Here is a 144179-nt window from a genome sequence, read left to right on the forward strand (position 1 = left end):
CGTCATTGGTGTCAGTGGGAGGAATAGTGCCCTGTCATTGGTGTCAGTGGGAGGAATAGTGCCCCGTCATTGGTGTCAGTGGGAGGAATAGTGCCCCGTCATTGGAATCAGTGGGAGGAATAGTGCCCCATCATTGGTGTCAGTGTGAGGAATAGTGTCCCATCATTGGTGTCAGTGGGAGGAATAGTGCCCCATCATTGGTATCAGTGGGAGGAATAGTGCCCCATCATTGGTATCAGTGGGAGGAATAGTGCCTCATCATTGGTATCAGTGGGAGGAATAGTGCCCCATCATTGGTGTCAGTGGGGGGGAATAGTGCCCCATCATTGGTATCAGTGGGAGGAATAGTGTCCCATCATTGGTATCAGTGGGAGGAATAGTGCCCGATCATTGGTGTCAGTGGGAGGAATAGTGCCCCATCATTGGTATCAGTGGGGGGGAATAGTGTCCCATCATTGGTGTCAGTGGGAGGAATAGTGCCCCGTCATTGGTGTCAGTGTGAGGAATAGTGCCTCGTCATCGGTGTCAGTGTGAGGAATAGTGCCCCGTCATCAGTATCAGTGGGAGGAATAGTGCTCCATCATCGGTGTCAGTGGGAGGAATAGTGCCCCATCATCGGTGTCAGTGGGAGGAATAGTGCCCCATCATCGGTGTCAGTGGGAGGAATAGTGCCTCATCATCGGTATCAGTGGGAGGAATAGTGTCCCATCATCGGTATCAGTGGGAGGAATAGTGCCCCATCATAGGTGTCAGTGGGAGGAGGAATAGTGCCCCATCATTGGTGTCACTGGGGGGAATAGTGCCCCATCATAGGTGTCAGTGGGAGGAATAGTGCCTCATCATTGGTATCAGTGGGAGGAATAGTGCCCCATCATTGGTATCAGTGGGAGGAATAGTGCCCCGTCATTGGTATCAGTGGGAGGAATAGTGCCCCGTCATTGGTATCAGTGGGAGGAATAGTGCCCCGTCATTGGTATCAGTGGGAGGAATAGTGCCCCGTCATTGGTATCTGTGGGAGGAATAGTGCCCCATCATCGGTGTCAGTGGGAGGAATAGTGCCTCATCATCGGTATCAGTGGGAGGAATAGTGCCCCATCATTGGTATCAGTGGGAGGAATAGTGCCCCATCATTGCTGTCAGTGGGAGGAATAGTGTCCCATCATTGGTGTCAGTGGGAGGAGGAATAGTGCCCCATCATTGGTGTCAGTGGGAGGAATAGTGCCCCATCATTGGTGTCAGTGGGAGGAGGAATAGTGCCCCGTCATTGGTGTCAGTGGGAGGAATAGTGCCCCGTCATTGGTATCAGTGGGAGGAGGAATAGTGCCCCGTCATTGGTATCAGTGGGAGGAATAGTGCCCCGTCATTGGTATCAGTGTGAGGAATAGTGCCCCGTCATCGGTATCAGTGGGAGGAATAGTGCTCCATCATCGGTGTCAGTGGGAGGAATAGTGCCCCATCATCGGTGTCAGTGGGAGGAATAGTGCCCCATCATCGGTGTCAGTGGGAGGAATAGTGCCTCATCATCGGTATCAGTGGGAGGAATAGTGTCCCATCATCGGTATCAGTGGGAGGAATAGTGCCCCATCATAGGTGTCAGTGGGAGGAGGAATAGTGCCCCATCATTGGTGTCAGTGGGGGGAATAGTGCCCCATCATAGGAGTCAGTGGGAGGAATAGTGCCTCATCATTGGTATCAGTGAGAGGAATAGTGCCCCATCATTGGTATCAGTGGGAGGAATAGTGCCCCATCATTGTTATCAGTGGGAGGAATAGTGCCCCGTCATTGGTGTCAGTGGGAGGAATAGTGCCCCGTCATTGGTATCAGTGGGAGGAGGAATAGTGCCCCGTCATTGGTATCAGTGGGAGGAATAGTGCCCCGTCATTGGTATCAGTGGGAGGAATAGTGCCCCATCATCGGTGTCAGTGGGAGGAATAGTGCCTCATCATCGGTATCAGTGGGAGGAATAGTGCCCCATCATTGCTGTCAGTGGGAGGAATAGTGCCCCATCATTGGTGTCAGTGGGGGGAGGAATAGTGCCCCATCATTGGTGTCAGTGGGGGGAGGAATAGTGCCCCATCCTTGGTGTCAGTGGGGGGAGGAATAGTGCCCCATCCTTGGTGTCAGTGGGGGGAGGAATAGTGCCCCATCCTTGGTGTCAGTGGGGGGAGGAATAGTGCCCCATCCTTGGTGTCAGTGGGGGGAGGAATAGTGCCCCATCCTTGGTGTCAGTGGGGGGAGGAATCGTGCCCCATCCTTGGTGTCAGTGGGGGAGGAATAGTGCCCCATCCTTGGTGTCAGTGGGGGAGGAATAGTGCCTCATCATCGGTATCAGTGGGAGGAATAGTGCCCCATCATTGCTGTCAGTGGGAGGAATAGTGCCCCATCATTGGTGTCAGTGGGAGGAGGAATAGTGCCCCATCATTGGTGTCAGTGGGGGGAGGAATAGTGCCCCATCCTTGGTGTCAGTGGGGGGAGGAATAGTGCCCCATCCTTGGTGTCAGTGGGGGGAGGAATATTGCCCCATCCTTGGTGTCAGTGGGGGGAGGAATAGTGCCCCATCCTTGGTGTCAGTGGGGGGAGGAATAGTGCCCCATCCTTGGTGTCAGTGGGGGGAGGAATCGTGCCCCATCCTTGGTGTCAGTGGGGGAGGAATAGTGCCCCATCCTTGGTGTCAGTGGGGGAGGAATAGTGCCCCATCGTTGGTGTCATTTGGGGGAGGAATAGTGCCCCATCGTTGGTGTCATTTGCGGGAGGAATAGTGCCCCATCGTTGGTGTCAGTGGGAGGAATAGTGTCCCATTGTTGGTGTCAGTGGGAGGAATAGTGCCCCATCATTGGTATTAGTGACACCAATGATGGGGCACTATTCCCACTGACACCAATGATACTTACCTTGCAGACCCCTGCTCCAGCCTGGGCTCGCTCGCTCCCTCCCTCTCCCATGGTACCGACACTTACCTGTCAGATGTCTTCCTTCTCCGGCCGCTCTCCTCCTCTTCACTCGCTCGATCTTCGCGGTGCCGCTCGGCTCCTCCTCTCCAAGCTCCACCTCCTTGCCGGTGATTGGCCGCCTGTGTGCCTCTCCTGAGCTACAGTGCCGGCGGCCAATCACAGGCGAGGATTGATCTCGAGGTGTGTCCAGATGACAGGGGCGGCATGTCATCCCGCCCACACCTGGAGACGGCGGCGGCGGCGGCGAGGAGCGGTGTCTCGGTTCCTAAGACCATCGGAAATATGTGTTTTCCGATGGTCTTAGGCGACCCCTGTGGAAGCGTCGTTCGACCCCCAAAGGGGTCGCGACCCCCAGGTTGAGAACCGCTGCTGTAGAAGGTCCTTAACCCATCAGCAGGACTGGTATCTGCTCCTTTGTGCAAGAAGGAACAGGATGAGCACTGCCAGAGCCCTACAAAATTACCTCTAGCAAGCCGCTGGTGTGAATGTCTCTGAACAAACAATCAGAAACAAACTTCATGAGGGTGGCCTGAGGGCCCGACAACCTCTATTGGGCCCTGTGCTCACTGCCCAGCACCATAGAACTTGATTGGCATTTGCCATTGAACACCAGAATCGGCAGGTCCGCCAGTGGTTCCCTGTGCTTTTCACAGATGAGAGCAGGTTCACCCTGAGCACATGACAGACGTGAAAGGGTCTGGAGAAGCCGAGAAGAATGCTATGTTGCCTGTAACATTGTTCAGCATGACCGTTTTGGTGGTGGGTCAGTGATGGTCTGGGGAGGCATATCCATGGAGGGATGTACAGATCTCTACAGGCTAGACAATGGCACCCTGACTGCCATTAGGTATCCAGATGAAATCCTTGGACCCATTGTCAGACCCTACACTGGTGCAGTGGGTCCCGGGTTTCTCCTGGTGCACAACACTGCCTGGCCTCATTTGGGGAGAGTATGCAGGCAGTTCCTGGAGGATGAAGGAATTGATACCATTGAATGGCCCCCACGCTTGCCTGACCTAAATACAATAGAACACCTCTGGAATATCGTGTTTCGGTTCATCCAAAGCCACCAGGTTGCACCGCAGACTATCCAGGAGCTCAGTGATGCCCTTGTCCAGATCTAAAAGGAAATACCTCAGGACACCATCAGTCATCTCAATAGGAGCATACCCCAACGTAAAGCATGCATACAAGCACATGCGGGCCATGCAAACTACAGAGTACCTTTTTGAGTTGCTGCAATGAAACTTTGGCAAAATGGACTAGCCTGCTGCATCATTTTTTCACTTTGATTTTTGGGGTGTCTTTTAAATTCAGTCCTATGTAGGATGATTTCCATCAAACAATGGGGCATCCTTACGTTCCTAATACCTTACCCCGTCCATATCAGTATAGATATCCATCATATTTTTCCCCTTTGAGATGCAATGTTTTCAAAGCATTCCTTTAATTTTTCTGAGCAATTACTGCAGATCTCAATCTCAGGCTGGTGAAGTGTGAGTTCCATGAAGACTGAGATTGAGCTCTGCAGTCACATTTGCAGCAGTTGTTTTCTTATTCTGGTCAAAGTCCTGTGCAATGTTCTTTTGTCTCTTTCAGTCAGTTGACTATGTTGACCACACTTATGCTTATCAGACAGTGTTTTCATGGAAGCTTTATATACCGTCATAACCTTTTGATACTGTATCTCGTGACACAGCATATAAATTGGCAACTACAGTCACAGAGGCACCAGCTAAGCGGGAACCAAAAATCTGCCCTCTTTGAAGCTCAGTGAGCTCTGACATGACTCTGGATTATTAGCAGCATACGCACTGAATGACGAAAGTGAGGCTTCCCACCTATTAGCTAGGTGTCTCATCACGCAGCGGAAGCAAAAGAATGTTACAACACTTCCGCTTTCAATGCAAAACATGGCATCACTTTCACATCTGCAAATCATGTAGTGTTTCCATTTTTTAGTCTAGAGCAGCAATGGGCAAACTACGGCCCGCGGGCGGTATACGGCCCGGCGGACCTTTTAATCCGGCCCGCGGAGCGTGGCAAACATTGCCTGTCAGGATGTGTGTAGGCGGGGCAGCGTGAGGAGCGGGGCAGTGTGAGGCGAGGCAGCAGGGGAGCTGGCTCCTCTCACAGTCCGCCCTGAAGACCGGAACGGCGCGGGAACACAGCGAGAGGAACGCGCGGAGCAAAGGTAAGTGAATTGACACAATATGGGGAATGAATTACTATAGGGGGGATGAATTACTATATGGGGGATGAATTACTATGGGGGATGAATTACTATGGGGGATTAATTACTATGGGGGATGAATTACTATGGGGGATGAATTACTATATGGGGGATGAATTACTATATGGGGGATGAATTACTATGGGGGATGAATTACTATATGGAGGATGAATTACTATAGGGGGGGTGAATTACTATATGGGGGATGAATTACTATGGGGGATGAATTACTATATGGGGGATGAATTACTATATGGGGGATGAATTACTATGGGGGATGAATTACTATATGGGGGATGAATTACTATATGGGGGATGAATTACTATATGGGGGATGAATTACTATAGGGGATGAATTACTATGCTTACTATGGGGGAATATTACTATACTTACTATGGATGACACATACACATCATTCATCTACTCTTGGTCCGGCCCCCAGGTCCAGTATATGAACCCATTGCGGCCCTCAAGTCAAAAAGTTTGCCCACCCCTGGTCTAGAGTGTGCGTGTGCTCAATGGGCTGCCTGTTCCTTTTCTCTCTATTCTATACTCTTGTGCTTTTATGTAAGCCATTACTATAACCAATGGTGGAGCCCATATTGTGAGCTCTTGGATGGAGGAACTGTGGCTGGAAGGCTGGAATAGGATTGCCTTGCATCTGGATCTATACCGTCTTCTGGTTCCACAAAGTTGGAGATAAAGGTGTTTAAGAAAGATCCTGTCTGCATCATCACAGATTCTGGTGAAATGGTTTGTAGTACAGGAATAGCGTCCTTCCCCACTGACTTGAAACAGGTGGGGCTGGATCAAATCCAAGAGATGTATTCAGTCTCCTGAGGTGAAGATACGGTATTTTACCTTTCAAATTAGGCTTAATAAAAGGAGTGTCTGCACTGGCCTGGCTGTGGAAATAAGAGATCCATGAAATAGAACTGAATGCCAGAGGTTTAGATAATGCTTGATGAAATAAAAGTCCAGATTCTCAAATACTTTTTTCAGAATGAAAAACCATATTTAACTCAATTTTTTTTTTTTTTAATATTTGGCGCTGTCACAGTGAGGTCAAGATAAGGCAGTTTCTGACCATATCTATTTTTGTGTTCGTCCTTCCCAATTGAAGCTTTGTCTTTTATAACGGTTACATGTGATTCTTCTGTGCTAAAGATTAGAACTGTCACAGAATACATTTTGTTCTTCTTTGACCAACAAACTGATAGCTGTAACAGCCTTTGACAAACTAGTCTGCTACACACACAGCCATGCAAGAAGAGAAAAATAACACAAGGCTAATTTATGAAGGGCTGAATAGTCATTTTGCTGAATGTTCGATCTTTCCCTACTATTCACCAACTAGGTAGCATTACCACTCTTCAGTAGGTAAACCAGATTCTGATATATTGAGAGCACAGCCACTGTTAGAATTTTGTACTGATCAATTGAGTACTGTCCGTGATACTTCTTTTTTTATTTGCACTAACATACAGTTTTGAGGACAAGCTTTCGGGGAATGTCCCCTTCTTCAGGTCTAAGCAGTACTACTCACAAAGTTAGCAGAATGTTAGAAGAGATGAAAAAAAAAAAAAAAAGGAGGCTAGAGATAAGATGCAGTCAAAGCGAGGGGGGGGATACTACACTCACACAGAGGGAGTCAAGCTACAGCTAATAGTCATAAAAATGTCGGATAATGACTGAGAAATCCCATGTCCAAATTAAGGCCCTTATCTCTTGTGTCAAATAGAATTATCATTCTTAGTTCAAAAGTTTTTCTTTCCTGAATGGATTTGAAATTTTCTTTAAGTACTAAAACATTGAGGTCTCCCATTGTGTGGTCTGGTTGTGCGAAATGGTGTCCTTCAGGTGTGCAGAGGTCATCTTCTTTATGTTCCTTGATGGTATGTCTGTGCAAATTCATCCTTGTTTGCAACTTCTGTCCTGTTTCGCCAGCATAAGATCCTTTGCTGCATTTTCTGCACTGGATAAGATACACAACATTACTGGAGGTGCAGCTGTATGAGCCGGAGATATTGAAGATCCCTTTTGAGTGTCTGACACTTTTTGATGGATTGATTTGGTTGCACAGCTTGCATTGTTTCTTATTGCAGGGTTCGCTTCCAATGCTTTAGTACTTAAAGGAAATTTCAAATCTATTCAGGAAAGGAAAAACTTTTGAACTAAGAATGATAATTCTATTTGACAGAAGAGATAAGGGCCTTAATTTGGACATGGGATTCCTCAATCATTATCCGACATTTTTATGACTATTAGCTGTAGCTTGACTCCCTCTGTGTGAGTGTAGTATCCCCCCCCTCCCCCCTCACTTTGACTGCATCTTATCTCTAGCCTCCTCCTTTTTTTTTTTTTTTTTCGTTCATCTCTTCTAACATTCTGCTAACTTTGTGAATAGTACTGCTTAGACCTTGAAGAAGGGGACATTCCCCGAAAGCTTGTCCTCAAAATTGTATGTTAGTGCAAATAAAAAAAGTATCACGAATAGTACTCAATTGTTTCTGTCGCAAATGCACTAATACGGCTACAATCAACTCAAACACAATGTACTGATCAATTAAATTCCTGTTGCATAACAAAATATTTGCTTCTCTGCAACCGATGCTGCATCCAATGCCACCAAATAACTCTTTCAGCTGGATTCATGTATGGGTGCACTCAATGTCACCAAATAATTATTTTGGCTGAATTCAGGTATGGGTGCACACATTGTCATCAAATATTCCTTTTGGTTCAGGTATTGGAATACTTGAACTCCACTTTTTTAAATATGCCGCACCAAGTATTGTTTTAGAGTCCAGCCGAAAGTAAAATATAATGTCTGTGCAAATTCTTAGCAAGGAATTCCAGGTGTAGCAACTATCTGCTTCTGATTGTTTCAGTTTTGCTAGCACCAGTAGACTGGTACATATGGCATGACTGACTCTGTATGTATAGGGCTAGGACTAAACAATTTTTGCTATTTTAACAGAAATGTTTATTTGTCTTGCAAACCTTGTAAAAACATTATTCTAACTAAGACCAGGGGCGGACTGACCATTTGAAAACTTGGGCACTGTCCGAGGGCCCGGGGTCAGTAGGGGGCCCCATGAGATGCCCCTGGTACCTTTTTCATAGGTTTTTTTGAATTTGGGCAAGGACACAGGGGCCCCATGATCCCCTATTGCCCGGGGGCCCCATGAGTTGTCAGTCCGCCCCTGACTAAGACTCATGATTGTAAAGCTCTGGGCAATCTTTAACTCCTATCATGTTTTATAACGCCTACATACAGGTATAAGAAGTATGGCATGAGGTGTGGACAGTGTTGGAATATACCCAAGAAAGATGGCAAGTCATGCTCCAGATACTGTGGATGTGGAGGGGTGTTCAGAGCTCTAATATGAGAATCTGGAAACTGGTGATCTATGAATTCAGGTGACTGTTTCCCTTGTATATATAAGACAATGTTGAACTTTGTTTTCTTACCATCTGTATTATTTGCATACTGGGTACAGTGCTAGTATAGTCTATGCAGATGTGTCCAACCCTGAAGGAGTTTACAATCTAATCCTTCTACCACAGTAGGAAGCAGTGAAGCACACAAGTGGGTTTCATGCTTACAATTAGCTTACATAAATTGCTAGTACCCAGGGTCTCAGTTTTCATAAGGTACCTGTAAAACTGGAACATATTGCCAATGTTATTAATATTGTATTTTTTTTCCAGAAAAGGTAGCAACCTTAGCTGTATGATCTTTAGTGTTGGGCAGAAAAATCTTTTACGCTGCCTGCTCAGTGCTGAAGTAGATAGGCCTTAAAGTAATGGCAGTCAGGTAAAAACCTGGGGATGTACAGTACTTGGTAGAAAATCAATTACAACTTTCTGCTTTTGCCTTGGCACAAGCAAAATGGTGGTGGTGATAGTGGGAGATCATCAATACACTGGGGGGCTTCCTACACAAAAGGTTAATGCCTTGTAGTGGGGGGTCAGGTATAATAGGACTTTAGTTACTCTTAAAGCGGAGCTCCAGTCCCCATAATCAATTTTTTTTTCTAATTCCCTTGTGATTGTTATTACTTGTACATTTAAATTAGAATACTGTTAGAACAGTACTTGTGCTGGTTAGCTTAAAATCTTTAAAAAATGTACCGGATCTCAGACGTAGGCAGGTGGCCATTTAGGATGTGGGCATCTGAAGCCCACTTGTATCTTTTTCCAGGATTTGGTGCAGCTGGCTACCCAGCATGCACCTCCCGATCTCAAGCCTGCGCAGTAATGACACTGTGTGGCGCGTTTTGTTTAGTGCAGGTTGCCGTAGTAATGGCGGTGGCAGCAGAAGTACCCACCCTGTTGCTATGGCAACCTGTCAATAAAACTACATTACTAGGCTTTCCAAAGACTCCTGGAATAGATGACACCGATATCCCAGGAGTCAATGGGAATCGCCTAATGACGTCATCGCCTAGATGGCCGGGACAGGAAGTGCCGCCCGAAGAATTATAATAAAGGTATTTAGAAACAAACAAACAAAAAATTTCCATTGCGCACTGTACATTGGAGGGGCATTGGAAATATTGGAAGTTTTAAAAAAAGACTGGAACTCCACTTTAAGCATGAGAATGTTTGTTTATTTATTCTGTTATTGTCTTTCTATCACACACTGGGCCACATTTAAATGTTTTAAAGATCTGTCTCTGTTAATCTCAGGCACCAATCTGATTCAGACTTTCAGAAACTGTCAGTCTGGCACCTTATACTGGAATTTTTTCCAGACTTTGGACATTAAACTATTTACACATCTTTAACAAGCAAAGGAACTTTAAAACAAGCCATGCTTGACCTCACTAGATGCTTTAGCTGGTAACTCTCAAAGAACATCAAAGATCACAAGACACCAAAGTCAGGCTTTAGTTGGTTTTATAACAGTTTAGAAACACTCAGTGTTTGTTTATATTAGAGGGATTAGAAATCCTGTTCTCATAGAAAAAAAAAACAATCCAATTCTTGTGTTTTGATTTTTGAAAATTATTTTCTCAACAATGCTAATAGATACAGAGATGCCATAGAACAGGATTATCCAATTTACTGTGTGCTATATGTCTTCATCCCATGATCTGACATATACAAACAACAATAGTAGTAGCCATGGAATTTTTGAGGAGAATATAGATACAAGGGAAACACTGCATGTATAAGAACCATGGATTTTATTATATCATTCAAAAAAAACAAAAGAGACATTAAAATAAATCTAAATCTAACAAACTACTGCATGCCCCATTATTGATATTTGGGATCTGTAATATTTAAGCTGAGTATTGCTGAAAACAACAGACAGATTTATACAGGGAAAGATCATAGTTTGCTTCAACTTCCTTGTGGGATTGTCAATTGCTTGGAACAAGATATTTACATTATGATTTTTTTTTTCATGGCTTGTCTTTTGAAGGTTTTCACATATACATGTTCATGGTATAGCGCAGGGTTGCTGATAGATCATACGGGGCCCAGGCATCATCAGGTCAGCAAAGGACCTGGCAGAGTATGCCTGTGGACTTCTCACAGTCTACCAATTTCCTAACCCTGAGCCCCCCCTCTCTCCTCTCCTCGTTGTCTGCCTAAAAGATCTGTATAAATTAAAATTAAAATGCGATCTGGAACACCATCAGTGATCTATCTTCATCCCTATAACCTATATGGCCTCTGTGTCCTTGCCCACAGTCAAAGCACACCCAAAAAGCCTATAAAAAGGTACCGGGGCATTTCATGGGGCCCCCTTCTGACCCTGGGCCCTCGGGCAGTGCCCAAGTGCTCGAATGGTCAGTCCGCCCCTGGTCCTGGGACTTTGAATGAGGCACTACATCTAAACTCATGATAATAAAAGTAAATGATCACTATAAAGAGCTGATTAGGAGTAACAATAAGCTGATTTATATAGGATAAATATAATAAAATAACAATATACATTCATACAAATTCATACTATAGTTTTACATTTATGCTTCAAGTATTTGGTACATGATAATAAATACATATTATATCTAAAGACCCATTGCATCCAAGACCTCGATGCTTTTCATGGATCTCGCAACGGCACTGCCCCCCACCACACCCAAGGCCCTGCCTACCGTAACCCCCCCATCACTGCACTCCTTCAGCCCTACTACCACTGAGGAAGTCAGCAGAGTCTTCTCAGAAGCCCGCCTCACTACCTGCCCCCTGGACCCTATCCCCTCTCAACTCCTCCGGTCACCCCCCTCTTCCCTCATCCGCTCCCTTTCCCACATCTTTAATCTCTCCCTCTCTACTGGCGTCTTCCCCTCCCCCCTAAAACATGCGCACATCACCCCCATACTCAAAAAGCCCTCCCTGGACCCCACTGACCTCAACAACCTCAGACCAATTTCCCTGCTGCCACTCACTTCCAAGCTCCTTGAGCGCTTGGTCTTCGATCGCCTAAGCGCCCACCTGACTGACAGCAACCTCCTTGACCCACTACAGTCCGGCTTCCGTCCCCTACACTCCACCGAAACTGCCCTCCTCAAAATCACCAACGATCTACTAACCGCCAAAGCCAAAGGCGACTACTCTGTCCTCCTCCTCCTAGACCTCTCCGCGGCCTTTGACACAGTCGACCACCCCGTCCTCCTTAATAAACTACTCTCCCTTGGCATCAGAGACACTGCTCTCTCCTGGTTCTCGTCCTATCTATCCCAACGCTCCTTCAGCGTTTCCTACAACGGTGCCACCTCCTCCTCACTCCCCCTCTCTGTTGGGGTCCCCCAGGGCTCTGTCCTTGGACCCCTTCTCTTCTCCATCTACACCTCCTCCCTTGGCAAACTCATACACTCCCACGGCTTCAATTACCACCTCTATGCCGATGATACTCAAATCTACCTATCCACCCCTCACCTCACCCCCACATTCTCCGCCCGCATCACTCACCTCCTAAACGACATCTCTGACTGGATGTCGCTCCATTTCCTCAAACTCAACCTCTCCAAAACCGAGCTTCTCATCTTCCCCCCAGCCCGCGCCCCCCCCCCATCCTTTCCATCACTACCAACAACACCACCATCAATCCCGCCCAGCAAGCCAAAGTCCTTGGCGTCATTCTGGACTCAAACCTTTCCTTTTAACCTCATATCAAATCTCTCACAAACACATGCAGGCTCCACCTCCGCAATATCGCCAAGATACGCTCCTTCCTTACCCCAGACACCACTAAACTACTCGTACACTCCCTGATTATCTCACGCCTGGACTACTGCAACTCCCTCCTCACCGGCCTACCCCAGTGCAGGCTCTCCCCGCTTCAGACCATCCTGAACTCAGCGGCCAGACTCATCCACCTCACCAGCCGCTCCACCTCTGCCACCCCCCTCTGCCTCTCCCTCCACTGGCTCCCCATTGCCCAACGCATTAAATTTAAATTGCTCACCCTGACCTATAAGGCCATTCACAACACTGCCCCTAACTACCTCACCGACCTGATTCCCAGGTACCACCCTACCCGTACCCTTCGCTCTTCACAGGACCTCCTTCTATCTTGCTCCCTGGTCTCCTCCTCCCACGCACGACTGCAAGACTTCTCCAGGTCCTCCCCCATCCTCTGGAACTCACTACCCCAATCCATCAGACTGTCACCTTCCCTCCTCACCTTCAGGCGCTCCCTGAAAACCCACCTCTTCAGGGAAGCCTACCCCACCCTCACCTAACAGCCGCTGCCCTTCCCTCCTCCTACCACTCCATCCCCCACAGCCGTTTCCTCCTGTGCCTCTACCCCCTCCCTCCTAGATTGTACGCTCGAAAGAGTAGGGCCCTCTAACCCCTCGTGTGCTGTTTGATGTTACTGTTCTGTTTCATGTATTGTCCCCCCTCTATTGTACAGCGCTGAGCAAACCCTTTGGCGCTATATAAACTCGATAAATAAATAAATAAATCTCTGTCCACTTCCTCAGGAGTAGTTGCATGGTACATAAAAAACAGCTCCCAGTAAATTCTAGCAGTACTAAGGCTGAAGATCCTAAAGAACCGTATGTCCCAGGAGCAGCAGCAGCCAAACCATGGGGACCCAATAGTGGGACAGAAGAAGAGTACCAGTAAAATGCATGTCTGTGTGTGATGATCCATTGTAGTACCAAAATACCAACTGTTTCATAATAGTGTTCCCTGATGGAATAGGTAACACAAAGTATAATGCAAAAAAATAAAAAAAGAGTATAATCCACCTGTCACTACCATGTAACCCAATGACCACCCGCAGGTGCCTCCCTGATCCATGCCAACGCTGCCTGTGGGAATAGGGCACTCTCGCTGCGCGAGCGTGCAATGCCAGACGGGATAGTGCCAGATGACAAAACTTCTTTTTTTTTTTTTTTTTTTTTTGTGGATCTCTGTCCAATGCCTCAGGAGTAGGTGCATGGTACATATCTATAAAAGTGAATTAATAATAATAGTATTAATATCAAATAATTAAATACATAGCACCTCAAATATGGCAGCCTTAATTACTTACAAATCAGCTTCCAGTAGATTCTAGCAGTACTAAGGCTGGAGATCCTAGAGAACATCTGCCCTGGCAGCAGTGGCAGCCAAACTGCAGGGACCCAAAAGTGGGGCAGAAGTACCTAAAAGATCTGGAATCCCTCCGGCCTGGCAGAGAGGGGGCATGTCTAGATCCAGAGAATCTGCTGTGAGTCGTGCAGAGGGTGCAATGAGCACACTATGGAAGGAGCAAGCATACCCCCTCTAGATGAAGCTTCACTTTAAATACCAAAGATGGGAAGAGCCAAAAAGTGGAAGGGGGTGCAGGAATATTGGAAGATGCAGGAGGTGCAGGGTAATGGCAGATGCAATGGTGCAAAGTAAGGTGTAATGGAGAATTTAGGGGGTGCAGAGAGCAGGGTAATGGTGGATGCAGAGTAGTGTCAGGGTTATGGTGTAATTCAGGTTCAGAGTATTGGGAGATGAATGTGGTACAGAGTGTTGGGAAGAGGGGGAATGCAGGGATATAGAGTAGGGTGTAATGGGGGGTGCAGAGTGGGGTGTAATGGGGGATGCAGGGGGGACAGAGCGGGCGGTAATTGGAGGTGCAGGGGGGGCAGAGTATGTAGTAGTGACACTTGGAAGAAGGACCACCAATGGGGGGTATGGGGGGGCCCTGTCAGTTAAGCTGGGCCCACCATTTCTAATGATGACCCTTACTATATGGCCAAGCTTACAGGAAAAGACTATTTACAACTTTCATAATAGGAAACAAAACCCAGCCATTCTTATACCATAAGACTAGAATTAAAGTTAAAATACATCCACATTGCATATTTTGCCTTAACTTTATTTACTTTTTCTTTCTAGGTATTGAAAAATGTTTCCAAGACCTACAAACCATAGGCAGTGTTCTTCTCAAGCTGATGTTTACAACTGTTTACAAAAATAGCATTCACAACATGTTTTTTTCAAAGCAATAAAGTTAATTTATATTGTTATATATTAAATGGTTGTTTGATTTTAAGACAATTTAGGAGAAAATAATTGAGGCTTGTACTTAAACTTGCACATCTATCTTATCTGTTAATGTGACACATGCATTTTACAATCTGACTGTCCATTGTTTGTAGTGTGAGGACTTGCCTGTCTGGATATAAGAGAATGGATTGTTTAAATTGGTCCTCACATTACATAGTTCAGTAAATACTGTATGAAAGAGTTGGTGCAGGGATTGCAAGATCACATTGTAAAGTGTGCAGCCAGCTACACATCAGGAAATGTTTATAGCTTCCACTTGCCTTGAAATGTAGCCTGACCAGGAGCGGACTGACCATTTGGAAACTCGGGCACTGCCCGAGGGCCCGTTGTCAGTAAGGGGCCCCATGAGATGCTCCTGGTACCTTTTTCATAGGCTTTTTTGAGTTTGTGCAAGGATACGGGCCCCATGATCCCCTATTGCCCAGGGGCCCCATGAGTTGTCAGTCCGCCCCTGAGCCTGACCCTTCCTGTCTGCTCAGACATGTAGTCTCACGTGTAGCAATGAAGAAGTGTTAATATGAACAATGTCATGTGACATATCAAAACCTAAAACAAAAATGTAATATATTGGAGCTTACCAGTGCTTGGATGTGGTGGCTGCATTTGTTTTCATTAGTAAGTACAGAAACATGCCTGTTGATCCTGACAGAAATCTTGTGTCCTTGTAACTTCCTGTGTACTGAACTGAGATCCCAAACAGTTGTCGTATTTGCTCTTCCGCTACAAAACTTGCCCATTCTTTATATTTAATCTAAGTTACAGCGGAGAACAATAGGTAAGACCAATTAGGTCAATATACATATACAGTCGACAAAGCTAGACGTATACAGTCAACACAGCCAGTTACAAACCAGCTGGGCAATGATATAGAATAACTTTTCTATTTCAATGGTTTTTATTAAATTTTTTAAACAGTATAAACAGAGGCAGTAAAACACGCCCACGCAGGAGCTATCAATTGCACAGATAAACAAAATGCCAAATAAAAAAAAAGGGGAAAAACAATGCTCTAATGCCAACAGGGCAAAAGGTACGCCCACGCAGGGGCTATCAAAGGCACATAAGTTACAAAACATTAATGTAACTGATTATAACAACTAAATGCAGCTGTCCTAGTCACACCAAAAACAGAGAGAGAGAGAAAAAGGAAAAGAAAGAAAAAAAAAAAAAAGGGGGGCAAAGAGCAGGGATTCAAGAGCGCCAACACCGAACGCCATTACATCCCCAGACTAGCCGGGGAGAGTGAGGGAAGGGCATATTGCAACCACGGCTCCCATATTTTCAAAAATTTACGTTGGGAGTCATTGCGGATACTCGACATCTGTTCGTTGAGCATCATAGTGGTCATACGATCCCGCACCCCCTGAAGAGGGACAAACGGACTCCTCCAGGCCTGAGCAATTGTTCTAGTGGCGGATAAAAACAGATAGGAAGCCAACTTCTGCTGGTGAGCCAAGAGGCCCGGTATGGGGCAATGAAGCAAAGCATACCGAACATCCCGGCGTATGGAGAGATGGAACAAAGTGAAAAGGAGGCCAAATACACGAGACCAAAAACGAAACAGTCTCGGGCATGACCACCAGATATGCAATACATCACCACGATGACCACAACCCCGAAAACATCGATCACTACAGGCAGGGTTGGCCCGGGCCAACCGAGCCGGAACCCAGTACCAACGAAACAAAACCTTATAGGCTGCCTCCAGTGTGGTCGTATTAAATGAGCATTTAGCTATGAGTGACCAGGCCTTATTCCAGTCCTCCGGATCCACAGCCACTCCCAGGTCGCGCTCCCACTGAACAACATATGAAAGAGAAGTATGCGATGAGCGTCTGTTCAGAGCTGCATAAAGAAGGGATATAAGGCCCGGACGCTGTTGGCAAAGCTGTTCAAAGGCAGATTTCTGGTACGGGAACGCAGAAGTACCCCGCAGCGAGAGCAGCCAGTGTCGCAATTGAAGATATCGAAAAAATTCCGCTGGGGGGATATTCCGGGATTCCCGAAGAGAGTCCCAGGTGGGAAAGGACCGAAAAATCAAAAAGTGTCGCACCTGCGAAAAACCATTAGTCACCCACCAAGAAAACGCCCCTGGGTGATCCAAACCCGGTGGGAAAAGAGGGTTGTTAATAATAGGTAGCAAAGGCAGAAAAGGTGACATCAGACCACCAGAATAACGTACCGAGTCCCAAACTTGTAGGCCATGAAGTAACATCGGACTCAGTGCCATAGGACGCAGGGCAGGGGGAAGCCATAGAAGCGTCGACAGTGCGATAGGGGCACAATTAGGTAGTTCCAACAGGACCCAGAGGGGGACGTCGGAAGAGGCGTGCAACATAGACAGCGGGGCAATCTGGCTCGCTTGATAATACTTAGTCACATTAGGCACCCCAAGACCACCCTGAAGTCTATGGGCAAAAAGCGTACTTTTGGATACTCTGGGGTGCTTATCGGCCCAGATAAAACGCATTAACTTCGCCTGAAGCAACCTAAGAAAATGAGGGGGAATCCGCGCCGGGAGTGTGCGAAAATAATACAACAATTTCGGCAAGATGGTCATTTTCACCGAATTAACCCGTCCTATCCAAGACAGGTGCGGAAATTGCCAAGAATGCATAAGAGAGGATAGAGAGCTAAGCAATGGATAATAATTTGCAGCAAACAAGGAGTCATAAGTGGGGGTCAAGCGAACGCCTAAGTATTCAAGAGAAGAGGAAGCCCATTTGTAAGGGAAGTGGGATTGTAGGCGCGAAACCAAATCCGAAGCCAAAGTAATATTGAGGGCTATAGTCTTATCCAAGTTGATACGGAGACCCGAAATCAAGGAGAAGCGCTCAAGAACCTGTTGCAAATTAGGAAGCGTCGTCAGGGGGTTAGTAAGAGTCAGGAGGGCATCATCCGCAAAAAGATTCAGTTTGAATTCCTGTCCCGCGTAAGGAACCCCCGATACATTGCAATCGGTCCGAAGCGCTAAAGCCAGCGGCTCAAGCACCAGGACAAAGAGCGCTGGGGACAGGGGACAACCCTGTCTTGTCCCTCGCCCAATAGGAAAGGGATCTGAAAAATACCCAGCGTATTTGACGGAGGCCGAAGGAGAAGAATACAAGGCCTGGATCCAAGAAAGAATAGAATCCCCCAAAACCCCAACGAGACAGCACAAACCGCAGATATTCCCAGGATAGAGAATCAAAAGCTTTATAGATGTCTAAAGACAGTAAGAATCCTGGGATTTTCCGTTGTTGCAGAAAATGTATAAGATGGACCACCTTATGGACGTTATCACCCGCCTGCCTCCCGGGGACGAACCCCACCTGGTCCCTGTGGACCAGGCTACGCAAATATTTATTGATGCGAAAACTAAGGATCTTGCCCAGTATCTTCAGGTCTTCATTAAGAAGAGAAATAGGCCGGAAGGCTTGCGGTTCCTGTACATCATCAGTCGTCTTAGGAATCATGGCGATATGCGCTCTAAGCGCATCTGGAGAGGGCGAGGAGCCCTGTCGTAACGCATTAAAATACTCAGCCAAAAAGGGCGCCAACAAGGCTGAGAATTTCTTATAATAAAGACCGGAAAAGCCGTCGGGACCTGGGGCCGCGGTGGACCGTAAAGATTTGATAGCTTGGAGCACTTCTGGTACAGTGACACCGGCGTTGAGTGCCACCTGTGCCGCCTCGGATAACCCAGGAAGTCGGAGATCTTGAAAGAATGCCTCTGCCTGAGCCACGGGGAAGGGATCTGGTTTAGCGTAGAGGCGTGAAAGGAAGTCTGAGAAACGGGAAACAATCTGCTGGGGATTAGAAGTACAGCCACCTGTAGGAAGTCGCAGTCGAAACGGTTTATGGGGTTTCCCCACAGAATTTAGTTTCCTGGCCAGCATCGGGCCCGGCTTATTAGCACAGGAATAAAATTTGTGTTTGGTCCAGCGCAGGGCCCGTTCTGCCTCCGAAGAGGCAAGTAAGTCCAACTCTGCCGCCAGAGCGTCCCGAGCGCGTTTATGGGCCGCGGATGGAGATGACTTCCAACGCGCATCCGCAGAGGCCAGGAGAGAATGAAGCTCCAAAAGTCGGCGCTTCCGGACCGCCGCCAGCTGTATAACATGACCCCGCACCGTGGCCTTATGCGCCTCCCATAGGGGCACTGCAGAGGAGACTGATCCCGCGTTTTCCGTAAAGTATGTTCGTAAAAAAAATTCTATTTGTTGGCAGGTAGCCTGAGTGGTCAATAAAGAATCATTGATGCGCCAATGAAAAGGGCGCCGTTCTGACCCAGAGAGGGCAAGGAGAAGTACCAAGGGATCGTGATCCGACCAAGGCGAGGAGGGAATAGTTATCCGCCTGACCAAGGGAAGCTGCTGAACCTGCATAAATATATGATCAATTCTACAAAAACTATCATGAGGACTGGAATAGAATGTAAAGTCCCGTTCCGTTGGGTGAAGCTCCCTCCAGACGTCCGCCAGCCCCGCTGTCCGCAGGAGAGAGCGCATACGTTCCTCCAGCGCCAAGTCATGAGAAGGGGCCGCCCCCCGTGCGCAGCGCCTATCCATTGCGGAATCCAAAGTAACATTCGAATCCCCCAAAACAACAAGGAGACCCTTAGAGTGTCGGGAAACAATGGTGCAAAGATGTGAAAAGAATTTATCCTGAAAACGATTAGGCGCGTAGTAAGAGACAAAAGTAACCTCCTGGTCCCAGAGGGTGCCTTGCAGAAGCAGATACCTGCCCGTGGGGTCCGCTATATTCCTAGCACAGACAAAGGGGAGATTGCGTTTAAAAGCGATCAGGACACCCCGACGCTTCTCAGGAGCCGAGGCCGTGTAAAAGGTGGGATAGTGAGGTGAAAGATAACGTGGGGCGGAGGACTGAGAAAACCTGGTCTCTTGTAAACATACCACGTCAATTTGTTGCGATTTGAGGTGATGAAAAACTTTAGCCCGCTTCTGAGGCGAATTGAAGCCTTGAACATTTTGCGAATGAATTTTCAAAAGGGGCGAGGCCATGGCGGCATCAGAGCAACACGCTCAGCAGAACAAACCATAAAGCAGCTAGCAATTTCCGCTCCCAATGGCGATCGGACCGTGGCATCCCGGAACCCTGCAGAAAACAAAAACAAAAAAAAACCAAAGAAGAAAAAAAAACAAAGAAAGAAAGAAGGAAAAGGACACAAAAAGAATATACAATAGTGCAATCGTGTCACGCCAGTGGTGACGTGCATCCTACAAATGAAGGATACCAGTTAGGGGTGGCTCTACCACTGGACACATGGCTGCAAATGGAAACATCAGAAACATAAGTCCCCAGGGGGCAAAAGGGCAATAAGGCAATAAACACAATAGAACGGGGTACCAAAGCAATAAAACTAAAGGTCCCAGGAGCTAGGCAACCGTGATGACCTCCCCATAGCAACCCAGAGAACCATGGGGCCAACCCCCTCCCACCCAGCCGGGCCTACCAGATCAACCTCCCACCCCGAAACCAGAGGGAGCCCTCACTCCGTGCTACCAACAAAAACTGGAATACCATCTCCCAGGCCCAAAATAGGCTGCAACAGCAGAAAGTCATAATTCTTGAGTCCATGAGGAGAACCCCCCCAACCAGGGAAGGAACCCAAGGGGGCACACTATATCAGTCCCAACCCGTAATGCTGACAAACTGGGGGAGCCCTAAGGGCCAAACTCACGGTCCCGTCAAGGAAGTCCATCGGTGAGATGATACATGGGAAGTCCAAGACACATCTTCAGCCCGGAGAAGAACAGGAAGGACTTGATCGTGAAGGGGTCTGAGGGAGGGCCCTCTTCCTATTGGACGACCGCTCCCAGATGCGGCTTGGAAGAAGCGGCCTTGCCGGGGATCCTGATGAATGTGCCAGGCTCCGATCCGCAGCCTCAGGCGAAAGAAGGTGTAAGGATTCCAGGAGAGAATGGGCCTCCTCCGGCGTAGCCACAGAATGACTGCGGCCCTGGTAGGTGAAGGTGAGGTGAAACGGGAAGCCCCAAGCGTATTTGATACTGTGGTTCACTAGGACCGAAGTGAAGGGCTTCAATTGGCGTCGTTTCTGAAGAGTGGTCTGAGAGAGGTCCGCAAAGAGCTGGTAGCGATGCCCCTGGAAGCTGAGGTCAAGGTTGTTTCTGGCCGCCAAGAGAATAGTTTCCTTAGTGCGGTAATACGTAAATTTGATGATAATGTCCCTTGGGGGCCCATCCGGTCGTCTGGGGCCCAACGCACGATGGATGCGGTCAAATTCAAGCCGGTCAATGGGAATAGCTGGTGTCAGCTCCCGAAACAGAGCTGTAGCAGTGGAAGTAAGATCCGCGACCGTTTCCGGGATACCCCTTAACCGCAGATTGCCACGGCGGGAACGATTCTCGAAATCCTCAAGCCGTAGCAGCGCGTCCGCCAATTCTTTCTTGAGGTCGCACAAATCCTGCTCGTGATTCTCTATGACCGTGACCGCAGCGTCCATCTTATCTTCGAGGTCGTTCGTCCGGTTGCCCAACTCGCGAATCTCCTGCGAAAGACGGTCGGCCAGCTTGGAGGTAGCGGAGGACAACTCCGACTGCAGCATACATTTGAATCGGCGCAGGAGCTCAGCATCCCGCAGAGATGGGATGGGAGACTGCAGGGATGGCTCTGGTGCCAGGTCCTCCACACTGCCAGGGTCCGACCCACCTATGGATGGTGACAGCGGGGGACCCAAAATCGCGACTGGGGCTCCATAGAATAACTTTTTAATGCACACTGTATAAGTGTTACAGCTCCAGCAGGAACCAACAAACATTAGATATATTTCCAAAGTAATCCATAGAAGCATAATGTGGCAGTGACCTGATTTAAATAGAAGATGAGTATAATTACATATTACTCCGGTTTCCTCCCACACTCCAAAGACATGCTGGTAGGTTAATTGGCTCCTGTCTAAATTGTTCTAGTTTAATCCCTGGCCATGTGGGATCTCCTGCATGGTAGGGGTTGGGGAAAGACCTGGCAACCTACCCTGTAAAATAATTGCTAAGAGAATTCATGGAAAAAGTCGCTTACGAGTGACGGTCCATGCAGTCGCCAAGGGTCGGATACGACTGAATAGATAGATAGATAGATAGATAGATAATTCCATATACTGTAGCACCACCAACATGACAGAGAAGAAAGGAAAGAAGAAAGAGAAGGGAAAAATATGGGAGAAAAAAAAAGGGGGGGAAGGAAGGGAACCCCCTTCCACTGCAAGCTACGCAACCCAGAGATTCAGGACACAAATGATGCAAACTTAGTAGCGTACTGGAAATATGACCACATGGTCCACATGATCCTATATGCCTCAATTTTATCCTCATCCCAAGCGATCATACATTCCGTATTACTGATATTTTCCAGTTCGCATGCTCACAAACCAGGGAGGGTGGATCAGTCCTGTGCCAGAGTCTTGCTATAACCAACCTTAGATGCTGTAAGAAAATGTCTAATTAAGCTTTTTTTGATCTGCTTATAAGAGCCGAGTAGTAAAGACAGTATAGTGATTTGGGGTATGTTTAGGGTAGGAATCCCCCCCACTCATTTTCTATAAAGCTGTAGGAACATGTCCCAGAAGGGGAGTATTCGCGGACATGTGCCCCAGATATGGGGTAGTGTACCTGGGGCCTGCATACACCGGTAACTAGTATACAGCATGGCCGAGTTTATCTTATGTAAGATAGTTGGGCAGCAATACCATCTAGACAGTATCTTGTAATTTACATTTCTGGCAATTGAGGATATAGAAATCCTATAGGAAAGAGCAAGTGTCTTGTCCCAGTCTGCATCCTCAAGAGGTATACTGTATGCCACTCTATCTCCCATCTGGCTATAAATGGTGGAGAATGTAAGAAATATTTTTTCTGTAAAATTTGATATACCAGGGAGAGAGACTGTTCATGTCTGGTCAATGAGTCCATAGGGTGTAAGAATTTTATCTAATGTTGCAGCGGAATATATTCAATCCAAGCACTGGAAGGGTTTTGGCAGTCAGGGAGTAGTTTTCTCCCAAGTAAGGTGTGGCTCAACCGAGGATTATCATCTCGCCCCCACGAGAGGAAGCGCGATCCGTGAATAACTGGTAGAAAGGAAGAGCAGCCAAACAAAGGAGACATTGGACTTGGCCTGGAGTAAAGTAAGACCTTGGTAAGGTACGAGTCCCAGATTTGTAAGGTAGCCTGGGGGAGGAGAGGCAGTAAAGGAGGTCTAATCTTAGGGTCCGTCAAAAGCATAGATGTGATATCTGGTAACGCTCGATCTTTTTCTAAAGAGACCTATAGTTATGAGGACTTCCCATAATACCAATCTAGTACCTAAATCAAGGCAGCTGCATGAAAATAGAGGGAGATTCGTGGAAATGACTCCAAACATACTTGCATAGGGCTTTAGTAACCATGGGAAAAAAGCCTGGCGGAGGGGGGCACTGGGACCGCTGAAAAGTATACAAGAATTTTGGTAATACTTCCATTTTGATAACGTTCATCCACCCAAACCAGGATTTGTCGTAGGGTTTAAGGCATGTGAGTACTGTATGAAGAAGAGGCTTATAATTGATTTTTGCCAAAGTGGCTAAGGAGGTTGGGATTAGGATCTCTAAATATTGAATAGACATCTTTTGCCATTAAAAAAATGTAATTGCAGTTGCAACAGGATGCGGGTGACATTGCCCATTCTTTATAATGGAGACTGGAAGAGGGGATGTGTTTATAGTCTAAATTAGGTGGACAGCTTGGGAGTGACAACGCTGCTCCTCCATAGATATAGTACAGTGTATGACCATTGTCCCCCAGGACAGGAAGAGTGTCACTGACAGGATTACCAGGTGAAAATAAAGGGGAAGAAACATCAAAAGTAATGCAAGGCCAAGATCTGGTAAGTTGAAATATATTAAATCTTTGCTCTTATTATATTATATTTTTGCTTTTGCGTTTAAACACACTTTAACATCTCAACCTCCAATGTGAGATGGAATGAAGAACGGCCCTTCAAAACTCCTCCTACCACAAATTTACAGTACATTGGCCTCGATGGTTAAACCACCCCAATTGTTCAATTAACTGATTACTGCTATAAAATACTATAAGTTGCTCTATTCCTACTGCTATGGTGCCTTCCTCTCCTCCTCCCTCTTTCCCCCTACCCCTTGCTCCTACCCAACTCTCAAGTTCCACGTTTCCTAACATGGTTCACAAAACAACGAGCATACCTCTCATGTAAAAGTGATTAAGATATATAGATTCCCCAGCCAAATGGTGGGGTCTGCTCATTCTCTCCTACTTTTTATATGTACTATGCTTCTCAAATGTGAACCTTTCCACGCGATTGTTTGTATATAATGTTCATATGTTAAAACCTTTAAATAAAAATCCATTTGAAATAAACACACTTTAACTGTCAAAGATTTCCAGCACCCTAATACATGTTGTTGATACTTGTTTAGTACAGCAAAGTGTTGTGGGTTCAAAGAAGAGTCTCATGATCCCACCACAATAATATGCAAAATAATGTTGCTTCTCCCTGAATGCGTGGTCTGCACAGCATATCCAAATACCTATATTGTTTTCAAAATTTCCCCCTTGTGGTCCATACATTCTCTACACAGTAGCATACAAATTCAGTTATGTTTTACCCCTCACACCTGACTGTTTACCTATCCCTGATGGTTAACCTCTTCTTAAAGTGGAACTTTACCCATAACAACTTGATAAAAAATAATGTTCTTTAGCAAGGAGCCTACCTTCCACAATATTAATTGTACTACCAAAATGAGTGTGTGCTGTAAATTTCCTCTAGCGTTGTTCCTGTTTCTTCATGCTGGAGGCCGACATTTTGCTGAAGCCCAGAGCCCCTGAGCGGTAGTGAATCATTTGGATCTCAGCAGATCGGCTTCTACATTTTTGGTATGGTGCTGTAAAATAGAGAACCACTGAGCATGTGCAGAGCAGGATGAGACTGTGCATTACTGGATTTGAACTAGTATAGGCACTTCTTTTTTTAATGTTTTACATTGCTATACCTGCAAAAGGGGCCAGCCTGAAGTGATCTAGCAGGACTTTTCTTTCTGACAAAAGTTCCACTTTAAATCTGCAGTGTGGGTTTTCTGTCACTTTAAATAGCTCATTTGGGCCAAACTGGAGCAGATGAACTATTTCCATTACTAAGTGATTCGGCGGCTGTGTGCGCTGTATCATACTATAGTACCATCAGCTACATACAGTATAGCAGCGCTATGTTCCACTGCAGTATGACTGATTTCCCATCTGCTGCTAGAACGAAATTGATTCAGGAGAAACCTTTTATTTTTTTATCCGTGAATATAAGGCTTTTTCTGATTAGCCAAGGTGGAGAGGCAAGTGGATGAAGTCAAAATCTCCAGTTGTCCATACTCATTAGAAACACAGCACCGCTATTACTGTATGTTGCCCAGCTGTCCTAAACAGCATTTTGATGAAAAAAGAATCCTTGACGCATGTAAATACATCTAGATGCATTTAGGCCTATCAAGCACTTCAACATTAATTCATTTAATCGGCAGGAATAATAATTCATTCTGGCCATTGAAAAGAATTAATGGACTGACATGAATGTACAATATACAGTTGTGTTCAAAATAATAGCAGTCAGACATCACTAACCTGATCAATCACTGTTTTTGGTAGAAATGATATTTCTTTATGGCAAATAATTTACTAGCAGGTGTAGTAGAGTAATAGAAGTCCAACAGACCCAACAGTCATGACATGCATGCTGCTGATTCTGTGTAATTGAATCACTCATTGAAAGGGGCATGTTCAAAATAATAGCAGTGTGGAGTTCTATTAGTGAGGTCATTTATTCTTTGAAAAACAGGTGGCAATTATTGCCCTTATTTAAGGAAGTAAGGCAGCAAATGTTGTACATGCTGGTTACAATGCATTTCTCTCTGAAATTCTGAGGAAAATGGGTTGTTCCAGACATTGTTCAGACATTGTTCAGCGTACCTTGATTAAAAAGTTGATTGGAGAGAGGAAAACATACAAAGAAGTGCAGAAAATGATAGGCTGCTCAGCTAAAATGATAGCAAATGCTTTAAATTGGCAACCAAAACCTGAAAGACGTGGAAGAAAGCGAAAAACTACCATTCGAATGGATAGAAGAATAGCCAAAATGGCGCGGACTCCGCCAACAATCAGCTCCAGGAAGATCAAGGAAGGTGTAAAGTTCCCTGTGAGTTCTGTTACAATTAGAAGACGCCTATGTGAAGCCAAGCTATCTGCAAGAAGCCCCCGCAAAGTCCCACTGTTGAAAAAAAGACGTGTGCTGAAGAGGTTACAATTTGCCAAAGAGCACATTGACTGGCCTAAAGAGAAATGGAGCAACATTTTGTGGACTGATGAAAGTAAGATTGTTCTTTTGGGTCTAGTGGGCGGAGACAGTTTGTCAGACATCCCCCAAACACTGAATTGAAGTACACTGTGAAGACAGTGAAGCATGGTGGTGCAAGCATCGTGATATGGGGATGTTTCTCATACTACGGTGTTGGGCCTAGTTATCGTATACCAGGGATCATGGATCAGTTTTAATACATCAGAATACTTGAAGAGGTCATGCTGCCTTATGCTGAAGAGGAAATGCCCTTGAAATTGGTGTTCCAACAAGACAACGATCCCGAACACACCAGTAAACGTGCAACATCTTGTTTCCAGACCGACAAGATTGACGTTATGGAGTGGCCAGCCCAATCCCCGGATCTTAATCCAATAGAAAACTTGTGGGGTGACATCAAAAATGCAGTTTCTGAGGCAAAACCAAGAAATAGAGAAGAACTGTGGAATGTAGTCCAATCATCCTGGGCTGGAATACCTGTTCACAGGTGCCAGAAGTTGGGTGACTCCATGCAACACAGATGTACAGCAGTTCTCAGAAACAGTGCGACTACAACCAAATATTCATTAAGTGATTCAAAGGAAAGCAAAATCTTCAAACATTTTTCAGTTTATATAGTGAATGTTTGAGTTTGTAAAGAAGAATACAAACACTGCGATTTTTTTGAACAGTCTAATATTCACTTTTCTTCATTTTTTATAGAGGAACAACACAAATTTGATCTATTTTTCTTCATGTTTTGATTTGGAATAGAATGTGTAGTGTTCCCAATGCTATTAGAAGGATTTTGAGCTTTAATCACTTTTTCAACACACTGCTATTATTTTGAACACAACTGTATATGTAAAGCGCTGTGTAAATTAATGGTGCTATATAAAAATTTGTAATAAATAAAATTTACACTCAAGCGCTTCATGCTCCTAGTGTTATTGTGTGCGTAGATGCATTTATACATGATTAAATGTCTGCCAAAAATGCTGCTCTTCCTGAACTCGCTAGCAGTGGGGGGTTTTCTGCCTCTAAACACCTCGAAACACTTATGTGCGCATGGATACACAGGCTAACATGGAGAGGCATTTAGAGACAGAAAAAAAATGCCAGACACCCCTAAAAGCAGAATTTTTTAATACCTAGTGTGCATGAGGATTGAAAGACTCAGGACCTGATGCTCAGCATGACCATAGATTCAGGTGAGTATAAGGGACTTTTAGCTGTAATTTCCCTTTTAACTTAGGGACAACAAGTGAAGAACGATCTCTCAAACAGGACATACACAGCAAATATAGATATAATATGGATGAAGCTGGGGTGGGGCCAGTGGGGTATTCTAGGTTTTGTGCTGCCCTAGGCAACACAAAAATGGCCACCCCCCCCCCACAGAGAGAGCCTGACATTTAGCAACAACACCCCTGCCCCCCACCAGAGAGAGCCTTCCACTACCACTGTCCCCCAACACAAGCCACTATCCCCCATAGTGAGGGAGAGAGACACTCATCTTCACAGCTCTGGACATCCCCAGGAACGAGAGTCGGCCTGTGCATACACCGTCATGAAACCCGCAGCCTCTCTCTGAACCCACCAGGTCCCCATGCTGCATGTGTCCCTTCTTCTGTCTCTTCTTCCGTCCCTTCTTCCAAGGGGTAGTGCTGCCCCCCATGAAAAATGCCGCTCTAGGCAAATGCCTTGTTTGCCTTGTGGTAAATACACCCCTTGGTGGGGTGTTGACATGGCATTTCACAAGTCATCAAAAGGCAGACTAAATCAATACTTGGGCCTGATGGCTTGTGTACAGCAGCTGACCTCAGATAAGGGGACCACTAAAAAGGTTCACCTGGATCAAGACATTTAAGTGAAACAGGTTTATTAGAGCACCAAACAAAATCCTTGAGAGCCCCAAATCTTTAATTCTTCAACTGACTACAATAGGAAGAGCGAAGGACATGCAACACGTTTTGGGGGCCACAGACTCCCCCCATCATCACAGATCAGTGAAATGACAGAATGTTAAATGGACTTAAAAATACTCCTAAACAGACTGATCTGTGGACAGAGAATATCATAAACAAGAGTCAGTGCTTGTCTGGGCAGAAATGGAGGTGAGGCACTGGACATGAATTTTCACAAGCCATCAAAAGACAGACTAAATCACTGCCTAAGCCTGACGCCTTGTGTACAACAGCTCACCACAAGGAAGGGGACTCCCCTGGAAAGAAGGTTCCCCCAAATTGAGAAGTCCAAGTGAAACAGATTGAGAACTCCAAAAAGAAAACATTGAGGGTCCAAAATCCTTTATTGTTCAACTGGTTACAACAGGAAGAGCTAAGGACATCCAACATGTTTCGGGGCCATAAACTCCCCTTCATCAGGGCTCAGTGAAATTGCAAAATGTTAAAAGGATTTAAAAATACTCCTAAACAGACTGATCTGTGGATAGAGAATATTATAAACAGTCAGTGTTGGTCTTCACAGCAAAAATGTAAAAGAAAAACCCTAACGTTGTCTTTAATCTTTCTCTATTCTAACTATATATATGTTTAGGTGTTACATACACGTTAGTAAATGGGCAAAATAAATATGCATATTGATTTTTGTTTTCAATATTTGCAAAGTATTCAACTATAACATTTTATTCCAGGTGACAAAAATACATCAAACATTTTATTAGGGAATGTTTTAATTCAAACACACATACAGAGAATTTCATAGTGCACATAGCTTTCTGAGTGCTTAGTTTTCTATGGCGGCAAATACCGAATGTAATTAACAGAGATAATAAAATAAACTTGACGATAACAACAGGGTCAGAATCTTGGAGAATGCCGCTTCCGTTTTGTCACCTCTGTTCTTGTCTTGCACAAATAGGGCTGGATTTGTTTGGGCCTCTAAAACAAGAAAAAAATATTTGATGAAAAGGAAGATAAAAACATAATTGCTACTAATTACCTTTGCACTTCCAGTTCCAGATAGCACGTACAGTATTTTTTTTACTTATTATGTAGTTTTTATGGTATTTTGGAAGTGCGATAGGCCCCACCTCCAACTCATGTATGTCTTTTAATGTGTAAACTATCATACGAGCTGTAAGGCCTCATGCACATGGATGCAGCTCCTGTGGAAGGTGTAAAATCCCTGGCGTAATGTGGCTCATTTGGGAAGAAGTCCCATGCATGCTTGCATGGATGAATACAGATGCAGAAGTCATCTGCATTTATCCAAGCATGGGCCTGTACCAGGGGCGGACTAACAACTCATGGGCCCCCCGGGCAATAGGGGATCATGGGGCCCCTGTGTCCTTGCCCAAACTCAAAAACGCCTCTGAAAAAGGTACCAGGGGCATCTCATGGGGCACCCTACTGACCCCGGGCCCTCGGGCAGTGCCCGAGTTTCCAAATGGTCAGTCCGCCCCTGGCCTGTACAACTATTCACTTATATCGGCATCTGTACATGACATGTGGGGCTCCCGGATGCCAGAAAGCACTGGGGATTTTACAAGCTACTAAGCATCTGTGTGCATGAGACCTAAAAAGTCTATATTATAGTGATTACCTGAAGAAGAGCACACGGCAAGTTAACAATGCTGCTGTCAATTGTGATGCAATGGCTTGGCATTGTCCACCACAGCAGGAAGAGCTGGCAGGATCTTCAGGTAAGAAATAGAATAGATACCCAGAAAAACGATTTTCCCAGGGATGGTGCTACCACTAGACAAACTAGGTAGTCGCCTAGGGTGCACTGCCACCTATGGCGCAGCCATGGCCACACTGGTTTTCCTACCCTTTGCCATGGCCAGATCTAGGGGGGTGCTGGGGTAGGCTACGCCTCCCTAGATTTTAGTTGTGCCCGCCTCCCCCCCCAGGCCAGTCTTTCCATGGACACTGTGCCTTGCTGCTGAGGGCCTTCCCACATCTCCGCCCTCATGGCTAGGGCAAGGGGAGAGCAGCCTGGAGGAGTGAAGCCTGAAGAAGAGGTATTTGTGCAAAAGGGGAGGGGGGGGATTTGGGTAAGGTGGGAGGATTTTATGTTGGGAAGGGTAATTTTAGAGGGGTTTTAGCTAGAGGAAGGATATGGGGGAATTTGTCCTAGGTGGGGGGATTGAAGAAAGAGGATTGGTGCTGGGAGGGGGGGATTTGTACTAGAAGGGAGATTAGGGGGGAATTTTGTTAGGAACGGGGATTGATAGGGGTCTGGTTAGGAGGGGGGATTGGGGGGGGATTTTGTGCTAAAAGGGAGGATTGTGGGGGCTTATGTTAGGAGGGGGGAATTGGTACTAGTAGGGGGGATTAGGGAGAATTTGTGCTAGGAGAGGGGATTGGGGGGTGGGGTGGGGGTAATTTGTGTTAGGAGGGGGGATTGGGGGGTGGGGTGGGGGTAATTTGTGTTAGGAGGGGGGATGGGGGGATTGTGCTAGGAGATGGGATTGGATGGGGGGAATTTGTCTTAGGAGGGGGGGATGGGGAAATTGTGCTAGGAGGGGGATTGGAAGGGGTTGTGCTTGGAGGGGGGATTTGGGTGGGGAGGAAGTATTAGTGCGGGAAGGTGATTTGAAGGGGATTGTGCTAGGAGGAGGAATTTAGGGGGAGTTGTACTATGGGGGGGGGGGGGGTTTATGCTAGGCGAGGTGATTTGGGGGAGAGGATTTGTGCTAGGGTGGAACATTTGAGGGAAAGAGGATGTGTGCTAGGAGGGGTGAAGCAGGACTACAGGTGAAGTTTTGTTTTTTTGGTGGGGGGGGGGAGAGGGGGAAGGGTGCAAGTAGCAGGTCTTGACTAGGGTCTAGCACTGGCCCTGGATTTGTCTAAAGTGGAGCTAAACTAAAAAACTGAAGATTTGCTGTGTTACAAGGAGCTTATAATTCTTAGCTAGGCCCTGAAAAAGCTACCTCTTGTTTCAAATTCCTCTTGAAAACTAGCATTGTACTTCCAGGTATGTGCAGGTGCCTAGGCATTCCTGTGCCGACAGCCTCACAGGTTTATCTACAGTGTGAGATCTGAGGAGCCATGCATACCATTGCACTGCATTAGCACATGTGTGTAATGATGAGGCAGCTCATTCAATTGAGCAATTAACAGCCAACCCACTAGAACGCACCAAAAAAAGGTGCATGCAGGACTATTGGTAGTAAAATGCAATGCATAATTAGCGGGCCTGCATCACACCCACAAGCATAACGCATGTTACTGCATGAAGATGGTGTGTACGGGTCATGGTGCCTTTGTTTGCTGTTCTAAAGAAGTAACAGATTTGGTGATGCCTCTACTGTGCTGCTCACTGTTCTCTTTGCTGGAGGCTCTAACATGTGGAAGCAAAACCCTGCCCTATCAAGTTGGCTGCCTCTACAAAAGTCATTAATGGGGAATAGATCAGCAGCAGGAAGAGCACAAGAAATACTGGTGACTAGTCCTTTGCCCTCTGCCTGACTTTTTTTGGGCCCTGCTTTTAGTGTTCAGTTCCTCTTTAAGAAAATTGCATAGAATGAAGCATGATGTCAAACATACTGGGAAAATAGAATTTGGATTCACATACACATTTAGACTTGGTTCACACTATTGCAGGCCATGCAACCCGCATTTGCTCGGTCACAGCAGATCATTCATTTAAATAGGATGCTGTGCCCGCGTTTTCTGCACAAAAAAAGGTCCACGCGCCTTTTTGAAAACATATCTACTGCTAAACCATGCGTTTTTCTTGCGGTTCCTGCACCTACAATTGCGCTGCGGGCTGAGATGCGTGGGGTGACATTCAGAATAAGGCAGCTCCAAGCGTCTGGTATAAGCAGCGCAGTTCAGCTGCGGGTAGTTGCACCTGTGGGAACTGATGTGATTCCCGCACCCACAACCAGCTTCCATAATGTGAACCGAGCCTTAAAGCCCGGTCATACCGGTACGATTTCAGGTGCGATTTGCGAATTGAAATCGCATCTAATGAATGTGTCCTAGCATGTGCAATTTGCTGCAGCGTGATTTCTAAAGTAGTTCTCGCATTACTTTTTCTGCAGTTTTGTTGCGATTTCACATATATAGAATATAATGGAAATCGCACTGCAAATTGCAAGAAATCGTTGAAAATCTTCACAAGTAGCAATAAAGTCTTGAAAAATCGCACCTGAAATTGCATACAAATTGCATGATTTTAAAATGCAGTGGTGTCACCGGTGACTTATCCTTCTCACTAGATAGGCTCTGACTATGGAGGCAGAAAACAGCCCTGGCTCCAAAGGAGTTAAACTAAAAAAGGAAACTGAAGACTCACCTATCTCTTCCCTGCCCACAACAATTCTCTGTTGCAGTGTCTTGATCCCATGCTTGTTCTGTGCTATGCAGATGTAGAAGCCTTCATGGGCGCTGGTCACCTCCTTGATCTGTATAGTCCTGTTGTCATGAAAGAATGTGACATGAGGCGTCTGAGGGTGCCAGCTATAGGTCGGAGCGGGTACTGCATCTGCCTCACAAGTCAGTGATATATTTGCCCCTTCCAGCACAGTCATGGAGGGCTCCACGACAATGCTCAGTATTTTAGGCTCATCTGAAAGAAAACAAAACAGCACAAAGTTATTAACTGATAAAAAAATCATTGTCCATTGTTGCAAGACAGACGTTTACCACTTTCCCACAGCTCGCCTGCATTGTACTGTGGATGGACGGCCGCTGTAGGCAGATCGACGTACCGTTAATTGTACACAGCGGGAGCCTGTCAGCAAGTCCTGGGACCTGCTGATTGGCTGTGTACAGTCACAACACAGAGCTCTGTACTGACATTCTAAACAGGGCTAAGTACAGAGGGAAAGATCTGTCAGTTTTTCATCCCTGCACCTATAGTTAGGCACACATTTAACCCTTTGATCGCCCTAGATGTCAATCCCTTTCCAGCCAGTGTCATAGGTACAGTGAAAAGTGAAAATGTAAAGTATTATCACTGATCACTGTATTAATGTCACTGGTGTTTCCAGTGGCAGTTAGTCAGTGTCAGTTAGTGTCAGATTGCCCTCCACACTCCTGCAGCTCCATTATAAATTAATAATCGCTGCCATTAGTAGTATAAAAAAAATCCAGTATATATACCATAGTTTATAGGCGCTATAACTTTCACACAAACCAATCAGTATACACATTTTAGGATTTTTTTTAATCAAAGACATTTTGGCCAAAATTTATAAAGAAATTAGATTTTTTTAATTTTTTTTATTGAAAATGTCTTATACCAGAAAGTAAAAAATACTGGGTTTTTTTTTCAAAATTTTCATTCTTTATTCATTTATATCACAAAAAATAAAAAGTGGTGATCAAATGCCACCAAAAACAAAAGCATGACCGCGCAATTACCACTTAAAGTAGTGCAGTGCTAGTCATGAAGGGGATAAAATCTTCTGGAGCGGAAGTGGTTAAAAATTCATTTATGAGGGTGCTTTGCATTTTGTCTATTAATTATTTCCGACAGGTTTCTTTCCTTACAGCTTGTAAAGAACCCAGTACCAAGCATTTTTTTTCATATTGTCACGTGGCATGCATAGCAGAGCCTATTCATTTGAATGTGCTGCCTTATATGCAACAAACGTTCCAAAAACATATGTCTGCTGCCTGCGTTCTACGTTTTGTACTATTAACAATGTATGCCACTGCAAGCCTGATGCGTGCTTTTCACGCGTTCCATAAATGAGTGCAAAAATGTACACTTTAGCATGCATTTACAGAGTGCGCAGATGTGAATGAAGCACATTTTTAGTGCATTTTACATGTTTTACCTGTATTTTTCCATGCATGTTCAAGCATTTTTCTCTTGCATTTTCATGCTTTTCCGTATTTGTTAACCTCCCTAGCGGTCTGATTATGTCAGTATTTCTGTGCTCAAAGTGGTACATTTTTTTGCATGGAAATATGTAGTTTTTTATTGTAGGCTGTAATTTTTAGGAATAACTCACTGAAATCTGTCTGAACAAGAGTCTAGTAAACATCCCGGGTATGATAAAATTTGAAACACGAAATCATAAATTATAATTTAATAAATATTCATAAAAAATAATAATATAATAATAATAAATTTAATTCAATAATATAATCAAACCAAAAACACTGAAATTTGAAATAGAGCGCCAAGTTCGCACATCGCTGAGCAAAGTCGCAGAATCGTTTTCAGTGTCTGATGACGAATTTCCTCCACGAATCATTATCACTCAATTCTGCAAGTGGTTCTGATTTACTCCAAAACATCAATATAAAAATGGGTGCAGCGCTAACACCCATTTTTATATTGATATTTTGGAGGGTCTTTTTGGTACCTTTTGGTGTTTTCAGCAGCTTAGTTGGATTTTAGCGCTCACTTACCTCTCTGTGCTTTCTAGTTATAATTTACTATCGCTGTTCTCTAGCTGGTCTAAAACCGCTTTTGACCTAAAGGGACGCTTTTTGGATGCCATGGACTTTTCTCAGTTTCCAGGTAGAAAGAACAGTAAAAATGCAGGCAGGGCGCTGGACAAAGCACTCGGGACAAAATGTATGTAAAATGGTTTGATACAGGAATGTTTTACTATGTGATTTTAGTGAATGTCAATTTTTCACATTTTAAAATTTCCCGCCAGTTCCGTCCCCCGTACGTCCTGACGTTGCAGGGAACGGAACCCAGAAGATGGATGCCGGCATTGGCCGGAGGACATTACCGGGGATGCTGCAGGAGGGACATCGCGGGAGCGCAGGACAAGGTAAGTGAAAAAGGGATCCCGGAGCAACGCTGCATGGTATTCCTGAGTGTAGCTCGGGGTTACCGCTTGTGGTACTGAAACTTTACCCCGAGCTACACTCAGGAATACCGCCAGGGAGGTTAATGGAACAGAAAAACGCAGATAAATGCATAAAACATCAAACATGCCTCATTTTTTACAATGCAACATGCAGATGTGAATTACCTCATTGGAAGGGTTGATTTACTAAAGACAAATAGATTGTGAACTTTGTAAAGTGCAGTTGATCTCTGCAAGTGCAGCTTCTCCAGAGCTTAGTAAATGAAGTGAAGCTTTACTTTGCAAAGAATACCCAATCAAATGCAAGAAAATAAAAAAACAGCACTTTTGCTTGCACATGATCGGACGATGGCACTCAACAGAGCTTCTGCTCATTTACTAAGGCTAGGTTCACACCTTTGCAGTTTGCATTTAATCCGTTTCTGCGGTGCATTTTGCGTTTATGCACATGTTTTTGATGAGTTTTGCTTTTTTTTTTCTTGCTGCTGGGCAGATTAAAATGCAAAACGCATCAAAAACGCACTACATGCTTTTCTGCAGCATCTCCATTGAAGTCTATAGAACCAAAAATGCAACTTTTTGCATTTAAAAAAGTCCCTGACCTTTTCCAAAAAAACACACCGGGTGAAAACGCAGAGATATGAACGTTTCCCATAGGAAATCATGCTAAATGGACTGTAGTATGTTTCTGCAAAACGCTGCAGAAAACGCTTAGGTGTGAACCTAGAGTAAGCTCTGGAGCAACTGCACTTCGCAAAGTGCACAGTCTATTTGCCTTTAGTAAATCAACCCCACTGTATTTTCATGACACATGCCGTTTTATGTGTTGCAAAACACACATAAAAGCACACAGGTGTGATCCAGCTAATCAATCAGATTTCAGAACAGTAGAGGATCAATTCTGATTGGTTGTTATGGGCAGGGCTGTGCTCCTGTATGGGGCCCATGTTAGCAGGGGTGCCCAGGCAGCTTGATGAATGGGATGTGGGCAGGGAGGGTGATTGTCATGGCGGAGGGAGCAGTTACTGGAAATGATCCCCTGTATGGCTCTTTCTGCAGAAACTGAAAGCTGGCTTCTTCTCCTCCCCCTCCCGCCACACCGATCACCCTCCCTGTGCACCATATGTTTCCACCTTCTGCCCAGGACCCCTGTATGCCCCCCTTACCCCTGCAGTGCTGCCAGCTTCCCTCCTCTCCTTCCCAGCAGCTGCAAGTACACAATATGATCCTTCAGGATGGAGAGTGAGGGAAGGGTCCAGTAAATATGTCAAATTTACCAGCTACTTGCTTTTCAGAATGAACACAATGAGTGATTGGTACAGATCACTCACTGTATTCATTCATAACTAAAGCACTGTAAACTATGTTTAATTGGGAGGGCCCTGTGGTTTCTAACAGCAGCCCTGGTTATGGGTTACTACATTTTGGCTTATCGTATAAATTATTTGGGTGCCTGTGTTCCCTTTAGTATGAGCTTAATAGAGCTCAAATTTTTATTTCAGGTATTTATATAGCGCCCTCAATTTACGCAGCACTTTACATATATATTGTACAGTCACATCAGTCCCTAACCCTCAAGGGGTGTACAATCTAAGGTCCCTAACTTACATTCATATACTAGGGCCAATTTAGACAGGAGCCAATTAACCTACCAGCATGTTTTTGGAGTGTGGGAGGAAGCCCTTCACAGGCAGAATATGCAAACTCCAGGCAGGTGGTGCCGTGGTTGGGATTGAAACAATGACCCTAGTACTGCCAGGCTGAAGTGCTAACCATTTAGCCACTGTGCTGCATTTTTTTTTTAGTTTTGATCCCTACGCAGTTTAGATTGCTTCTTCAGCACCTTGATAAACATCAGCAGTCACTCTTATATAATGTGGTGAGCAGAGGCGGACTGACAACTCATGGGGCCCCCGGGCAATAGGGGATCATGGGGCCCCTGTGTCCTTGCCCAAACTCAAAAAAGCCTATGAAAAAGGTACCGGGGGCATCTCATGGGGCCCCCTACTGACCCTGGGCCCTCGGGCAGTGCCCGAGTTTCCAAATGGTCAGTCAGCCCCTGGTGGTGAGCTAAAGTTCATCCTGGCAGATATAAAAGCTGCCAAACAATTGAAGTAACTGCAGAATGTCAAAAGACATCTGAGACTAACTGCCATAAATGCTCTGAAACATCTCTTCAGCAGGGGCGGACTGACAAATGGTCAGCCCGCCCCTGCTCTTCAGCAATGAATACAGTTGGGAATGTATTTTTGGGTTTACTGAGAAAAAGCCCAAGTTTGTCTTAAATAAATGGCAGACTTGGCTCCATGAGAGTCATATACATAATATATCTCTAGCAGTCTGTAGAATGAAGCTGGGCCCAGATTCAGGCTAGGTTCACACTGCTGCGATCCAATTTTGATCCAACTTTTAGTGCGAGTTTGTAGTACAGCTTGGATGTACTTGGATGTGGTTTGCATATTCTATGGGGCCACATTGGCACTGAAATCGCACCAAAGTAGTCCAGGAACCTATTCCAAAATCACTTTGTGATGAGTTGCTTTTGGGCACCATTGAATACATTGTGATTTCCATTGTCATGCGGTTCTGTGCGACTCAAGCAAAAGAGCTGAATTAAAACCTCCTATAAACCATGTGCTTTTTTCATGCACAATTGCAGAGAAGATTTGTGAGCTGCAACACCAAAACGTCACGGCTCAGCAGCTGCAGAGTGGGACCCTTAGGGCTCATGTGCACTGCAGCTGATAAACTGACGTTCAGCAGCCCCTGAACTCTCCCTAATGTTTTCCTATGTGTCCATGTACACATCATCGTTTACAGACAGTTGAGTTTACAGTCGTTTTTTTGAACGCACCAAAGTTGCGTTCAGGAGTAGATTTTACCGGCGTTTCAAAAGCCAAAAGCGTGTAAACGGTTGTAAACGCGGTTGACCGCGTTCATGTTTAGAAGCATTTTTTAATTGTTCCATGTTCAGATGCTGTCCAGAGCCTTTTTTCATCAACAGAAATGCATGCAAAGCGTTTTCCATGTATTAAATGGACCCGGTACACCAGCGCAGTCAGTTCCAGGTTTGGCGTGAAGGAAAAAATGGTAGAACGTGCTGCATTATGCTCATGATGGGATCCATAGTGAATACAACCAGAAAAGACAGGTCATCTCAACACATACTGCTCTCTCTGCTTCTGCTCTCTCTATTTCTCTCAAAATGTCTGAAATAGTTAATTTTTTACTGTTTTTTAGTCCATTCTGGGCATTTTGGAAGGTCTCCTGCTTCTAAATGCTTCTAAATGCAAACGCACATAAATGCAGTATGCAAATGTGGCTAAACTGACGTTTTTTAACCTACGTTTTCCATCAGTCAGTTTCTATAGTTTCATCGTTTTCCAAACGCCCCGTGTGCATGAACCCTTACTTGCTATGGAGAAGCAGTGGTCTCTCTGCAGACATTCAACACGCCTGCTATGGAGTCAGACCTATAGCGCTGTAATCAGCAAAGCTCATGCTCCCTGCTGATTGGACTCAGTTGGGAGCATGTCGGACCTTTGCAAAGAGATTGCTACTTTCCCTCATTACAGTTGCCCAATCGGTTTCATGCACCCCCTAGTACATTTGTCCCTAAACTCCCTTCCTTCCCTGTCTTGTTTCTTGGGTTTTGCTCTCCCACCTGCAGACCCTGGTTTTAATAGATTCTAAGTCACAGACTTGAGCGAAGTATGGAGATCAAAAAAGTCAAATTACAGTTAGAACTTGTTAGTCATCTACTTGCTCTGTGTCAGAGATCCAATGAATTAAAGTTATAGAATCGGCATAACCGGGCAGCACATTGGCTAAATGGTTAGCACTTCTGCCTGGCAGTACTAGGGTTGTTGGTTCAAATCCCAACCACGGCACCACCTGCCTGGAGTTTGCATGTTCTCCCTGTGCCTGTGTGGGTTTCCTCCGGGTACTCTAGTTTCCTCCCACACTCCAAAGACATGCTGGTAGGTGAATTGGATCCTGTCTAAATTGGCCCTAGTATGTGAATGTGAGTTAGGGATTGTATGCCCCTTGAGGGTTAGGGACTGATGTGAATGTACAATATATATGTAAATTGATGGTGCTATATAAGTACCTGTAATAAATAAATAAAAACCATAAAGAATCCCTGCGCTCAGTGAATAAATAAACGAAGAGGATGACAGCACACTAATCATCTGAATAGTGGACCACAAATACATCAATTAAAAATAGATGCACAATTTTTTTAAATGCAAAGTAAATCCTTACAGCTAGCTAACTTAGAATGACAATGAATAAAGCATTAAATATATAAGTAAAACACAACATATAAATTGGATACAAATAATAAAATCAGTACAAACAGTATTAGTGCAAGGGACTTGCACCATTAACGGGACTTTCTGAAACATGAAAAGTCTTGCAATAAATCTGAACATCAGGTATGCCACTAGGTAGCTCTGTCCCAGAACAGTGTCATCAGATGTTAGGTCCCTTCTACTTTGAGCCCTCCTGTAGTGATGTCATGGGTCATATCAGGGGCGGACTGACAACTCATGGGGCCCCCGGGCAATAGGGAATCATGGGGCCCTTGTGTCCTTGCCCAAACTCAAAAAAGCCTATGAAAAAGGTACCAGGGGCATCTCATGGGGCCCCCTACTGATCCCGGGCCCTCGGGCAGTGCCCGAGTTTCCAAATGGTCAGTAAGCCCCTGGGTCATATATAAGCCAGAGTGAGAGGACCCTTACGCAGTTGGGGCATGACAGTCAGATACTCCACATTGTGCAGATGTAGTCACCTAGTGCTGGCCCTGGACAGGGCTGAAAGGCAGGTGAGATAGTTCTGCACCCAGGAGAGCTGGCTGTAGTCATCCTGTCTTTTATGGTGGTGGAGGCTACAGTGAGTTGGGCCCCTTTTACAAGGGCGATCCATATGTCTGTTTTTCATCTGTCCATTTACGGATGAAAAACGGACACCCATGTATTTCTATAGACTAGCGAATGTAAATGGATGATCATCTGTTTACATCCATTAATGTCTGCATCCGTTACCATCCATTTTTTTCAATGGAAGAAAACCCTATTTTTCATCCATTAAAATAAAACAGAACGGACAAAAAACGGATGTAAATGGACAAAAACGGATGGAAACAGATGAAAAACGGATAGCAACGGACGAAAAACGAATGTAAACTGATGAAAGCAGATGAAAAACGGATATAAACTGCTGAAAAGCGAATATAAACTGATAAAAAATTGATGTGAACTGATCCGTTTTTTTCTTGGAAAAATCATGACTGAACTGATGAAAAAACAATACGCCCATGTGACAGGACCCTTGCAAAAGGCCTTTCTGGCCGAGCCAAGTGTTATCTGAAATTAGTCTATTCCCCTGGAGGACCTGGGAGAAGTGTACTGGAGCTAGACTTGTAGCTGCAATGATACTGTCTCTGGAATGACAAGCAGGGAGTCCTGAGCTGAACACAGCCTAAGGATAGCCAGAGCCCTCTGAGTGAGTACTAATGGGAAGAAAAGAAGCTGTAAAAGGGAAGCTGGATGAAGGATGAAGTGTTGTGTGCTGCTTTCACATGTGACTGCTACAGATCATCCACTATACAGTCATGGCTAGTATTGGCACCCCTGAATTTCTGGCAGATAGTGCATCACTTCACCCAGAAAAGTGTTGCAATTACAGATGTTTAGGCATTCTCATATTTATTTATTTTGTTTGTATTGGTATGACACAAAAAGGTGGAGAAACGAAAAGCCAAATCTCACACATTCAACCCAAAACTCCAAAAATGGACTGGACAAAATTATTGGCACCCTCAATTTAATATTTGGTAGCACACACCTTGGAAAAAGTAACTGAAATCAAATGCTTCCTGTAACCATCAATGAGTTTCTTACACCTCTCTACTGGAATTTTTGGACCACTCTTCTTTTGCCAACTGCTCCAGGTCTCTCACATTGAAAGGTTCCTTTTCCCAACTGCTGTTTTGAGATCTCTCTACAGGTGCTCTATGGGATTGAGATCTGGACTCATTTCTGGCCAGTTCAGTACTCTCCAGCGCTTTGTCTGAAACCATTTCTGGGTTCTTTTTGACATTGTCCTACTGTACGACCCGTGATCTCTGACACAGACCCAACTTTCTGACACTGGGCCCTACATTGCACCTCAGAATTCTTTGGAAGTCTTCAGATTTCATAATGCCATGCACACTGTCAAAACATCCAGTGCCTGAAGCAGTAAAGCAACCCCAAAACATCAGTGAACCTCCACCATGTTTGACTGTAGGGACTGTATTCTTTTCTTTAAAGGCCTCATTTCTTTTCCTGAAAACAGTAGAATGATGGGCTTTACCAAAAAGCTGTAATGTTGTTTTGTCCTGTCCACAGAACATTCTCCCAAAAAGATTTTGGCTTCCTCAGGTAAGTTTTCGCAAACTCCAATCTGGCTTTTTTATGTTTCTGTGCCAGCAGTGGGTCCTCCTGGGTCTCCTACCATAGCATCCCTTTTCATTGAGATGGCGACGTATAGCGTGCCTGAGGGTCAGCTTGAATTTGTCTGGAAGTTGATCAAGGTTTTTCAGCCACCACTTGAACAATCCTTTGTTGCAATCTTTGCTCAACTTTTCTCTTTCAACCACGTCCAGGGAGATTAGCTACAGTGTCATGGGCTGTAAACTACTTTACAGTGTTGTGCACAGTGGACACAGGAACTCTGGAGATCTCTGGAGATGGACTTGTAACCCTGAGATTGTCCATGCTTTTCCACAATTTGTGTTTTCAAATCCTCAGACAATTGTTTGCTGCTCTTTCTCTTCTTTGTGCTCCATGTGGCACACAGAGACACACATCAGAGAAGTTGAATCAATTTTTTCACTATTCTAGCTGGTTGCCGGTGTGATTTCTATATTGTCAGACCAGTTAACTGATACAGATGAGTTTATTTACAAACTACAGGAGCATCACAAACTTTGAATGCAATTATTTCTTACAGTTTTGAGAAGGTGCCAATAATTGTGTCCAGTCCATTTTTGGGTTTTTGTGTGGAATGTGTCAATTTGGCTTTTTATTCTCCACGTTTTGTGTCATACTAATACAAACAAAAGATGAGAATGCCTAAACATTTGTAAATGCAAAATTTTTTTGGGTGAAGTGGTGCATTATTATACAGAAATGCAGGGGTGCCAATACTTCTGCACATGACTGTATGTGATTGACAAAATGCTGTATCTCGGATAGTATGTCTATGTGATGTAACTGTAATTGCCATGTTATGACGTAACAGAAAAGTGCAGAAAATATAATATATATATAAATATAATTCTTTTGTGTGTACATTCCTTTCTTCGGAATACAAAGACTAAGGACCGGAAATGTCTTGAAAGGTCTCTGGCAAGGAGTTGAGCACAAGATGGAGGAGACAGAGAGCTACAAGCAGGAAGAAGCAGGGCAGAGACTTGTACTTCTTGGTGCCAACACTCACAGCCAAGTGATGTGCCCAAAACAACACACAGCATACAGGTATTCTTTTCATGGTGTCCTACTGGTGCTCATCAGCTCCTTACTGGATGGTTTTCTCTCAACAGAAAGAGATCTAATATGCCAGACTGCCACACAGCTATCATTTTCTCAGGTTCCATGGTGATCCAGTGCTCCTCACAAAGGTCACACAGAACATAGAAAGAACGCAAGGAAAGGGTCCCAAGGTGTAGTATTTAAAAAACACAATTTCATTTATTTAAAAATGCAACTCAGATAGGGAATGAAAGACCGACATGTACAAAGACAGCACTGAGGCACGTCTACCGGGGATGGTGGTGGTGGGGGGTCACGATGATGTCATGGAACCATAACTAGAGATGAGCGAAGTATTCAAAAATTCGATTCGGCTGATTCGGCGAATTCGAGGAATAAATACGATTCGATGCGAATATATTCGCTGCGATTTTAACTTATAAAAGGGTGTTTCTAGGCTTCAGAGAGCCTTTATATTAGTGCAGAACACTGTACCTTTAATTTAAATGCCCTTGGAGTCTGCTGGGGAAGAGAAATAATACTGTCAGTCAGTATGACATGCAGATGAGTGCCGTCGATCTTAGAATCACCGCACACTTCACTCATTTGGGCAGTCACGGGGCCAAAACCAGAGTGTGGAGCCACAGTGCGGCGGTGGAGGCAGCAGCAATGGGAGGCCATACAGCACCCTATGACAAAAATGGAACCCACCAGCAGTGTGAGGAGACCTGAAAGTGGCACATGGCAGAGTGTGGCGATGGAGACAGCAGCAATGGGAGGCCGTACAGGGACCCATGACACACTCTGGACCTGGCAGCAGCATTAGGAGGCGGTACAGGGGCCCATGGCAGATTACAGGCCTGGCAGCAGCAATGGGGGGCCCGTAATCTGCCAGCACCCTATGACAAAATGGAACACACCAGCAGTGTGAGGAGACCTGAAAGTGGCACATGGCAGAGTGTGGCGATGGAGACAGCAGCAATGGGAGGCCGTACAGGGACCCATGAGAGACTCTGGACCTGGCAGCAGCATGAGGAGGCGGTACAGGGGCCCATGGCAGATTACAGGCCTGGCAGCAGCAATGGGAGGCCCGTAATCTGCCAGCACCCTATGACAAAATGGAACCCACCAGCAGTGTGAGGAGACCTGAAAGTGGCACATGTTTGGGGCATGATTCATGGCGGATTTAGTCAGTTGTGTCAGGAACTGGTGGTTTGAAATCCAGACTAATCCACGCCTGATTCATTTTCACAAACGTGAGTCTCTCCACACTTTGGGTGGACAGTCGTGTCCTCCGCGGAGTTACAATACCTCCTGCCGCACTAAACACGCGCTCCGATGCCACGCTACTGGCCGGGCATGACAGCCTTTCAAGGGCAAATTCAGCTAGTTGGGGCCAAAGGTCAAGTTTCGTTGCCCAGTAGTCAAGGGGATTGTCTACCTCGGTTGGCAGGGTGCTGTCCAAGTAGGCCCAAGCCTGTTGTTTGAGCTCCTGCTCCAGGTCCACCTGATGATGCTGCTGCTGCTGCTGTGGCTGGTTAGTAGTTTCCTCACTGCGCTGGTGAAGAAAGCTACTCATCATCGACTGCAGACTGAGGCAGCCGCTGCTGGTGGAGCTGCCACTGCTCCTACCACCCCACCCCTCCCCTGCTGCCATGGCAGTGGAACGCGAGCGCACAGGGCCCACAGTGTCTGAGGATGGACGTTGGCGCAGAAAGGCAGAGACCAGCTGACTATATAGGTGGTTTTTATAGTACTTTATTTTGGCCTCCCTCTCAGCAGGTGTGAAAAAGGCCACCATTTTTGAACGGTAGCGATAATCCAACAAGGTGGACAGCCAAAAGTCATCCCTCTGTCTGATGGTTATTATTCAGCTGTCGCTACGCAAGCAACCGAGCATGCTATGGGCCATTTGTGCCAAGGAATGCGAGGGACTCCCTGCCTCCATCTCCACAGCATACTGCCACGGTGCGTCTGGGTCCTCTGTCTCCTCCTCCTCCTCCTCTACCAGATGCTCCTGCTCCTCCACTCCTGTCCGCTGAGTGGAAAAACCACCCATTTCACTCAATAATTCCTGAGCACCAATGTCCTCCTCTACCTCCTCCTTTTCTTCCTGTCCTGCCCCCACAGGGGTCATGTGGCGTTGAGATCTGTGCGCCACGTCTACCGCACCCTGACCAGCCATTGTTAACAGCATTTGTTCCAGGACGTGCAACAGAGGAATGACGTCGTTCATCCCATAGTCCTGCCGACTCACGAATAGCGTGGCCTCCTCAAAGGGCCTGAGCAAGCGGCAGGTGTCACGCATGAGCTGCCAATGGCTGACATCTAAGTTACACAGGGAGTACCTTTATCCGCTTGTAACATCAGGAAATCTGTGATGGCCTTTCGCTGTTCGTAAAGGCGGTCTAACATATGTAGGGTTGAATTCCACCTTGTTGCAACGTCACAGCATGAGGAGTCGGTACGGGGGCCCATGGCAGATTACGGGCCTGGCAGCAGCAATGGGAGGCCCGTAATCTGCCAGCACCCTATGACAAAAAATGTAACACACCAGCAGTGTGAGGAGACCTGAAAGTGGCACATGGCAGAGTGTGGCGATGGAGACAGCAGCAATGGGAGGCCGTACAGGGACCCATGAGAGACTCTGGACCTGGCAGCAGCATGAGGAGGCGGTACGGGGGCCCATGGCAGATTACGGGCCTGGCAGCAGCAATGGGAGGCCCGTAATCTGCCAGCACCCTATGACAAAAAATGGAACCCACCAGCAGTGTGAGGAGACCTGAAAGTGGCACATGGCAGAGTGTGGCGATGGAGACAGCAGCAATGGGAGGCCGTACAGGGACCCATGAGACACTGTGGACCTGGCAGCAGCATGAGGAGGCGGTACAGGGGCCCATGGCAGATTACGGGCCTGGCAGCAGCAATGGGAGGCCCGTAATCTGCCAGCACCCTATGACAAAAAATGTAACACACCAGCAGTGTGAGGAGACCTGAAAGTGGCACATGGCAGAGTGTGGCGATGGAGACAGCAGCAATGGGAGGCCGTACAGGGACCCATGAGAGACTCTGGACCTGGCAGCAGCATGAGGAGGCGGTACGGGGGCCCATGGCAGATTACGGGCCTGGCAGCAGCAATGGGAGGCCCGTAATCTGCCAGCACCCTATGACAAAAAATGGAACCCACCAGCAGTGTGAGGAGACCTGAAAGTGGCACATGGCAGAGTGTGGCGATGGAGACAGCAGCAATGGGAGGCCGTACAGGGACCCATGAGACACTGTGGACCTGGCAGCAGCATGAGGAGGCGGTACAGGGGCCCATGGCAGATTACGGGCCTGGCAGCAGCAATGGGAGGCCCGTAATCTGCCAGCACCCTATGACAAAAAATGTAACACACCAGCAGTGTGAGGAGACCTGAAAGTGGCACATGGCAGAATGTGGCGATGGAGACAGCAGCAATGGGAGGCCGTACAGGGACCCATGAGAGACTCTGGACCTGGCAGCAGCATGAGGAGGCGGTACAGGGGCCCATGGCAGATTACGGGCCTGGCAGCAGCAATGGGAGGCCCGTAATCTGCCAGCACCCTATGACAAAAAATGGAACACACCAGCAGTGTGAGGAGACCTGAAAGTGGCACATGGCAGAGTGTGGCGATGGAGACAGCAGCAATGGGAGGCCGTACAGGGACCCATGAGAGAATCTGGACCTGGCAGCAGCATGAGGAGGCGGTACAGGGGCCCATGGCAGATTACGGGCCTGGCAGCAGCAATGGGAAGCCCGTAATCTGCCAGCACCCTATGACAACAAATGTAACACACCAGCAGTGTGAGGAGACCTGAAAGTGGCACATGGCAGAGTGTGGCGATGGAGACAGCAGCAATGGGAGGCCGTACAGGGACCCATGAGAGACTCTGGACCTGGCAGCAGCATGAGGAGGCGGTACAGGGGCCCATGGCAGATTACGGGCCTGGCAGCAGCAATGGGAAGCCCGTAATCTGCCAGCACCCTATGACAAAAAATGTAACACACCAGCAGTGTGAGGAGACCTGAAAGTGGCACATGGCAGAGTGTGGCGATGGAGACAGCAGCAATGGGAGGCCGTACAGGGACCCATGAGAGACTCTGGACCTGGCAGCAGCATGAGGAGGCGGTACAGGGGCCCATGGCAGATTACAGGCCTGGCAGCAGCAATGGGAGGCCCGTAATCTGCCAGCACCCTATGACAAAAAATGTAACACACCAGCAGTGTGAGGAGACCTGAAAGTGGCACATGGCAGAGTGTGGCGATGGAGACAGCAGCAATGGGAGGCCGTACAGGGGCCCATGAGAGACTCTGGACCTGGCAACAGCATGAGGAGGCGGTACTGGGGCCCATGGCAGATTACGGGCCTGGCAGCAGCAATGGGAGGCCCGTAATCTGCCAGCACCCTATGACAAAATGGAACACACCAGCAGTGTGAGGAGACCTGAAAGTGGCACATGGCAGAGTGTGGCGATGGAGACAGCAGCAATGGGAGGCCGTACAGGGACCCATGAGAGACTCTGGACCTGTCAGCAGCATGAGGAGGCGGTACAGGGGCCCATGGCAGATTACGGGCCTGGCAGCAGCAATGGGAGGCCCGTAATCTGCCAGCACCCTATGACAAAAAATGGAACACACCAGCAGTGTGAGGAGACCTGAAAGTGGCACATGGCAGAGTGTGGCGATGGAGACAGCAGCAATGGGAGGCCGTACAGGGACCCATGAGAGACTCTGGACCTGGCAGCAGCATGAGGAGGCGGTACTGGGGCCCATGGCAGATTACAGGCCTGGCAGCAGCAATGGGAGGCCCGTAATCTGCCAGCACCCTATGACAAAAAATGGAACACACCAGCAGTGTGAGGAGACCTGAAAGTGGCACATGGCAGAGTGTGGCGATGGAGACAGCAGCAATGGGAGGCCGTACAGGGACCCATGAGAGACTCTGGACCTGGCAGCAGCATGAGGAGGCGGTACGGGGGCCCATGGCAGATTACGGGCCTGGCAGCAGCAATGGGAGGCCCGTAATCTGCCAGCACCCTATGACAAAAAATGGAACACACCAGCAGTGTGAGGAGACCTGAAAAAGGCACATGGCAGAGTGTGGCGATGGAGACAGCAGCAATGGGAGGCCGTACAGGGACCCATGAGACACTCTGGACCTGGCAGCAGCATGAGGAGGCGGTACAGGGGCCCATGGCAGATTACGGGCCTGGCAGCAGCAATGGGAGGCCCGTAATCTGCCAGCACCCTATGACAAAAAATGTAACACACCAGCAGTGTGATGAGACCTGCAAGTGGCACATGGCAGAATGTGGCGATGGAGACAGCAGCAATGGGAGGCCGTACAGGGACCCATGAGAGACTCTGGACCTGGCAGCAGCATGAGGAGGCGGTACAGGAGCCCATGGCAGATTACGGGCCTGGCAGCAGCAATGGGAGGCCCGTAATCTGCCAGCACCCTATGACAAAAAATGGAACACACCAGCAGTGTGAGGAGACCTGAAAGTGGCACATGGCAGAGTGTGGCGATGGAGACAGCAGCAATGGGAGGCCGTACAGGGACCCATGAGAGAATCTGGACCTGGCAGCAGCATGAGTAGGCGGTACAGGGGCCCATGGCAGATTACGGGCCTGGCAGCAGCAATGGGAAGCCCGTAATCTGCCAGCACCCTATGACAAAAAATGTAACACACCAGCAGTGTGAGGAGACCTGAAAGTGGCACATGGCAGAGTGTGGCGATGGAGACAGCAGCAATGGGAGGCCGTACAGGGACCCATGAGAGACTCTGGACCTGGCAGCAGCATGAGGAGGCGGTACAGGGGCCCATGGCAGATTACGGGCCTGGCAGCAGCAATGGGAAGCCCGTAATCTGCCAGCACCCTATGACAAAAAATGTAACCCACCAGCAGTGTGAGGAGACCTGAAAGTGGCACATGGCAGAGTGTGGCGATGGAGACAGCAGCAATGGGAGGCCGTACAGGGACCCATGAGAGACTCTGGACCTGGCAGCAGCATGAGGAGGCGGTACAGGGGCCCATGGCAGATTACAGGCCTGGCAGCAGCAATGGGAGGCCCGTAATCTGCCAGCACCCTATGACAAAAAATGTAACACACCAGCAGTGTGAGGAGACCTGAAAGTGGCACATGGCAGAGTGTGGCGATGGAGACAGCAGCAATGGGAGGCCGTACAGGGACCCATGAGAGACTCTGGACCTGGCAACAGCATGAGGAGGCGGTACTGGGGCCCATGGCAGATTACGGGCCTGGCAGCAGCAATGGGAGGCCCGTAATCTGCCAGCACCCTATGACAAAAAATGGAACACACCAGCAGTGTGAGGAGACCTGAAAGTGGCACATGGCAGAGTGTGGCGATGGAGACAGCAGCAATGGGAGGCCGTACAGGGACCCATGAGAGACTCTGGACCTGGCAGCAGCATGAGGAGGCGGTACAGGGGCCCATGGCAGATTACGGGCCTGGCAGCAGCAATGGGAGGCCCGTAATCTGCCAGCACCCTATGACAAAATGGAACACACCAGCAGTGTGAGGAGACCTGAAAGTGGCACATGGCAGAGTGTGGCGATGGAGACAGCAGCAATGGGAGGCCGTACAGGGACCCATGAGAGACTCTGGACCTGGCAGCAGCATGAGGAGGCGGTACAGGGGCCCATGGCAGATTACGGGCCTGGCAGCAGCAATGGGAAGCCCGTAATCTGCCAGCACCCTATGACAAAAAATGGAACACACCAGCAGTGTGAGGAGACCTGAAAGTGGCACATGGCAGAGTGTGGCGATGGAGACAGCAGCAATGGGAGGCCGTACAGGGACCCATGAGAGACTCTGGACCTGGCAGCAGCATGAGGAGGCGGTACAGGGGCCCATGGCAGATTACGGGCCTGGCAGCAGCAATGGGAAGCCCGTAATCTGCCAGCACCCTATGACAAAAAATGTAACACACCAGCAGTGTGAGGAGACCTGAAAGTGGCACATGGCAGAGTGTGGCGATGGAGACAGCAGCAATGGGAGGCCGTACAGGGACCCATGAGAGACTCTGGACCTGGCAGCAGCATGAGGAGGCGGTACAGGGGCCCATGGCAGATTACATGCCTGGCAGCAGCAATGGGAGGCCCGTAATCTGCCAGCACCCTATGACAAAAAATGTAACACACCAGCAGTGTGAGGAGACCTGAAAGTGGCACATGGCAGAGTGTGGCGATGGAGACAGCAGCAATGGGAGGCCGTACAGGGACCCATGAGAGACTCTGGACCTGGCAACAGCATGAGGAGGCGGTACTGGGGCCCATGGCAGATTACGGGCCTGGCAGCAGCAATGGGAGGCCCGTAATCTGCCAGCACCCTATGACAAAAAATGGAACACACCAGCAGTGTGAGGAGACCTGAAAGTGGCACATGGCAGAGTGTGGCGATGGAGACAGCAGCAATGGGAGGCCGTACAGGGACCCATGAGAGACTCTGGACCTGGCAGCAGCATGAGGAGGTGGTACAGGGGCCCATGGCAGATTACGGGCCTGGCAGCAGCAATGGGAGGCCCGTAATCTGCCAGCACCCTATGACAAAATGGAACACACCAGCAGTGTGAGGAGACCTGAAAGTGGCACATGGCAGAGTGTGGCGATGGAGACAGCAGCAATGGGAGGCCGTACAGGGACCCATGAGAGACTCTGGACCTGGCAGCAGCATGAGGAGGCGGTACAGGGGCCCATGGCAGATTACGGGCCTGGCAGCAGCAATGGGAAGCCCGTAATCTGCCAGCACCCTATGACAAAAAATGTAACCCACCAGCAGTGTGAGGAGACCTGAAAGTGGCACATGGCAGAGTGTGGCGATGGAGACAGCAGCAATGGGAGGCCGTACAGGGACCCATGAGAGACTCTGGACCTGGCAGCAGCATGAGGAGGCGGTACAGGGGCCCATGGCAGATTACGGGCCTGGCAGCAGCAATGGGAAGCCCGTAATCTGCCAGCACCCTATGACAAAAAATGTAACACACCAGCAGTGTGAGGAGACCTGAAAGTGGCACATGGCAGAGTGTGGCGATGGAGACAGCAGCAATGGGAGGCCGTACAGGGACCCATGAGAGACTCTGGACCTGGCAGCAGCATGAGGAGGTGGTACTGGGGCCCATGGCAGATTACAGGCCTGGCAGCAGCAATGGGAGGCCCGTAATCTGCCAGCACCCTATGACAAAAAATGGAACACACCAGCAGTGTGAGGAGACCTGAAAGTGGCACATGGCAGAGTGTGGCGATGGAGACAGCAGCAATGGGAGGCCGTACAGGGACCCATGAGACATTCTGGACATGTTTGGGGCATGATTCATGGCGGATTTAGTCAGTTTTGTCAGGAACTGGTGGTTTGAAATCCAGACTAATCCACGCCTGATTCATTTTCACAAACGTGAGTCTCTCCACACTTTGGGTGGACAGTCGTGTCCTCCGCGGAGTTACAATACCTCCTGCCGCACTAAACACGCGCTCCGATGCCACGCTACTGGCCGGGCATGACAGCCTTTCAAGGGCAAATTCAGCTAGTTGGGGCCAAAGGTCAAGTTTCGTTGCCCAGTAGTCAAGGGGATTGTCTACCTCGGTTGGCAGGGTGCTATCCAAGTAGGCCCAAGCCTGTTGTTTGAGGTCCTGCTCCAGGTCCACCTGATGATGCTGCTGCTGCTGCGGCTGGTTAGTAGTTTCCTCACTGCGCTGGTGAAGAAAGCTACTCATCATCAACTGCAGACTGAGGCAGCCGCTGCTGGTGGAGCTGCCACTGCTCCTACCACCCCACCCCTCCCCTGCTGCCATGGCAGCGGAACGCGAGCGCACAGGGCCCACAGTGTCTGAGGATGGACGTTGGCGCAGAAAGGCAGAGACCAACTGACTACATAGGTGGTTTTTATAGTACGTTATTTTGGCCTCCCTCTCAGCAGGTGTGAAAAAGGCCACCATTTTTGAACGGTAGCGAGGGTCCAACAAGGTGGACAGCCAAAAGTCATCCCTCTGTCTGATGGTTATTATTCGGCTGTCGCTACGCAAGCAACCGAGCATGCTATGGGCCATTTGTGCCAAGGAATGCGAGGGACTCCCTGCCTCCATCTCCACAGCATACTGCCACGGTGCGTCTGGGTCCTCTGTCTCCTCCTCCTCCTCCTCTACCAGATGCTCCTGCTCCTCCACTCCTGTCCGCTGAGTGGAAAAACCACCCATTTCACTCAATAATTCCTGAGCACAAATGTCCTCCTCTACCTCCTCCTCTTCTTCCTGTCCTGCCCTCACAGGGGTCATGTGGCGTTGAGATCTGTGCGCCACGTCTACCGCACCCTGACCAGCCATTGTTAACAGCATTTGTTCCAGGACGTGCAACAGAGGAATGACGTCGTTCATCCCATAGTCCTGCCGACTCACGAATAGCGTGGCCTCCTCGAAGGGCCTGAGCAAGCGGCAGGTGTCACGCATGAGCTGCCAATGGCTGACATCGAAGTTACACAGGAGAGTACCTTTATCCGCTTGTAACATCAGGAAATCGGTGATGGCCTTTCGTTGTTCGTAAAGGCGGTCTAACATGTGTAGGGTTGAATTCCACCTTGTTGCAACGTCGCAGATCAGGCGATGCTGTGGAATTCCGTTCTGCCGCTGCAGCTCAAGGAGGGTGTGCTTTGCGGTGTAGGAATGGCTGAAATGCATGCAAAGTTTACGTGACATTTTAAGGATGTCTTGCAGTGGGATGGTGGATTTTAGGAACCGCTTGACAACCAGATTGAACACGTGAGCCATGCATGGCGCATGGCACAACCTTCCTTGACGCAGAGCAGACACCATGTTCTTTCCGTTGTCGGTCAACATGGTTCCGATTTTCAGTTTGCGCGGAGACAGCCATCTGTCGATTTCTCTGTTCATTACACTGAGAAGTTCCTCCCCTGTGTGACTACGTTCGCCAAGGCATACCAGGTGCAGCACAGCGTGACACCGTTGCGCCCTGCACATGTGATATGCCGGTCGGGTAATGGGACTTGGCACGGGGGTGGCGGCTGAGGACACGGCGGAAGAAGAGGTGGTAGAGGCGGACATCTTTTGTGGACCAAGGACGTGCAAACGTGGAGGCAAAAGCGGCGTGACCTGTCCAAGTTGCTGGTGCGGCTGTGCCGGCACCACGTTCACCCAGTGGGCCGTAAATGACATGTACTGTCCCTGACCGTAGTTACAGCTCCACACGTCGGCACTGCCGTGCACTTTGGCAGAGACCGACATGCTCAAAGACTGGCCCACCATCTCTTCTACATGTGAATGCAGGGCTGGCACTGCCTTTTTGGCGAAGAAATGACGGCTTGGCACTCTCCACCGCGGCGCGGCACAAGCCATCATTTCTCGGAAAGGTGCTGAGTCCACCACTTGGAAAGGGAGGGACTGCAGCACCAGCAACTTGGACAGGAGGACGTTCAGCTTTTGCACCGTCGGGTGCGTGCTTGCAAACTGTTGTCTCTTGGAAACGGATTCCAAGAAAGACTGCTGACGGAATCCGTGAAGAGGAGTAGCAGGAGAAGGAGCATCTGAACGAGCGGAAGATGCCAACGAGCGACATCTCCCCTCAGCAGAGGTGTTGGAGCCTTGACTGGCTGATAGAGGGCGATTGACGTCGGGTGACGGAGCAAGTAACGGAGCGGGTGATGGAGCGGGGGCTGGGGCAGGCAGAACCGCCGTATCTTTATCACGGTTTTCCCAGGCCACCAAATGGCGACGCTGCATATGCTGCCGCAACGCTGTAGTCCCAACATGGGCCCCCTGGCCACGCTTGACTTTCTGGCCACATAGTCGACATACGGCTACGTTTACTTCCTCGGGCGGCTTGACGAAAAATTGCCACACCGCCGAGTAGGAAACTTTGCCCCCGATACTCCTCACTGGCTGACTGCTACTTCCTCCGTGCACACCGGCACCACTACTGGCCGTGGTGGTAGGCTGCAGTGGAGCTGGTGCTCTACTCCGTGGCCGTTTGCCTCCACTGACACTGCTGTGACCCTGCTGCCTCCTGGGCAACCCACCGACTGTTTTGCTCGCTGCCAAGCTGCCACCCTCTTCTCCTGATGATGCGGAAGCAATAGCCTGATGACGACGAGGCTGCCAAGTGCGATCAGCCTCATCATCATCAATTAGGGTCTCCGCCTCACTACTAGCCCCCTCGGCTGCGTGTGGGTCAGGAGACAGACCTGTCTCTAAACCGGCTACCGAGCCACTCTCCTCGCCACTACTTCTTCGCCTGGCTGCTGAAGAGGCGGATGTCTCCCCCCGTTCCTGACCGCCCTCTGTTAGCTCTTCCTCACTGTACAGTGGGGCTGAGCCCACAGCATGCGATACTTCGCTTGGTGAGGGAACACCAAAGGACAGGGGCAGGTAGAGGACACGTGATTTCAGTGGACTTGCTCCCGGGCCATGCCAACTAACGGTTGTGTCTGACGTACCCACCGACCGTTGGCTGTAGGTGTCAGAGGTGACCTGGGAAGAGGAAGACGACCGAGCCAACCAATCGATGACGGCAGGGTTGTCGGTGGAGACACGACCGCTGGATGACACCGGGAGCAATGGCCTCTGGCTGCGACTAGTGCTGCCTCGACCCCTTCCTCTGCTGCCACGTCTGCTCACTCCTAAAACATTGCCTCCTCTGCCACTCCTCTGCATGTTGTCTGACATACTCTTTAATTCAACGATTATGTGTCCCTGAGTAACAATTCTGTGTCCCTGAGTAACAATTCTGTGTCTGTCCCTGAGTAACAATTCTGTGTCCCTGAGTAACAATTCTGTGTCCCTCAGTAACACTTCTGTGTCCCTCAGTAACAATTCTGTGTCCCTCAGTAACAATTCTGTGTCTGTCCCTGAGTAACAATTCTGTGTCCCTCAGTAACAATTCTGTGTCCCTCAGTAACAATTCTGTGTCCCTCAGTAACAATTCTGTGTCTGTCCCTGAGTAACAATTCTGTGTCCCTCAGTAACAATTCTGTGTCCCTCAGTAACAATTCTGTGTCCCTCAGTAACAATTCTGTGTCTGTCCCTGAGTAACAATTCTGTGTCCCTCAGTAACAATTCTGTGTCCCTGAGTAACAATTCTGTGTCTGTCCCTGAGTAACAATTCTGTGTCCCTGAGTAACAATTCTGTGTCCCTCAGTAACAATTCTGTGTCCCTGAGTAACAATTCTGTGTCCCTGAGTAACAATTCTGTGTCCCTCAGTAACAATTCTGTGTCCCTCAGTAACAATTCTGTGTCGGTCCCTGAGTAACAATTCTGTGTCCCTGAGTAACAATTCTGTGTCCCTCAGTAACAATTCTGTGTCTGTCCCTGAGAAACAATTCTGTGTCCCTCAGTAACAATTCTGTGTCCCTCAGTAACAATTCTGTGTCTGTCCCTGAGTAACAATTCTGTGTCCCTGAGTAACAATTCTGTGTCCCTCAGTAACAATTCTGTGTCCCTCAGTAACAATTCTGTGTCTGTCCCTGAGTAACAATTCTGTGTCTGTCCCTGAGTAACAATTCTGTGTCTGTTCCTGAGTAACAATTCTGTGTCCCTGAGTAACAATTCTGTGTCCCTGAGTAACAATTCTGTGTCCCTCAGTAACAATTCTGTGTCCCTGAGTAACAATTCTGTGTCCCTCAGCAATTCTGTGTCTGTCCCTGAGTAACAATTCTGTGTCCCTGAGTAACAATTCTGTGTCCCTCAGTAACAATTCTGTGTCCCTCAGTAACAATTCTGTGTCTGTCCCTGAGTAACAATTCTGTGTCCCTGAGTAACAATTCTGTGTCCCTCAGTAACAATTCTGTGTCCCTGAGTAACAATTCTGTGTCCCTCAGTAACAATTCTGTGTCTGTCCCTGAGTAACAATTCTGTGTCCCTCAGTAACAATTCTGTGTCCCTCAGTAACAATTCTGTTTCTGTCCCTGAGTAACAATTCTGTGTCCCTGAGTAACAATTCTGTGTCCCTCAGTAACAATTCTGTGTCCCTCAGTAACAATTCTGTGTCTGTCCCTGAGTAACAATTCTGTGTCTGTCCCTGAGTAACAATTCTGTGTCCCTGAGTAACAATTCTGTGTCCCTCAGTAACAATTCTGTGTCCCTCAGTAACAATTCTGTATCCCTCAGTAACAATTCTGTGTCCCTCAGTAACAATTCTGTGTCTGTCCCTGAGTAACAATTCTGTGTCTGTCCCTGAGTAACAATTCTGTGTCCCTCAGTAACAATTCTGTGTCTGTCACTGAGTAACAATTCTGTGTCTGTCCCTGAGTAACAATTCTGTGTCCCTCAGTAACAATTCTGTGTCCCTCAGTAACAATTCTGTGTCTGTCCCTCAGTAACAATTCTGTGTCTGTCCCTCAGTAACAATTCTGTGTCTGTCCCTGAGTAACAATTCTGTGTCTGTCCCTGAGTAACAATTCTGTGTCTGTCCCTGAGTAACAATTCTGTGTCCCTCAGTAACAATTCTGTGTCCCTCAGTAACAATTCTGTGTCTGTCCCTGAGTAACAATTCTGTGTCTGTCCCTGAGTAACAATTCAGTGTCTGTCCCTGAGTAACAATTCTGTGTCTGTCCCTGAGTAACAATTCTGTGTCTGTCCCTGAGTAACAATTCTGTGTCCCTCAGTAACAATTCTGTGTCCCTCAGTAACAATTCTGTGTCTGTCCCTGAGTAACAATTCTGTGTCCCTAAGTAACGTTTCTGTGGCCCTAAGTAACGGTTCTGTGTCCCTAAGTAACGTTTCTGTGGCCGTAAGTAACGTTTCTGTGGCCCTAAGTAACGTTTCTGTGGCCCTAAGTAACGATTCTGTGGCCCTAAGTAACGTTTCTGTGGCCCTAAGTAACGATTCTGTGGCCCTAAGTAACGTTTCTGTGGCCCTAAGTAACGATTCTGTGGCCCTAAGTAACGATTCTGTGGCCCTAAGTAACGTTTCTGTGGCCCTAAGTAACGATTCTGTGGCCCTAAGTAACGTTTCTGTGGCCCTAAGTAACGATTCTGTGGCCCTAAGTAACGTTTTTGTGGCCCTAAGTAACGATTCTGTGGCCCTAAGTAACGTTTCTGTGGCCCTAAGTAACGTTTCTCTGGCCCTAAGTAACGTTTCTCTGGCCCTAAGTAACGTTTCTGTGTCCCTAACTCTGTCCCTCAATACAGCCAGGTCTGCCTCTCTTGAATGACTGGAGGCAAATGGAGAATTCTAAAATGGCCGCCATTTTTTGCTCGACCATTACACAGTGCTGGCTGGCTGGCTGCTGATTGGCTAATGCGATCACATGTCATGAATGAATGCATTATGGGTCAGCGCGCCTTGTCTGCGCGCCTTCCCAGACATCCCCGCTCCGTCGCCGCACATGTCGCCGCCATTTTAGGAGAAATTTCGATTCGTGCATCCGAAGTCTGCTAATTTTCGGATTCGTCGCGAATCGAAATTTTCCTAATATTCGAAACGAATTCCACTTCGCCGAGTTCGATTCGCTCATCTCTAACCATAACCCCCTAGTTTATTGCAACATTTTTTACATTTTAGTATTTGACTTGCACTAGTAACTGTTTACATGGATTGTATTATTATTTTGTCTTTTTAAAGTTATGAGGTAGCAGTAAGGATTAATTTTGCATTTAAAGAAATAGCTCATTTATTTTAAGTTTAAATACTGTAGGATCAACATGACAGCCAGGTAGCTGGCAATGGTGACCTCCATGTTTGTCTCAGGAGAGGTTTCCTTCACTTGACACAACAAACAACGCAAGAACCAATATACATAAATGTGTGACCTCTAAGGCCTGTAATTGTGATGAGAATGAAGTTTTAGACCAGGAACTCAAAAGAGCACTTAGCTTTCTAGGTTCTGGCTGCAGTAATATGATTGGACAAAGAGCTTGTTATATGTAACAATAATACTTATACCCACAGAAATCTGTTCCTACCATGAAAGCACAACTTAGACCAAATGTCTCTAGTCCTACCCTTCAGAGTTCATCTTTAATTCCTACATTCAAGAGAAACCATCCAATCCCAACCATTGCCAGAGCTCTGTCCAATACTTACACTCTACAGACACCGTTACTGGTTTCATGACTGTGTCAAAGTTTGTAGCTCTACAAATATATTCTCCAGACATATTTCTCATCACTGCGAATTTCTCTTCATCCTTATAGATGGTGTTATTCTTCTCACAGGTCACGGTGGGTAGGGGGTATCCTTTGGCCTTGCAGTGGAAGCTGTTCTCCTGTCCATCAAGCCACACCAATTTCTCAGGGCAGTCTGTGAACTCAGGCTCAGCTGGAAGACAATGATAGGAAATAGGGACAGTAATGAAGCACCAGTCTCAGAAATCCGATTAATAAAATTATGTCAAAATTAGTATTTGGCAGCACAGTCCGTTAAACCAGCATTTCTCAATCTTTTTTTTGGTTACGGCACCCTTTAAAAGCATACAAAATCTCAAGTTTAAAATTTAAAAAACATAAATGTTACAAAAGGGAACAATGCACACAACTGGCTTGATTAAATTAACTTCAAACTAAAACTTTCTCAGCCTTTTCAACACAGAGGAGCCTTTGAAATAACTTTCTGGTATCAGGGAATCCCTCTAAAAATGACAATATCTACAACTCATGATACATTAGTGTGATGGGCAGTGGGAAAATTGCTCCTTACACTTGTGGTCATTTGGAAGAATCACCCCTTACAGATAGATAAAAGGTGTCAGTGGAAACTTACCCGAAAGGCAGAAATTGCTCATGACTCAAGGAACCCCTAGCAACCTCTGGACGAACCCTGGTTGAGAAACCCTGCATTAGAAGCTCCCCTTTTCATCAGAGGTTCTCCGATCACATCAGAGCCCGCTCCCCCATTACATTGGAATCCCCCTTTCACTTCACAGTCATCCCTATGCATCAGAGGCCCTCCTATACATGAGAACACTTCACAGCATCCGAGTCACGCCTATACATCAAAGGCCCCCTATACATGAGAACACTTCGCAGCATCTGAGTCACACCTATACATCAAAAGCCCCCTATACATAAGTCCCCCTATCACATCAGAGTCCCTCAATCACATAGCACTCCCACTGCAAATCCCCCCAGTCACACAGCCCCAGTCCCCATTACAGCGTCCCTAGGTCACAAATTACACAGTCCCATGAAATGAATGTGTTTATGTGTCGCAAGTCGCATGATAAATCACAACAGTGTGAACCAGGAAAAGAAAAGATGCTCCTTCTTCCTCTCTCCTAGCAGAAAGAGACCATCTTATCTAATCAGCTTCATTACAGTTTGTTAAAAGATTGTATGAAAAATGTGAGAAAACTACCGCAATGTCTTTCAAAGTCATCACATTTTTTGTGGGTTAAATTAAATTAGATTTCAATCCCATTTTGTGTCTTCAATTGCTTAGTGATTGCCATGAAAAATTTAATCAAACATTTGATTGCTCTGTCAAATTTCCACGTGTATGGCCAGCATTAGACTTAAATCTCTCAACTCAAACTTTGTCCTGTATTGGGCAATTTCAACTAATTTTAAACAGCCTTTCATGGCAAACATGAGCAAATAGAGGAATGTAACAGTTTTTATCAGTGCTATATTGATTTTTACTGTTGGGAGGTAGTTTTCTTGTCCCTTAGTTTTATGAATGAAAGATGGGTAAAAAAGATTGCCTGTGTGTCTGAAAAGTGTGGCAAATATTATTATTATTATACAGGACCAGGGGCGGACTGACAACTCATGGGGCCCCCGGGCAATAGGGGATCATGGGGCCCCTGTGTCCTTGCCCAAACTCAAAAAAGCCTATGAAAAAGGTACCAGGGGCATCTCATGGGGCCCCCTACTGACCCCTGGCCCTCGGGCAGTGCCTGAGTTTCCAAATGGTCAGTCCACCCCTGTACAGGACTTATATAGCGCCAACAGTTTGCTCAGCGCTTTACATTATGGAGGGAGACAGTACTGTAGCAATACAGTTCAATACACGAGGGATAGAGGGCCCTGCTCCTTGGAGTTTACAATCTAGGAGGGAGGGGATAGTGGTACAAGAGGTAATTAGCTGTGGGGGATGGAGTGGTTGGAAGAGTAGAGGATTCCAGTATTAGCTGGGGGCGGGGTAGGCTTTCCTGAAGAGATGGGTTTTCAGAGTGCACCTAAAGGTGAGCAGAGTAGGTGATAGCCTTATAGCTTGGGGTAGGAAGTTCCAGAGGATGGGTGAAGCTCTTGAGAAATCCTGGAGATGAGCATGGGAGGTGGAGACAGGGGAGGTAGAGAGTAGGAGGTCTTGCGAGGAGTGGAGAGTACGGTTTGGGTGGTATTTAGAGACAAGGTCAGTGATGTAATTAGGGGCAGTGTTATGAACGACTTTATACGTCAGTGTTAGTGTTTTGAATTTTGATCGTTGGGCAATTGGAAGCCAGTGGAGGGATTGGCAGAGAGGGGTGGCAGATATAGAGCTGTTAGTAAGGTGGATGAGTCTGGCAGCAGCATTCATGATGGACTGTAGTGGGGATAACCTGCGGTGAGGTAGGCCAGTGAGGAGGGAGTTACAGTAGTCAAGGCGTGATATAACAAGGGAGTGAATGAGTTGCTTAGTGGTTTCCAAGGTTAGGAACGGTCGTATCTTGGAGATGTTGGGGAGGTGAAGTCTGCATGAGTTTGTCAGTGATTGGATTTGGGGCTGAAGGACAGATGGGAGTCTAGGATTACACCTAGTACCCTGGCGTGAGGGGTGGGGCTGATGGTAGTGTTGTTGATCTTGATGGAGAAGTCGGGGGGGGGGGGGGCACGGGCTGGGGGGAATACTAAAAGCTCAGTTTTGGAAAGGTTGAGTTTGAGGAAGTGGAGTGACATCCAGTCCGATATATCACTTAGTAGGCTGGTGATGCGATTGGAGACTGAGGGGCTGAGGGGTAGAGAGATAGATTTGTGTGTCGTCAGCATAGAGATGGTAGTTGAAGTCGTGGGAGTTTCTCAATTGGCCAAGGGAGGAGGTGCAGATATATAGTTCTTAGGGACTAAAATTGGGGTCCTTTCACATGTTGGTGATCCGCTCTGTGAGTTAATCCCCCTAAGTTTTGTGATATCCATGTGTTGGCTGGTGCAGTTAGCTTGCCTGCCACTAGTTGGTTCTGTTGCCATTACTGTATGTCATGATAGGGGGAAAGTTGTAAACAGGTGTTAGCTCCCCTTTTAGAGAAGTCCCTCCTCTAGTGATGTAATGGGTGGAGTTAGTGCCCATATAAATGCCAGCTGTCGGTAAGGGTCCAGAGCAGGGTTTCTCAACCAGGGTTCCTCCAGAGGTTACCAAGGGTTCCTTGAGCAATTTCTGTCTCTCATATAGGTTCCCACTAACTCCATTGATCTTTTTAGCTATCTGTAAGGGGGTAATTCTTCCCAATGATCACAAGTGTAAAGAGCACTGACCATCTCACTAATGAATCATGAGTTTTACATATAGTAATTTTTAGCAAGGGTTTCTTGAGACCAGAAAGTTATTTCAAGGGTTTTTCTTTGTTGAAAAAGTTGAGAATGGCTAGTCCAGAGAGTCCAGGGTATGGAAACAGGACACCCCAGAGGTGCTAAAATGTAGACCCACGCAGAGCTGATTTAAAGGGCCCTGTGCAGGGCTGAATTCCCAGGCAAGGTGGTACAGAAGATGTGAGGAATAGCTGGAGTCAAACTGTAATTCCTGACCTTCTTCTGCAGGTCCTATAACGAGGGGCATGGACACAGTCCTCATATGTGAATAGAGGTGGAAGCCTTAGGAATAAGCATGTCATTTGGGAGAATGCCTGGCTGGGCAATACAATAGAAGGGAAGAGATTGGGAAGAGAATGGTATATTAATGGAAGCACTGTGTCCCCCTAACCCTCAGCTGTGGGTCCTGTGACCTGATGATGGAAGCCCAAGGTTGTGGACTTAGCATACGTTGAGAAGTGGTCCCAATTCTATGGGAAAGATGGCTAACACATCTGAGTTGTGCTGTGCGTTGTAATTGACTGCTACAGAATGTCTAACCTTGCACATGGAGTTCTGCACCAAAGATTCAGGCAGTACGTCAAGTGTGATGTGTTATGGAAGAAACATGAAGTTACAGTAAAGTGCTGAAAATGCATCTATGTGTGGACATTTCTCTTTTTTCAAGTGTGAGGCCTCAGGCCAGCAATGTGTGTGCAGGCCTCTAGCCAGGAGACAAGTGTCCAATCTGATGGCTACAAAGACAGCGGAATGGGTGCTCTATTCAAAAAGTGTGGTGAGACCGGTACACTTTGGCACTCCAGCAGATGCCTGTTCATTTTTTTGTCTGCATCGATGTAAATAGACTACCTTCTTGTCCAGAAAAAAATAAAAGGACGTCCAGACCTAGACTGAATTGGAGGTAGGCAGATGTCCATTTACATCCGCATGCTCACAAAGCTGAGCAGAGATTTCCATCAGGTCCACCTGAAAAACTGACAAGCATGTGTGAAAGGACTTTTATACCTAAACGAGTAAGTAGAGCCAAATAACGGGGATTATAAACAATTCTAAACCTGCACATTTATTCAGATTATTCCATAAAAATTGCATTTTAACAGAATATCCTTAGCAGAGTCCAGGGGTGCCCATAGAGAAAGAAAGAGAAGAATAGCGCAGGGCAGACATGACTATGTGAAGAGGGAGAAAAGATGGGAAAGGGTTAAGTGAAAGGGGAAGGGTTAAAAAAGATAGTAAGGTTACCTGATTGGTGTTATTAGGTGTGGGTGGAATCATCCTGAATCTTGGGGGAGTGCTGGGGGGGTTGGACGAGCCAGTGCTGGTTAGCAGCTGAAGAGAGAAGTTCCCGCCCTGCCCTGGGGTGCTTGTTTGGCTTGTTTAGTTTGGTGGCAGTTGTTGGTCTTGGTAGGTTGTTAATGGTTTGTGATGATAAGTGTATGGTTGGGACCCATCGGCGGTAGGGTGTGCCCAGGTAAATTCCAGTTAACCGAGGTTTAACTGGAAGGTGGAGGTCTACCTGCGGAAGGTGTGTCCTTGTCTCCGAGTCGGTGTGTTGCGGCTGGAGGCCTAGTAGGAACATTAAGGTGAAGGTTCCGCAGGGGGAGATCAATATTGTTTTGGGTGCCTGCCTAGACCAACAACTCATTCCGTAAGTTTTTGGAGGTTTCCGTTTTAAGGAATGTTTTCTGTATATTTAAGTTATTATTATTATTATTATACAGTATTTATAAAGCACCAATAGTTTGCTCAGCGCTGTACATTACAAAGGGGGACAGAACATGTGACAGAACAATAACAATACAATGCAAAACATGAGGGGATTGAGGGCCCTGCTCTTTCGAGCTTACAATCTAGGAGGGAGGGGATGGTGGCACAGGAGGAGAAAGCTGTGGGGGATGGAGTGGTAGGAAGAGTGGAGGAGGTCGGCAAGTTAGCAGGGGGTGGGGTAGGCTTCCCTGAAGAGATGGGTTTTCAGGGTGCGCCTAAAGGAGAGGAGAGTAGGTGATAATTTGATGGGTTGGGGCAGGGAGTTCCAGAGGATGGATGACACCTTGGAGAAGTCCTGGAGGCGGGCATGGGAGGAGGAGACCAGGGAACTAGAGAGAAGGAGGTCTTGTGAGGAGCGGAGTGTGCGTGCTGGGCGGTACTTGGATATTAGGTATGTAGTTCGGGGCAGTGTGGTGGATGGCTTTGTACGTCAGTGTTAGGATTTTGAATTTGATCCGTTGCGCAATCGGAAGCCATTACAATTAACAATTTTATTAAATTGTTAATAAAAGGCCGTGAAGGCTATTTTACTCCAACAAAGTGTGGTCTCCTTTTATTGGTGGAGGGAGTGTTGGGAAATGGGGGGTTTTTCAGAAGTTGGGTATGTTTTTGGGGGTGTTAGTATTTGACAACACATGTCTTCTGCACTAGTCATGTCAGCACAAGATACTGGAGTCACACAAGAAATGAACATGATGTGAACTCCAGGCTGACTTGGATGCTATGTATTTTCACTGCTAGATTAACTACAGAGTTAAGGAATCATATGATTTAGCAGACAGAGAAGAATTTTTGAACAGATATGAGAAGCTGACCTTATGCAAACAATTTAGGTGTGAGTCATCATCCCTCTTCTGCCAAGATTCATCTGTTTGTGTTGCCCAGTGCCTCAAACTGTATACTGTGCAATGCAAGCTCCATGGAAAATATTAGCAGTGTTTAGAGAGTGTTCTTCAAAAAAAAAAGTATATGGAGCATTCTAAAGTGTATGTAAAGCCAAATCTTTTATATTTGAGTAGGAAATGATTAAGGAACCCTGTTGGGTTATATTTCCCGTATCGGGTAATTTCCCTTCACTTCTTATCCTAGAGACACAGCTGGAAGTAAGAGGAGATATCTTCAAAATGAAAGGAATTCCATACTTAGGTGTCACTAGAATGGGTGTCACAATACTATACAACACATTACATCACCACTGGATGTTGTATTCTGTCTCAAAGCGGAGTTCCGGACGTTTGTTTTGTTTATTAACCTCCCTGGCGGTATTCCCGAGTGTAGCTCGGGGTAAAGTTTCTGTACCAAAAGCGGTAACCCCGAGCTACACTCGGGCTTACCATGCAGCGTTGCTCAGGGAGTCCCTGCAGAGCTTACCTTGTCCTGCGCTCCCGCGATGTGTCCCCTGCAGCGTCCCCGGCCATCTCCTCCGGCCGGTGCCGGCATCCGGCTTCTGTGTTCTGGTCCCTGTGACGTCGGGACGTACGGGCACCGCCGTAGGCGGCGGGAAATTTGAAAATTTTAAAAAAATTTCATTTTTTTCAAAACGAATTTTACATAGTAAAACATTGCTGTTTCAACCCATTTCACATACATTTTGTCCCGAGTGCTTTGTCCTGTGCCCTGCCTGCATTTACTGTTCTTTCTGCCTGGAAACTGAGAAATGTCCATGGCATCCTAAAAGTGTCCCTTTAGGTCAAAAGCGGGTTTAGATCAGCTAGAGAACAGCGATAGTAATTAGAATCACTTGCAGAATTGAGTGGTAATGATTCGAGTGGGAAATTCGTCATCAGACACTGAAATTTTGCGACTTTGCTCAGTGATGTGCGAACTTGGCGCTATATTTCAAATTTCAGTGTTTTTGGTTTGATTATATTATTGAATTAAATGTATTATTATTATATTATTATTTTTTTATTATTTTTTATGATTATTTATTAAATTATAATTTATGATTTCGTGTTTCAAATTTTATCATACCCGGGATGTTTACTAGACTCTTGTTCGGACAGATTTCAGTGAGTTATTCCTAAAAATTACAGCCTACAATAAAAAACTACATATTTCCATGCAAAATAATGGTACCGCTTTCAGCACAAAAAATCTGAAATAATCATACTGCCAGGGAGGTTAAAAGTCAGCAGCTACAAAAACTATAGCTACTGACTTTCAGTCCTCATGCACACAGGACATTTTGATAACACTGGTAACTTTAGCTGTGTACAGTCACGTTAAAAACGTACGTTTTTCAGCTTTTTTTAGCGTTTTTCATTAGCATTTAGCGGCGTTTTGCCACGTTTACCGGTGTTTTCCCGTTTTTCCACCTTTGCATTTTTTAGGGGTTTTTTTAAACAAAAAAATATTTTTTTTGGTCACAAAAACATCCAAAAATGCCGATTTGCAATGTTTTACCGCGTTTTTTCGCGTTTTTCAGCGTTAGAGCGTTTTACAGCTACAGACTCATCTAGAAACCCACTAGTCCTGGGTTTTTTCCAGCCAAAAAACATCCCAGTCAAAAAACGTTGATTCCAGTCTATGTATGTATGGACACATAGGATAACATGCTGGGGGGTTTACTAGCTGTAGAAAAAAAGTCAAAAGCCAAAAACGGCCGCTGTAAAAACGTCCCGTGTGCATGAGGACTTAAACACACACTCACCTGTCCTGGGGTCCAGCGACATTCTCACCCATATCGTCTCTTCTCTCCCTCTTCTCCACCCGGCGTCGGGATCTCAACTGTAGGCACCAGGCTGTAACAGCTTGCGGCTTCACAGCTGGGTGCCCACTGCGCATGCGTGAGACGCGCTGCGCATTCTGATTGGTCCGGCATTCTTCTGGGACCTGTAAAGGTTCCCAGGAGACTGCAGGAGAAAAGGGGGGGGGGGGCGAATTTCCAGCTCACTTTGCTGCGGTGAACTGAGACGGAAGTGGGATCGGGTACTTGTCAAAACCAGGTATCTTCTCCCCCCTCACCCCCAAGAGGTGCCAAATATGGCAGTTGAGGGGGGGAGGAGGCAAACCAACAGCTTCCACTTTTGGGTGGAACTCCGCTTTAAGAGAATGTCCGTAACTCTTGTAACCTATTTGTTTTTTATATGAAACTAGCATTCAAAAGAAAAGTGGACAATCATTCATCCGCTATTCTTATTGTGTGTACCAGGCTTTAGGCTACATGCATACTGGGATTAAAAAAAAAACGCCAGTTCCCTTGGCTGAAAAAAACACTGACATCGAGTGTTTTTTTCCACCAGAAGGCTCCAATCAAAATCACAAAACTGTCTCTAAACGTTGAGCTGAAAATATGCCTCTAATCGTCCTAATGTGCATGGACACACAGGATGACACTGATGTGCTTCTCTAAATCACCAAACTATACTGTGCTGCTTCTGCCGGCAAAATGCAAAACTCCTGTAGAAGCAGCATTTTTTCAGCTGGCCATACATGCATAGATTTTCATTCAAGAATTTTTGCTTCAAGAATATTCGTTTGATTTTCTAGTCATTAGTGAGGTCAAATCGATGTTTGTTTGCGATTGCAGTGACAGGAAAATTTGAGAGGGCAGGAAAAAAAACTTTTCTCGATCAAATTAATTTTCGGCCAGTGCATGTGGTGATCATTCAGAAATCACATTCATTTTAAAGCCGAATGTTAAAAGCAAAAAACAATTTTTCGAACTACATTCGTCCATTCATCAAATGTTCAAAGAATTTTCGTACGACTTTTCGAACTAATATTCTCATCTGAAAATCTACACGTGTATAGCCATGTTTAGTCTGAGATCCCTGAATTTTTCCTCTTGCTATTGGATCCTAATAGCTTACATCTTCTAGAGATGAACAGTGTTCTTTTTAGGCTCCATTCACACTAGCGGGTTTTTAAGCTCAAAAATGCAGGAAAAAATGCTGGATAAAAACACTAGTAATAGCCTTTTTTAGTAGCGTTTTTGTAGCGTTAGCATTTTAGTAGTATTTTTACAGTACATGTATAGAAAAAAATCTGTTAGAAGTGTTTTAGTAGCGTTTAGTAGCATTAAGTAGCGTTTAGGAGTATTTATGAGCGTTTAGCATTTCTTTCTGCTGGAAAAATGCTCCAAAAAACTATTTTTTTTCTGCTCCTAGACACTGAAGCTCAAAAAATGCTAATAGCCTAAAGTAGTGTGCATGGACACATAGGATAATACTATTTAGCTTCTAGGAGCAGAAAAATATGCTACTTGCAGCTTCTAGGAGCTTAAATAAATGATGTGTGCATGGAGCCTTATGCCCCGTACACACGATAAGAAAATCGTATTAAAAATTTCACAGAACCACTAATCCAACGATTTTCTCTTCGTTGATGAGCAGGATGTTTTAACAGATAACGATATTGTGAACGAAAAAATCCGGTTGAACGACAGTGAAAAATGTAGTCGATTAGCATACAAACGACCGATTTTCTATGCGGTGGTATGACGTTGTACGAAAAAAATCTATCAAGCGCTATCACGCATGAGCGGAGACAGAAGATGACCCGGATGTTTATGTCCAAGGAATCTTCGTAAACATGAACGAAAAATCCAAATGTTAAAAGTAGATTGTCCTAATGAGATAATGAAACCAGAATTGTGCAGATTATATTTTATGTATCACTATTTATGTATATAGGTCATGTGATAAACGATATTATACTCATTGCTGGTCATTGTTGTGTATATCACTCGTTCTGCCCGGAAGGGCGTGGCTACAAGGTCACACGCACACCGCATCACTTCCACTTGTACGGAAGACGTCAATACTACGTATTGCCAAACGAACAATTTTTTTAGATTGGTTAATGTGGGCCACGATTTCGGCCAACCAATGAATGCCTCTCGGTTGTCGGATGACCGATCGGTTGATTTTCTAATCGTGAATTCCCACCTTTACTCTCACCCTATTATTGACAGTTGTGTGCAGGGGCGGACTGACAACTCATGGGGCCCCCGGGCAATAGGGGATTATGGGTTCCCTATGTCATGGGGCCCCCTACTAACCCTGGGCCCTCGGGCAGTGCCCGAGTTCTCCAATGGTCAGTCTGCCCCTGGTTGTGTGCCATTCAGAGCGCACATTACACTTGCTGCCATAGAGGAAAGTTGTATATGTGTCCTTTTGATCTGGAGAAGATGGCACATATTAGAGATGTTTAGCCAGCTGCCCACCATATTCATTCCTAAAAACAGAGTCCCAGTAAAAGCTATCACCTGTGTGACCCCCCCAGTCCTATGCCATTCTGCATCACCAATTTAGATAATGATCTAAATGTCCAGACATATAGCTAAATAAAGACATTCTGACACCATGCAGTTTAAAATGATGTTGAAAATGTGAATAAAAGGAGCCAAAGCCATTGATTTTCTACTGCAGTAGTGCTCATTGGTTAAACTGAGGGCAGAAACCAGAGAAAAAACATGATCAAAGCCTCAGGGCAAGAAGCAATTCAAAGAATATTCTGAAAACAGCTAAGAAGTCAAGATAGGTGGCAGAAGTTTATAAGTAGGAGAAAATCTGGTCAACAAATAGAATTTGTAGAACATCCTCACCGGAGATTATACTGAGTTCTACTGCAGGCACTAACTAGGGATAAGCTGAATTCAGAGTTCTCATTATCCTGAGATGTTTGGGTGAACGTTTAGCATTTTTCTGCAATCTTCTTTGGAAAATCAAATTGAAGGTGTTTTTCGTGAGTTTTAAGGGTGCAGTAGACTGTATATGGCTCCTAATGATTACAGAAGCTCCTGTCATCTATCCCAGATCTGCAAAGAAATGGCTGTATTAGCCTCAAAACGTTTTTCACAGTAAGAAAAAAAACTGAGCCAAAAAAAATCTAAAAATAAAAATGACAAAAGAATTCAAACACTCCAGCGCTTAAATCATAGTACATCCGAAGGTGTCACGGCTGGTAAAGCTTCGCACGATGCCGCCCTCAGACAGGGAAATCTTAAAAGGAATTGTAAAAACACACAGGAGGGCACAAACACCTAGTGCATTACCACCAGGGCCGTGGATAAGGGGGTACCACCAGTCCTCCTGTATGGGGCCCAGGCCAGCAGAGGGGCCCAGGCAGCTTGGTGAATCAGATTTGTGGGCTGGAAGGGTGATTGGCATGGTGGGGGCAGGGGCGGACTGACCATTTGGAAACTCGAGCACTGCCCGAGGGCCTGCGGTCAGTAGGGGGCCCCATGAGATGCCCCTGGTACCTTTTTCATAGGCTTTTTTGAGTTTGGGCAAGGACACAGGGGCCCCATGATCCCCTATTGCCTGGGGGCCCCATGAGTTGTCAGTCCGCCCCTGGGTGGGGGCAATTACTGGAACCAATCCCCTGAATGGCTCTCTGCAGCAGCTGAAAGCTGGCTTCTTCTCCTCTCCCTCCCACTTGCTTTCATCTACTGCAGAGAGAGACATAAATGGGGTTGGTACCAGTAAATCCCCCCACCCCACATAAATGGGATTGGATCCAGTAATCCCCCCCCATCCCTGCCGCACCCATCACCCTCTGCATCATATGTATCCCTCTGCTGCCCAGGCCCCCTGGATGGAGAGTGGAGGAAGGGTAAATATGCCACATTTACCAGTCCCTTCCTCTCTTGAATGAACAAAATGAGTGATCAGTACCAATCATTCACAACTGAAGCATAGTAAACTGTGTTTTTTTTGGGTTGGGTTTTTTCGAGGGGGCCCTGTCAGGTTGAATGTACGGGGCCCCATGGTTTCTAACAGCATTACCACCACCACTTTTTATTATATAGAAAGGTCAAAAACATACTCAGAAACATAAAATGGAACAGACATATCAAATAACAGCTCTAGCCATGGGGCACTGTCATCTGACCATGAATGTGCAAGTAGGTAAGCTGACACGTTTTGAGGGACTTTTCTATATAATAAAAAGTGGTGGTGGAGGTGGTAATGCACTAGATGTTTGCATGCTCCTCTGTGTTTTTACAGTTACTTTAAAAATTACACAAATAAAAATCTAATACACACACAAAACACAAATGTAAAGAACATACAGTATAGCAAGATTTGTAACTGGTAATTTCACTGTGAAATCAATTTTACCAGAATCATTCCACTCATCGCTAGCAATAACCAACCACTGAGCTGATGTGCTAATGGATATGTGCACAGTCATGTGCATGGGGGTTCAAATACTGTGCCAACGCTTGATGTTATACAGTGACAATATGGGAACCTCGTAACAAGAATTGTAGTTCTTACTTGAAGAATCAAAATACAGAACAAGTCCAGATACAACATTTAATGGCTGCCAACTTCAGGAACAATAAACCACAGTGCCACAAAACAACAAGTCTTTAGGGTGCAGGTGATCAATCATTTGAAACACTGGGCCTCATTGAGTAAGGACAGTAGAGAGTGTATGTTAGGCATGATCCACTGTTCAACGCCTGAAGGCCCACAAGAGGATCTGCTATTGCTGAGCCTAGTGCCCCATGCATGCATCTACAAATCCAGTGGTTGCAGAAGCCAATTATCCAACCTCCAAGGGGGATTGGAACTCCTCCTCTAAGGGTACAGGCAATGCTCATCATTCCATTGGCCCTTTACACAAGTCCAACACTCTGTGCTTTTGGTTAGCAACTAGCATGCCACCTACTCCCATATTTAGGTAGGAAAAATGGAAGACACGTGCCATTTCTTGGTGTACTGAGTGGTTAATTTTAAAGTTCCATACTTACTCTGAATGTTCAGCTTATAAGGCTTGCTCTTTGTTTTGAAGTGAGCTTCACAGGATAGCTCCATCCCATTCATCTCCTTGGTGACATCCAGTGTGCAGGTGACATTGGCGTAGTTCCCCTTATGGGAGACACAGTTCTTGAGCTTCTCTTTAGTGATGATTTTTAGCTCCACCTCTAAGCAGTGGCAGTCACTGGATGGTAACACGCAGCTCACCTTCGTTTCTTCTTTCAGCTCGACCTTGTCTTCTAGGATTATTAAGGGGATTGGTAGAAGAGCTGAAGAAAAAAAGAGAATTGAGTTAAAATATGCATGAAGCACCGGTTTCATGAATTTATCTGTATTGTATTTGCTGTGTATTTTCTGGTTCCTCAGATTAGTTTAATGTATGTTCTTTTCCCATTTTTGAGAATATGTTCCCTATATGGTCACAATTTTGTGGACCCCGACCATCACAGCTCCATGAGTTTGTTAGACATCTCATTCCAAAACCATTGGCATTTGGACCCATTCAGGAAAAAGAGCATTTGTAAGGTCAGGTTTTGATGTTGGTCAAGAAGATATGGCTTGCAACTGGCATTCCAATTCATTTCACTGATGTTCAGTAGGGTTGAGGTCAGAACTCTGTGCAGGCCACTTGAGTTCCTTAACACCAAACTCATTAAACCATGTCTTTATGGTGCTGGCTTTGTGCACATGGAACAGTCATAATGGAGAGCTTTCCCTAAATTGTTTAAAAAAAGGCACAATTATTTAAAATTTCCATGTTGTAGCATTAACAGCACCTTTCACTGGAAAGACTCAAACTTAATAATATACAGGGGTGTTCTCGTGCTTTTGGCCATATAGCAGGTGTCATGGTCAGATGTCCACAAACCTTTGTTCTTATAATGAATTTCCTATGTCCTGGTGACCTCTCCCATTTTTTCCTCTCCCATTTAATATGTGAAATTGAACAGTGATTGATAAGTACCTTATAAATTGTTTTTCAGCCTGGCCATATGATGCTTGAATGATTGAACAAATTGTTTATAGGAAGTTTACTCTGCCTTTCATGTGTAACACAAATTTGCAGGTATTTATTAGTACTTCTATTTGTCAATTGTCCTATAGATGGCACTTCAACTGTGTTAAGAGCTTTAAGCTAAGTTGAGGCAGTATTTGGCAATCAGTGTGATGCTGCTGATTGTTTGTGTATTTTTCCCTGTGTGGCGGTAAGATGTGGTTACTGTGTTTCCCATTGCGGTGCAGCCATGTTGGTTGGCGCTGTGCAGATAGTGAGCAGAAGTGACACCCTAAGTCCGGGCCACATAATGACGTCATCGGCATCATGACGTCATCAATGTCGGACACGGTGGGAGGGGCTCACATATAAATGAGCTGGTTTGGCTCCAAAGTTTTGTTGGCTGATGGGGAGGTGGTGTCTGTGGTGCTGGTGCAACATTGGTGAGACTTTGTAGATACATTTTGGAGCTTGCGGCTGATGTTCTGTACTTATGGTCTCTCAATAGTTATTACTAATCTTTTGTTATCTTTATTTAATAGCATGCGTTTCCTTGTTTGAGGATTGGTCTTGTGCCTAATGAGCATTTAGTTGTTGCCACCTTCCCCTTAATGATCCAAATTGTTTTGACAGAGGTAAGCTTAGAATTTACATTATATGCACACATCATGTGCACTATGCCAATTGCAGTGACAGTGGCCCCTTTTTTACTGTACTCTACGTTTATATTTCAGTGCCCAATTTGGGACCTGTGTTTTTTGTTTTTTTCGATGTAACACAATGTAACGTGACGATAATAATCGTGTATGCTGAGTATACAAACAGTGGTGTCTATCCTATTCCTTAAAGGTATATTTCTTTTTACTTCATCTCTAGAGTATTTTTTTTCATGTAGGAAACTTTCAGTGGCTGTTGATGCTTTTTTACCCTTATATTTAGCTCTTGTGCCCCATTACCAACCATCTGAAACTCCATTCTGTCGGGGCCTCTTTGAGGATTTTGGGTCCCATCAAATTGCACTATAATTATTCTGCATACTACTTGTCCATTTGAGTCATATATGAACTATTTGGTAAGCTGCCCTTCATTAATTTTTTTAAATATTTGTGTGATGTATATCACATATGATTTGTAGTGATTTAAATTTGCTTTATTTCTTTACATATGTACTCAGGGTATCTAATCTGTTGGTATAATGTGTAATCAACATGAATTTGTTCCTTGTAGGTGTTATATTAAATGTCTCCTGAAGAAGCCTGAAATAGGCAAAACATGTTGAGAAATATTGCACCGGATACATGTCTCTGAACAAGTATTACCTTTAATGTTGGGATACTCAAATTTATTTCTTTTAATTAGATTTTTATTATTGATTTAACAATAAATGTTGTAAGTTTTAGTTTATATTGTTGTCCTATTATTTATGGCACCTTTAAAATCCCGTTTACTCTTCTTTCATGTGAGGAGTTCATTCTCCTCCTCTTTTCCTTCTCTTTGTATCCCGTCCTCTTTTCTCTTGGTAATGTGTCATGTTTTTTTTTGTTCTCAATGGGTGATCTGTATACATAAAAGTCCCTATTCTTAGTTATGACTCAAATGCTGACAACAAATGATTTTGGTTGTTGGGTTTGCTAGAGAACTTATATGGAGGACAGATCCCAGCAGCCACAAACATTCCTACAGTAAATTTGCACATATGCTGTATATAGCCTAGTTATGCAAGTGTACTGTATGTTGCTTTGCTGTTGTAAACTGGAGTTATTTTTTAAGGGAAATAGTTCATAAAAGCTATTCTAAATATATAAAATAATCTAATTGATATTGATGATTGGGTCCAGGTCAGGTGCAATGCTTTGGCCAGTCACAGTGCATGATGATGTCACATGGGGCAAGGCTGACCCCACCCCTTTGTGATGTCATCACAGTATTTAAGAACTGTCATCGTGGCACAGCTGTCAGACAGCAGGAGCCAGCGTTGAGAGTGAAACTTTTTTTTTTTCTTTTTTCGGGTAGGCCATTGCATTGTCATTGACGTTGGATCTACTTCAGGGGACATTTTTTAAATTTTTGTTTTTAATATAGGACTTGTCAAAGACTGTGTTCTGTCATTTTTACACTACTTTTTTTTTGTGAATGAGTAGCAGTACCATGTACCCCATATTCATTCACATGGGGGGGTGGGATCTGGGGGGCCCCTTGTTAAAGAGGGATTCCAGATTCCAATAAGACCCCTACCTGCAGACCCCCCACAACCACCGGCAACGGTTGTGGGGAAGAGACCCTTGTCCCCATCAACATGGGGACAAGGTGCTTGGGGGGGGGGCCTGCCCCAAAGCACCCCCCATGTTGAGGGCATGTGGCCTGGTATGGTTCAGGAGGGGGGGGGCACTCGCTCACCCCCCCCCTTTCCTGATCTGCCAGGCTGTATGCTCAGATAAAGTTCTGGTATGGATTTTTGGGGGGGACCCCCATGTCATTAAAAAAGTTTGGCGTGGGGGGTTCCCCTCAAAGTCCATACCTTAACCTCAAGACCTTAAGGGCTTGGTATGGATGGGGGGGACCCCACACGGTTTTAAAAAAATGCTTTTTAATTGCCGGGCAATGCAGGAACTTCTCCTTACATCCAGCTGTCAGCAGGGAACCCCGCTGACAGCTGAAACATGAAAGAATGTTTTCACAACTAAAATACTACATGATTTGATAATATAACTCATGTGGCATTTTACTAGCTGTACGGTATCTTAACCAGGGGTGGACTGACAACTCATGGGGCCCCCGGGCAATAGGGGATCATGGGGCCCCTGTGTCCTTGCCTGCACTCAAAATAGCCTATAAAAAAGGTACCAGGGGCATCTCATGGGGCCCCCTACTGACCCCGGGCCCTCGGGCAGTGCCCGAGTGACTGAATGGTCAGTCCAACCCTGATCTTAACACTCAGATGCAGGAAGATGCCGCTTAGTGAATTGTCCCCTCTGTTTGAAGTTCGCAGTCGAACTTTCGTTAGGTTTGAATGTTTGACCGCGAACCAAATAGGGGGGTATTCGTCCCATTACTATTGGCCAGTTTGGAAGGATGTAATTTGCCTAAAAAGTAATGAATCTGGAAAGTTTGGATGCAGTTACAGTATTCATTAAAATACAGTCACGTACCCTATGCATTTGCCAAGATGCTGTTCAAAAACTGTGATGTGAAACACAAAGTTATGGCATGTTTTCAGCAAAGGAAGGTGAGAAATGATAAAACCACCTTGTTTCCTGTACAGATCATTTGTTTTTTTTATTATGCACTTCTGCTCAGACGAGCTCCTGCGCCATGCTATTGTTGGGACGTGTTAGTGATTTTATGAAAGAAAAAAAGTCTATTAAAACAACACTGGTCATGCCCGGAGGATATGCATACTGTAACCAGTGCAGTCTTGTAATTCATAACTGTCTATTTATCAAGAGAATAATATTATGTTCACCAATATCATAGCAACTTGCAGACAGAGGAGTGAGTCATATCAAGCAAAACTGACATGTTGCTAAGCATTAATATTTGACCTTTTGTATTTTAATCCAAAATCCTTCCATATTCTGTATACATCATGGGTGGACTGACCATTTGAGCACTCAGGCACCGCCCAAGGGCCCAGGGTCAGTAGGGGGCCCCATGAAATACCCCTGGTACCTTTTTATAGGCTTTTTTGGGTGTGCTTTGAGTGTGGGCAAGGACACAGGGGCCCCATGATCCCCTATTGCCCAGGGGGCCCATGAGTTGTCAGTCCGCCCCTGGTATACATGCACTATACTTCTTCCACAAGTGCTACGGCCTTTGTGTGGTCTTAAAATGTACAGTATATGTAGCACCCCCTTACCCCCATGAGCAGCCTTTCTCAACCAGGGTTCCATGGAACCCTAGAGTTCCTCCAGAGGATGCTAAGGGTCCTTTAGCAATGGGCAATTTCTCTCTCTCAAGTAACCACTGATACCACTGATCTTTTTATCTATCTGTAAGAGGTAATTTTTCCCAATGACCACAAATGTAAGGGGCATTCTTACTGCTAACCATCACGCTAATGTATTGTGAGCTGTAGATATAATAATTATTAGTAGGGGCATCCTGAAGCTGGAAAGTTATTTCAAGGGTTCCTTCATGTTTAAAAAAATTGAGAAAAGCTGCCCTAGGTGGCTATAATGGACCCCCAGAGGTCATGTGGACTGGCATTTCACCTCTGGATAGGATTCTTGGCATGTAATGAGGTTGAGAAGAGATGGGTGCCGAGCGTACGCAAATATGCGCCTTGGTGCTGAGGGGCCTCATAATGTAAACAAAATATGTGCCAAGCATGCATGCTCTGCGCGCTCCCGGCACATTTACCGGCACCTCGTGGAAAGGTCCCGATCACTACTTGTGGTCAGGAGTTTTCCGATCATGTGACCGCTGTGACAGTCAATCACAAGTCATGCCACAAGACCCTAAACCCTGTCCCACCTCCCAGTGTTACAAACCCCTTAAAGGGCTGGGAGGTGCTCAGGGTTAAAGAGTTTTTTCAGACTAATAAACTCTTTGGAGGGAAGGTTAGGGCACAGGATACCCCAAAACTACAGCATGAACCATAAGACTCCAACTATCGTATCTAGTCATATAGATAGACATGCAAGAAAAAGAACCTTTAGGCTGGACTGGCACCCTGTATTCTACCAGCTGTATGCAACTGCAGCAAAACACTCACTGGACGAGCCAAAATACTTTCTGTATTCAAGCATTCACCTTTCTCTTTAAGACACTCTCTAGCAAATGTTTCACCCTGGTGCTCCAGTCCAGATTCAGGTTCACTCTTCCTGGTCAATACTGTATCTCAAACCAGGCACTGGTTCAGGCCTCAGGTTTGGGCCTTTCTTTGTAAAGCATAGGTAGCAGGCGTGGAAGTTTAGGAATAACAAATACACCTGTCCTCCTCAGGCTAACCCAGGGAGACCAAAGAGCTTCCAGAAAATTCCCCCAACTATTTATACTCTTCCCCAGCATGCAAAACTGGCAATAAACTAAAAATGAATATGCAACTCAGTTCAATAAATAACAGGATAGACAACCTTGAACATGAATAAGTATGAAGTGGCAACTCTCTAAAAATAAAGATGGCGGCAATGGTAGATATTTGCAGTAAATTGAAGTAATTGATTGCAGGAAGACACCAATTCCCTGTTTGCCAAGGTGGACCTGAATGATCCAATCAATTACATAAATGGAAAAAAGTCCTTTCCACCGGTGTGTGGCCTTGTAGGGGATATGTTCACCATATGAATTTGTGACTGTCCATCCTTAGGAAGGTGCCATATTACACATAGATAGTAGGGTGTATGAACTCACCAAATGGCCATATACCGGGATGTATGAAGGCTTGTCCTTACTGCAATAAACAGTCCTCAATGGGAAACCATGCCGCCATGAGATGCCATAAGTAGCTCGATGTGGTGACACGCTTGTTTCGCTGCACTCCGTATTTCTCCCATGTGTAATGTGCATACCCCAATGGATTGAGGCCATCCGTGACGTCACTGACGTGTGACACTGACTGACATACTCAGAATATTTTTAGGTTATGGTTTTTTGGTTACTGGATAGCACATACTGTAAGTTGTGTGGCAGAGCCTATTCAATTTCTAGTACCTCCTTTAATATTCTTTATAAACTGGCAATAAACCCTAGTGGCTGGCCGTGGAGATATAAATATTCATAACCAGGGTTATTGTAGCCTGCTATGTAATTGACAGGGAGAACTGCAGACAAAAGTGTAGTGCACCCTCTAAATAATAACTGGTGAATTAGGGCCCATTTCCTCCTGCACACGCAGCCAGGCACGCAACATTTTCAGCATTCTTCCTCTGGCTCAAGAATCAGTCTTGGGGTTTCCCTTTTGGGTTTTTATTAGGGAATGATAAACTTGGATGAGATATCATGAAACTATAGAAAACTTCAAAAACTAGTTGTTAACCCTTTTATAGGCGCTAACATGCCCATTGCAGAAGCGCACTGCATATGTTTAATACACTGACCTTTTTTTCCTCTTCCAGCTGCTGCTGGCATCGCTCTCCCAGGCTGCTAGAAAGGTCCCAGACGAAGTGCAAATTGGTATCAGTCCACCTGGGACAGGAGCCAGCGCTCCAAAGGCAGCATCTGCTTATGCTGCTCCTGTTCTCTCTGCTGCCACCTGCTTCTTCTTCTGCTGGCACCCGCTCGATGCACTCTAATGCTCTGGGATGGCGGGTCAGCAAGCCCAGATCGTGATCAATGGTTTGCCAACCCCAAGCACACGCTTCTCTTGTTTGAGGTCTAGGGTCACATCAGAGGGCTCCGAGGGCCACATGTGGCCCACACCAGGGGCGGACTGACCATTTGGGAACTCGGCACTGCCCGAGGGCCCGGGGTCAGAAGGGGGCCCCATGAGATGCCCCTGGTACCTTTCATAGGCTTTTTTGGGTGTGGTTTGAGTGTGCGCAAGGACACAGGGGCCCCATGATCCCCTATTGCCCAGGGGCCCCATGAGTTGTCAGTTTCTCTGCAACCGATGCTGCATCCAATGCCACCAAATAACTCTTTCAGCTGGATTCATGTATGGGTGCACTCAATGTCACCAAATAATTATTTTGGCTGAATTCAGGTATGGTTGAAGTTGAGCTTAGCAAATCACAGCACAGAGCCCCGTGTTTACTAACAACACTGGGCTCTGTACAGATAGCAGTGTGACATCCCTATTTTTTTCTCCCTGCAAAACAGGGAGAAAAAACAGCCACAACGCTTAGTAAAAGCAGCACACATTACAAATTGTTAGGCACACAGTTATTCTTTTCATTGCACCTAGATGTTGACCCCTTCCCAGCCAGTATCATTAGTACAGTGACAATGTATAGTATTAGCACTGATCACTGTATTAGTGTCACTGGTGATGTATATATATATATAGAATATACTTTAGCTTTAATTTATGAAGAAATTAGATTTTTTTTATTTCTTTATTGGATATGTTTTAAAACAAAGTAGCAAATATTGTTTTTTTCAAAATATTTGGTCTTTTTTCATTTATACAGAAAATAAAAAGAAAGCTCTGTTTGTGTGAAAAAAATTATATAAATTTCATTTGGGTACAGCATTGCATGACCGCACAATTGCCAGTTAAAGTAGCACTGTGCCAAATAGCAAAAAATAGCCTGGTCACAAAGGGGTTAAAACCCTCCTGTGACAGACCCAACCGGGACAGGGGCTTTTGGAGGGGACTAGCGGCTAGCCTTCTATCCACTGATTATGGCCCATGAAGGAGACCAGGGATTTTGTCTGCTTCTCCCATTCAGATCATGAAAAAGAGCTCAGTTCAGCATCTGATCACATGGAGAGAGCAGATAATTCTCTAATGATGAACAACAACGTGATGAATGCTGAGAGCCAGGCTTGGATTCATTCTTTGAACAAAGACAAGAAAACTTCCCTTCTGGAGTGGATGGAAAGGTGTAAAATGTATTTTCTACAGGTCAATGGTCCGAGGAAATATGGGACCCTCCTGCAGAATGGGTTGGAGAAGCTTCTCCACTTGGGACAGAAATATTTATCAGCATTCTCCCTCAAGAGATCTATGAAGATAAATGAATTCTACTTTTTCAGACTGTTGCAATATTATATGAGTTTTGTCTTATGATGATTTTTTCTAGTGCACAGATTACACAAGTGAAAGCCAAACACCTGAAATATATGTAATGTACTTTGTGTATTCAGGGTTGTGGTTGCCCGACTGTCTGGGGTGGGCTCCCTGACTGGTCTGGGTGCCTGGCTGTTGATTAGCTTATTGTTAATTATATCCTTGTTTAATTAGGTTACTGTTAGCTGCTAGCTGTTCATCGGGGCAGCACAGTGGCTAAATGGTTAGTACTTCTACCTGGCAGCACTAGCGTTGTTGGTTCAAATCCCAGCCACGGCACCACCTGCCTGGAGTTTGCATGTTCTCCCTGTGCCTGCATGGGTTTCCTCTGGGTGCTCCAGTTTCCTCCCACACGCCAAAGACATGCTGGTAGGTTAATTGGCTCCTGTCTAAATTGGCCCTAATATGTGTATGTATGAATGTGAGTTAGGGACCTTAGATTGTATGCCCCTTGAGGGTTAGGGTCTGATCTGAATGTACAATATATATGTGTAAAGCGCTGCTTAAATCGACAGCGCTATATAAGTACCTGAAATAAATTAGATGTACTGATGATATTATTATTTAAAGTTTGCATTGTTTAGGATAATGTGATCAAGCTCATATCTGATTTTGTGTGGCAGATATTCTGTGTGAATTTTCTATAAAGTTGAGTTCCTGTTTGCACCTAAGCTAATGTCGTCTAGTTCCTGGGTGCAGTTACCAGCTACAATAACTTATTCCTGAGTTCCAGCAGTGAGGAAGCAGTTATTTGATGAAAGCCCCCAGACGGGTTGCCAAGCAGTTCATCACACTTCCAGAGCTTAAGTCAGGGGTGGCGAACACGCAGCTCTTGAGCCACGTGCGGCTCCCGGCCAAAATAAATGCGGCTCTTTGCCTCTTACTGCTGACCTTTGGGGAGGTGGAGAGCGGGTACCTGAATTTGACAGGTACCCGCTCTTACTTCTTTGTTCTTTGATCTTACCTGTTCCTCTATCCAGCGGCGCGCTGTCTTCCGGCTTCTGTAGTGTGGGCACTGGGCATGACAGCCGGGTGCCAAGTGCGCATGCGCAGGAAGCGGTGCTTTTTGTGAATGGTAAGGCGGTACCTGGGACACATGACAGATCCCAGAAGCCGCCGGACCAATCACAAAGCGCAAGTGCTTCTTGCTCATGCACACTGGGCACCCGGCTGTCATGCCGAGCGCCATTACAGAAGCCGAGAAGACAGCGCGCAGCTGGATCGAGGAACAGGTAAGATCAAACAAAAACTCTGCGGAAGTAAGAGCGGGTACCTGTCATCCCTGTGCTGTCCGCAGTCTCTGGTCATCCCTGTGTTTTGTAAGGGGAAGAAAGTGTTATGGTGAATAATATGGTTTTAATTATGTGTTTTTGTGTGAGTGTTTGTCTGTTTTGGCAGGTCACTGCGTGGTGTGGCTCTCTGACTTTCACAGTTTAAAATTTTGGCTCTTTGTGTCTAACTTGTTCGCCACCCCTGGCTTAAGAGGTTATACATTGGCAGTGGCAGGGAGTTTTACACACAATCCTAGCTGCTAGAGAAGCCAGGATTGTGTGTAAATCTGATAAACTGACTGTCAGCTTTCAGATTGCAGTGATTGGGCTGTACAGCAACCCACAGACACCACTTGCATATTTCCTGGACTCTTGTGTCCTACCTGCAGGCCCGGGACCCACATGGTAAGGGTCACCAGGCAGGGCTGCTGTTAGAAACCACAAGGCCCCATACAGCCAACCTGACAGGGCCCTTCCCAAAAAGAAACACAGTTTACTATGCTGCGGTTTATGAATGAGCACAGTGAGTGATTGGTACCGATCACTCATTGTGTTCATTCAGGAAAGGAAGGGCCTGGTAGATGTGACATATTTGGACCCTTCCCCCGCTCTCCATCCTGAAGGGTGGGGGCACACAGGAGGGCCTGGGCAGCAGGAGGAAATATATGATGCACAGGGAGGGTGATGGGTACAGCCAAGGGGGCAATTACTGGAACCGATCCCCTGTATGTCTCTCTCTGCAGCAGCTGAAAGCCAGAGGGAGCAGAAGCCTTCAGCTGCTGCAAAGAGAGCCATTCATCGGTTCCAGTAATTGCCTCCTCCTCACCGCACCAATCACTTTCCCTGCCCACATTTGATTCACACAGCTGCCTGGGTCCCCCTGCTGGCCTGGGCCCCGTACAGGAGAACTGGTTGTACCCCCTTATCCACAGCCCTGTCACCAGGTAAAGAGGGGAGAGACCAGCAAACATCTGTTTCCTGATCTTCCTGGACTAGAATGAACATGGAAGATGTGCATGACATCACTGCTGGGTTTAGATGGCACTTTCCCTGGCAGCTGTGGTTGAGGAAGAAGCTAATGGTGTGAGGTCTGTGCTCCATTAGCTTCTTTGGAAAAGCAGGAAAGACATCAGGACAGCAGGGGTATAGACCCTTGATGTGGCATTAACCCCCCTGGTGGTATTCCCGAGTGTAGCTCGGGGTAAAGTTTCAGTACCACAAGCGGTAACCCCGAGCTACACTCGGGCTTACCATGCGACCCTGCTCTGCGATCCCTCGATCACTTACCTTGTCCTGCGCTCCCGCGATGTCCCTCCTGCAGTGTCCCCGGCAATGTAATTCGGTGTAAAGTTTCAGTACCACAAGCGGTAACCCCGAGCTACACTCGGGCTTACCATGCGACCCTGCTCTGCGATCCCTCGATCACTTACCTTGTCCTGCGCTCCCGCGATGTCCCTCCTGCAGTGTCCCCGGCAATGTAATTCGGTGGATGCCGGCATCTGTCATCTGTGTTCCATCCCCTGCGAGCGTCAGGACGTACGGGGGACGGAACAGCGGGAAATTTGAAAATGACAAAAAGTGACATTCACTAAAATCACATAGTAAAACATTACTGTATCAAACCATTTCACATACATTTTGTCCCGAGTGCTTTGTCCTGCATGCATTTTTACTGTTCTTTCTGCCTGGAAACTGAGAAACGTCCATGGCGTCCAAAAAGCGTCCCTTTAGGTCAAAAGTGGGTTTAGATCAGCTAGAGAACAGCGATAGTAAATCAGAACCACTTGCAGAATTGAGTGATAATGATTCGTGGGGGAAATTCGTCATCAGACACTGAAAACAATTTTGCGACTTTGCTCATTGATGTTCGAATTTCAAATTTCAGTGTTTTTGGTTTGATTATATTATTGAATTAAATTTATTATTATTATATTATTATTTTTTATGATTATTTATTAAATTATAATTTATGATTTCGTGTTTCAAGTTTTATCATACCCGGGATGTTTACTAGACTCTTGTTCGGACAGATTTCAATGAGTTATTTCCATGCAAAATAACGGTAGCGCTTTTAGCACCAAAAATCTGAAATAATCATACCACCAGGGAGGTTAAAGAAAACCTGTCATAGCAAAATGCTATCACATTTCAATTATATTACAGTGCCATTAAGTAGTTGATGTGTATGGATCATTTTTGGAGAAAAAGGATATGGTTTTGTGCCACTTTAAGAATACATACTTGAACAGAATTTTTTTTAGTGTTACTTTAGGTCTACTATTATTTTCTCTTATTATTTTCTTATCTTGCTGCTGTGATGGGCGATGAGTTGCTGGGAAGGCCATGTCTGCAGATATCATATCGCTAACAATACTTCTGAATGTTGCTTTTGTAAAAATAGCAAAACGGAGTCATAACAATTCGCCTTACTCACTCACTCATGTTGACTAATGAAGGAAAAAACACATTGTTACTCTAGGGCTGAGATTTGATGTTTTCCATGCCGTGGAGATGTGGCAGGTGGCTGGATGGCATTATGTTTCAGTTTCCTCTGAATAACAAAAAGGTATATGAGTCCATACAGATGACAGATTTGTGGTGTAAGAGCAAAGGGGCTGTCAAAGGAAAAAACCTGTACTGGGAGATATATGTTGGCTGTAATCTCTGACTTCAACACTTTTCCAGTTGTGATCTATAACAAGTTTGCAAGCTGGGCCCTTTTTTTTTTTTTTTTTTACATGTTTTTGCTGAAGAAAATCTCTAAATTTTTTTTTCATCATATCCTCAGTTTAAAGTTTCCAGGTTTGCAACAAGTTTGCTTTAAAGTGTATGTGAAAGCCAAACTGTTTTTTTTTTAGGTTTATTTTTATGATGCATGGAAGGGTTAGAACGTCTGTCAGATTTTTATTACCGTATGTGCCCCCGCTGATTCAGCCACTTTTATTGTCCTAAGGACCAGTGTGATCAGGACAAAAAATGACGGGGAGTCTAACATTCTAGTTGTAATCCATACAAGCGATGAGGAGAAATCTTCCAAAAGAATACATTGTTCTGGTGACTATTGTATATGGCTCCAGGCACACTGATCATCAGGCCTGGACTGGCCATAGGTCACACTGGTCATCAGGCCTGGACTGGCCATAGGTCACACTGATCATCAGGCCCGGACTGGCCATAGGTCACACTGGTCATTTAGTCCAGTACATGGGGCTCTGGCATTTAGCTGGTGGCAGAGAGCTCAGGTGTCCCATCCAGCATCTAAACACCAGAGCCCCATGTACCAGGGCTAACGTCCAGTGTACATGTGGCCTAAAGCCAGCCATAGATGGATTGAATCTTTTCTGGTTCAGGAGAGACCGGACGAGATTTGATCCATCTATGGACAGGCTGGTTGTACACAAGTCAATCCATCAATTTTTTCTGACTCAGATGTAAACATGTAAACGGACATAGGTCCATTTACATCTGCCTGCCTGTAGACATACTCTACATTGGTTCTGACAGATGGATGCAGATTGAATGCCTATGTTAAAGGGCCTTAAAGCCTTGTTTACACTAGTGTTTGAGGGGATGGTAAATCCACGTGGTTAAGCCACAGTTTTACTATTCGACAAATGCTCCCCCATTAGCTGCAAAGGCATGCTTTGCATTGGCTTCAAAGAGTTTAATCAAGCGGTGAGGAAACTATGCAACGCCTCGTCACCGCCAGTCAATTGCTATCTGAAAGGTGATTCAAATGCAAACTGCTCTTTAGAGGGCAACACTGGTGTACAATATCCCTAAAGGAGGGTTCTACATAAATGAACATTCAACCATGGAAGTGCAGGGGGGCTCACTGCATGAGTAATTCGTCTGTCATTTCCAGAGCTGAGTAATAATGACAAGTTCTGTATCAAAATAGGTCCATCCAACCACATTGCCTGGCCTGGCTGGTACAGTGTTTAACCCCTTGGCGTCGGTGCCTCCTGGCCCTTTAAGGGTTTCAGAAGCTGGGAAGCGGGGCGGGGTTTTCGGGTCATGTGACCGCCGTGATTCACCATCACAGTGGTCACATGATCGGGAAAGGTCTTGATCGAAAGAGGAGATCGGGACCTTTCCATTAGTACCGGACATGTGTTCCTGGAGCGTGCAGGGCACGCGCTCTCAGGACATATGTTTTTCTTAATTGCACGCAAATGTGCGGACGCTCGGTGTCAAGGCGCGAATGCCAGGAGGCCACACATTTGCGTGCGTCCGGCACCCAGAGGTTAATATATGTTCTGTTTCAAGCTTTAAGGGCTGGTTCACACTGGGAGTGGCACAGGAATGCGCTGCATGTTCCTCTGTGATTCACATGCAGGTTCAGTTCATTCATTTTGAATGGGCTCAAATTGCATTGCACCGCACCAAAAGTAGTGCATACACAACTTTTGGAAACTTGTGACCAGCATATGGGGTGTTGTTAAGTAAACATTGACACCCTCGCTGCATATCGCATCTGCAGTGGATTTGGAACACTGTGCAGGAAGTGTGCATGGAACACGGGTTTCCAGCACCATGTTCTGGTGTGAATGGGGCCAACAATAGCTTGTTTACACCCAGTTGCAGATGCACAAGGATGGTGAGTGGCTGAAAAAATGTACTGGTATAAAATGCCAGAATTGTCCTCTGGGGAGTTGCAGATGAAGTTTAGAGAATAATAAAGGACAAACCCTCATGCTCTGCCACCCAAATCTAAATCAGTTGTCAGAAAAAACACTCAGCTGCTGCTACCACTGTGTATCTGTTCCATCACCAAATAAAGTAAAAATGTTGCACAGCTGAGATTCATATAATGCGCAATACTGAAAACAACCCATGAAATTATATCGGGCGATCCCATGATAAAATCACATGATGAGTGACGCAATGCGTTGGGTGGAGTGACGTCATCACGTAAACCTGAAGTGGTGCGGAAATACGAACTGTGATATCCTTGTTTGCCCTGTATATCCACTTTTTTTTGCCTTTGAATATATGACTGCAATTTCTTTACTAATTTCATTACTTCACTATGGTGGCCTTTATCTAATTTAAGCACATCCAGTGATTGAGCGAGCAGACCGATCCCTTAAAGTGGTATACTGTTAGGGATCCGGGTATGACCAGAAATGTGTGGACTGACACAGGAAAACACAGGCTCCAGGTATAGTATAAACAATACAATTTATTAAAGACTAAACAATACATAAACGCAGTGCAAGACTAAACATAAACACAGTGCAACCAAACCTCCAACAGATAACAATAAGGGCAAGTAGCAAACGGGCAGGCAAGGTACAAGGAGCAGACGGAAGCGTAGTCAGGAATAGCCGAGGTCAGGACAGGCAGAGTTCAAGCAGAGTCAGGATTAAAGCAGAATCAGGATCAGGCAGGAAGCAGACAGGATGCAGGTACAGGGGCTCATGGGAAACATACACTAAGGCCCTGATCACAGGCCTGGCCATTCCTTAAATACACCTGCCGTAATCAACATCAGGTGATGGCTCATTGCAGGAATGAGCCTCTGGTTGCTGAGAGCACCCGCTGGCCAGCCCTGGTACTGCAGTCCACAAGGCAGGTGAGTCCCACCACCACTGGCAAGTCCATTCCTGACATATACGCTGAGTTACTCAAGGAGTGGAGAAGTGATTAGTGGAAGATATCCTGAGTCTCTTACTTATCCCTGTGATCAGGGGAAAGCACATTGGTCCTATATCTAATTATGGGCCCATGATCTAAGGTGAGGCACATCTAGGCATTAAGGTGGAGCACTTTTGGTTTGGATTGAAGTGTAGTAACGGAGTTGTGGTGTCACTATCTTACATATAGAAGCTTTACATTGACTGTTATTTGAAGTCACGAAGTTACAGCAGAATTTTTCTAGCTGGAATTTGTTCACCTTCTAAATAATTTTTTATTTATATACTGTGTCTAATGCAGGCCATAGACGGTTCGTTTATCGGCTGATTTTTCGGCCGAAAGAATAATCGGCCGATTTTCGCACCGTTAGTGGGGCAATGTCATCGGCCGATTTTCGCGGTTCCTCCTCATTTCTTTTATCGGTCATGCTGGAAAATTTGCGAAAAACGGGCGATTTGGTGGCAACAGAATGGCCGATAAACGAACGTCTATGGCCTGCATTAGTGTTTTGTTTGGTCAGTTTTGCACTGATGCATTTAGATATATAGTTTTAGGAGGTTTTTTTTCAGCATTGTGCCTTACATGCATCTCAACAGTACAACACTTATTTAGCATTAGTACTTTATTAGGTGAAGTATACCTAGCCCTGATGGATGTACATGCTTGTACTCAGATATACGCTGATGCAATAAACACGTATGTGCATACAACATAATCTTTGAATACAGGAATTCTGCTAGAGCATTGGCATATATATTCAAGTACCAGCATGTGCAGCCATTCACTTCTTTGGTGGCCTATATGTGGCACCTGCAGCAACCTTGGCTGGGAAATATGCCCTCATTTTTCGCTGCTGCGTTTTTTCAGCCACTCGCCATCCATGTCACATAGGTACATAGTTAGTCTAATCCATCTAGTTCAACCAATAAAAAAAGAAAAAAAATTAAATGTGCATGAGACTCAAGTGGCAGAGTGTGTGAAATGTTTTCTTTTCTATAGGGATGTGTTTTCCTATATGGGTATAGGATTATAGCTTTTTTTTAAATGATTGAACTGGATGGACTTTTTTGTCTTTTTTCAGTCAGACTAACTATGTAACTATACAAGCTTGATATGTTGTGAGGTTATTAGATTCCCAGTGCTGGTCCACTACTATGTTGAGTGAAGGCAAAGTTGTTCAGCCCACTTCCTGTGAGCCCAGGGCTGTCATGGACACGCCCATGAGAGTGCGTCGCCATGTTGGCCTGAGCTCGCAGTACAATACCACATCATAACATCATCAACGCTCTCTAGAGTACTGAAGACCACCCATTACCTCTAATGGAAGTAAGAAGACCCCAGGACGTAAACTTCTGTATTTAAATTTGAAGTTTAATTAAATATTTTTTCAAACAAGCCCCAATGAAATATTTTTTTTTTCAGATCAGCGCCCAAGAGGGCCTATGCACATCATATGCATGCGAATGGGCCCTTAGAGTACATGGGCAGAGCACAGGTACACTTTGAGCAGTATATCTACAAATACATATCAGCATCTTTCCCTAAATGTATTCCTCCCAGCTTCTCGCTGTGTTTTCCAGCTCCATCTTCATGTAAACAAGTAGAAATTTTTCTTCTTCAGGCGAAGAATAAAAATAGCTCTGCCTGCTCATATAAGGACATGTTTCAAACGCACAGGCTTTAGACAAAAATATCAATGTTCCTGCTTCTAGGGTCTATCAATGTCTATACACTGAACTAGTATTGTGAAGGTGGGCAGACTCTGAAATAACATATCCAGATCCTCATATGTAGTGATGAACGAATATCAGGAAATTTGCTGTGGCAGACGCTGGTATTGTTTTTACGGGGTTGGTTTTCACAATTTGCCCAAAACTTTGTAATCAGTAAAGTGGTGCAATAGGAGTGAAAAGAGGAAAGACTTATACAAGTGACATCACAAGTGACCAGGTATGTAGACAGGTGGTCAGAGGCAGCCTCTACTTTCCCAAGGATCATTGGTGCCCCTTCATCGGCTTAGAGTTTTAGATCATTGCTCTTTTAAATCCTTCCAGGAAGGAGGATGAGTTAAATTCCTTCCTGGCAGGATCCCATAAATATGGTGGGAGGAGCTTAGTTAGAGGAGTGAGCTACTGGCCATCGGAAGAGAAGCCATGAGGGAAACCATCACCTAAAAGACTGAGGCTTTATTCTTTCCCCTGGAGGAGGGCTTCTCTGGAGATGGGCACAAAGATACATCACCAGCCTCAAAGAGACTTGTTAAATTTGTATGGATGAAGGATGCTATTGCTGGACTGTGTTGGGGTCTGAGACCCCCTGACAAGGACATTCCAGATTCTTCAGTAAAGGAGTTAATCTACGTGCAGCCTCTGAGCGTTATGAGTGATGTCACCTTGGAGTCAAGCCTGAGAAGGAGGAAGGCCAGGGTCTGGATACCCTTGGGGGTGAGGAGGTAAGTTCACTCAGCCAGGAGAGTGGAAGGAGGGTCCTTTCTCTGGGCATATCCAACATATCAAGGGAGAGTTGCAGGGCAAGGTATTGTGTTGCACGGAAGGTTAGTCTGTTAGGGGTGTCCTGGCTGCTCATTATGAGCACCCATGAGGCAGGTCGGCCATCACTCGCTAACGTGGTGAGGAGAAAAGATGCAGTATTCCAGTGATCTCTAAATTACTTTAGCAAACAAATTGGTCACATACCCACTGCTAACTACTAGGGGGAGCCAACAGTAGGACCAATGTGTCCTCTACCATGGGCTTTGTGCATCATATTGGAAGAACCTGTGTCTAAAGTTGACACAGAGTTCTCTTGAGATGTTGGTGGCCATCTTGGAAGCGGAGATGCTAAAAACAGCACCAGCTGCATCACAAGGGTAGGCTCCTTATTGCAGGAAAATGAGAAATCAAGGATGGATATCTGCTTGTTATGCACAGTTAGGCCTCACATCTCAGCAGAACAGATTGAATTAAAACACATACAGTTGCAAGAAAAAGTATGTAAACCCCTTGGGATTACATGGAATTTTGCATGAATTGGGCATAAAATGTGCTCTGAACATCATCTAAGTCACAACAATAGAAGAACACAGTCTGCTGAACATAATACTACACAAACATTAGATGTTGCCATGGTTTCATTGCACATAACATGTAAACATTCACAGTGCAGGGAGGAAAAAGTATGTGAGGCCCTAGCTTAATGACTTCTCCCAGAGTTAATTGGAGCCAGGAGTGAGCCAACCTTGACTACAATCAGTGTGATGATATTGGATGTGTTGCTGACAGCTGTCCTGCCCTTAAAAAACACACACCTGTTTTGGGTTTACTGGTTTCAAGAAGCACTGTCTGATGTGAACCATGCCTCGCAGAAAAGAGCTCTCAGAAGACCTACGATCAAGAATTGTTGACTTGCATGAAGCTGGAAAGGGTTACAAAAGTATCTCCAAAAGCCTTGATGTTCATGTGTCCACGGTAAGACAGACTGTCTACAAATGGAGAAAGTTTAGCACTGTTGCTACTCTCCCTAGGGGTGGTCGTCCTGTAAAAATGACTGCAAGAGCACAGCGCAGAATGCTGCATGAGGTAAAGAAGAATCCCAGAGTGTCAGCTAAAGACCTATAGAAATCTCTGGCACATGCTAACATTTTTGTTGACACGTCTACAATAAGGAAAACATTAAACAAGAATGGAGGACACCACGGAGGAAGCCATTGCTGTCCAAAAAGAAGATTGCAGTACGTTTGAAGTTTGCAAAAGAGCACCTGGATGTTCCACAGCACCACTGGCAAAATATACTGTGGACAGATGAAACCAAGATTGAGTTGTTTGGGAAGAACACACAACACTATGTGTGGAGAAAAAAAGGCACAGAGCACCAACATCAAAACCTCATCCCCACTGTAAAACATGGCGGAGGGAGCATCATGGTTTGGGGCTGCTTTGCTGCCTCAGGGCCTGGACGGATTGTTGTCATTGATGGGAAAATGAATTCCAGAGTTTATCGAGACATTTTGCAGGAAAACGTACGACCATCTGTCCGCCAACTGAAGCTCCGCAGAGGATGGGTGATGCAACAGGACAATGACCAAAAGCATACAAGTAATTCAACAAAACAATGGCTGCAACAGCACAGAATACGCCTTCTGGAGTGGCCCAGTCAGAGTCCTGACCTCAACCCGATTGAAATGCTGTGGCATGACCTTAAGAGAGCGATTCACACCAGACATCCCAAGAATATTGCTACACTGAAACAGTTTTGTGAAGAGGAGTGGTCCAAAATGACTCCAGATCGTTGTGCAGGTCGGATCTGCAACTACAGGAAACGTTTGGTTGAGGTTATTGCTGCCAAAGGAGGGTCAACCAGTTATTAAGTCCAAAGGTTCACATAGTTTTTCCTCCCTGCACTGTGAATGGTTACATGTTATGTGCAATTAAACCATGGCAACATCTAATGTTTGTGTAGTATTATGTTCAGCAGACTGTGTTCTTCTATTGTTGTGACTTAGATGACGTTCAGAACACATTTTATGCCCAATTCATGCAAAACTTCACGTAATCCCAAGGGGTTCACATACTTTTTCTTGCAACTGTACATTCTTTAGAGCAGGGGTGTCAATCCCATCATGCCTCTGCCTTTGGGAGTCATGCTTGTAACTGTCAATCTTGCAATGCTCATGGGACTTGTAGTTTGGCAACAGCTGGAGGGCTGCCAGTTTGACACCCGTGCTTTAGAGGAAGACTAAGGGGTTTATTTACTAAAACTGAAGAGTGCAAAATCTGGTGCAGCTGTGTATGGTAGCCAATCAGCTTCTAACTTCAGCTTGTTCAATTAAGCTTTGATCAAAAAAACTGGAAGCTGGTTGGTTTCTATGCAGAACTGCACCAGATTTTGCACTTTCCAATTTTAGTAAATAAACCCCTTAGGGTCCATGTACACTGACCTTAGAAAAACACTGCTTCTACGGGAGTTTTGAGTCTTTTTCTCCTGCCTGTAGAAGCAGCGCATTGTTATCCTATGTGTTTATGCTCATTAGGGTGTTTAGAAGCATATTGCAAGAGGAGAGTTTAGAGGCAGAAAAAGAATCCATCACAAGTGCATCTTTGAGAGTTTTCAGGCAGAAAAATGCTAAATGCTCATAAATGCTCATAAATGCACATAAACTTGGAGTTTAAGAGAGTTCAGCTGCCATGTGCATGTCAATAATTTATTCAGCTGCTCTCATGGAGTTTTATAGGCAACCCATGACAAAAGTAGTACCTGTCTTGTCTTTCTCAATCTCTTTCAGTAAATTATAGTTGCCTGACTGTTGTGCTGATTTTCTGGCCTATTGACCTAGAACAAGTCTGCAGCTAGACAGATTTTGCAATTGTCTGCCACCCCATGAGCAATAAGTCAGGAGCTGTCCTCCAGCCTAGTGCGCCTTAAAATTAAAAGCTCTATGTAGTGTAGCACCCTCCAAGAATAGGTTTCTAGAGAGGTTCAGGTAAATCTAGTTCTTTAGCTCCTCTGTAATCATTGAAGCTGTGTGTCATTATTTTTGGCTGTTCTGGGTCTCACTGGCTGTAGGCTCAACTGCTTTCCCCTGCCTTCTGGTAGATTTTAGACTGTAGTGGGCTAGAAGAGGAAGACCCTTGGCCTGAATGTTTATGTGGTTTCAGCCAATTCCTAGGGAAGAGAATGCACAGTAGGTGGCTGGGGAGTGCATAAATAATATGGGGTCTGGAGCAGCAGGATTCTTGTCCAGGAGGAGAAGACCCAGCCAAAAGGGCTGCTGCCCCTATAGGCAATGTAACTGAAGTCTGCAGGAGTTCATTGAGATCCCACCTCAGGGAGAGCTGGGGGACCTATTTTTTGGAAATAGTTGGAACCAAATCAAGGGAATTCACTGAGGATCTGGCCCTAAAATTCACAGTGTCTAGGTGATATTGGATGAAGGCATCCTAGTATATGGGGACATTGTGAGTATGGGCCTGAGTTGTGGGATCCTAGTGACTGCTTGCTGCTCTAACCCAACTGTCTCCAAACTCTGACCCTTTGCTTGCCTTTATCTGGCCCTTGCGGCACTGTTCCTCTCACTGATACAAAGCACTATTCCTTCCACTGAAACCAACAACGGGGCAGTATTCGTACCAATGACACCAAGAAAGGGGCACTATTCTTTCCACTGACTCCAATGATGGGGCACTATTTCTTCCACAGACCACAGGTGCTATGTACTAGCTAACCACCAAGCTTGAGGCATTGCTTACAGCCAGTGACGCTGGATCATTTTCTACTCCCATTGGCCACAGTCTGGCCCCCTTAAGGTCTGATGGACAGTAAACTGGCCCTTTGTTTAGAATGTTTGGAGACCCCTGCTCTAACCCTTTGAGCATCTGCTCCAGTGCTGCTGAATTGGGACCTTTCCTTTGAATTGGGACCTTTCCTTTCCTTGGAGTCCCAGGGTTGCTTGTTCTCCTATTGACAAAGCAAAGACTGTCCTCTGGTTTCTTAGTGCACCGAATTTGGAGCATCTCCACCCTGCACCCCAACCAAGTTCAACTAGAATTAAACCATAAAAAGACATTCCTTGCCTGGTCATTGAGTTATGAGACTGCTCGTGCTATTGTGTGCCTGGTTGCATGTTTACCCAATTAAGAAGAGAACCTGGGACAAATCATCGGGGCTCGTCAGGGGTCTGTGCTACATGAGTACAGCTGAGGTATATATTACCATTCTTGTAGAATCAAACTGGACCTTTTTAGCAGGTGTTGAATATGGCTTCAAACTATCCCATCTCTAATCATACACAACTTCTTCTTTCAGTTGTCACTTAGCAGATGACCCTTCTTCCTACCACTCGTGACTTCAAAAGTACTGAAGTCATCGGATCAGTGTGACAACTGCGGAACTAGGATTTTCATAAAAACCTGGAATAGTCATGCAGCCTGTGAAGTCTGAGCTGAGTCCCACCCTGCATATTTGTTCCAGGTCAATGGCTCACTAGATAGCGAATCCAGCATCAGAATAAGAACCTTGCAGTTTGTGCTTTTAAAAATAAATCGGCTGTTTATAAATTTCCATCTGGTCAGGTTCAGTTTTTCTTAAAGCTTTTACAGTTTCCAATGTCCCAGATAAAAATAAAACTTAGCTTTTTGCATTTTTTCCCAGAAGTTTAGTTGAATCTTTAATTAAATCAAGACCTGGCTATTATTTTGCAAAGTCTAACAGCCATTAACGCCTAACCTTTTCTTTTCTCTCCATTTTCACAAACCCCCGTTTTGTTTCTTCTGAGTTTATCCCACCCACTAATTACTCAGACAGAACAAGCATTCCTTGGCAAAAATGTATATAGCTTAGCTGGAAAACATGTCATGGCAACGGGCACAATAATTGTGTCCTGATGTCAGTTATGAGTTCTGTATTTAGCATTTGCTTGGTTTGTAAAAGTTTAAAAAAGTCTCATTTAATCGATGTACCATCTCTCACCTCACCTATTCTTTATTATATAAAATCATTCAGAGGTGAATGCATCCCATATTGATATTTCAGTTACAGATGCTCACTACTGCCCAGGGGCAGACTGACAACTCATGGGGCCCCCGGGCAATAGGGGATCATGGGGCCCCTCTGTCCTTGCCCAAACTCAAAAAAGCCTATGAAAAAGGTACCAGGGGCATCTCATGGGGCCCCTACTGACCCCGGGCCCTTGGGCAGTGCCCAAGTTTCCAAATGGTCAGTCCACCCCTGCTACTGGCATTCATTGACTTCTGAAGTTGTAAGTTGTCATCACCATGTCCCCCCCACAAAAAAAAATCACATTATTTGCCTAGCAATTACAGATGAGATGAACATAACTGGGTTCGATTTGAGACTGGTTTGGCAAACTTTACTGATGTTCTTAGAATCTTAGAAATCAGTAATGGCCATTTTCTAGGCTAGTTGGTAAGATATTGTCAAATGGCATGGGGGGCTGGGAACTGGGACCTACCAAAGCAAAAAAAAAAAACAATTAAAAAATTCCATCTGGCAGGGACCAGTGGTTTTAACCACTTCAATACTAATCACTTTCACCCCCTTCCTGCCCAGGCCAATCATCATCTTTCAGCGCTGTCGCACTTTGAATGACAATTGCACGGTCATTCAACTCTGTACCCACTTTTTTTTCACACAAATAGAGCTTTCTTTTGGTGATATTTAGTCACCACTGGGTTTTTTATTTTTTGCTAAACAAATGAAAAAAAAAGTGTATTTCTTTGTTTCTGTTATACAATTTTGCAAATAAATAATCTTTCTTCATAAATTTAGGCCAAAATGTATTCTGCTACATTTCTTTGGTGAAAATAACCCAAATCAGTTTATATTACTTCCTCTGTAGGAAAGTTATTGAATCCACAATCTATGGTATAAATATCTGAAAATCGGTTAGTCCTGATGTCTCTACTGCCTCATTTCTTGAGGCCTGAAAATGCCAGGACAGTACAAATATCCCCCAAATGACCCCTTTTTGCAAAGTAAACAGTATGAGGTATTTAGTAAGAGGCATGGCGGGTTTTTGAAGTTGTAATTTTTTGTCACAAAATTCATATAACTGATGTGGTGATCAGGGACACTGACTGGTAAAATAAATAACTAAATAAATAAATATAAATAAATTTAGATTGTAAGCTCCACGAGCTGGGCCCTCATATTCCTTTTGTACTGAAATGTATTGTAATTGTATTGTCTCCCTTATATTGTAAAGCGCTGCGCAAACTGTTGGCGCTATATAAATCCTGTATTATAATAATAAATATATATATATATATATATTACAGTTAAAAAATGTTTAAATTTTTTCTTAATATTTGTTTCTTTTTTATTACTTTTTTCCCTTTTTTTTACTGTTTTTTTTTTACATACTGTGACCAGAGCAATACATATTAACATTGCACTGCAGTGATAAGGTTTTTTTTTGTTTGAATATCACTGTTATAAGCAACCATTTTTTACTGAATGAAATCAATTGATTTAGTGTTTACTATTGTGATTTGCTGTGACTGATCACAGCTAATCACAGGGTACAGATGGACTGTGATTGGCCCTGTCTGTACCATGTGATCACTGTGACCAATCCCAGAGATCAACACAATAGAACACAATGGATGGCATAAATAGGTGCCATCCATTGTGTTCAATTGTTATGTGATCTGTTGTGGTTAATCACAGTGTTCACATGGTACCGATAGCAGGCCGGTACACTGATCCATCATCCGATGTGTCTGGTGGGGAGGACGTCATATGATGTCATTTTACTATAGACCAGGAGGGAAGGTGTTAATAATGCTTAAAGTGAAAAATTAAAAATATTAAATTCCTTTAAATAGCATGCCTGAGGTATGCCCTTAACCTGCCTGTGAAATGGTGCATATGTGCGAAGTACACAACCTTATACTAAAAAGAATTCCTTTCAGCAATACTAGACCCATGTCTTATCTGAGCATGAAGCCTGGAAAGCTGGGAAAGGAAGGGTTTGAGTGTGCTTCCCTCCCCCCAACTATACCAGGCACATGCTCACAACATGGGGAGGGTTCCTTGCCAGAAGACCTTCTTTGGGTCTTTTTTCTTTTTTTTTGTGTCTGGCCCCCTAAAATCCTAAATAAAGGACACTGCCCAAACCACATGGGGTTCAGTAACAATCAGATCGGGTTTTATACCCTGCTGTATTGACAATAGGATGAAAGGGGCTAAGTAACTTCCATCTTATGTGTATGACTATCGCTGTGCTTCCAGTTTGGATGGATGGTAGCTAGATCCAGCACCCAGCAGTGGTTTCTCTGATCTCTATCTACCTGTGGCAGCCATTGTAGTAGTAAGAATACACATTCTGCAGAGTGAAACTTTTAAATGATATCTTAAGACATAACTTTGCTTTTAGTTTTGAATAGAGTAGCAGATGGGTTTCTTTGTCCCAGCGGGGAGATTTACCTGTATTTTCTGTTCCGGAGAGTCAATATCGCTCCACAGTTATGGGAAATCCTTTTAACACAGTTGAAAACTGGAACATGTGTTCCTACCGGACATTTCTTGCTCTTTTTCCTCCTCCAGTGAAAACAATATCATTTTGGATTTCTCATCATTTTCTGTTCCAGTGTCCCAGGTACAGTGGTCACTGAGACTAATGGAGAGGATGAATGGTGGGAACACAGACAGCAATAAACACCATTGTGAGGTGAGAGCTCTGAGGAAGAAGGCATGACCTTCGAAACGCGTCAGCTGTACTGAGTGGCTACCCCCATGATGGGATTCGCGCTGGACTCTTGCCTTTGAAGTCCCTTGGAGGACTTATATGCCTGTTTTTTTTCGCTGTTTGTGAGTACCATTCTTTTACTAAATAAATTTTGGTTACTGAGGTAATGCGCAAGGTTGGTGCGCTTCTTGTTGTTTTACTTCACATTTCTGTTCGGGCTTCCCCAGCCTTGGTTTGGAGCTGCACGACCTTGTATACTCCGGTGGTTGCCTTTTCGGAGTTTGATTTCATCTACTCATCACCGGCCTGGGTCCCGGAGCGCAGGAGAAATCGCATTTTGAGCAATAAACACCAGGCAGGGGGGGTTCTAACCATTTCACACTCTATCCAAAGCTAAAAAAAAAACTGCTCTGATTTTAGATATAATTTCAAGGAGATTTCTACTTTCGTAAAAACAATAATATAGCATATACAATTGCTACACAAGTCATTTTGTAATTCAATGTTATTAAAAATTACCTTTCAATTTTAAACTGCAGCTGGTGTAGTTTTCCAAAATTGTTAAAAAACATTTGGATTTTGTTACTGACTAGCTGATTTATTCAGAAGTCTGCACTAAGAAATTAGAATAATTTTAGGCGTCCAATGCAATAGGAATTTCAATTTTGGTGAGATTATTCCTAAGGGCTTTTTCAGCCTTGGTTCACACTAGTGTGGGTGGAAGCTGCTGCGGGATCCACAGTTTGTCCCGCAGCTGCAACCAGCTGCACACAAGACGAAGGACCTGTGGGTGGGTGCCATTAATTTTAATGGCATGCCACCCGCACTGGAAACCGCACCCGCACTGTAGTGCTGTTCCCAAGGTGGACCGCAATTACTGGAATGGTGCAGGGACCTTTTTTCTGCATTTTGCGAGGCACAACATTCCATTTAAATGAATGCCATGTCCCGCAAAATCGCACTAGTGTGACCCGAGTGTCACACTGGCCTGTCCCTATCCAGTTTCCCTGCTGAATCGGAACACAATGGGATGGATATCACTTTTATGTCCATTCAGTTTTTATCTGCATTTTGACATCAGACCTTTGTGGATCCATGCTGGATCTATGAGCAGACTTGCCTCTGTTTACATCTGACTACCTCCGATCATTCACACTTGGGTCCAGAAAACTGTACCTGTACAAACTCAGAGGCAGGTGGAGGTAATAGGGCACACGTCAGTTTATATCCACATGATCATAGGCATATATGGAGCTTCTGATCAGCTCTGCCTGAGAGCTGACCTGATCAGAAATCCCGTGTGAAAAGACCCTCATTGCAAGAAATAAGGCAGACACTGCATCTTTCATAACCAGAACACCGAGGGAACCCCAGGTGGTCACAATAAACACAGACCCTCAATATTTGGGAATCAGTCTGGAGAAGACACAGTGAAGGTAGGAATCTGCAACATAGTTTATTAAAATCCTTGCAATGTACATAGATCAGCCAGAGTGCATTGTTTTTTCCTAAATAAAAGTGGCATTACACTTTACACCTACCACACCCCTAAAATTTTACCTAACCCAAAAAATATAAACATCAGCAAGTAACTTACAATTCAACACTTAACTTTAACACAACTTAACACCTAACCAGGGGCAGACTCACAACTCATGGGGCCCCCGGGCAATAGGGGATCATGGGGCCCCTGTGTCCTTGCCCAAACTCAAAAAAGCCTATGAAAAAGGTACCAGGGGCATCTCATGGGGCCCCCTACTGACCCTGGGCCCTCGGGCAGTGCCTGAGTTTCCAAATTGTCAGTCCGCCCCTGCACCTAACTTTATCCTAACCCTAAAACTTAAAGCTGAATTCCAGTTAATTTATGCCCCTTTCCCACGGACCCGTCAGTGGATCCACTTTCTCAACGGGGGATCTGTCTGCTGAACCCCGCTGAGCAAGCGAATGGCAGGTCCGTGTCTGCTCCTGTTGTGTAGAGCAGACATGGACGCAGCCCGCTTCCCTCTATGGACATTTGATCCGATCCGACTCTTTTTGGCGGATCAGATTGGATGTTGGCGAGTGTAAACAGACACATGTCCATTTACACTGGCTGCTCCATAAAGGAGAATACAGGTTCCGATCGGGTCTGCCTGAAAAATGGATTGGCTCATCCATGTGAAAGGGTCTAGTAAGGGAATTCCTATACGGCGCTTGGCGCATAGATACACATATGTGCACAACATCATGCATAGAAATAAGCACAGGCGCATTGCTAATAAAAATTAGCATAGGACTGCACATGTGCACAGAAGTGCACGTACACGGGAGCATGCCTACAGTTTCTGGCACCAGACGGGCTATTTAAGGAAGACTTTTACTCTCTGTCAGTGCTGACTGGTCTTCAACTGTTTCCTTGTGTCCTGCTGTATCCTGTGTGTTATCTGTTGCTGACCCGGCTTGCCTTTGACCTGCTCTTGGATCCTGTTTATGCTTCTGCTCATTGGTTTCTGATCCTGTCTGATGTTTGGTACCTCATCGCCTGCTTGCTGCTGACCCTGGGCAACCCACTGGCTACGCTTCTGGTTTCAGTTTGGCTCTACAGACCCGTTGAGTGCTTTCCCTGGCTGTCCACCATATCAGCTCCAGTTGTGTCACAGTGTGTTCCAGCCTCACGCTTGTTAGAGATTCCGGAAAGACATGCACCCAGATCTTGCAGTTCCGGTGGAGTGCTCCTTTAACCTCAATTTGTCATTCCTGCATCTCCTCTGTTCCTGACCGGATGCCCTGCCTGATCTACCGAGTTCCAGCCGCATGTTCTGCAATCAACAGAGAAGGGCAACCAAACTGATAAGAGGCATAGAGGAGCTCAGCTATGAGGAAAGATTAGAGGAACTGAATGTATTCTCTCTTGAGAAGAGGAGATTAAGGGGGGATATGATCTCCATGTATAATACATAAGGGGGGATATGATCACCATGTATAATACATAAGGGGGGATATGATCTCCATGTATAATAAATAAGGGGGGATATGATCTCCATGTATAATACATAAGGGGGGATATGATCACCATGTATAATACATAAGGGGGGATATGATCTCCATGTACAATACATAAGGGGGGACATGATCTCCATGTACAATACATAAGGGGGGACATGATCTCCATGTATAATACATAAGGGGGGATATGATCTCCATGTACAATACATAAGGGGGATATGATCTCAATGTACAATACATAAGGGGGGATATGATCTCCATGTATAATACATAAGGGGGGATATGATCTCCATGTATAATACATAAGGGGGGATATGATCTCCATGTATAATACATAAGGGGGATATGATCTCCATGTATAATACATAAGGGGGGATATGATCACCATGTATAATACATAAGGGGGATATGATCACCATGTATAATACATAAGGGGGGATATGATCACCATGTATAATACATAAGGGGGGGATATGATCTCCATGTATAATACATAAGGGGGGATATGATCTCCATGTATGATACATAAGGGGGGATATGATCTCCATGTATAATACATAAGGGGGTGTATGATCTCCATGTATAATACATAAGGGGGGGTATGATCTCCATGTATAATACATAAGGGGGGATATGATCTCCATGTATAATACATAAGGTGGATATGATCACCATGTATAATACATAAGGGGGGATATGATCTCCATGTATAATACATAAGGGGGGATATGATCTCCATGTATAATACATAAGGGGGATATGATCTCCATGTATAATACATAAGGGGGGATATGATCTCCATGTATAATACATAAGGGGGGATATGATCTCCATGTATAATACATAAGGGGGGATATGATCTCCATGTATAATACATAAGGGGGATATGATCTCCATGTATAATACATAAGGGGGGATATGATCACCATGTATAATACATAAGGGGGATATGAACTCCATGTATAATACATAAGGGGGGATATGATCACCATGTATAATACATAAGGGGGTATGATCTCCATGTATAATACATAAGGGGGGATATGATCTCCATGTATGATACATAAGGGGGATATGAACTCCATGTATAATACATAAGGGGGGATATGATCACCATGTATAAATACATCAGTGGTTCATATAGTGAACTCGGTGTAGAGTTATTCACCCTGAGGTCATCACAGAGGACAAGGGGGCGCTCTTTACGTCTGGAGGAAAAGAGATTTAATCTCCAAATACGGAAAGGTTTCTTCACAGTAAGAGCTATGAAAATGTGGAATAGACTCCCTCAAGAGTTGGTTCTGGCCAGCTCAGTATATTGCTTTAAAAAAGGCCTGGATAATTTCTTGGATACACAGAATATAACTGGATACTAACATTTATAGGTAAAGTTGATCCAGGGAATATCCAATTGCCTCTCCGGGGATCAGGAAGGAATTTTTGTTCCATGCAGGAGCAAATTGGTTCATGCTTTGCTGGGTTTTTTTTGCCTTCCTCTGGATCAACTGTGGGTGTAGGATTATAACTTTTTTTTTTTAATGGCTGAACTGGATGGACTTTTGTCTTTTTTCGGCCAGACTAACTATGTAACATCTGCAGACACTCATGTTCCTCCTGACCAGGGGCGGACTGACAACTCATGGGGCCCCCGAGCAATAGGGGATCAAGGGGCCCCTGTGTCCTCGCTCACACTCAAACCACATCCATGCAATACTATGAAAGGTACCAGGGGCATCTCATTGGGCCCCCTACAGACCACAGGCAATGCCTGAGTGCCCGAATGGTCAGTCCACCCTGCTCCTGTCCCTCGGCACCATCTGTTCCACCTTCAGTGGGGCCTGGGCAGGAGATACTAGAGAGGCCGACCTCGTCAGTTCACACTTCAGCCAGGTATGTGACAGGTCCTTATGAAAGCAACCTCTCCATATAGTAATGCTCATGTTACACAGAGTATTACTTCATTCCCCAATCTTGCAGGCTCTTAACACTTAACCTTAGGGAGTCATGCAAATACTGATGATTTTATGTAGGATCTTGCTGGCAATAAGATGATTTGTAAAATCTTGTCTGTATACTTTACGTATATAATATTTGTGCTAACATTTACATGTGTGTACATTGAAAATGTACTCTTTTGGTTTCTAGGACACAGGTGGCCCTTGCCTGCATACACACATAGATCACTCAATGTTCCTTTATCTACAATATTGAATTTGCATCTAGGGAAATTTGAAAGACGCAACCTATCTTTATTATCCTATTAGCTCAACTTCAAATGAATCACAATCGGGCGTGGCAGAATATTTTATCAACTGAACAATATTAGTTAATTGCTTAAATACAACTGCCAAATGTAAAATAACATCTTTGTGATCCATATCTGTCTAATTTTGATAGGACTAGCTGAGATATCACTGAAAACTCCTGAAAGGGTGTAGTGGCAGCTTGATAAAATTGAAACTCTTAAAGAAAATCTGTCAGGTCCTGAAAGAATTCCAAAAGCATTCCTCCAGCAATAGATGCATACTTGTGGAGTGCGCTGAACAAAGGTACTGCATGCATACTTTACTACACGTTCATCCTAATATCGCTGCGGTGACAATGACTCTAATAAAATGTCACTTGTGACAATTTCTGTGAAAAAAAAGTAGGAATGGCTCATCAGTCTCACAGCGCACAGCAGTTGCCATGCATCCAGCGAGGCTTGAAGGTGTGAACAAGCCCTTGAATATTTTGGGTGTGTCAGATGCCTGTGTCCCTTCTGTGCTAAATGGTTTCTCCTGCCTAGTAGTAAATTCAAGCCAGCTACTTGGTGTCATCCATAAAATGCAAGTTTTTTTGACAACATTCTAAAACACAACTGTGACAGTCTAACGTGTTTTGGCTGTAGCTGCCTTCTTCATAACACTGTTGCTATGAGAAATGCTGCTACAGCCGAAACACTTTACCCTTTCACAGTTGTGTTTTAGTATGTAGCCAATAAAGACACCAAGTAGCCAGCCTGAACTTACTTCTAGTCCTTATCTGAGTGAGGAGACACTCGAGCCAGAGCACCGGTACCTGGTCACCAGTAGCTGTTTTTGCGGTTGAGCGTGGGCATCCTTATGGTTTCTCCTGCCAGTCTCTACATCCTCAACCTCAAGGTGCAAGGGCGGTGTGCTGGCTACTTCTTGCAATTGAGCTACGGTGTCACTTTAATCCAAGCACCCCAACATTGGACATACTGGTATGGTACTGGCCAGATTGGATGTTTTTCTATTCCGTACATCCCTTCTGTGTTCTATAGTTACCCCCAGGAGGGACCACAGTGGTGGACACAGGCATTCAAAGTTCTCAGAAGTGTTGCATGCTGAAGAGTTTGGATTCACTGTCTATTGGAGAGATTTGTATTTTGTAATTTGCACAAAAGCAGAGATAATTTATGAATAAATCTCCCTGAAAATCTTCTAAACAACCACAAATCTATAGCCAGCTTTAGCTGCAGGATTTTTTCTGCCGGAACCCTCTACAGAAAATGAAAAGCCAGTCGATGACTCAACCTGGAGGAATCTGTGCAAACTGTAACATCCTTTTTAGGCAAGAACCTGATAATTCATTTTTGATTTAACCAAATATTTACCCCAAGAAAGTTAAATTTTTTAAGATACCAGAGATCTAGCAAGCTGACTATAATTTTAGGATCAGACTTACCATGCACTTTGCAGACTCTGAGAATGGAGAAGATGATGACAGTCCATACGGCTGAGTACTCCATTAGGAAAGCAGTGTACAGTAGATCTCAGGAGGTCACAGACAGTAGAAGAATGTGGATCTCAGATACACGTTGTCCCAAGTGAAGGATGTCAGGGAAAGCCTTGCTGAGCCTCTCACTCTCCTCCCTGAGAAAGTTCTGAATCTGTCAGTGTGGGAGGAATGGAAGAAACTTGTAGTAAGTGCTTCATGAGGTTTATTATGACACGTGGTGTGATGAATGGGTGGGATTGTTTAGAATAACAGTTACCATTTATGGAGCATGGAAAGGAAAAACTAGAGGGAGATATTGTGTGAAAAATGATTCACGTTTATAGGATAAAAAAGGTATAAAAAGAGGATATAAAAGAAAAAAATTAAAACATAAATTCAGCAAGTTTGGTGCTACCTTTTTGTCATGGATGTAAAATTGTAAAAATCTTTTACAGTGACTTATAAAAGTGGACTTGTCAAGCTGTATCATCATCGAGCACCTTGGAAAATTCTAATATCTTGATTAAATCAGGAGAATCAAAAGCTGGCCATAGCTGTGGCAATTTTCCATCAATTTAAGCACTTGCCCCCCGGAAGATTTACCCCCCTTTATGACCAGGCGATTTGTTGTGCTACAGCACTGTGTTTAACTGACAATTACGCGGTCGTGCAACGCTGTACATAAATTAAATTTATGTCATTTTTTTTCCCCACACCACAGAGCTTTCTTTTGGTGGTATTTGATCACCTCTGAGTTTTTTAAAATGTTTGCGCCGTAAACAAAAAAAGACTAACAATTTAAGAAAAAAAAACTATCTTTTTGACTTTTTGCTATAAAACATATCCAATGAAAAAATAAAAAAAACTATTTCTTAATAAATTTAGACCAAAATGTATTCTAGTACATGTCTTTGGTAAAAAAAAAACCCTCCAAAAAACAAGTATATATTCATTGTTTTAATTTATTTTTTTTTTTATACTAGTAATGGTGGTGATCAGTGACTTATAGTGGGACTGCAGGACTGTGGAGGGCATTCTGACACTAACTGACACTGGGTGGGAACTAACTGCCACTGCTACTAATACAGTGATCAGTGCTAACAGAAAGTGCTGATCACTGTACTAATGACACTGGGCAGGAAGGGGTTAACATCTGGGGCGATCAAAGGGTTAACAGAGTGCTGTTTTGTGCTTACTTTGTGCTGTTTTACTAGGGGATGTGCTGCTGTGCAGACAGATAGAAAGCAGCATGTCCATGCTGACAGGAGACCATGCTGTCCACGTCCATGCTGTCCATGCTGACAGATATTGTTTACACACAGATCTCTCTCCTGTCAGCTTCTCCGCTGAGTCCCGGCCAGCGATTGACATCTCCAGGAACCAATGACAGCACGGGTAGGGTGACGCGTGCATACGCACCTCCTACCTGGAACTGCAAAATCACATATTTATACGTTATTTTGCACAGCACGGCTGCCCTCTAGCAGTATATCTGCTATATGGTGGTCCTTAAATGGTTAAAGCTGAACAAAAGGTACAAAAACTTTCATTCAACTATATTCTTCTCGAGCTGCAAAGGGTATAAATTCACTTTGTGTGCACCAAATCCCTGTGCAAATCCAGATATTACCTTGTAAAAGTAGCAGTGAGATCATCACTGTCCTGTAAGTAGCCTGGACAGAGAACTGTGGAAGGAGCCAAGTAGTACCAGCCACCTGTGGTGTACTTGGCATATATGGGGGCGATAAGTTTTAACACAGCTCCACATGGAGCATAAAACAGAGCGTGCAGTGTGCAGCGCCATAATGTGCAGGTGCCAAAACAGTTGGAGGGGCTTAAAAGGGAATAGTGAGATAAAACCTGAGTCTACTCCCCCTATGCACAGCACACATATGCCAGAGTCCTTTGATCCACAAAATGTGCTTTAACTACCGTGCCACATGAGAGAGTCGAACAGACATGTACAAACCTCAGCACAATAATTAAAGCAAAAAGAAAAGGTTCCATTACAAATACTAGCTTACCCTAAAGAAGACGTTCAGCAGTAATGTACTTGCAATGGCCAGGAATATGTCATATACAGCCCAGTGTACGAGTGCAGTAGTCAGGAGTATGAAATGCAAAACACAGTGTCTATAATGCAGGGACCAGGAGTGTGTAATGCACAGATTGAGGGGGACATAAAAATGTTGGGTGGCCACAGCACCCCGAGGAACTTGGCACCTGGTGTGGACCATACCCCCCTTAAAGTGTTACTAAACCCACAAAAGTAAAATCAGTCTGTATATGCAGTAAAGCATGCTTGTTATACTCACTGTGGAACCTAAGGGGTTAATCCTCTGCATTGTGTAAAAATGCTGTTTGATCCTGACTTCTCCGATCCTCCCCTTCTTCCAGTGTCCCCCTCTTATCTCCTGATAAGACATATGATGTGGAGACACTCTGCACATGCTCAGTTTGGTGAATTGCTAGAGAGTTGTTTTTTTTTACTTGGGAGAGTGCATGTGAACAGCACAGGGCCAATCAGTAATGTCCAGACAGAGGTCAGGGGTCCTGCATCCTCCTAGAGCAGAATGAAAACTCCTCCTACAAGCTTTAACAAGTGCTCAGCTGGACACTGATAGAAGTCACAAGATTGCTCTAACTGCTGATAAGAAAAGGTATTTAGCAGTTTATATTTACTAAATTAATTGCATTTCAATGTTCTGTGTACTGTGGGAAACCAGATATAGTGAATGCAGGGTCCAGGGAGACCGGATATAGTGAATGCAGGGTCCTGGGAGACCAGATATAGTGAATGCAGGGTCCGGGGAGACCAGATATAGTGAATGCATGGTCCAGGGAGACCAGATATAGAGAATGCATGGTCCTGAGAGACCAAATATAGTGAATGCAGGGACCGGGGAGACTAGATATAGTGAATGCAGGGTCCGGGGAGACCAGTTATAATGAATGCAGGGTCCGGGGAGACCAGATATAGTGAATGCAGGGTCCGGGGAGACCAGATATAGTGAATGCAGGGTCTGGGGAGAGCGGATATAGTGAATGCAGCGTCCGGGGAGACCAGATATAGTGAATGCAGGGTCCAGGGAGACCAGATATAGTGAATGCAGGGACCGGGGAGAGCGGATATAGTGAATGCAGCGTCCGGGGAGACCAGATATAGTGAATGCAGGGTCCTGGGAAACCGGATATAGTGAATGCAGGGTCCGGGGGAGACCGGATGTAGTGAATGCAGGGTCCAGGGAGACCAGATATAGTGAATACAGGGACCAGGGAGACCAGATATAGTGAATGCAGGGTCTGGGGCGACCAGATATAGTGAATGCAGGGTCCAAGGAGACCAGATATAGTGAATGCAGAGTCCAAGGAGGCAAGACATAGTGAATGCAGGGTCCTGGGAGAGCGGATATAGTGAATGCAGGGTTCGGGAGAGCGGATATAGTGAATGCAGGGTCTGGGGAGACCAGATATAGTGAATGCAGGGTCCAGGGAGACCGGATATAGTGAATGCAGGGTCTGGGGGAGACCGGATGTAGTGAATGCAGGGTCCGGCGAGAGTGGATATAGTGAATGCAGGGTCCGGGGTGAACAGATATAGTGAATGCAGGGTCCGGGGCGACCAGATATAGTGAATGCAGGGTCCGGGGAGACCGGATATAGTGAATGCAGGGCCCTGGGAGACCAGATATAGTGAATGCAGGGTCTGGGGAAACCAGATATAGTGAATGCAGGTTCTGGGGAGACCAGATATAGTGAATGCAGGGTCTGGGGAGACCAGATATAGTGAATGCAGGGTCTGGGGAGACCAGATATAGTGAATGCAGGGTCTGGGGAGACCAGATATAGTGAATGAAGGGTCCTGGGAGACCGGATATAGTGAATGCAGGGTCCGGGGAGACCAGATATAGTGAATGCAGGGTCCTGGGAGACCGGATATAGTGAATGCAGGGTTCGGGAGAGCGGATATAGTGAATGCAGGGTTCGGGAGAGCGGATATAGTGAATGCAGGGTTCAGAAGAGCGGATATAGTGAATGCAGGGTTCGGGAGAGCGGATATAGTGAATGCAGGGTTCAGAAGAGCGGATATAGTGAATGCAGGGTCCTGAGTTTAGGAACACTTTAAGTATATCACTGCAACCTACTGAAGGCTGTCTGCAGAAAATTACAGGAAGGGGCAGATACAAGACCAGTCAGCCTGCACAAGGAGAGAGAGCAGCAGTGACCCATCTTTATTACAGAGGACTCCATAGGAAAAGTTTCACCGTGGATCACGGCACAGACCTTGAATAAATGCACAAAGCACATCAAGGTTCTATGTAAAAAACAATTGCTGTGCGAATGTATCAATCTTTCACACAAACTCAACAAATCTTCACTAACTTTCCTAATAGGTTTATTTCCTAAGATCATCAGTGCCATCTAGTGGCAAAAATGTATTTTTCCTGACTGAGGTATTTCAGGAAATTAATATTGCTTATTGCAACTTGATGACACAGATGATTCCAGGAAATTACCCTATTAAGAAAATTAAGATGAATATTTGTGGAACGTTTTTTCATGATTGACATATTCAGACAACAAATTTTTAGTGCTTAAAGCGGAAGTCCAGGCAAAATTAAAAAAAATATAAAAGTCAGCTGCTACAAAAACTGTAGTTGCTAACTTTTAAAAAACAGACACTCACCCAGGGGTGGACTGACCATTTGGAAACTCGGGCACTGCCCAAGGGCCTGGGATCAGTAGGGGGCCCCATGAGATGCCATGGTACCTTTTTCAAAGGCTTTTTTGAGTTTGGGCAAGGACACAGGAGCCCCATGATCCCCTATTGCCCGGGGGTCCCATGGGTTGTCAGTCCGCCCCTGCACTCACCTGTCCCTTGACCCAACGGTATGCTCACACTGGCCAGGTTCACCGGCTATCCTGTATCCCTGGAGCCAGCATCTTTAGTGTGGGCACCTGGCTGTGACAGCTTTCAGCTTCACAGCCGGGTGCCCACTGCGCATGCGCAAGTAGCACTGCGCTTTCTGAATGGTCCTGTAGTGTTCTGGGACCTGTCACGTGTCCCAGCAGCGGAAGTGGGAGCGGGTACCGTCAAATTTGGGTACCCCCCCACTCCCCAAAGGTGCCAGTCCTTAATGGGCAGTGGGGGATGAAGCCTTAAAACAGATCTTCTCCTTTTGGGTGGAGCTCTGTTTTAAGTCTTAGTACTCTAAGATGCAAAGAAGAACACACATGCCTCTTGTAATTGCTTACCCCACAGTTCTGCTTGACGTTCACTTTTGCTCCACAGAGAACTGCAAATGTGATCAAAGGGTATGGCAGAGACAAAACAATCTACTACCCAACAGAATTCAGTTGATGGTGAAGGCTTTTCATTTTTTTTTCAGTTTCAATTACATTCTAACTTAATCAAAGTCATCTTCATTCATTGGAGTTTTCAATTTATGAAGATGACTTTGATTAAGTTAGAATGTAATTGAAACTGAAAAAAAATAGAAAAGCCGTACAAGTGATCTAATTTTTCCACTGAGTTCAGAATAATTTCAATCCCATCTCCTTGGAGTCAATAGAAACCCCCATTTTATATTTTACAATGCTTTGTGACTTTGACAAAAGGAAGGTGAGGGAAAATTTACTAAAATTTTCAGATGTATGACAAACGTAAGACTTGAATATATTTGATTTCAACTGAATATTTGCATTCAGTTCTGTCTGATCTGTGGAGAGTCACACAATTCCAGAATTCCCAGAAATTGGCCGCTGTGATTCATTGGTATGATTCTTTGCAGGAAAGACTAGTCTTGGATAGAGAAGGGTTCAAGCCACTATTAGGTTTTCTGACGTCTGTGCCCGCTGGAGAGATTTCCTGTTGTTTTCTGAAGACATAACAGGAAATTTGAGGAAGGTGAGGGAATTCCCAACTCACCCAAAGATTTGTCCCCATTGGATGGTTTCCCTTCATCTTTAGTTCTGCTGACAACAGTAAAGTTTTAGATTTCCTCCAACTTCCTTTCTCAATGAAAAAGGTCACCAGGTCATACAGAGATAGTGAATCTCCCTGGCAGTGACTCCAGGAAAAAGAAAAGAAATCCCTTGAATACTGTCTAAAGCTAAAAAGAAATGGGTTCACTATTCCATATTACATACACTTTTAGCTGATGACTGTTATATTTATATCTATCATAAATTTTGATGGATTTCCAGAAAGTAGTCTTCTTCATTTTAAGGTTAATGGACCCTTTAATACCAGACCTGTCCTGCCCTTCCCTTCGTGTCTTGAGAGATCGCAGGACGGTACGAAATATTTGGCAGCTTTCTGCATCATTTTTTTTCCCTCAAGAGCTCCAGGCTCCACTCGGCTTCCCAGCCTGCCTTCTCTTTTTTTTTTTTTTTTTTTTGTATTAACAATTTTTATTGATTTTCATGAATATACAAACAGTATGTTTAAAAAAAAAAAAGGATAAGAAAAGAAAACAAGCAAAAGAGAAAGATACATTGATGGCAAAACTGCGTAAGGACAGGACCAGCAAAATCATAAAATAACAGTGTGAAGGTTATCAGGACCTTACATTTTGGGCCGGCATAGCTTTTTTTTATTGTTGCATTAAAATCTTCTCCATTTGTTATGAATGGTTTATTAATGTTTGAAATCGTCATAGACATTTGTGTCCTTGGATACCAAATGAAGCAAAAAGCCTCAAATCAATTGAAGAGCTTAGCTTAGCTCTTCTAAATTGTTTGTAAGACATTACAATTAGAAAATGCTTATGAATTCTAAGAACCCAACTCTGGTTTTTAAATTCCCCCTTCAAAAAAAAAAAGAAAAGCAGCTTAGGCTGCAATACTCACCTGCAATCCAACTGTACCTTTTTGTTTGCCACAAGATGTCCCCAGTCCTCCTGGTTGAAGGACACGTAGTGGCACTCAACCTGGAAGACTGAGGAATGACTGTGACTGCAGGTTGTCATTGCTTCACCCCCAAACATGACAGAGCACAGATTCCATATCATCAGGACCAATCTGTTCATTATCCAGGACTGCCAAGAGAAGAGCAAAGAAGAAGAGAACCGTGCATGTCACGTGACCAGCCAGAAGGTATCTTAAAAGAGGGAAGTTAATAAAAGCGTAGCATACTGCTGGGGGGTCCTCAAGGCGAAAAGGATGAGCACAGAGCCCTGAGCTGGGTAAGAGGGCTGAGTGTCCAAAATAGGGATGGGGTTTAAAGGAACACAATCACATTTGCTTCTATTTTTCATAATTCAGTAAATATATTTTAAAAATACTAATTTTAAAGAGCTTGCTTCAGCTTTGGAAGGTTTTACCCTCTTCATGGCCATTTTTTCCTTTTTAGCACTGCTCTATTTTAACTGGTAATTGCGCAGTCATGCAACTCTCTACCCAGATGAAATTTACATCATTTTATCTTTGATCACCACTGGGTTTGTTATTTTTTGCGATATAAACTAAAAAATCTGAAAATTTTGAAAAAAATAAAAAATTGTTTTTACTTTCTACCATAACACATATCCAATAAAAAAATTAAACGTCTTCATACATTTAGGCCAAAATGTATTCTGCTATATGTTTTTGATTTAAAAAAATCCCAATAAGTGCATATTGGTTGGTTTTCATGAAAGTTATAGCATTTACAAACCACAGTATATATACTGGAATTTTTATTTTTGAAGATTTTCTGATACTACTAATGGCGACGATCAGCAACTTATAATGGGACTGCGCTAGTGTGGCGGAAAATCTGACACTAACTGATGCTGGGGGGAAACTGACTGACACTGACATCACCAGCGATATTAATACAGTGATCAGTGATAATACTATATACTGTTACTAAACTAATGGCACTGGCTGGGAAGGGGTTAACATCTAGGGGCAATCAAGGGGTTACGTGTATGCCTAACAATGTGTGATGCGTGTAAAGTGTACTGCTCTTACTACTAAATCTCTCTCTGTTTCTCTGTGTTTTCTGTGAAACTGACAGATTGCTCCCTCTGTACAGAGATCTGTGTTGTTTACCAACACAGAACTCTGGGCTGTAAGTGCACACAGGAGGCGTTTGGGTGGCATTTTTCATCCACTGGTCTCAGTTTTTTCTATATTAATTTTTGTTTCATCATTTTTGCCTGAGATATATGAGAAATCTGTGGCTTTGTTCACATAACAATTTGTTTTTAATATTTCCTGGCAGTTTTTACCTCACATGGAATCATGTAAGTGTACAATCATATTGTAAAGTATCAAATTGTTTACAATAATTTGATTGCGTCGTGTATATTGATATATATATATGTTTGTTATAGACGTCATGTCTCGAGCACTTAGGAAGAAGAGATTATTGTTGATCTCGAAACGCGTCAAATGGGAACCATGCACAATCCATGATTAGATTTGCAATACCATCTCTGATGACACCGCCGCAATATGTATTGTAGCTTTATATTTATTTTTGAAGATTGTAAAAATAAAATTTCATACTGTTTTTATAAAAAATCTATTTTGAATTGCTGAAATTTATCATACAAGTAAATTGTGCCATTAAAGTCCCACCAAAAAAAGAGGACCCCCCCCCCCTTTTGTTGTGTGTTTTTTTTTGTGCCATTGGGGAGATTTCCCTTTACTTTCTGCTCCATAGACATAATAGGAATTGAAAAGATATCGCTTTATTGTAACAAAAATTATTTATAGATAGTCTTTATGGAATACATTAAAAGAGTTCTCCTCTATTCCTGTTCTTTGACAATGCAAAATTTGAGATTTTCCCTCACTTTCGCATGATATCCAATTTTCCTTTTTTGGAACAACCAAACCTTTGTCCCTCTGTCCTTCTCAATTGTCACTCTTTTTGCTATGATGTATAGACTACATGCATAAAAATGCACTATTTATTTACTTAACATCTTATAGTGTACTCAACCTTTCCTCCAACTTCTACATTATTGCATATGTTAGTTTGAAAAGAAAACAGGAAAAGTAGGGATAAAACAAATTGGGGTTTGAGCAATCATTTTCTCTATACTAATTGTTCATTGATCATGATGGGTGGGGGAATGCCTTGGCAGGTGTATATCTTTTGTCTACATACTTTGTGCTATGTGGAGTTCCTCTCCCAATCTCAGAAAGTTGGGAGGGAAGCTTTCACTTACAGGTTTTACTTACTCACCACGCTGTAGTTCATTCGCTGCCTATGCTGATACCTTGGAGGGTTTGGTGCTATTTAGGTCATATACTTCCACCCTCGCCTTTCAAATGTTCGCAGATTTATGCACATGCTATGGGCGACAACTGTGTAACATCTACAGTTTTGATATTTTGTACTTTTGTTCTTTTGAATGTTCTTTCTTTCTTGTTGTCTGTGCTATTGTATGAAAATCCCCCCCTTCTCTCCTCCCTCAATCTCCCCACCTTTGCCCCCTTCTATCCCCCCTCTCTATCTCCCCACCCCCTCCTCTCCTCTTTCCCCCCTCTTCTCTCTCCCATCTATTGCTCCCATTTCTCTCCCCCCCTCTTCTCTCTCCCCTCTCTAACCCCCTTTTCTCTCCCCCATCTATTGCCCCCATTTCTCTCCCCCCCTTCTCTTCCCCCTCTCCCCCTTTCTTCTCTCCCCCATCTCTTCCCATCCCCACCCTCCCCCATCTCTCCCCACCCCCTCCTCTCCTCTTTCCCCCCTCTTCTCTCTCCCATCTATTGCTCCCATTTCTCCCCCCCCCCTCTTCTCTCTCCCCTCTCTAACCCCCTCTTCTCTCCCCATCTATTGCCCCCATTTCTCTCCCCCCCTTCTATTCCCCCTCTCCCCCTTTCTTCTCTCCCCCATCTCTTCCCATCCCCACCCTCCCCCATCTCTTCCCATTCCCTCTCTCCTCCATCTGTCTCCCTCCCCATCTCTGTTCATGTTAACATACAGGGACAATTTTAGTATTATTGGGGATGGCTGACAATCTGAAGGCTGGATAAACTGATGGAGTTATTACGTACAAGTTTGTGATTCTTCTGTTTAATCCATTACTGCCCAGCCCCAATATCCCTTTAGAGGATTGTTCACATGAACTTTGGTCTCTCAAGAGCGACCTGCATTCAGATCACTCTTCAGGAAGCAGTTAGCAGGCAGCAAGGAGATGTATAACCTCTTCACCTCCTACTTGAACCCCACACTAGCCTACTGCAACCACGTGCATTGCACCCAGTTGTGGGGTGCTTGCAGAGCAGTCTCATTCGCTTGATTCGGTCAGATTTAGGAGGCACTGTGACCACAGAAAGCAACAGAAGATAGAATTTTTTTCCACAGCCACAAAACATCACAGTGGCAGTATGCGTTCACCTCAACTCTTTGTTGCCAACCATCAATAAATTTACAGAAAATTTGTATAAAACAGACACTTTTCTCCTATTCGCAACTGTTCATGGTCAAGAGAAAAGTGCCCGTAAACAATCCCTTTGTCATGGGCTCTGACTGCCAGACTGATGTAAGGGGGCACTCTGCTGGACTCGGATGTAAGGGGGCACTCCGTCAAACTCTGATGTAAGGGGGAACTCTGCCAAACTCTGATGTAAGGCGGCACTCTGCTGGATTCTGATGTAAGGGGTGCACTCTAGACTCTAAACTCTGCTAGACTCTGATGTAAGGGGGACTCTGCAGACTGTAATGTAAGGTGGTTTCACTCTGGAAAAAAAACTGCTGATCCCTGCAATACATACCATACTGACCACTGTCCTCCACCCTGCTGACCAACCATCCTCTGCCTTGCTGACCCCCTGTACACTGCCCTACAACCTATGGGTCCCCACCCTTTGCTCTGCTAATTCCTAACCTCTGCCCTGCTGAACCCCAGTACACTCCGCTACTGATTCCTGTTTTTGTGCACCGCCCTGCTGACCTCCTATCCTCTGCCCCACTGACATTTTTAACTGCATCCCCATATAAGACCAGCTAGATCCGGCTCTGCTAATTAAGGATTGGAAAGCTAGGTCATTTAGTTTAGCTCCTTTGTAGTCAGTGGAGCAGTGGTTGATTACTTTAGTCTGTTCAGTGTTTCACATGCTGCTGGTCTGAATATTTCCCCCTGCATTCTAGAGGGTTCTAGAATCACAGTGGGAGGAAAGACGGAGAGGCAGCTTGAATATTTATGGAAACCCAGCTAATCCCTTGAGAGGTGTGCCCAGTAGGTGCTGGAGAGCCCATAAATAGTCTGAGGCCTGGAACACGGGTGAGTTTTTGAACCTATATTCTGTGCCCTGTAGTGACTGTGTGTTGTTCTCAGTTCTTCAAAAGGAGGTCCTAGCCATTACTTGGCCATGATTCTTGTGGGAGCACTCCATTAAATCAGTGGGAAAATAAGTGACCCTTGGATAATTCAGTTTCTTGGGGTATCCCATGCTCCCCCTCACTCCATCCAAGTTTAAATCTGCAATGAAAGTATAAATTACATTCCCTAGACTGTTATTGAGCCAGCAAGAAAGGAAAAAATGCTGTGTGCCTGGCTGTGTTTGCACTAAAACTGGGGAAGGAATCAGTCTGTTAACTGCAGCTCCATGGGGGGTGCATTACATTTATAAAATGGCAAGGGTTACAATGCAGGAATGTATTTCAGAACAGGGATAAGGAACAGCGCTGATATGGAAACCGTTTTTGCTACCATCCTGTTTTGTTTTTTTTGTTACTGTTTTGTAGCTGCATGATTTTCTTTGGCACTGGATCTGAGAAAGAGAGAAAAATGGATGGTGGCCAGAAAAGACATTCCTGTGGAAGGAGTCACTGCATTTTATCCGATTCCTGCCCAATATGGATCTGTACATCTTTAGCGCTGGGAGCAGACCTGGGAGTGGTATTTCACGCACCCCGTGTAAACTGCCCAGTTATCCCTGAACAATGCATTGAACATTTTTCAGAGAATTATGTCCTAAATAGACAAAGAATAATTGTGGAAAGTACAGTAACCCATACTCTAGCATCCAATAAAGGGTTATGTGCAAAGTGTTCCTAAAATTCTTGTTAAAAGCAACCAATTAAAGCCCAACCCAGGCAAAATATTAAAAAAGAAGCCCCCAGCAGTAACTAAAATCAAAAAGAGAAGTTTGGGTTTACAAAAAAAAAACTATTTATACTCACCTAGGTGGATACAGCATAGGTCAGATTCTGTATCTGTTCCCCGCTATTTCTAAGACTGAGAACTGAGCGATCAAAGACCACTGGTCACTTGGTTCTCAATCTTCAGTGACCAGTGAGTGGTGACTATCAGTGACTAGCTCTCTGCTCTGCCCCTACAGTGCCCATTGGAGATATGGGCTGTGGAGGGGACGTGAGTGACTGGCTCAGGCTCTCAGTAGCTCACTGGAGTTAGCTGTCAGTCAACGCTTTAACATTAAAATTGTTATCTTTTCAAAGCCTGGGCCAGCTGATTGACATCAGCTGCCAGTGGGCTTCAGCCTGCTGTTGGATGAAAGCAGGTCACAGTAGTGCAGAACAATCTGCACTTCAGTAATCACCAGGAGAAGTACAGCGAAAAAAGCTTTGGCTATACTTCTTTAATTGACTGCGATACTCACCTCCATTCCAGCCCTGCTCACCAGCTAAAAAAACATTCTGTCACTAGAGGAGAATATCCAAAGAATATTCAAAGAGTCAGAAGACCCTGATGTCATGTGACTGGCCTGAAATCTTCAGAAAAACTACATGTTACTGTACTGGGGGACTCGGGGAGGGGGCTGCAGGGTTGGGATTTAGGTTGCAGAAATATCAGTTGTAGGTATGTGTTTGCTCTGGGCAATAAGAATTTTTTCTTCAGGTTCAATACATCTGTCCAAACTAGTTTGATGCACTTTGGATATGTAGCGCCCCTCTAGTTAGCAAGGGGGAGCTAGGTAGTTTTTTTTAGTTAGAAAGATTGAGTAGCAGCCTGGGCATGAGTTAGCCTGGAAAATAGTCAGCAGGGTCAACTTTAGGTCAGGGCTGAGAGGCTCTGCAGGTCAGTTCCGTGATACCTATTCCTGCTCTAGAAGCTTGAGAATTTTCTAGAAGTCAGTGGGTGGGGGTGAAGAGCGGCTGGCCTACATACTTGAGGGATCCTGACCAATCCCCAGCAGGAGGTTTGGCATGAGGTCTGGACAGCCCTTGAGTATGACTGAGCCTGCTCAGTAGGAGGAGAGTTCAGGTCACAAAGTCCAGAGTGACGGCAATGGCGTATGATGTCATAGGCATGGAACGCGTTTCCGAGCATGTGCGATATCCGATGTGGACCCGATGTAGAGAATGCTTGAAGAAGGAGTGCGCCGATCCACATTGGATCTTGCTCATGCTTGGAAACACATCGCATGGCTGCGATGTCACACGCCTTCACCTCCGCTCCGGACTTTCCAGTGACCTTCCAGGCTTTCACATCAGGCGTTCTTCCATCTCTCCAGCGCTCCCTGCTGTCCAGCCGACATCCTCGCTCACTTTGATTCCTGAACCCAGCTATGAAGCGCTGTGCACAATTAACCCATATGAGCCTTTTCACCCCTTTGACAACGAGCGTGGCTCGAAACATGTTAGGGGATCCACCCAACAGACGCCATTAGATTACCAGGGAACCACAGATCACCAGGGAAAATTCTTCGTTTGACCTGGGCTGTGTTTTTCCCACTATGTGAGTTATATACTTTATATTTTACTGTTCACCTATTAAAACATACTTCACCATCATTGCCCAATTTTGCTCTGGCTCATTATTTATGAGCGTTACCAAGGAGGTGTGATCCAGATGAACAGTGCGTGGAGAGGACTTCGTTGGACCTGCTGGTAAAACCGGAGATGACCGTGGGGGGTTTCCACCATTCCTGGAAGTCTCATATGGTGACCGGATGCTGTTCTAGTTGCTGACCAGGCCCTGATGTCCATCATATACATACAACGCTTTGTTTGTATGTTTTTGTGGTAAGCGCAATCATTTACTGGATTTTTCCACAAGCCGGATTGGATTTTAACATTTATTTATGTTTTATCTATATGGAACTATTCATATTTTGACTGTTTATTCACTGTCTCATCCATCCTTTTATTGATGGTTGATATACCATTTAGCGCTGCATACCATTTGTATATTTTGTTTTTTTGGTGTTGAGGATTGCCTTGTGTGCTAGCTGCTGTCTTGTGATTTGCGCTCACTCACCCTGTTTTAGTTTTCCATATGAGCCTGCTTGTTACTTTCTACATGTGAATTGTTAAACTTATGTTTTAATCATTAAATTACCTAACAGTCTACACTCAGAGGCGCTGTGTCTTTCTTCTTGTTGTTTCTACTTCAGAGTCATCGCTTCCCTCTACCACAGCTTGCCCGGGGATTAGGCTGCTTACCCTCCTGTCAGTTTCTGGACCCCCATACCCATCCAAGAGACTATGTGGACTGCTCATTCCATGCGCCTGTTATTTCTTTGATGTTGGGGGGTATTATTTATTTATTTATTCAAGGTACTTATATAGTGCCGTCAATTTATGCAGCACTTTACATATATATTGTACATTCACATCAGTCCCTAACCCTCAAGGGGCGTACAATCTAAGGTATATGGTAAATGTGAGTTCTCCAAGAACAGATGGTCAGGAGCAGCATCTTTAGTCTCTAACAAAATCCATAAACATCCACGACTTAATCACTCTGTAATCTATTTTTCATTAAATTGTTTCTGACTGTGTTTCCTTCTTGAGCTCCTGAACCTCTCCTTTTACCAAGGAACAAGCAGTGTACCATAGTTGTGGTCATGTGCACTGCTCTATGTACACTAAAGTACAAATCCCACAGACCATCCCATCTTGGGAGCAAGCAAGAGAGGGTGACCACATCTCTACATATAGTGGGAGCATGAAGAACAAACATAGCCACGCTTTAACAAGAAATGGGATCACAGCAGCAAAAAAAGAAAGAAAGGAGGCTGAGAGCAATTGAAGATGTGTTTTTGAGTTAAGAATACATACTTGATAGATCTTTATTAAACAACAGTTTAATTTCACTTTAAAGAGAATGTATAGACCAGGGGAGGACTGACATCTCATGGGGCCCCCGGGCAATAAGGGATCATGGGGCCCCTGTGTCCTTGCCCAAACTCAAAAAAGCCTATGAAAAAGGTACCAGGGACATCTCATGGGGCCCCCTATTGAACCTGGGCCCTCGGGCAGTGCCCAAGTTTTCAAATGGTCAGTCCGCCCCTTGTATAGACTTTGTAGTGCTTTTTTTATATGCAGTACATGTTAAAATTCTGCTTCATGTAAACTATTTTATCAATATGTGTTATAGTTTTAATGCTCTTGTTCCTATTTAGCAAAGTCCTGGAGCAGCACACCACTTTCAAAGGGCAAAATCAACCTTATTGGTCAGCACATGGCACTAACACAGACACTCCATCAAGGATGCTCCCTCTAATAAGCTTCATTCCTTACTGGGCCTTAATCATGGAGGAGATGAGACAGTCACAGATCACAATCTCACGTCACAATCTCCCCACCTCCCATCTCAGATTGCCTTATATCCCGTGAAGAGAATGCTTTGTTAAAGAAGTTTGCTGAATGGATGACCTACAGAGCGGCCAACCTGTTATCAGAGCTGTAATTCATTCGAATTTGTAACTATCAGCGCTGGATGTTCTGGACTTATTTTACTGTACAAGGAGAATGAAAGTAAGAGTTTTACAAAACACTGCAGCCTACACATAACACACACTTGATTAGTGCTAATTTATTTTAATAGTGTATATGTCCAAATATTGTTTTTGACTCCAGGCAAAATGTTCCATCTTTAAAGAGGAATCACTACAACATAAAATTTTGGTTGAATCCCCCAGGGGGCCAAGTGCATGTAGCAATTGGTCCCATTCTGATCTATGGTAACATTGTGTATGAAAAGCACATTATATCTGTTCCTGCTGGTTGTCAGTTACACCCCAGGCTACAGCCCGATTTATGGATGGGCTACAGTACAGCACTATAGTCTTGGCTATTCCTAGATCATCCCAATTCTGCTGTATACTAAAAAAGAATGTTCTCTGTTCTGCCCCTCGAAAAACTACCTCAGCCCCTCTGGCACACCTGGTTAAATAAAAATTACTGCAAGCACCTTTACAAACATGAGTATAGATACCTTCCCAGAAGAGCCTTTCCAGAAGTTGAAAGAAATACTGACCTATTGAGCCTAACTCAGTGGAGGCGACAGAATCAGATAAACTCTGTTAAACTCCATTTTTCCACTATGTCTCATATCTTGGAATATTAGAGACTTACATCCCGTCAGATTGGCTAGGAGCAGGCGAACAGTTTGATGAGTCATTCGAATTATCTCGGACCATCAGGGGAGCCGAAACATAGAACTCGTGAACCGTACAACATATAATTTCATAATTCATAGATAATCCTCAGACTTGTCTGCATAATAATATACCCGCGGGTAAACTGTCGCGTGTGCAGCTGGGAGGTTATAGACCAGAATATGAATTATGAAAGATGTTGGTTCCAATTTTGGGTTCCGCCTGCCGATCCCTCCCTAAACAGAGTATTGGTCAGTTACTCAGAACCACCCCCCTGCTGGGACACTTTAAAACAGGCTATCAGGCCTAAGAAAGGAAGTAAAAGATGTCTCCCATTCTTAACATCAATATACCACCTGGGGAGACCTTTCGCTCTGAAACGTGATCTGCTTCCATTCAAGGCTTAATGGCAAGTAACTTAACCCTTTAACTTCTCCCTGTTATCTCTTTGCTGTGCTGTGCTGTTTTTTATGTATATATATATATATATATATATATATATATATATATATATCTTAGTTACATCTTCTCTGTAAATATTTTATTGCACCTGTTTGACCCTTATAGTAATAAATCTCTCTTTCTGAAAGTGTTGAACTGTTTCTACAGCCCTTAATTGCAATTTACGAATCCCTGCCTTTAAAGAGATGCTACTGTTTGTTTTAACTCTCTGTATAACCGGCCTGTGTCAAAGACCGAGTTATGCGGACGATTATTTCAATTATTATAGTGTTATAGCGATATTGTGAGTTTCCTCTTTCTCTGAATAAAAAGGAGGTAGTGGCAGTGTGAAGGGGTTAATTGCGTAATTAACCTGACCCAGTAACAATCGCTCAGGCTGACGGTACATCGATCTGTTGTCCATTAGCTGGAAAATCGTTGTGCAGGGTGCAGGTGGGTGTGGCATTGTTACGCACGTCACATCACGGTTTGGATCGGCCAGTCCTTCGGTCACGAGTTCGGTGAGAAGGTCTGGGGTTTGACGCCGCACTCGTGACAAGAGGTACCTGTTTTCATAATCAATAGGTAAAGGTCTTTGTGTAGCAATTATAAAGAGGCAGTCTTTAATCCTAATGCTTCAGCTGGCTAGCATTGGGGCCCAGGTGTACCTGTGGTGCAAATGAGAATAGTCCCAGTCAGCAGGCAGCAATATGGCTACTAGACAGCTGTATGGTTAGTTCCTAAAAGGCTCAGTCTCTCTAGCAGGAGATATAAAATCCCCAAAGCAGCAGCTCACCAGTCCCAGCGATTTTACAGCTCACCATGCGGTCACACACAGCAAATAGTCTACTATGTGCTCTGCGCCCAGGTGACTTTGTCTGTCGGCACCCCTAAACTCAGCATTCTGGATCTCGCTCAGGTGGCCAATATGCAGTTGTGATGGTGCAAAATGGACAGCAATGTGCACTCTCCAGTCTCTCTCATGGCAAAAGGAAGCTGTGTCCTGTACAGCTTGAGAAAATGCAGCTCTTTACCTTCCTCCTGGGGAATGCAGTTCAAAAGCTGTTGATTACAGTTCCCACAGTGCATTGCTGCCTGACTCCGACTATTGAACTCTTCCTGCTCAGCAGCTCCCTCCTCTTGCTGGTATAGCTGTTAACCAGTTCAGTACTGCAGGGTAGAAGCTACAGAGAGCAGCTGCAGCCATTGTTTCTCTCTATCTCAATTCTTAGTCAAGCACCTAGCTGTAAAGCCAACAGACATTCCTGATACTCTGTCGTATTGCTGGAATTCCCCATTCTGCTGCCCACTACTACCAACAATCTGCCTCTCCTCTGTGTGTGCAGTCAAGTGCCAGCCTCACTTCCATCCCACAATCCCCCTCTCCTCTGTGTGTGCAGTGAAGTGCCAGCCTCACTTCCATCCCACAATCCCCCTCTCCTCTGTGTGTGCAGTCAAGTGCCAGCCTCACTTCCATCCCACAATCCCCCTCTCCTCTGTGTGTGCAGTCAAGTGCCAGCCTCACTTCCATCCCACAATCCCCCTCTCCTCTGTGTGTGCAGTGAAGTGCCAGCCTCACTTCCATCCCACAATCCCCCTCTCCTCTGTGTGTGCAGTCAAGTGCCAGCCTCACTTCCATCCCACAATCCCCCTCTCCTCTGTGTGTGCAGTCAAGTGCCAGCCTCACTTCCATCCCACAATCCCCCTCTCCTCTGTGTGTGCAGTGACGTGCCAGCCTCACTTCCATCCCACAATCCCCCTCTCCTCTGTGTGTGCAGTGAAGTGCCAGCCTCACTTCCATCCCACAATCCCCCTCTCCTCTGTGTGTGCAGTGAAGTGCCAGCCTCACTTCCATCCCACAATCCCCCTCTCCTCTGTGTGTGCAGTGAAGTGCCAGCCTCACTTCCATCCCACAATCCCCCTCTCCTCTGTGTGTGCAGTGAAGTGCCAGCCTCACTTCCATCCCACAATCCCCCTCTCCTCTGTGTGTGCAGTCAAGTGCCAGCCTCACTTCCATCCCACAATCCCCCTCTCCTCTGTGTGTGCAGTGAAGTGCCAGCCTCACTTCCATCCCACAATCCCCCTCTCCTCTGTGTGTGCAGTCAAGTGCCAGCCTCACTTCCATTCTACAATCCCCTCTCCTCTGTGTGTGCAGTCAAGTGCCAGCCTCACTTCCATCCCACAATCCCCCTCTCCTCTGTGTGTGCAGTGAAGTGCCAGCCTAACTTCCATTCTACAATCCCCCTCTCCTCTGTGTGTGCAGTGAAGTGCCAGCCTAACTTCCATTCTACAATCCCCCTCTCCTCTGTGTCACTTACTACTAATAGTTAATCGTTTACTACTAAGCAGCGTGGTCGAACAGCGGTGGGGGGAGGAGGGTGCACCACTGATCATGCTAGCTCAGCATTTACAGCACCTATTCAAATAGCAGAAAGTTCTACATGTACTTTGCCCCCTTGGAGCCAGGAGGAACAGATGTTTCGAGTAAGGCTTCTTCTTTAAAACAAACACTTTAATAATAACTTTGGTTCGTTGCTACCATGAGTTCAAAGCGAGTTCAAGATCCATGGCTCCAGCGAATTTAAGTGCAGATTTGCTCTGAATAATTTTTTTAAACCATAATGATTGACATGGCCTTTGAGCTATGGACAGTTGGCTTAGAAGGGGGCCTTTTGGATAATTGAACCTCATCACTATAAATGGTGGGGGAGTGGGGGTACAGAACAGTCAAAGCGTCAGTGAATTGGAAGCTGTTGTAGGTAACGCATAGAGACAGATTAAGTTCAGGTAGGAAATACTTTAATACAGATTATTATACGCGATTTATATAGTACAAACAGTTTGAGCAGCGCTTTACAAAATGAAAGTAGACATTACAGTTACAATACGATTTGGTACAAGAGGAATCAGAAGGCCCTGCTCGTTAGAGCTTACAATCTAGGAGGAGATCGCTACCTCTTTGCACAGTCAATCCCTTTGCTTCATTTTTTGTTCTTATTTGCAATTTTACTATTCTTGCTTTTCCCCACCAACCTAATAGCCTCCCCCCTAGAGGCCCCCCAGTATGTATTTTATGCCTTATAGTTTTAATACATTGTTTTTCTGGATGTCTTTAGGCTGGTCACTTGACAGGCAGGATCTTCTTCCTATTTGGATCTAATCCCGGAGGTTAGAGGTCCTAAATAATGCAGGGAGTTGCACTTAAGTGATGACATCAGAGTTGATCTCTGCATCATTACATGCAGGGGCTCCATTGGGAGGCCCCTACAAGAGTTGGGTCCATGACACCCTGAACTCACAGAGCATTCTCAGACCAATATCTAGTATTGAACGAAAAATTCCTCATACTCTGCTTTTGTAAGGATTTATACCAATTGTTTACTTAAAAAAAAAAAACTAAAATAGCACATTGGCCAACTAAAGCATTTTGAATAATTAGGCCAAAAAATTAAAGCTGCCATACTGGAATAGATAGGCGAAGTCTGAAGAAGGTGTCCAAATATTTAATTATGTACACCGCTCTCATAGTGCTACAAGTCTATGGGAATGCAAAATACAAAATGTGCAGCGCCATTATATTGAGCACTGACTTTCTTTATATATATTTTTTTTTTTTGGGTGGATCATTGTGGACATTTATTTGAGCATGGATTTTTTAGGAGTTCCATTATATATGATTGTTTAATTTTTAGCATTGCAATTTTTGTATTATGTTATTTGAGGTTGTGTATCTTTCACCTGTGCTAGCTGCTCTTATTACATTGTTTAATCCAAGCACAGAATTATATTGGGCTGGACTATGGGAATGCAAAACCCGCTTGAAGCAGGTCAAATACACTTGTCAATGCATTCATAATGATCTCGCAAGACTCAGAGACTGACGTTAAACTGATACCATTGCTAAAGCCCATAGCCTGTCATTACAGGCCCTAATTGTGACTTATTTTCAAAAGCTTATTTTCATTGAAGCAAAAACTGTTGAAAAATGTTGAACTAATTCCTCAGGTTAATAAAACCATCAAGATTGGTTTTATCAATATGCCAAATATGTAAAAGAACAACATTTAAGCAAAACACAGATATTTGTTGCTTTAAAATAACCTCAATAAACCTAAAGAAACAAATAACATGGACCGCAAATTCCAATAATAATAATAATAATAATAATAATCATCATCATCATCATAATAATACCTCCCTAAAGATTAGTATCAAATTCAACCACAAGGTGGCATGCACAAACCCTCTTTTAAATGGAATTTAGTTCCATAAGTTATGGCGATGATTGTTGGTATTTCTCTTAGAAAGAGTTAGAAAAATCTGCTTTTTCATGCTTAATAGTTTTTATTAAAGGGTTATAAACATCCGATAGGCAATGTAGTTATTAAACATGACATAACTTATAGACATGTCTGTATATATTTTATCTCATGTCTATAACATATAATTTCCAGAAGTGCGGACAGATAAGGCCTCCTGTGCACGCTGCATCGGCTGTCCTCGATAAGTAAATAATATTTATATCAGTAGGCTCAATTCACAAAGGTTCTTTAGCTTAGCCTTGTGACTGTGATATTCCAATCTCACTGTAATAAGCTGAGCATAACTGTCACGTTTTGGAAACAAATATCCTTGCCATGTTAGCTCTGTGAAATAAACTTAGTGTATGTAATGGGGTATATTGCTAACGTTTACTGGAACCACAAAATGAGAAAAGTATCTTAAAGAAGAGTCTTGGGAGGTAAAACATAGAAAAAGGGGTAGTTTTACTTACCCGATCCTCCACTCCTACCGGCTTCCTCCGTGGTACAGCCTTATCTGCTCTATGATCCTGTGGTTACAAGTCTCTGATGCCATTAAGTCCAATGCAGAACCCATAACCCTGCACTGGATGTGAGGATGCTTAGGAACAGACCACGAAGGAGCACAGAGAAGCAGCGGCGAGCCCCTGATGTTGGGTCAGTGGAAAACCCATTAAGTAGAACTGCTGTTCCCAGTCCCCTAGACCCCTGCATTTACCCCTTGCAGTGTGGGGGCAGCACCCCTGCAAGGGAGTAGTTTTCCTTTCCTTGGAGATGGGGTTGAAGTAATTTAAGTCTCTGCTCTCTCCTCTTCTCCTGTGCACAGGCTCAGTGTTTACATTACAGATTAGGAGCATGGCAGGCTGTTAACTTACTGGTGGCAGAGGGTAAAAAAGGGATCTGAGAGAACAATGCTCTTAGGCTTTGTTTACACCTGCTTTGCTCTCTGAAAAGCGATCTACCAATGTCAAACTCTGCAAGCATCCTTTCCTTTTATATGGTCGGATCGCAGTTAAAAGGACCTAGGAATCAATCCTCCGAATCGCCTAGGCTCAACTCAACTATCCACCAATACTATCTTGTGTCCAAATGGTCCTATTTCCAGTTGTCCAAATTGGGCAGAATTGTGGCTGTAAAATGGTGCTATTGCAAAAAATGTTCTACCTGTTCAGGGTCCTGCCTATCAGCATTCCTTCTTATATTTTTTATATCCAAAGAACAGAGGTATACTGCTCAGGCAAACAATCCAGATCAATCCACAACAGGTGCAGGCTCGGGCTTGCCACCACACATGATGCAATAGGAAGAAGGGTGAGCCGCACACCGGGGGATAGATGAATGTAGTGTGTATTTATTAATCCATAGGACACACAGAACACCAGGACATGAATACAGGACCTGTTAACGCGTTTCACGCGATCTCGTGCTTAATCATAACCAATGAGTGGTACTACACACCGTAGTAAGTGTCAAATGTGTCCTATTATTGATAGGCGGGCCAGTCCAGAGACCGTTAATCAAGATTGCAGACAACAGTGTTGGTGCGTGCAGGGAACAGCGTGTAGTGATGAAGTTTATGTGAATGAAGTGTAAAACCCACAAATATTTACAGAAGACTTCAAGCACAGTGCGGTGATGAGATGCTCAGCAACAGTAAGACATTTGAATGATGTAAACATTTCACAGATAGCCATCCGTCAGTAACGATCCCGGTCATGGTGGTTTCCAGCCAATAGCAGTCATTCCTGTGAACATTCATTGCGTGGAAACTTATCCTTAATAATGGACACATAACCCTGTCATGAAATTGCACAAGAGACAAATCTATCTGTGGTAACGGTGAACACAATAATGATGAAGTGATGCAGGCTGTCCTAGGATGGTTCTAATGTGCTATCAAGTCTTTCTATGCCGAAGCTTTCCAGGCATTAGTTAAATGTAGCAGCAGAGAATATCAAAAAATAAATGCAGTTTCAACTCCTTCAAATTTGTTCAGAAACTCAAAAGTCCTGGTTTGACTTGAATGCCCCTCATAAAACCCCTCTAATTAGCCCAACGGCTGCCCCTACAACCTATGTAGCTAAGTGGACATCACACTTAGGTCTCACCCTGGAAACAGATGATTGGACTGAGATTTGTCAGGCCACAAGTAAATCATCAGAAAATATATTAGCTTTGGAAATGTCCTATAGGGTATTTTCCAGGTGGGATCTTGTACCCACAAGGACAGTGAAATATGTTGTATGATCTAATGCCTTGAGCACATATTTACATATTTGGTGGACCTGTCCACTAGCAGTACCTCAGGTAGACAGATCCCCAGGTTGCTTACTTAAATCATAATGCAACAGGGCTGACCAAAAATCTGATGAAATTGTTGCTATATGTCACCATGGCTACTAAGCAAATAATAGCTAAGTCATGGAAAACCCCAATTCTTTGGGTCTTGGCAACCAAGCATAGGCTCACGTAGGCAATGGTTAATGCCAAGGTTGAGGCAACCTTGCATGACAGAATTCTCAAACAGAGTTTGGCAGCCGTGGAATTGATCATTTCTTGCCTCCTGACGTTGATACAACTTTATTGGAGCCTTGAGATATAACACTCATTTTGATCTCTACTTATTGCTGAGTATTACATCCAGGGAACTCGACCCATCCTATCCCATCCTTTCCCCTATCATCCCTCTACTCTATTTCTGGTATTTTTCAGTAACTACATTATATGTCCCTCAAAAACTCAGAGCTATGGCTAGGGAGGGACAGCTGGGACCCTTTTTCTGATAGTTATGATTTTTTTGTTTTAAAAGTTAGACATTAATGACTTATTTTGCGGAACAATTTGCCATGAAACACATATTGGGACCATATTTATTGTGATGTTAATCTTTGTATTTACTACTTCTTCTATGTACAATATGGCTCCGTGCGAGGAGACGACCTTTGCTTGCAGATATATGGTGTACCATCTGTGCGGTGTTTTCCATTTAAATTCTAAATAAAATATTTGAACAAGAAAAGCGATCCAATGTGCTGGATTGCTTTTCAGAATGCTGTACAAGTGCAGCTGACTGGCATTCAGGCCTGACTTCTGTTTTTTTGACAGCCTAACAGGGTTTTTCAATGGGAATACTGCACCGCTACCATACATTAAGCATTTGGCTCACAGTTGCGGCGCAGCCATATTCACTTAAGTGGGTTCAGTGGCAGCACTGCCCATCTGATGCAGCAGGGGGTATAATTTGTGCTGCACTTGCAAGCAAAGCATCATGGCTGGGGCATGTGCACAACCCAATCCGGCTGCATTTGCAGCTCAAGAGGGTGTGCGATAAAATCACAGCTCAACCACCCACTGTAAGTGTAAATTAGCCCTAACAGTGGCCAGACTATTGACAATCAGTTAATCTTAACAAGCAGTAAGTTAAAACAAGCCCTCACCAACCTCTGTGGCTGAAGACACAAAGGAGCAATTCATCCTCAAAGTTCAAAATAGAAGAAAAAGTAATTCAAGTTGGGTCACAACACTCTGCCCTCCCTTCTTCTGGTGCATCTACTTTGTCTTTACAATAGAGATCAGAAGGCCAGCAGGCTGCCACCTCACTGCAGGGAGGGGGGAGCAGAATTTTTAACACAACAGCCATAGAAAGAGCTTTCAGAGAGCTCCTGCTATTGTGGAGAGTTTGCCAACGGCTGGCTTTAAGAACTAAATATGGAATATAAAGTAGTAAATATGAAATATACATATGCAATATTTTCTAAAAAAGTAAACATTTCTTTAATACTAAACATACAGTAGAACATGCATTTAAACAACACCTATTATTAAACCCGTCCGGGGTGTGGGCCTTATCTTTAAAATGGGCTCATGCAAAACATAGGATCTCCATAGTGCAGTATGAATGGTGTTTATTTAATAAAAATTACACTCGCATTTGGATAAATAAAACAGTCTTTAGATCACAGACAGTGGGGACGCAGCTTCTGCGTCACTTCCAGCTTCCGCTCTCTGGTACCCGACTCCGCCTACACGCGTATCGTTACACCACATAACTAGACATGGGGGTACGAACCCCAGAAACAGCAGGAGTCTTAAAGAGGATTACTAAAGGAATCCTACATAAGGGAAAAAAGGCACATATGACCTTTATTATTATTATTATTATACAGGATTTATATAGCGCCAACAGTTTGCTCAGCGCTTTACAATATAACGGGAGACAATACAGTAACAATACAGTTCAATACAAGAGGGTTAGGAGGGCCTGATCCTTGGAGCTTACAGTCTAAGACATATAAGTGAACAGGTCCACATATGGAGGTGAGAGGCGTGGTGAATGGCGGAGGTTACACAATTCTTTTGCAGCCACAAATGTTTTCTGATATTTGAAGAGACTTTTTATGTTTTTATATTCACAAGGACACTGCAAGAATATGTTTATTTTGACACTGTGTTGAATATTTATGTTGATTTATATATTATGATAAATTGTTATATTTATATGCAATAAGGGGTATGTATTGAATATATTTACTAAGCAAGAGGGAGACACATCATCACTCTTTTTTATTTCATTGGTATACAGTGGGAACACTTTTATTGCTTGCAGCCACCCTATAGATTCACTTTATAGGGCACAATGGTTGTAACACATATTTTCAACATATATTAACAAGACATAGTAGGTTGGAAGAACGTATGCAAGGTTCTTGGAAGAACCTTGGCCACTATGCAGGAATCTCCTCATTTTGAAATTGGAATTTTTGGATGCCCATGCCACTGTGGGTTGGAGCTCAAGGGATCCTTGTAGTGGAACGGATGGCTTGATGGTGTCTCCTTGGTGGTATATGTGTAGGCCGTGGGCCGACAGCAACTCCATTTGCGTTACAGTTTTGCTTGATGAACCTCAGATCTTATGTAGACATGGAGGATTATTACTATATCCAACTCTTTCCCTTGAAGAAGGAATATCTTTTTCCAAAACATGTCGGGATACATTGAAGATTACACTGCGGCTGACCAAGCTATACCGTCTTTGGCAGCGTTCTGCTGGTGTGTCTCCATATGTTAGGGTATATATACTCTATTTCGTGACTTGATTGTATGCAATACTACCTACTAACACACGTGTGGTTATATGAACTCCTGGGATATTGAACCAGTCAGTTAAGTAGCAGAGGGGATTGTTAATCAGTTTCAGCTGCTTTGGTGTTAATGAAATTAACAACAGGTGCACTAGATGGGCAACACAGAGATGACCCCAAAAACAGGAATGGTTTTCCAGGTGGAGGCCACTGACATTTTTTCCCTACTCATCTTTTCTGACTGTTTTTCACAAATTTTGCATTTGGCTAGGGTCAGTGTCTCTACTGGTAGCATGAGGCAATACCTGGACCCTACAGAGGTTGCAAAGGCATTCTAACTCCTCCAGGATGGCACATCAATGTGTGAAGGTTTGCTGTGTCTCTAAGCACAGTCTCAAGAGCATGAGATTCCAGGAGACAGGAAGTTACTCTAGGAGAACTGGACAGGGCCATAGAAGGTCCATAGAAGGACCAGTATCTGCTCCTCTGTGCAAGGAGGAACAGGACGAGCACTGCCAGAGCAGTTCATGTGCGTGTAAAGGCAGGCGTCCAAATACTTTTGGTTATATAGTGTATTTTTGACATATGTTCACAAAACATAGGCATTGGATAATGTTATTGGTCCATTATTAAACATTTTATTTTAGCGTTTAGCCAGTCAAAAATAATTTGCAAATTAAAGTGCACTTTTCATAAAACTTTGCAAATCTGCACAAATAAAACCCCCATAAATCACAATATAGATTAGCAGTAATTAGCAGTATATTATGAAGACCCAACTATTATTATTATTAGAGATGAGCGAATCGAAGTATCCGAAGTGGAATTCGAGTCGAATATCGGAAAAATTTCGATTCGTGCCGAATCCGAAAAATAGCCTAATTCGGACGCGCGAATCGAAATTTTTCAGAAAATGGCGGCTGACATGTGCGGCGACGGAGCGGGGATGTCTGGGAAGGCGCGCAGACAAGGCGCGCTGACCCATAATGCATTCCTCAACTACATGTGATCGCATCAGCCTATCAGCAGCCAGCCAGCCAGCACTGTGTAATGGTCGAGCTATAAATAGCGGCCATTTTGGAATTCTTCATTTGCCTGCAGTTATTGAACAGAGGCAGACCGCTCTGTACTAGGGACAGGGACAGAGTTAGGGCCACAGAAACGATAATTGGGGACAGAGAAAAGTTACTTAGGGACAGAGAACCATTACTCAGGGACACAGACTTGTTAATGAGGGCCACAGAATCGTTATTTAGGGACAAAGAAACGCTAGTTAGGGCCACAGAATTCATAATCAGGGACAGACAGAATTGTTACTCAGTGCCAGAGAATTGTTACTTAGGGCCACAGAAACGTTATTAGGGCCACAGAATTGTTACTCAGGGACAGACAGAATTGTTACTGAGTGCCAGAGAATTGTTACTCAGGGACAGACAGAATTGTTACTGAGTGCCAGAGAATTGTTACTTAGGGCCACAGAAACTTCAATTAGGGCCACAGAATTTTTACTCAGGGACAGACAGAATTGTTACTCAGTGCCAGAGAATTGTTACTCAGGGACAGACAGAATTGTTACTGAGTGCCAGAGAATTGTTACTTAGGGCCACAGAAACTTTACTTAGGGCCACAGAATTTTTACTCAGGGACAGACAGAATTGTTACTGAGTGCCAGAGAATTGTTACTCAGGGACAGACAGAATTGTTACTGAGTGCCAGAGAATTGTTACTTAGGGCCACAGAAACTTTACTTAGGGCCACAGAATTGTTACTCGCACAGACACAGAATTGTTACTCGCACAGACACAGAATTGTTACTGAAGGCCACAGAACTGTTACTTAGGGCCACAGAATTGTTACTCGCACAGACACAGAATTGTTACTCGCACAGACACAGAACTGTTACTGAGGGCCACAGAACTGTTACTTAGGGCCACAGAATTGTTACTCGCACAGACACAGAATTGTTACTCAGGGCCACAGAACTGTTACTTAGGGACAAAGAAACGCTAGTTAGGGCCACAGAATTCATACTCAGGGACAGACAGAATTGTTACGGAGTGCCAGAGAATTGTTACTCTGGGCCACAGAAACTTTACTTAGGGCCACAGAATTTTTACTCAGGGACAGACAGAATTGTTACTGAGTGCCAGAGAATTGTTACTCAGGGACAGACAGAATTGTTACGGAGTGCCAGAGAATTGTTACTCAGGGCCCCAGAAACTTTACTTAGGGCCACAGAATTTTTACTCAGGGACAGACAGAATTGTTACTGAGTGCCAGAGAATTGTTACTCAGGGACAGACAGAATTGTTACGGAGTGCCAGAGAATTGTTACTTAGGGCCACAGAAACTTTACTTAGGGCCACAGAATTGTTACTCGCACAGACACAGAATTGTTACTCGCACAGACACAGAACTGTTACTGAGGGCCACAGAAACTTTACTTAGGGACAAAGAAACGCTAGTTAGGGCCACGGAATTCATACTCAGGGACAGACAGAATTGTTACGGAGTGCCAGAGAATTGTTACTCAGGGCCACAGAAACTTTACTTAGGGCCACAAAATTTTTACTCAGGGACAGACAGAATTGTTACTGAGTGCCAGAGAATTGTTACTCAGGGACAGACAGAATTGTTACGGAGTGTCAGAGAATTGTTACTCAGGGACAGACAGAATTGTTACTAAGTGCCAGAGAATTGTTACTTAGGGCCACAGAAACTTTAATTAGGGCCACAGAATTTTTACTCAGGGACAGACAGAATTGTTACTCAGTGCCAGAGAATTGTTACTCAGGGACAGACAGAATTGTTACTGAGTGCCAGAGAATTGTTACTTAGGGCCACAGAAACTTTACTTAGGGCCACAGAATTTTTACTCAGGCACAGACAGAATTGTTACTGAGTGCCAGAGAATTGTTACTCAGGGACAGACAGAATTGTTACTGAGTGCCAGAGAATTGTTACTCAGGGCCCCAGAAACTTTACTTAGGGCCACAGAATTTTTACTCAGGGACAGACAGAATTGTTACTGAGTGCCAGAGAATTGTTACTCAGGGACAGACAGAATTGTTACTGAGTGCCAGAGAATTGTTACTCAGGGACAGACAGAATTGTTACTGAGTGCCAGAGAATTGTTACTTAGGGCCACAGAAACTTTACTTAGGGCCACAGAATTGTTACTCGCACAGACACAGAATTGTTACTCGCACAGACACAGAATTGTTACTCAGGGCCACAGAACTGTTACTTAGGGACAAAGAAACGCTAGTTAGGGCCACAGAATTCATACTCAGGGACAGACAGAATTGTTACGGAGTGCCAGAGAATTGTTACTCTGGGCCACAGAAACTTTACTTAGGGCCACAGAATTTTTACTCAGGGACAGACAGAATTGTTACTGAGTGCCAGAGAATTGTTACTCAGGGACAGACAGAATTGTTACGGAGTGCCAGAGAATTGTTACTCAGGGCCCCAGAAACTTTACTTAGGGCCACAGAATTTTTACTCAGGGACAGACAGAATTGTTACTGAGTGCCAGAGAATTGTTACTCAGGGACAGACAGAATTGTTACGGAGTGCCAGAGAATTGTTACTTAGGGCCACAGAAACTTTACTTAGGGCCACAGAATTGTTACTCGCACAGACACAGAATTGTTACTCGCACAGACACAGAACTGTTACTGAGGGCCACAGAAACTTTACTTAGGGACAAAGAAACGCTAGTTAGGGCCACGGAATTCATACTCAGGGACAGACAGAATTGTTACGGAGTGCCAGAGAATTGTTACTCAGGGCCACAGAAACTTTACTTAGGGCCACAAAATTTTTACTCAGGGACAGACAGAATTGTTACTGAGTGCCAGAGAATTGTTACTCAGGGACAGACAGAATTGTTACGGAGTGTCAGAGAATTGTTACTCAGGGACAGACAGAATTGTTACTAAGTGCCAGAGAATTGTTACTTAGGGCCACAGAAACTTTAATTAGGGCCACAGAATTTTTACTCAGGGACAGACAGAATTGTTACTCAGTGCCAGAGAATTGTTACTCAGGGACAGACAGAATTGTTACTGAGTGCCAGAGAATTGTTACTTAGGGCCACAGAAACTTTACTTAGGGCCACAGAATTTTTACTCAGGCACAGACAGAATTGTTACTGAGTGCCAGAGAATTGTTACTCAGGGACAGACAGAATTGTTACTGAGTGCCAGAGAATTGTTACTCAGGGCCCCAGAAACTTTACTTAGGGCCACAGAATTTTTACTCAGGGACAGACAGAATTGTTACTGAGTGCCAGAGAATTGTTACTCAGGGACAGACAGAATTGTTACTGAGTGCCAGAGAATTGTTACTCAGGGACAGACAGAATTGTTACTGAGTGCCAGAGAATTGTTACTTAGGGCCACAGAAACTTTACTTAGGGCCACAGAATTGTTACTCGCACAGACACAGAATTGTTACTCGCACAGACACAGAATTGTTACTGAAGGCCACAGAACTGTTACTTAGGGCCACAGAATTGTTACTCGCACAGACACAGAATTGTTACTCGCACAGACACAGAACTGTTACTGAGGGCCACAGAACTGTTACTTAGGGCCACAGAATTGTTACTCGCACAGACACAGAATTGTTACTCAGGGCCACAGAACTGTTACTTAGGGACAAAGAAACGCTAGTTAGGGCCACAGAATTCATACTCAGGGACAGACAGAATTGTTACGGAGTGCCAGAGAATTGTTACTCTGGGCCACAGAAACTTTACTTAGGACCACAGAATTTTTACTCAGGGACAGACAGAATTGTTACTGAGTGCCAGAGAATTGTTACTCAGGGACAGACAGAATTGTTACGGAGTGCCAGAGAATTGTTACTCAGGGCCACAGAAACTTTACTTAGGGCCACAGAATTTTTACTCAGGGACAGACAGAATTGTTACTGAGTGCCAGAGAATTGTTACTCAGGGACAGACAGAATTGTTACGGAGTGCCAGAGAATTGTTACTTAGGGCCACAGAAACTTTACTTAGGGCCACAGAATTGTTACTCGCACAGACACAGAATTGTTACTCGCACAGACACAGAATTGTTACTGAAGGCCACAGAACTGTTACTTAGGGCCACAGAATTGTTACTCGCACAGACACAGAATTGTTACTCGCACAGACACAGAACTGTTACTGAGGGCCACAGAACTGTTACTTAGGGCCACAGAATTGTTACTCGCACAGACACAGAATTGTTACTCAGGGCCACAGAACTGTTACTTAGGGACAAAGAAACGCTAGTTAGGGCCACAGAATTCATACTCAGGGACAGACAGAATTGTTACGGAGTGCCAGAGAATTGTTACTCTGGGCCACAGAAACTTTACTTAGGGCCACAGAATTTTTACTCAGGGACAGACAGAATTGTTACTGAGTGCCAGAGAATTGTTACTCAGGGACAGACAGAATTGTTACGGAGTGCCAGAGAATTGTTACTCAGGGCCACAGAAACTTTACTTAGGGCCACAGAATTTTTACTCAGGGACAGACAGAATTGTTACTGAGTGCCAGAGAATTGTTACTCAGGGACAGACAGAATTGTTACGGAGTGCCAGAGAATTGTTACTTAGGGCCACAGAAACTTTACTTAGGGCCACAGAATTGTTACTCGCACAGACACAGAATTGTTACTCGCACAGACACAGAACTGTTACTGAGGGCCACAGAAACTTTACTTAGGGACAAAGAAACGCTAGTTAGGGCCACGGAATTCATACTCAGGGACAGACAGAATTGTTACGGAGTGTCAGAGAATTGTTACTCAGGGACAGACAGAATTGTTACTGAGTGCCAGAGAATTGTTACTTAGGGCCACAGAAACTTTAATTAGGGCCACAGAATTTTTACTCAGGGACAGACAGAATTGTTACTGAGTGCCAGAGAATTGTTACTCAGGGACAGACAGAATTGTTACTGAGTGCCAGAGAATTGTTACTTAGGGCCACAGAAACTTTACTTAGGGCCACAGAATTTTTACTCAGGCACAGACAGAATTGTTACTGAGTGCCAGAGAATTGTTACTCAGGGACAGACAGAATTGTTACTGAGTGCCAGAGAATTGTTACTCAGGGCCCCAGAAACTTTACTTAGGGCCACAGAATTTTTACTCAGGGACAGACAGAATTGTTACTGAGTGCCAGAGAATTGTTACTCAGGGACAGACAGAATTGTTACTGAGTGCCAGAGAATTGTTACTCAGGGACAGACAGAATTGTTACTGAGTGCCAGAGAATTGTTACTTAGGGCCACAGAAACTTTACTTAGGGCCACAGAATTGTTACTCGCACAGACACAGAATTGTTACTCGCACAGACACAGAATTGTTACTGAAGGCCACAGAACTGTTACTTAGGGCCACAGAATTGTTACTCGCACAGACACAGAATTGTTACTCGCACAGACACAGAACTGTTACTGAGGGCCACAGAACTGTTACTTAGGGCCACAGAATTGTTACTCGCACAGACACAGAATTGTTACTCAGGGCCACAGAACTGTTACTTAGGGACAAAGAAACGCTAGTTAGGGCCACAGAATTCATACTCAGGGACAGACAGAATTGTTACGGAGTGCCAGAGAATTGTTACTCTGGGCCACAGAAACTTTACTTAGGGCCACAGAATTTTTACTCAGGGACAGACAGAATTGTTACTGAGTGCCAGAGAATTGTTACTCAGGGACAGACAGAATTGTTACGGAGTGCCAGAGAATTGTTACTTAGGGCCACAGAAACTTTACTTAGGGCCACAGAATTGTTACTCGCACAGACACAGAATTGTTACTCGCACAGACACAGAATTGTTACTGAAGGCCACAGAACTGTTACTTAGGGCCACAGAATTGTTACTCGCACAGACACAGAATTGTTACTCGCACAGACACAGAACTGTTACTGAGGGCCACAGAACTGTTACTTAGGGCCACAGAATTGTTACTCGCACAGACACAGAATTGTTACTCAGGGCCACAGAACTGTTACTTAGGGACAAAGAAACGCTAGTTAGGGCCACAGAATTCATACTCAGGGACAGACAGAATTGTTACGGAGTGCCAGAGAATTGTTACTCTGGGCCACAGAAACTTTACTTAGGGCCACAGAATTTTTACTCAGGGACAGACAGAATTGTTACTGAGTGCCAGAGAATTGTTACTCAGGGACAGACAGAATTGTTACGGAGTGCCAGAGAATTGTTACTCAGGGCCACAGAAACTTTACTTAGGGCCACAGAATTTTTACTCAGGGACAGACAGAATTGTTACTGAGTGCCAGAGAATTGTTACTCAGGGACAGACAGAATTGTTACGGAGTGCCAGAGAATTGTTACTTAGGGCCACAGAAACTTTACTTAGGGCCACAGAATTGTTACTCGCACAGACACAGAATTGTTACTCGCACAGACACAGAATTGTTACTGAAGGCCACAGAACTGTTACTTAGGGCCACAGAATTGTTACTCGCACAGACACAGAATTGTTACTCGCACAGACACAGAACTGTTACTGAGGGCCACAGAACTGTTACTTAGGGCCACAGAATTGTTACTCGCACAGACACAGAATTGTTACTCAGGGCCACAGAACTGTTACTTAGGGACAAAGAAACGCTAGTTAGGGCCACAGAATTCATACTCAGGGACAGACAGAATTGTTACGGAGTGCCAGAGAATTGTTACTCTGGGCCACAGAAACTTTACTTAGGGCCACAGAATTTTTACTCAGGGACAGACAGAATTGTTACTGAGTGCCAGAGAATTGTTACTCAGGGACAGACAGAATTGTTACGGAGTGCCAGAGAATTGTTACTCAGGGCCACAGAAACTTTACTTAGGGCCACAGAATTTTTACTCAGGGACAGACAGAATTGTTACTGAGTGCCAGAGAATTGTTACTCAGGGACAGACAGAATTGTTACTGAGTGCCAGAGAATTGTTACTCAGGGACAGACAGAATTGTTACGGAGTGCCAGAGAATTGTTACTCAGGGACAGACAGAATTGTTACTGAGTGCCAGAGAATTGTTACTTAGGGCCACAGAAACTTTACTTAGGGCCACAGAATTTTTACTCAGGGACAGACAGAATTGTTACTGAGTGCCAGAGAATTGTTACTCAGGGACAGACAGAATTGTTACGGAGTGCCAGAGAATTGTTACTTAGGGCCACAGAAACTTTACTTAGGGCCACAGAATTGTTACTCGCACAGACACAGAATTGTTACTCGCACAGACACAGAACTGTTACTGAGGGCCACAGAAACTTTACTTAGGGACAAAGAAACGCTAGTTAGGGCCACGGAATTCATACTCAGGGACAGACAGAATTGTTACGGAGTGCCAGAGAATTGTTACTCAGGGCCACAGAAACTTTACTTAGGGCCACAGAATTTTTACTCAGGGACAGACAGAATTGTTACTGAGTGCCAGAGAATTGTTACTCAGGGACAGACAGAATTGTTACGGAGTGCCAGAGAATTGTTACTCAGGGACAGACAGAATTGTTACTGAGTGCCAGAGAATTGTTACTTAGGGCCACAGAAACTTTAATTAGGGCCACAGAATTTTTACTCAGGGACAGACAGAATTGTTACTGAGTGCCAGAGAATTGTTACTCAGGGACAGACAGAATTGTTACGGAGTGCCAGAGAATTGTTACTCAGGGCCACAGAAACTTTACTTAGGGCCAGAGAATTTTTACTCAGGGACAGACAGAATTGTTACTGAGTGCCAGAGAATTGTTACTCAGGGACAGACAGAATTGTTACTGAGTGCCAGATAATTGTTACTCAGGGCCCCAGAAACTTTACTTAGGGCCACAGAATTTTTACTCAGGGACAGACAGAATTGTTACTGAGTGCCAGAGAATTGTTACTCAGGGACAGACAGAATTGTTACTGAGTGCCAGAGAATTGTTACTTAGGGCCACAGAAACTTTACTTAGGGCCACAGAATTGTTACTCGCACAGACACAGAATTGTTACTCGCACAGACACAGAATTGTTACTGAGGGCCACAGAACTGTTACTTGGGGCCACAGAAACGTTAATCAGGGACACAGAATTGTTACTGAGGGCCACAGAACTGTTACTTAGGGCCACAGAATTGTTACTCGCACAGACACAGAATTGTTACTCAGGGACACAGAATTGTTACTCAGGGACACATAATCGTTTAATTAAAGAGTATGTCAGACAACATGCAGAGGAGTGGCAGAGGAGGCAATGTTTTAGGAGCGAGCAGACGTGGCAGCAGAGGAAGGGGTCGAGGCAGCACTATTCGCAGCCAGAGGCCAGTGCTCCCGGTGTCATCCAGCGGTCGTGTCTCCACCGACAACCCTGCCGTCGTCGATTGGTTGGCTCGGTCGTCTTCCTCTTCCCAGGTCACCTCTGACACCTACAGCCAACGGTCGGTGGGTACGTCAGACACAACCGTTAGTTGGCATGGCCCGGGACCAAGCCCACTGAAATCACGTGTCCTCTACCTGCCCCTGTCCTTTGGTGTTCCCTCACCAAGCGAAGTATCGCATGCTGTGGGCTCAGCCCCACTGTACAGTGAGGAAGAGCTAACAGAGGGCGGTCAGGAACGTGGGGAGACATCCGCCTTTTCAGCAGCCAGGCGAAGAAGTAGTGGCGAGGAGAGTGGCTCGGTAGCCGGTCTAGAGACAGGTCTGTCTCCTGACCCAGACGCAGCCGAGGGGGCTAGTAGTGAGGCGGAGACCCTACTTGATGATGAGGAGGTTGATCGCACTTGGCAGCCTCGTCGTCATCAGGCAATTTCTTCCGCATCATCAGGAGAAGAGGGTGGCAGCTTGGCAGTGAGCGAAACAGTCGGTGGGTTGCCCAGGAGACAGCAGCAGGGTCGCAGCAGTGTCAGTGGAAGCAGTGTCAGTGGAGCCAAACGGCCACGGAGTAGAGCACCAGCTCCACTGCAGCCTACCACCACGGCCAGTAGTGGTGCCGGTGTGCACGGAGGAAGCAGCAGTCAGCCAGTGAGGAGTATCGGGGGCAAAGTTTCCTACTCGGCGGTGTGGCAATTTTTCGTCAAGCCGCCCGAGGAAGTAAACGTAGCCGTATGTCGACTATGTGGCCAGAAAGTCAAGCGTGGCCAGGGGGCCCATGTTGGGACTATTTGGGCCATGTTGGGACAATGGGAGACCTCCCATTGCTGCTGTCTCCATCGCCACACTCTGCCATGTGCCACTTTCAGGTCTCACACACTGCTGGTGTGTAGAATTTTTTGACATAGGGTGCTGGCAGATTACGGGCCTCCCATAGCTGCTGCCAGGCCCCTAATCTGCCATAGGCCCCTATATACCGCCTCCTCATGCTGCTGCCAGGTCCAGAGTCTGTCATGGGTCCCTGTACGGCCTCCCATTGCTGCTGTCTCCATCGCCACACTCTGCCATGTGCCACTTTCAGGTCTCCTCACACACTGCTGGTGTGTAGAATTTTTTGACATAGGGTGCTGGCAGATTATGGGCCTCCCATAGCTGCTGCCAGGCCCCTAATCTGCCATGGGCCCCTATATACCGCCTCCTCATGCTGCTGCCAGGTCCACAGTGTCTCATGCCATGTGCCACTTTCAGGTCTCCTCACACTGCTGGTGTGTTGAATTTTTTGACATAGGGTGCTGGCAGATTATGGGCCTCCTATAGCTGCTGCCAGGCCCCTAATCTGCCATAGGCCCCTATATACCGCTTCCTCATGCTGCTGCCAGGTCCAGAGTCTCTCATGGGTCCCTGTACGGCCTCCCATTGCTGCTGTCTCCATCGCCACACTCTGCCATGTGCCACTTTCAGGTCTCACACACTGCTGGTGTGTAGAATTTTTTGACATAGGGTGCTGGCAGATTATGGGCCTCCCATAGCTGCTGCCAGGCCCCTAATCTGCCATGGGCCCCTATATACCGCCTCCTCATGCTGCTGCCAGGTCCACAGTGTCTCATGCCATGTGCCACTTTCAGGTCTCCTCACACTGCTGGTGTGTTGAATTTTTTGACATAGGGTGCTGGCAGATTATGGGCCTCCTATAGCTGCTGCCAGGCCCCTAATCTGCCATAGGCCCCTATATACCGCTTCCTCATGCTGCTGCCAGGTCCAGAGTCTCTCATGGGTCCCTGTACGGCCTCCCATTGCTGCTGTCTCCATCGCCACACTCTGCCATGTGCCACTTTCAGGTCTCCTCACACACTGCTGGTGTGTAGAATTTTTTGACATAGGGTGTTGGCAGATTACGGGCCTCCCATTGCTGCTGCCAGGCCCCTAATCTGCCATAGGCCCCTATATACCGCTTCCTCATGCTGCTGCCAGGTCCAGAGTCTCTCATGGGTCCCTGTACGGCCTCCCATTGCTGCTGTCTCCATCGCCACACTCTGCCATGTGCCACTTTCAGGTCTCACACACTGCTGGTGTGTAGAATTTTTTGACATAGGGTGCTGGCAGATTATGGGCCTCCCATAGCTGCTGCCAGGCCCCTAATCTGCCATGGGCCCCTATATACCGCCTCCTCATGCTGCTGCCAGGTCCACAGTGTCTCATGCCATGTGCCACTTTCAGGTCTCCTCACACTGCTGGTGTGTTGAATTTTTTGACATAGGGTGCTGGCAGATTATGGGCCTCCTATAGCTGCTGCCAGGCCCCTAATCTGCCATAGGCCCCTATATACCGCTTCCTCATGCTGCTGCCAGGTCCAGAGTCTGTCATGGGTCCCTGTACGGCCTCCCATTGCTGCTGTCTCCATCGCCTCACTCTGCCATGTGCCACTTTCAGGTCTCCTCACACACTGCTGGTGTGTAGAATTTTTTGACATAGGGTGTTGGCAGATTACGGGCCTCCCATTGCTGCTGCCAGGCCCCTAATCTGCCATAGGCCCCTATATACCGCTTCCTCATGCTGCTGCCAGGTCCAGAGTCTGTCATGGGTCCCTGTACGGCCTCCCATTGCTGCTGTCTCCATCACCACACTCTGCCATGTGCCACTTTCAGGTCTCACACACTGCTGGTGTGTAGAATTTTTTGACATAGGGTGCTGGCAGATTATGGGCCTCCCATAGCTGCTGCCAGGCCCCTAATCTGCCATGGGCCCCTATATACCGCCTCCTCATGCTGCTGCCAGGTCCACAGTGTCTCATGCCATGTGCCACTTTCAGGTCTCCTCACACTGCTGGTGTGTTGAATTTTTTGACATAGGGTGCTGGCAGATTATGGGCCTCCTATAGCTGCTGCCAGGCCCCTAATCTGCCATGGGCCCCTATATACCGCCTCCTCATGCTGCTGCCAGGTCCAGAGTCTCTCATGGGTCCCTGTACGGCCTCCCATTGCTGCTGTCTCCATCGCCACACTCTGCCATGTGCCACTTTCAGGTCTCCTCACACACTGCTGGTGTGTAGAATTTTTTGACATAGGGTGCTGGCAGATTATGGGCCTCCTATAGCTGCTGCCAGGCCCCTAATCTGCCATAGGCCCCTATATACCGCTTCCTCATGCTGCTGCCAGGTCCAGAGTCTCTCATGGGTCCCTGTACGGCCTCCCATTGCTGCTGTCTCCATCGCCACACTCTGCCATGTGCCACTTTCAGGTCTCACACACTGCTGGTGTGTAGAATTTTTTGACATAGGGTGCTGGCAGATTACGGGCCTCCCATAGCTGCTGCCAGGCCCCTAATCTGCCATAGGCCCCTATATACCGCTTCCTCATGCTGCTGCCAGGTCCAGAGTCTCTCATGGGTCCCTGTACGGCCTCCCATTGCTGCTGTCTCCATCGCCACACTCTGCCATGTGCCACTTTCAGGTCTCCTCACACACTGCTGGTGTGTAGAATTTTTTGACATAGGGTGCTGGCAGATTATGGGCCTCCCATAGCTGCTGCCAGGCCCCTAATCTGCCATGGGCCCCTATATACCGCCTCCTCATGCTGCTGCCAGGTCCACAGTGTCTCATGCCATGTGCCACTTTCAGGTCTCCTCACACTGCTGGTGTGTTGAATTTTTTGACATAGGGTGCTGGCAGATTATGGGCCTCCTATAGCTGCTGCCAGGCCCCTAATCTGCCATAGGCCCCTATATACCGTTTCCTCATGCTGCTGCCAGGTCCAGAGTCTGTCATGGGTCCCTGTACGGCCTCCCATTGCTGCTGTCTCCATCGCCACACTCTGCCATGTGCCACTTTCAGGTCTCCTCACACACTGCTGGTGTGTAGAATTTTTTGACATAGGGTGCTGGCAGATTATGGGCCTCCCATAGCTGCTGCCAGGCCCCTAATCTGCCATAGGCCCCTATATACCGCCTCCTCATGCTGCTGCCAGGTCCAGAGTCTGTCATGGGTCCCTGTACGGCCTCCCATTGCTGCTGTCTCCATCGCCACACTCTGCCATGTGCCACTTTCAGGTCTCCTCACACTGCTGGTGTGTAGAATTTTTTGACATAGGGTGCTGGCAGATTACGGGCCTCCCATTGCTGCTGCCAGGCCCCTAATCTGCCATAGGCCCCTATATACCGCTTCCTCATGCTGCTGCCAGGTCCAGAGTCTCTCATGGGTCCCTGTACGGCCTCCCATTGCTGCTGTCTCCATCGCCACACTCTGCCATGTGCCACTTTCAGGTCTCACACACTGCTGGTGTGTAGAATTTTTTGACATAGGGTGCTGGCAGATTACGGGCCTCCCATAGCTGCTGCCAGGCCCCTAATCTGCCATAGGCCCCTATATACCGCCTCCTCATGCTGCTGCCAGGTCCAGAGTCTGTCATGGGTCCCTGTACGGCCTCCCATTGCTGCTGTCTCCATCGCCACACTCTGCCATGTGCCACTTTCAGGTCTCCTCACACACTGCTGGTGTGTAGAATTTTTTGACATAGGGTGCTGGCAGATTATGGGCCTCCCATAGCTGCTGCCAGGCCCCTAATCTGCCATGGGCCCCTATATACCGCCTCCTCATGCTGCTGCCAGGTCCACAGTGTCTCATGCCATGTGCCACTTTCAGGTCTCCTCACACTGCTGGTGTGTTGAATTTTTTGACATAGGGTGCTGGCAGATTATGGGCCTCCTATAGCTGCTGCCAGGCCCCTAATCTGCCATGGGCCCCTATATACCGCCTCCTCATGCTGCTGCCAGGTCCAGAGTCTGTCATGGGTCCCTGTACGGCCTCCCATTGCTGCTGTCTCCATCGCCACACTCTGCCATGTGCCACTTTCAGGTCTCCTCACACACTGCTGGTGTGTAGAATTTTTTGACATAGGGTGCTGGCAGATTATGGGCCTCCTATAGCTGCTGCCAGGCCCCTAATCTGCCATAGGCCCCTATATACCGCTTCCTCATGCTGCTGCCAGGTCCAGAGTCTCTCATGGGTCCCTGTACGGCCTCCCATTGCTGCTGTCTCCATCGCCACACTCTGCCATGTGCCACTTTCAGGTCTCACACACTGCTGGTGTGTAGAATTTTTTGACATAGGGTGCTGGCAGATTATGGGCCTCCTATAGCTGCTGCCAGGCCCCTAATCTGCCATAGGCCCCTATATACCGCTTCCTCATGCTGCTGCCAGGTCCAGAGTCTGTCATGGGTCCCTGTACGGCCTCCCATTGCTGCTGTCTCCATCGCCACACTCTGCCATGTGCCACTTTCAGGTCTCCTCACACACTGCTGGTGTGTAGAATTTTTTGACATAGGGTGCTGGCAGATTATGGGCCTCCCATAGCTGCTGCCAGGCCCCTAATCTGCCATAGGCCCCTATATACCGCCTCCTCATGCTGCTGCCAGGTCCAGAGTCTGTCATGGGTCCCTGTACGGCCTCCCATTGCTGCTGTCTCCATCGCCACACTCTGCCATGTGCCACTTTCAGGTCTCCTCACACTGCTGGTGTGTAGAATTTTTTGACATAGGGTGCTGGCAGATTACGGGCCTCCCATTGCTGCTGCCAGGCCCCTAATCTGCCATAGGCCCCTATATACCGCTTCCTCATGCTGCTGCCAGGTTTAGAGTCTCTCATGGGTCCCTGTACGGCCTCCCATTGCTGCTGTCTCCATCGCCACACTCTGCCATGTGCCACTTTCAGGTCTCACACACTGCTGGTGTGTAGAATTTTTTGACATAGGGTGCTGGCAGATTACGGGCCTCCCATAGCTGCTGCCAGGCCCCTAATCTGCCATAGGCCCCTATATACCGCCTCCTCATGCTGCTGCCAGGTCCAGAGTCTGTCATGGGTCCCTGTACGGCCTCCCATTGCTGCTGTCTCCATCACCACACTCTGC

General features: G+C 45.4%; 2 protein-coding genes across 2 annotated transcripts in view; one reads left to right on the top strand and one right to left on the bottom strand.

Annotated features, from left to right (window-relative positions):
• The window catches only part of ZGLP1 (zinc finger GATA like protein 1), a 49165-nt gene extending 40588 nt beyond the window's left edge, over nt 1–8577 (top strand). Inside the window, exon 5 of the mRNA XM_089657645.1 lies at nt 8466–8577. Coding sequence (XP_089513771.1) covers nt 8466–8577 — 112 coding nt within the window. The remainder of the gene's footprint in view (nt 1–8465) is intronic.
• A 19768-nt stretch (nt 8578–28345) lies between these two features.
• Nucleotides 28346–102990, bottom strand: LOC149441193 (intercellular adhesion molecule 5-like). The gene is made up of 5 exons (XM_089657636.1): nt 102760–102990; nt 70297–70572; nt 57403–57636; nt 32324–32596; nt 28346–28956 (listed from the first exon to the last, which is right to left on the bottom strand). Exons 1-5 carry the CDS (start codon nt 102821–102823, stop codon nt 28835–28837), a joined length of 969 nt encoding a protein of 322 aa, XP_089513762.1. The 5' UTR covers nt 102824–102990; the 3' UTR covers nt 28346–28834.
• Between the last annotated feature and the right edge of the window lie 41189 nt (nt 102991–144179).

This window comes from Staurois parvus, unplaced genomic scaffold (assembly GCF_062004578.1).
Source record: "Staurois parvus isolate SC_StPar_1 unplaced genomic scaffold, SC_StPar_1.0 ptg001014l, whole genome shotgun sequence".
In the NCBI taxonomy this organism is placed as follows: Eukaryota; Metazoa; Chordata; class Amphibia; order Anura; family Ranidae; genus Staurois; species Staurois parvus.

What these genes read in the sequence shown, in the direction of transcription:
- LOC149441193 (XM_089657636.1), bottom strand. Translation starts at nt 102,823, where the DNA reads ATGGAGTACTCAGCCGTATGGACTGTCATCATCTTCTCCATTCTCAGA. An exon ending in CAGAGTCTGCAAAGTGCATG is followed by an intron (nt 70,573 to 102,759) that starts GTAAGTCTGATC and finishes TTTTTTCTTCAG; the next exon opens with CTCTTCTACCAATCCCCTTA. An exon ending in TGTGGGCAGGGAAGAGATAG is followed by an intron (nt 28,957 to 32,323) that starts GTGAGTCTTCAG and finishes TTCTTGTTTTAG; the next exon opens with AGGCCCAAACAAATCCAGCC.